We start from the raw sequence: 143,275 nt of genomic DNA, 5'->3' as shown, positions 1-143,275 counted from the left end.
CTGTACACACGGAAGATTTTCGCCCGATAATTGGCCGATGCCGATTATCGGGCGATAAAAATCTGCCGTGTGTACGTAGCTTTATTCTCTATAAGAAGTAAAGTTTTGGCACTTTCCTCATTCCTGTCAATGCAACCAGAAAAAAGAGACAAATCCTTCTTTCTTTTTACATAATACGTCTCTGTGTTGGGATAAGAGAGGCGCAGAAAGGAGGCCAGGTGACTTAATAGACAATATCCTTGTGATTGTATGTAGATTTACAAGAAGGGGAACATGCTGCTGGGCATTTAAACAAACTTACTTTGTTACTTTGCTCCAAAAAAAACACAATTTAAGGTTGGCTATTGATAGGGAGATATTCTCCAGGGAGCCATATTTGCTTTTTCTTGCACAATTATACTCCTGCCATTGCAGCAACCCACCCCTGGTAGTTTGGATCCTTCTCATTTCTCAATAGTGATGAACTGAAATCTGTTGCACCAACAAATCACAAATTTTCCTGTGCAATACTGAGAACCTCTTACCATCTAGGATACTAGTTACTAAATGTTTGGTTTAGAAATTACCTAAAATTGGGAGAAGTGCAATGGCACCCTAGTCTCTCACTACAAAAGGATGTAATTTGGATGCAGGATCACCATCGGGGGAGAACAGGGGGTACTTATGTATCGTAAAAGTATGACTTTTGCAATGCTGGAACTTAGACATTGAAGAGAGGGGCTGAAGAAGTTTACCTAGTATGGTGCCCAGGAAAATTTGGGTGGATCATTGTGGGCACAGCGGAGTTAGTTGGTATGAGGTCAGTGTTTTAAAAAGACTGAATCTAAAGTTTTAGCAAAACCGCCAGCAGCCCAATTATTCTTATTTTTAAGGATCCTGTCTATATAGAAAAAGGGAGATGTACTATTGCTAAGGCATCTGGAACATAAAGGGGTCACCTAAATTCTGATATCTCTGCCTGGCACCTGTCATCCTCACACATCACCTCCCAGTATATTAGGCCAAACATCAACTTTTCTTGATTCTCCAGCCAAAGTATCAAGCCTTAAACAAAAGGCTTACATTCCAGGATAAGGATCCATTCACATGGCTAAAATAAATATTCCTGTGGTAAAGGAGAATTAAATTCTTCTATCTTTTAAACCCAAGGACAGGGCCCTCTTAGGATCTATTCACATCTAAAGTGCTACATATGTGATCACTTATGGCACCAACCATTTGAGGGCTTAAAAGTTTTTTTGAGAGCCCACATATGCACACTGACAATTCCCACCAGGGATACATCTTGAATGTGACTGATTTGGGAAGCAAGGGCTCACTATCTAATGTCCCTACCATAGTCATATGTCTTAATCACAGGCTAAGGTCAATTTTGGGGGAAGCCAATTAACCTAACTGCATGTTTTTAGAATATGGGAGGAAACCAGAGTACCCGGAGCAAACCCACAGAGAACCTGTAAACTCCATGCAGAAAGTGTCCTGGCCCAGATTCAAACCTGGGATCCAGAGCTGCAAAGACCGGAGTGCTAACCACTGAGCCACCCTGCTACCTTAGACTGCAATAAACACATATGACTATGGTAGGAACATTAGATTGTGGGCCTCTTTGAGGGGCAGTTAGCCATGTCGGCGCTATATAAATACGATAATAATGATAATGACGACCGGGCATTCAGGCCCAAGCATTGCATCCTGAGCACATTCTATTTCATACTCAGAGCACCAAGTTTTTTTTACTTTTTTGTGAAAAGGTTTATGTTTCTTTAAGTTTATGTGATTAAACAAGACAGAAACAGTCACTGTGGATGCCATTGTATAGTAGATCTCCAGATGGAAAGAGCACTTTGTAGTCACGCTGCAGTTACTCCATACTTCTAAGTTTGGTTTGTACCTCCAGCAGGCCTTTGTGTGCCCCCTGGGAGCACTAATACCCAGAGAGCAGGTGTACACCTCTCTCCTCCTACCTTGTGCTGCTTATATCGGCCTCCAGGCCTTGATTCCCATCTCCAAACTCTCTTTGATTTTTTTTTTGGAGCTTAAGCTTACTCCCCCCCTCCAGTCCACCCAAGCCTATGGTTTCAATTACCTCCTGAAGTCACAGGGGCCTCTCTGCAGAAAGCGCCCTCATTCTTACCTCAGCCTTTGCTGAGCTAGAGTTACAGGAAAGAGCTAGATGGAGAAGGAGGGGGCAGGGAGGTATAGCAAGGGAAGGCAAGCCAGGAGCCAAGAAAAAAAAAAAAGATGGAAAACTAAAACTACTACAGGGAGAGGGATAAAAGAAAAAGGGAATCAAGGGGGAAAAAATGAAAAATAGCAACTACAAAAGACTTTCACCATTAAAAAGGCATTTACTTTTTTTTTTTCAAATCACTGAATGCAATAGTAAATGCTTAACGTGTCCTAGACTAGATCTAGATTTACAATATAGTGGCCATTTGCATATAAATACAATTGCTTGATCCTAGTGTTACTTCTATTTCCATTTCAACAAGGAAGCGGAGGAATAATTCACTTGTGAACAATTACGAAAGCCTCATACAGACGTCAAAAAATTGTCACTGAATAGTTTCTGGTGGCAGATGAATCAAGGAGCGCTCATGTTCAATGGAGATGGGAGAATGAGCAAACAATACCTCGCTTTGCTCTCCTCCGTAGTAATACACATAGATCATTCACAATCGATTGTTTATCAATCCATTGTTACCGTTTTATCTTGGGCGAGGATCATCTGATGTGTGTACGTAGCTTTAGTTGAAGAATTCTTGCTTTTGACCTATTGGAGCGCAGTTTTTCCAATTTATTAAATGTATTTAATTATGTAAATTCAATCAAAGTTTTCTGGTCGGTTGAATTGAAATTCATGAAACACATGAAACTAATACGCTTATGGTCAACATTAAGTGATGAACACTCATCAGGGGATTGGGTATTCAAATTTGTATAAATTATCCTTCAAGTAGATCCCACTGTTCCCAAATTCTGGGTTATGTGACCTACTCCCAACATTTGTTGATTACATGCAGCCCAGTGCACAGCTGCCATGGCATTGTGGGTTTAGTTTGGTTTAAGTTTAGTGGGCTAAAACCCAGATATTCTTGCTGCATCCTCCATCTATGCCCATGGGTATTCAAAACACCCCTATGCCCACTAATGCCTCTCTGATTGTTAGTTACCAATCTAAAGCTGCGTACACACGGCAAATTTTTCTCGCCCGATAATCGGTATCGGCCAATTATCGGGCGAAAATCTGCCGTGTGTACAGTCGGTCGTCGTCCATCGTCCGACGACCGTCCTGGCGGATCCACGGACGATGGACGACGACCGATCCTAATGAAAGGGAAGGGGAGAGCGCGCAGCAGGGTGCCGCTCCGTCGCTCTCCCCCTCCCCTCTCCATAGAGCATGAACGGTGCTGTATGTACAGCATCGTTCATGCATCGTGCAGTCTTTTCTCGTTGGAAAGGATCGTGAAAGATCCTTTCCAACGAGAAAAATTGCAGGTGTGTACGCAGCTTTAATTTAGTATTTAGACCTTCAGATGACAAGCATTCAGTGAATTGCCAATGCTTCCAAGGACATGCCAATTAGATGTGGATATGAGATGAATGACTCCCAATCTTATCAGCTAGATGGAGTGATAATTGCATTGTCTTTGAGTAGCAACAGACACTCACACTTGTGGCTGATCATTCACAAAGAAACCTGTTCACTATCCAGGCCAGATATATTTCATCCATTTTATTCTCCAGTTGGCTGCTCTCCACCCTCCTTCCTCTAAAAAACAATATTATTCAGGGGTGCATGTTAATGAAAAGATCCTTAAAGTGCAGGACCCTTGCTGGGTTGAGATGGAGGCATTTGGTCAATCTTAGCTTTTGAGTCAAGCTCAAATAAATAAATTAGAGAAGGGCAGAAAAGCGGCATTTCCGTGTTTTATCCACTTTATCAATGCATTGGACTTTACACAGACCTTGCCTTAAATAAAAAAGGTGACAGGGTCTCTTTAAAGCAGCTTGAACCAACTTTATACCCTGTCGTGTGAGGTTTATTTATACCCCTAGAAAGCATTTTATTTAGAAGTAACTGCAGATATATTCAATCATAAGCTCTTTTGACATGCTGACACAAGGTTGTTGCAGCTGACATGTCACCCATGTCATGTTAGTGACTTCACGGCTGCATCATGAGAATCATAGCATGTGTAGCATGGTGAGAATGTAAAAATGGGAGCCGTGGGCTTCTGGTTCTGATCCAGACAATATTTTCAGGGGAGCAGGAGCATGTTAGGGGCTATTTTTGTGACAATCCACAATAAAACAACCTACTTGCAGAGTGCTAAAGTTAATCATGAGTACAATGACCTATTTGCTACTGATGTTGAAGGCAAAACCCAAATATTGTCAGTTCCTAAATAGTGCCCCATTCAGTCTCCAACAAACTTTCTGCCTCTACAAGTTTCAGGCTACAAACTAGCAACTGCACACAACGGAGCTTCATCTTGAGCTACCCCCATCTGCAGGAAGCTGACTTGTAACCTTTAGGCCTGGGTCACATGGAGGCAGGGGGGTTGCAGTCATTAGGTGGCCCCTTAATTCTAGCAAGCATAGCGTTAGGTTTTAGTTACATGGAGGCAGGGAGTTATCAAGCAGCCAGTCATTCCTGGCAAGCAAATACCCAAACCTAGCTAACCCTAGAGGTAAAGGCTTACCCCTACCGCTAGCTGGGGCTGATTAAAGGTTCGTCATTAGTACAAGTTGGGGTTAGGGGGACAGGTTGCCCACTCAGTACCTGTTTTTGTACAACCCCAGCCTTAAGCCCACGATGAATGAACAAGCACTGTACACACATAAAGAGGGGAAGACGAGCAAGCAGCACCCCACTGTACTCTTCCCTATTGTAGCGTGCGGTAGTTGTTCCTGATTGGCTATTCATTAATCCAGCATGGCAATTGGTAAATGGGTTGGGATACCATTTGGAACATGTCAGATTTTGCTTATGTTTGTCATCCGACCTGTGTACATAGCCTTTGTCTTTCCCTCCAGCAGCTCAGCCAGAAAAGAACCAGCAACAAACAGGCTTAAACAATACAAATCCTTCTGTGCGGGATCAAATATCAACCAATCAGAATTACTTTTACTACAAAGTAGAATCAGTCCGGCTGCCAGGAGTCTTGCATGTTTTTCATCATTCATCCATAGAGCAATCTTTTTATTTTACGTTTACCAGTAATCATGGCTGGAGTGCCATGCAAAGGTGGCCAATGCAACAAGACAGCACGTAGAGATATATAAGGAGAAATAAAAGGCAGAGATTTATCTAAGGACTGATCTTTGTTTCCCTATTAGCCCCCAAGGCGCCCTTTCTGCTACATCCTAAAGAGGAGGTGGAGGATATGAGGAAATCTATATGCACTGCCTGGGGGCCTGCAAATCAGAAACAGGACTCTAACAGCCTATATATAAACAGCAGCCACGTCTCACCCCATACATCACCCTGTGCAGCCTCGGGATATGGTAGAGGTGACAGACTACTCACAAAAATCCAGACAAATATGCCATACTTTCAGCTTTCTGTTTACCAAGTTCAATGTTCACAATAACTTTGTCCTTTGCTACACAGTTGTGTGTTTTTGTGTTTTTATTATGTAAAGAACAAAAAATAATCTGTGCCTACATATATAATTATCAATGAAAATAAAGTTTAATTCAAGAAAAACACTAATGCAGCTCTGTATTCATTAGTACAATATTATATTTTGTAAAGCGGTATAAGGGCCTGGATTTGGTGACTGGTGGAAAAATAAGCAGCAGAAAAAACCATAGAGTTGTACTGCAATCTAAAAGAATGCTGATAACAAAGTTGAAGAGATGAGCTCATAATTTGCTGCTTCTTTTTTTATTGTCCAATCACAGACTGGGGGAGGGACAAGACTTGTATGTATACCTAAACTGCAGCACAGACAAATCAGGTCTCCTCCCTTGCTAAACAGGGCTAAATGGGCAAAAATAATTTGTGTATTTAGCTGCTTGCCTGAAGATTAGTTTTTATTATCTCAAAAACTTTCAGCAGGGTAAGACCACATTTTTGCTTATTTCTAAAAAATACGGTGGTTCAATCTTGAATGCAACCCAGGTTTTAGACAGAGGAAAAGCATTTATAAAGTAATTATGTTGCTGTTAGCGTGTTACTTCTTAGCATATGTTTATTATGCTCTTTTTGGCTGCTTGTGTTGCCCCTTACTGTCCCAGTCTGTGAGATGCCTTGCGATTAATAAATCAGAAGACGTATGCTAGTTATTATTAAAATTTCTTTCAATAAATTGTGTTTTTAAGCTTTTATTATTTAATGGAATGCACAGTTCTATCTACCAGTCCCTATGTGGACAGTCATAGCAGCTCATAGGCTGGTATGGGACCTGGCATGCAAAGGGCCCCCATGAGGGAGGCTGTAAAACTCTGCAAATGTTTGCTACAACCCACCGGAGAGAAAATAACCCTGAAAACCAAATGCAATCCAAAATTTCAAAGTCTCCTTGGATGGAGTGTGCTTTTAGAGCTTTTTTTGTTTATTTTATTTTTTTTTTGTAGTTGAAGAGTTTCTAAAAGTAACAAAAAGAATGACACAAAGTATCAACTTTTATCCTCAAATACAAAATATAAAGACTCAGGAAAACAGGGCTCTCCATCCCCTGGTCAAGGCAAGGAGAACCCCTAGTAAAAGAGCTTAACTTTGCAATGCTGAAACTTTTAGACATGGAGGAAGTTTACTTAATATGAGACACAGAAAAAGCTAAATGATGGTAGTTGGCACAAAAGTTTTATTCTGAATCTGATTTGGGGGAGGTGGGTCCCTTAGGTCTTTTGGATAGGGTTCAGGGACACTTCTATTTGTGAAAGTGAAATACTTTCCAACATTTTAGAATGTTTACAAATATATTGGAATATGTATATAGTATGTATATTGTTCTTAAAACTTTAGCAAAAAAAAAAAAAGTGGTGTTACCAGCATCTGATTGGCCACTAGTGCTGCACCATTAAATGAGAGGTGTCCATGCCATGGCCATAAATGCCCAAATATCACTCCATCACTACAGAAAAGGCCAAACTATAACAGGCAAAGTGCATCCATGGACCTAGAGTAGTGATTGTTTAGATCTACCGGTATGTGTTTCTGTTAGTTTTGGGGGATTTTCCTTTTTTTTCCGGTCCTAAACAAATCTCTCCAAAGTGAGAAGAAATCCCTCTAACATTTTGGCTCTTTCCTATCTGTTCCAGTGATCATAGCGACAAATAAAGAGTTATTCTGCTCATTGAGGACAAAGGTCAGCAACAGGACCAACAGTGGTTATAATCTTTTTCTATGATATCCCAAATATCAGCTGTGACTAAGATACAAGAGATACCTCTTAATAATAGGTTCATTTAATTTTATTTGTATGAACTTTAACCATAATTATTTCATTTTATTGGCGCTGCACTGATCTCTGTAGGGGTAGGATTCAGGGGTTCCCGGAACATTCTTCCCACTGATCACCACACTAATGTACTGTGAGCTGTGGATATAGTAAATATAGAAGGGGTTCCTTGAGATCTGAAAGTTATTTCAAGGGTTCCCCCATGTTAAAACAAGGTGGGGAAAGGCTGAGCTGGGGACTGAGAGGGATCAGGACACAAAGTGGAACTGTCTCTCCAGACTTTGCAAAAAAAAAAAAAGTCTGTTTCATGTAATTCCTAGCAGGGGTGCAGGATTGTAGACTGTGGAGTGTGAAATAGGATGACATGAAGATCTAAGTATTATTAGGTATTAGGGGAATTCATAGGCATCCATCCTATAAAGTGCAGCATCATTGGGATCTGGGCAGGGTGGCATTTATATCTTATAAAGCAGACTGCTGAAGTTTGCTTTAGGTAGGGATTACTATTTGCATTAGGATACTAAGTTCCTACTACTTTATGGGATGGGGGTAGGGTCCTAGACCCTGATCCTATAGACATGCTGCTGATTATCCAGAGGGGTGAGTGACCCCCCCCTCCCTAGAGTCAGATCTGCCTCCTGATTGGCTGAGGGCGAATTTTGGGGAAGGGTTTTGGGACCTGGCAGGGGGGGGACAGGGGGAGATGGGGCGGTTTCAAGGCGGCCCCTGCGTGTTGGCTGGGGGGGACGGACTTGGTCCTGGGACAGAGGGTGCCTTGAAACAGATTGTTCAGAAGTGAGCGGAGAAGCGGAGCACAAAGAGAAAGTGATCCGAATCAGAACCGGAGGGAGCAGAGCTCTGAGAGACCGGATCGCAGCGATCAGCCAGGAGATCGGACCAGAACTAATGAAAAGTTAAGGACTGGGTCCTAGGGAAAGCCGATCCAGCAGGGGAGGTGACACAGGACACTGTGCAGAGGTACAAGGGACACACAAAGCTAACTTTTACTCATACAAATCAACTTTGCAGAACTTTTATTCACTTGGACTAAAAAGTTGGAAAACACATGTGACTTTTCATTGCCGCAGCACATCAGATATTGCTCCTGTCCATTGATTTGTGCCTGGGAGATTGCTATTTGCTGTTTTCAGCCATGCAGGGTGTTCCTATAGCCACCCTTTGCCAAATCCTGTGCATCCTGCCTGCTCTCTACCTACTTACCACTGCACAGCTGCATGGAGAAAAGGGGATTTCAGTTCCTGAGCATGGATTCTGCCAACCCATCTCTATCCCGCTTTGCACGGACATTGCCTATAACCAGACAATCATGCCCAATCTTTTGGGTCACACCAACCAAGAGGACGCTGGCTTGGAGGTTCATCAGTTTTACCCGTTAGTGAAGGTCCAATGTTCCTCTGAGCTGCGCTTCTTTCTGTGCTCAATGTACGCCCCGGTTTGCACGGTTTTGGAACAGGCCATCCCTCCCTGTCGATCAATCTGTGAACGTGCAAGGCATGGCTGTGAAGCCCTCATGAACAAATTTGGCTTCCAGTGGCCAGAGAGGCTACGATGTGAGAACTTTCCTCGCCATGGTGCTGAGCAGATTTGCGTTGGGCAGAACCACTCTGAAGATGGTGGGCCAACCTTGCTGACAACTAGTCCACCTCTGCATGGCACCCCAGGACCAGCCATCTATGCCACACCTGATCATCCTTTCCACTGCCCACGGGTGCTAAAGGTACCAACCTACCTGAACTACAGGTTTTTAGGGGAAAAGGACTGTGCCGCCCCATGCGAACCTTCTAAAAGCGATGGGTTCATGTTCTTTAGCCAAGAAGAAATCCGTTTTGCCCGTGTCTGGATTCTTATCTGGTCTGTACTGTGCTGTGCCTCAACTTTCTTTACCGTGACCACCTACTTAGTAGACATGCAAAGGTTCCGCTATCCTGAAAGGCCCATCATTTTCCTGTCTGGATGCTACACCATGGTGTCTGTGGCCTACATTGCTGGATTTGTGCTGGGGGATAAAGTGGTGTGCAATGAAGGCTTCTCAGAGGATGGCTATAAAACTGTCGTACAAGGAACCAAGAAAGAAGGGTGTACCATCCTCTTCATGATGCTTTACTTCTTCAGCATGGCTAGTTCCATCTGGTGGGTCATCCTGTCTTTAACCTGGTTCCTGGCAGCTGGCATGAAATGGGGGCATGAAGCCATTGAAGCAAACTCTCAATACTTCCACCTGGCAGCCTGGGCAGTGCCTGCTGTGAAGACCATTACCATTCTGGCCATGGGGCAGATCGATGGAGACCTACTAAGTGGCGTTTGCTTTGTAGGACTTAATAGCATTGATCCACTGAGGGGCTTTGTGCTTGCGCCTCTCTTTGTCTACCTTTTCATCGGAACCTCGTTTCTTCTTGCAGGGTTCGTATCCCTCTTTCGCATCAGGACCATCATGAAACATGATGGCACAAAAACGGAGAAACTGGAGCGCCTAATGGTACGAATCGGAGTCTTCAGTGTCCTGTACACCGTTCCTGCCACAATCGTCATTGCGTGTTACTTCTATGAACAGGCCTTCAGAGAACACTGGGAACGCAGCTGGGTGAGTCAAAACTGCAAAAGCCTAGCTATTCCGTGCCCACTACAGTACACCCCACGCATGACCCCAGACTTTACTGTCTACATGATCAAGTATCTGATGACCCTTATCGTCGGCATCACTTCTGGATTCTGGATCTGGTCTGGCAAAACTCTTCATTCCTGGAGGAAATTTTACACCAGGCTCACCAACAGCAAACACGGAGAAACAACTGTGTGAGGACTCATGGTGGCACCCATAACCACCCCTAAACCGTACCTTCTCCAGACTTTCCAAGTTTCCTGTCACTCATTGCTATCTGTGTAAAGTGACCTACAATACCTTCAGGCACATCTCTCTGGAGTTGTATTTAAGACTGTACATAGGATTTTTGTAAATTATATATTTCTATTTAAAATATGAGGGTTAAAGAACTGGAGGAACAGGAAATGAACGTGGCAAAAAAAGACCCCTTTTCTACTCCAGTTGTTTGCTGACTATATCTCATGGAGAATTGGAGTTGTTTAGAATCCAATCAGTTGTGGCTTTTTCTGGAATCCATATTTACAGTATTTTTATTCCTTTTTTTTATTTGTCCTACCAAGGAACAGTGGAAATGGTACAAGTGTCCCTTATAACATAAGCCAACGTAAACTTGGCAGAATCTGTGAGGGTAATTTGGAATCTTTGCATCTTATGACAGGTGGTTCCGCTGCTGCTATGGTGTCTGTCAGAATGGTACAATTGGATTTTTCTTTTTTTAGGGGGGGAGAGTTGGGTTTTTATTTTGTGCTTGAATTATAAGTTCCCTCTTTTTTTATTTGTAATGCATGATTTAAAAAGGACAGATGCATATAATCACTTCTAGATGACAGGAGTTGGCTGGACACCAGAAATGACATTCTTGTACAAGGGAACATGGTACAGATTTGACACTTGTCATAAAAACTTTTCATCTGTGGGATGAGGAAAAAAAAGGGACTTGTAACCCCTTATGTGCTGAAGATATCCTAAAGACATTGAATACTATCAGGGCCCATCAATACACTGTGTAGCCCTTGATCTGAATATGTTATTGTTCTGTTTTTAAATATATGTTGATTTTTTTTCTTAATTTTCAAGCGAAAAAATTAAAAAAAATATTTTTGTTACGAACAACCAAGAAAGTCTTGGGTGCTTTCTTACTTGTTCTAGTGTAGATTTGGGGGCAATGAGGTTATACAGAAAGTCTGTCTGTCTGTGACCAATAATTTGATTTGACCGCTGTCATAGAATTGGGATTATATATTACAAATGAAAGAAAAAAAAATAAGTAAAACTCCTTGAACCCAATATCCAAATGTTTTTCCATTGACCGTTATATGGGCACGCTTTCCAGATGAGTCACATGACATACAATGCTGCTATTTTCCACCTCAACTTGAATATCCGTTACACCAACTACATTCTTCATACAAACCTCTAGGTTGGCACCACAAATTTTACATGTACACCTTCTAGTAGTAACCAATTAGATTCCATCCTGCAGAGATTTGTTCTGAAAGCAGATTTCTCATTGGTCAAAGTGGGTTTGAGCACATCACTGAAGTTTTACAATGACTTATTGTGACCTATTAGAAAATAATTTGACATATATATTATATATTTATACTGCAGTCCATTCATTAATGGGTTGCAACAATGAATTACTCAATTGTTAGGAAAATACAGTTGCCCTTGTTTTATTTAATTTGTATTTTTAAAATCAGGGTTGATTTGCCACAGGCATAGATACTGGAGCAAAGTGTGCGTTCACATAGCTTAAAGCAGCCCTTTTCTAAAATAAAATGTCTGTTTTTACTCCCTGGGCTCAATTCACCTACTCTTAGCGGATAAGTAAGTAAATTTGATTTTTGCCTGGTTGACCCGTCTTCTGCATTGCTGGGTATGACGTTCTGTGGAATGCAGAGCAAATCTCACAAGAAGATATTTCAGTCCTCTGCTTAAGTGTCTTCTTGCAAGATTTTGGCTGCTCTGCATACCATGAAAAGCCTTCCATAGTGATGTGATCCTTGACTAGGGCAAAAGACTGGGGTAAGGCGGGTATAATTCTTGGGTATGTTTGCATTTGATTGGATGATTGAAGTCAACACAGCATACCCCCACCAATTAATTTTTTTCCTTTAACACGTCAACCCCAGTAAGTTTGGTATGTTCACATAAAAAGGCAGCAAGAATTGTAATACAATACACACATTGAGTTTTTGGTGAAAGAACCCTAATCAATCAAATACCTGAAGCCTTTGTTTGATGCAGCTCATAGCTACCCTTGGATTTGGTCACTCTTGATATTATACCATTGGAGTAAGTAGATAACTGTTTTAAAATTGATTGCACCACAGGTTTGTTTGTTTTTTTCTAATTAATTCCAAAATGTTATCTTTAATTTGTACAGATATTTGCTAGATTTAATCAGAATGCTTACACAATCATTTCATCATACAATTCATTTATTAGGTTCATCCTCAAAATAATGGACTATTGTTTGCTTTTACAAATGAAAACTAGAAGTCTTTTTTCACATCTCAGAGTACTTAAAGCCATAATGTAATCATCACCTGATACAACTGGTTTACAGAAGACGCTGTCAGCCAGGTCCCTGCATGTCCCATGGTTTTGTGTGTCATTAAATTCAGTCCACAGTCAGAAAAACTAACAACTGAAGTCCTGATATTTTGTGGTTGCAGTATCCTTTGCTTTAAGATCTTAAGGTAGCGGATCAAATGATCAAATCAAATGATCCCCTTGCCTAGGCATTTGATTGTGTGATGTAGGCTAAAAGGGAGAGTCAGACAAGTTGCTCCCCCCTTTAGCAGAATTATTGTGATCAAATGTCTAGGCTATTGTTTCTCAACCAGGGTTCTGGAAAACCTTAGTGTTCCTCTGGAGGTTACTGGGGGTTCCTTGAGCAATTTGTGGCTTTCAGGCCAGATTAGGTGGGACTATTGATCTTTTTGGCTATTTGGCTCCCAATTACCAGCAAAGTAAGAGGAATTCTCCCCATTGGCCACCACACTAATGTACTGGGTATAATAGTTATAGCAGGGCTTCCCCGAAGTGCTGAGATTTATTTCAAGGGTTCCCCCATTGTCCAGAGACTTACTGATAAAGGTTTCTGCCGCCAGGTGAATTACTATAGGACTTTTGTTATCTTTTATAACTTTCAGAAAGTGGAGTGGGATAAATAGTGGTGGAATGATAGCAGTATTTGTTGATAGGTCTGATTAAAAGCTTTATAAACCATTGTTTAACTTCTGATCCAAGTTTGTGAGAAATGTCAAAATACTAAAACTATTCTTTCAGAACTTTTGGGAAAACTGGGAAAGTTGTGTTGTCTTTACAAATATTAATAAATGCCCCCACCCAGAACCTGTTCTTTGGTTGTGGAAGGCAAAGCCATGGTTCAGTTTATTGCCCACGTACCCATCAGCACATACTTTCCATTACTCACCCATCTCCTCTATTTAGCTACTAGGAGTGAATTATATACCCAATATTTCTGGGTATCAAGGAGCATAAGACTCCATCCATGTGGCTACAAAGTGATTGGTAAATATTATTAATATTAAACAGGATTTATATAGCGCCAACATATTAATGGTTCTCAATCCTGGCAGTATTGGAGAAGCAAAGAGAAAGTGAGTACAAAACTGCTAGGGAGAATGAATAAAAGAGAACCTGTTGTTTGCCCCTGCATGGTCATAGCACGGGTTCATTTTAAATTATGTCATGAAAATTGGCCATATATGTTGTGCTGTGTGGCTATGCCAAGGTACCCAAGGACAAGGTGGGTTGGTTTATGGATGCAACTTAAATTATTAGATAAATCATATATACTGGGATCTGTAATGCTGTTGGTTGCTGTACTGTAAGCCTTTCATTTTTTTTTTAAAAAGAAAAGGAACCTTGTTGTGCTTCAAATACCATCTAGGTACATAGTAAGGGATGTATATTTTACACCCTACTAATTGGGCACACACCCAAAGCCTCTACTCGTAAATTCGTAAGAGAGCCAATACTGGCCACTAGGGAAGTCCCATTGGAAGCTGGTACTCTGTTCTCTGGGGTTCTGGAAGTCCAGGCATTTCGTGACAACATGTTCTTTGGATCAAAGGGATTGTAAATAGAGGCCGTTCTGCTATTAAAGGTAATAGCCGTCTCCCAGACAGACATTAAGTTTCCAGAGTTTACGAACGGTGACAGATTTGCTCGAAAGACCTTCACAATCTACTATGTGCATCTACAGTGACCACATTACACTTCCTTAAAGTGAAGTCAGAAAAAGAGACTGTTTATAAGATTCATACAACACGTATAGTCATGAGGAACAATTCAAGAAAGAAAGGAACTGTATGTATTCTTCTTAGCATATAATAGCCATCATGTATGATAGAATAAAGCATGCATGTGGTTGTGATTTTGAAGCTCATCTTTAGCCAAGGCTTTTTATATTATTGGAAATTCATGAGTAGAGCTCAAAGTACTGTCAAGTTCATATGGCTTTTTATGACTCTGTCTATTTGACAGCAAGGCAAGAAATAACAAGGATGGCATTGTGATTGAAAGAAACAGACAGTAATATTACCAGACAGAGGTTCTTGCATTTACCCATTTTACTAGAAAAATGTTTTCCTGCAGCCAGTGTCCTTACTTGGCGAACCACCGGCCTAAAACCCAATATGGCCCAGTATTTTTATAATTACTGCATAATGCATACATATGTAGTACAAATGTAGAATGATTATAATTTATGCAATTCTCAGCTGAGAGAACTCTGCCTGTTATAAAGAAATATCTAAATTATTGCAGATCCCTAAGTGTCCTGGAATCAGGAGAAATTCTACTCTCCAGCAAACTTTCCCAACCCATACAGAAGAGTGTAGACAATAGCAAGCAGTGGATATGTCCGTCCACTTCAGTCCTTGGCTGCTAAAATAGACGCCATTAGACTGACTCATCGGGGCTATGAGACGCCAGCGACATACAGGGCACAGTGATCCTATGATGTATGAAATAGGGGTGAGCTAACCAGTTACTGGTACACCACAGGCATATTCAGATCTGGATAAACACAAAAGTTACATTTTTGGGAAATGAAGAGCTGGATGGATTGTAGAAGTCTTTAGCTGTCCTGTAAGACAGCGGTCCCCAACCTTTTTGGCCCCGGGGACCGGTTTCACGGAAGGAAATTTCTCTGAGGACCGGGGGGGGGGGGCAGAGAGAAAAGAGAAGACATACTCTGGCGTCTTCTCTTTTCTCTCTGTGCACCTCTGCTGCTTCAAAGCGATCACATGACATCTGACACCCAATCGAGCTGCATGTCATGTGCTCGCATTGCTTGTACACAGACTACTGTGTACATTTACCGGCATCTCATACAAACACCGCTGCGGACCACTTCCGGTCCGCGGATGGTGGTTGGGTGCCGCTTCGTTTTCAATAATGGATCATTTACTCGCGGCCCACTGAAAACACCGCCGCGGACCGGTAGTGGGCTGCGGCCCGGTGGTTGGGGACCGCTGCTGTAAGAGATCTAAAGCTTCCCATGTACAGTAATTGAACATCTAATAGGAAGTCATAGTGTAATGGAGATAGTAAAATAATCATACTTATGTCCACTAAGACTATGCACACATGCTCAATAATTGTCGCCCAAGACTCAGGCCAAAATCCAGCACATATACAGCTGTTCCCCCTTCATGGCTTACTGATTTGTAATGACGGATCAATAAATGACGGACCAGGAATGACCGATATAATTTCCTATGAAGGGGGACGCTGCAGGGTGCCTCCTGCTTGTCCTCCTCCTTCCCTTGTCCATAGAAATGAACATTGCTTTACATTTAGTTCATTCTAGTGTTGCTGGAAACGATCACAAAAGATTGTTTCCAGCGACATAACTTGATAAATTGATGTTGGTACATAGTTTAAGTCTTCAATGGACGAATCAATCATTCATTGCATGACACACCACAAACAACTGAAATCATGAATTGTCTCAACTCTCTTCCTGTTTTCCTGCCCTCTGTACAATCCTGCATATGTGCTGACCAAGTTTTGATGTATGACATTGTCATGCTTGACACATGGGTGAACAGTTCGTAATGATGACAAACTACGACCAAAGTTTTGTACCCTGCTGGATTCACCAACATCAGACAATTGGGTACAGCTGCTGGTCATTGGTGGAACCATTGTAGATTTTACAAGACAACCTTAGATGACCATCCACTATGCATGGATACCAATACCCCAAAATTAGATGGCCTAACCATTACAAGATGGTTTGCAATGCCAACCAGATCCCACTGTATCAAGATTTTGTGTGTAATATGTCATGTCATGCTTAAAGCTGTGTACACACGTGCAATTTTTGTCGTTGGAAAGGATCTTTCACGATCCTTTCCAATGACAAAGGACTACACGATGCACGAACAGTGCTGTACATACAGCACCGTTCTGCTCTATGGAGAGGGGAGGGGGAGAGCGACGGAGCGGCACCCTGCTGCACGCTCTCCCCCTTCCCTTGCAGTTCATGGTTCGTGGATCCGCCAGGACGGATCCACGGACGATGAACGACACCGACTGTACACACGCCAGATTCTCGCCCGATATCTGGCCGATGCCGATTATCGGGCGAGAAAAATCTGACATGTGTACGCAGCTTAAGCCTCAAAGCCTTATATTAAGATAGCAATACAAACTGAGAAGACAGGGTAGAGGGTATCTCCTTTAAACTGAACCTAGCATGAGATACATTTTGTCATGTGTTTAATATGCATGATAAGTAATGTGTAAGTGTATACAGTCTGATCACCAGAATAAGGGAAATTCTTCCCTGTATCAGCAGAAGACTAATGATAGCACCTCAGCCTAGGCCAGCCACTGTTTGCAGCTCTAGGACAGCTCATGGACAGCCTAATAATAATAAATGATAGATCTTCTCTGAATAATATTTTTGCTGTGGATCCTACATATCCCTATATGTCAGAAATGAATTCATGTAGACTTCCATATTTACTGAAAGATCTACTTCAGTTATGTAGGAGACAAAACTTTGAGGCAATGACACAAGACTATTTTAATCAAGATAATGGCAACTCAAACTGAAGTTGTTGTTTCTGTACAACCGTGGTGTAAAACTGCATCAACAGGTCTATGTGGGATCAATATCTCTTTACCCAGACAGGAAAAAGTAAATTGTCTGATCAAGAAATTTACATAATTTCTGATTGTATATAGTCACCCTGACCAAAATAGTCCTCAAGTTGGAACATGTCGTGTGTGTGCCTGTTCCACAGTAAATTACCTTAATAAGCTGCAGTAAATTATGCCAAGATGGACTATGATTATCTTCCTGCTTGTCTGGAATGTACAGGCTTCATTCATGACAAAGGAGGCCCTGCCTGAGACACCTAACACCCACCTTCTGGCTCCACGTTCTCCCGTCCCCACCCCGAGAGCTTCCACTCTCAAGGCCTTGAAATAAAGTAGTGTTATTGCAGCTGTGCTCAATTAAAGGGGTTAGGAAATAGCTGCAGTGTGTAAGAGTATTCAATGTGCATGCTGTATGTCTGGATCCTGCACTCATCCCTGGTGCACCCTTATAGGGCCATGCGTGTGTGTGTATAATGTATATATGTGTGTGTGTTTATATATATGTGTGTGTGTGTGTGTGTATACGGTGATATGTGTGTGTGTGTGTGTGTATATACAGTATACATATATATATATACATATATGTATGTGTATATGGTGTATAAATGTGTGTGTTATGTGTGTGTATACTGTATATATATATGTGTGTGTATGGTGTATTTATGTGTGTGTATATACATATATGTGTGTATAAATATATATATGTATGTGCATAATATATAGGCGCTTCAGAAAGTATTCAGACTCCCTTCACTTCCTTTAATTTTGGTGTGTTGCAGCCTGATGCTACAATTCTTTAATTTCTTTTTCCCCCTACACTCACTACCCCATAATTACAAAGTGAAAACGGAATTTTAAAGAATTTTGTAAAATTCTTGTCTTGGGTTTGCTGGCCTATGCAGTCCAATATGGACACTGTGAATAAGCCCAAATAAAAATTGATCATCCACATTGTTTGTTATAAGAGGTTGTGTTGGATGGGGCTGAGCACGCACTATTAGCTCTACTATTTTATTTATAGTAATGTCTATACCATGTGGGCAGCATACAGTGTTCATGTTGATAAATGGTGATAGCTGTTTTTATTTTTCTTCACCTAAAACCAATGCAGCTTACAGCCACTTAAAAATGCATTAGTCACTAATAAAGTATTGTCTTGGCATAGCTTGTGGCCTTTGCTCCCAAAGCAGGCTTTGATCCCTCTCTTCAGCTGCTTCTGCTCAGCGGAGTCATAATAGTGGCCTTCCTGCTACTTGTCTTCCATCCAAGACTAATTCTACACATCAGCCAACTTTCTTGGGGTATGATCAAGGGGCTGAACACAAGCACATACACACACTAATGCAACCCTTGTACAGCTGGAAGGTCCATCCTTATAGGTGGATATGTGTGGTCCTCACTTGATGAAGGGTGATGTATATAGAGGATCCTAAATTATTAGTCTTATTATGGGGTTACCCAGGAACCGTTCCTGTTTGCATTACCACACTGTAGAAAAGGATTCCCTACCCCCCTCACCAAGCTGGCATTGTGTTCTATTCAGTTTTCTCCTACACTCCAATGGTGAGAAGAACCACACAAATCAGGGAGCCAAATGGCATTCCTGTACTCTGCAGGGGTCCATCCTAATCAGCGGGAGGGTATCATTCTTCACACTCTTACCCACTGCTGACACACACAGAGACAAACACACACATACAGGGCTTTGTCAGCTGTAAAGAAGAAGCAAATTTTAAACACTGTGTTGAATTGCATTATGAATAAACTGGAAGACTAGCAGAGTACATTATCTAATGGACTTCATAAATTAATTCTCCAAAGAAGTTTTAATTGGAGCAAAGACCACTCCTTCATACTTTGCCTAAACTTGTGCAAGTCGGATCTGCTGTTAAACAATCATGTATGTGATGAAAAGGCTACAACGATTAATATATAATTGTCCATAGTCATATGCCTCAGAAGAGCTTACAATCCAATGTCCTTACCATAGCCAGACTTCATTAACATGGCCTAAGATAGATATATTCAATAGAACATTGTATGTAATGATAATCTTTTCAAAGTTTTGACCTTCCTAACTAAAAATTAACCGGCATATGAATTGAACGTTGACTTAGAATGTCCACTATTTTTTTTGATCAATATATATATTTATATATATATATATATATATAGCCAGACATGCTCCCCTATGGCCAATGGGAGCACTAGCAGCAGTTTACACTAACAACACGGTTAGGGCCATTGGCTTGCGGTTTTTAGGGGGTGCTCCCAGGTGTACATTGCTCTGCTGGTTGATAGGTGTGTGGCGGTAACCAGGTAAGTTGGATCAAAGCGATATTGATCACATACATGGATCGATCTGTATATGAAATGTCTATATGTACATTTAACCTACCCATATGTTTTTGTTATGTAGAAGCAAACCCATACCAACATGGGGAGAACATACAAACATCATGCAGATAATGTACTGGTTACAAATTTCCTTTTTTACTTTGGCGAATATTAGGTTGCTTATTATAACATTAAAAACCTGTCTAAATTACAGGAGAAGTAACCCCCATCTCTCCGGCACAGATTTTGATACATCATACTCATAGCCCACTGCACAAATACAAGAAAACTCTTCTGTTTCACACCTTAAACACTGCCAAATTACTGATCCCGAGGTTCTGGAAATTGACTACAATTCCTACTGTGAAGGACTGGTTGATGCAAATTAACCGGTTAGCAGAGATGGAGGAACTTACTCACTCCTCTCGAGACAATATGGCCAGCTTTTACACTACTTGGCCATGCTGGTGGAACTTTATATGAATCTCTAGAGTTTCAAACTCTTTGCCATGACAGGGAATAAAAGTCCAGTCCCACAGAGGAGTCCCTATTCTTTCATACCTTCCTTCTTTTTCTCTTTCTTCTCCCTTCTAATCTTTCTTATAGTCGTAACCTTTATCCAATACATTACTATGCTAACATGATGTGGAGTGAACGTACTGCTGAATAATTTAGGAGATAATAAGTCTGAATGAACATTGTAATAGATAGGTTCGGTGTACCGAACAGTTTTTCTGACGCACTTTGATTCCACAACACTCTTTCTATTTGTTTTACATTTTTTCATTTTTTTTTGTTTTCTTTGGCCCTTTTATTTACTTTAAATCTCAAGGATTTTTAAATGTGTTGTATTTGGCGTACTTACCTATATCACATCACCTTTTCATATTATTTGTATATATATCCTGTTTAATAATATTGTTTGTACCTCACTCATATTGTTGGAAACTAATGTTAATTTTTCAATAAAGTGTATTTTGGGGGGAAAAAACTGTCTAAGGTCTTTAATAACCATTTCTCATGGTTTTATACACATTTGAAAGCAAAAATGAAAGATGAAAATGCTTGAATGTGTTAGCGAAATGCAGCGTGCTGGGGATTTTCAAAATGCCCCATAGCACAACGCCCCAGTGTGAGAACAATGCAGTTGCTCACATCCTAGCATTTTGCTAATGTTTCAAACAGCTGCAACATGCTTGGAAATGCTCACAGTATCACAGCATGAACAGGCCCTAAGGCAAAGCTAAAGGAGCAATGAAGGGACACAAAACACAGTAACCCACAGGAAACCAATGTCACCTTTCCATAGTGTCGGGCAATTATGTCCTGCCCTTTTACCTCTCCTTTCTGTTAAAGGGGGCCGCCTCTTGTGTCTCCCTTCTTGACCCTTTGGGTAAATATGACTTGCCCAATTTTATAAGCAGAATGCTGACAATGCAGGATGTGCATCTGTACACCCCAAACCTTTGCAAATAAAAAAGGGCCACTTATTACCTTAAAGTATGTAGGTAAGTGGCACAGCCCTGCCAAACCCCAGTGCTTCTTTGGAGCACCGTGTAGCAAGATCAAAAGCTTGTTGTTGCAGCTTTTGGGTTGAGTGCTGGACATTCCTCTGCCAGCCTGTGGTTCCAGTACTTGTGTCAGCTGGGACCCAAGAGAACTGCTAAGTCTGAGTGCTATTTTAAATTGACGCCAAGACAAGAATCCACCATCACCATTCTCGTTTAAAATGGCACCTGGGACTTAAGATAATAATGGGGTCATGTTATGTGGTCAGTTTAGATGTAAAAAAGTGCATGACTGAGTTTTCCCCTAACACCTCCAGTCATTAAGCTTTGAAAGGGTGCGGACCGGCAGCTGTATGAGTGACAAATGGACTGGAGGGGGTGACGAGGTCACAGTTGTCCACTTGTGTTTTGCACCATATTTTTCTTCCCATGCTTTTTTCACAGGTCAAGAAGAACGTCTCCACCTCCTCATGGACCGCTGTCTTCCATATACACACACTTTCACTCCATCTTTCACTTACAGTATAATATAATGTAGGGGTGCCCAACAGGTAGATCGCGATCTACTGGTAGATCTCAAAGGGAATGCCAGTAGATCGCGGAGCCCTGCCTTTCAAAATAAACTCTACCGAGCACAGGAGTTATTTAGTCCAAGTTTTTATTGTTGGTAGATCATTTTGACATTTTAAAAGTAGCTCGCAAGCCAAAAAAGTGTGGGCACCCTGCTATAATGTCTCATTCATATGGCAATGTACTGTTACCTGCCATGTGGATGTGAACAGGCTCTGCACACAATGTCTGTTTGGGGCAACCATGCTCAGAGTCAACATTATGACCTCAAGCAAACACACCAAGTTCCCTTTCCATCTAGATGTGAGTTGGTTTGGCAACGTATGAGAAAGATGGTGAAAATATATTTTGACAAATTACTAGGAGATCACATAAGCCTTAATAAGTTATATCATTTTCAATTCATATTTTTGGGTGTGCAGCTTTTATTAAAACAATACCTGGTGGCTCCTTGTGCAGGTGAATATATAGTGATAATCACTGTCTCTTATTTATTCTCCTCGTGTTATATTGCCCAAAGTTTTCTGCTGGAGGCTGATTCAATTTGACATAAGCCACGGTTGTCACTATCAGGAAACCTGCAATGAGAAATGCCATGAGGCCATAGCTGAAGTGCATGTTGATAGGCAGTAGATATAAAGAGATATATGGGATCAGCAGCACTTGAGAACAGCACAGGATTAAAAAAGACTAAAATCGTGTATTTTATTGTAACAGATAGCATTTTTAGCTTGCAAACAGAAAACTGCGACTGCATGGGGTACTGAACACATTTCTTTCCACGTACCAGCCACAGAACTCCATGCCCAACTGCAGAACTATTTCAGTGTACAAAACATTTTTTGAGTATTACTTTTGCCTTATCCTAAAATCAATGGGCATGTATTAAAAATTCAGACCTGTGTGGTTTGTAATGACCACCTATAAATTCATCCCTTTGTAAAGGAATGATTTCTTATGCAACGCTGCAAAGTCACAAATATTGCTCAGTGGTATTGAGTTATGTTTAGCCGACCCAATAAAATTTTTCTGGTATATAAAAAGGAAAAGGAGGTATTTTTAGTATGTAAAATATAAAGTTCCAACACAAAAACAGTGTTTCATATTACTCACATAAAATATATAGATACTTCCCTGTTATACAGACTTCACCTAAGACACAACATTTTATACATCTCATAAAATATATATGCCAACACAAATTAGCTTGTTATACATCACAGATAAAATTGCTATATTTTCCGACTCATTTCTTGAGACAAAGTCCACTCTTTCAAGGATGCATATACAATTCAATTGGTGTCAATAATCTTTGGTAGTATAAATGCAAATCAAGATGTATATATCCTTTGCTATTTGTTTATAATTTCTATTTCAAGCCAAGGAATCATGTTTTTAAAGAAAAACGATAAACCCAAATATACCACGTGAATTGAGGGTGTTGTATACTGTTCCTTAGAGAGACTTTTCCAAAAATCTAAGCTGCATGTAATTGGAGAAAGAAGGATGAAAAAATATAGTTACAAGAAAGTAAAATGTGTAAAAAAAAAAACACCCAACAAACTTTTAATGCCTCAAACCTCTTGGCTGAACAAGCCGTTGCCTAATCTGTTACAAGTGAAACAATGCTTACTCATTGTGTTTTCCTTTTAAATACATCCAAATGATCTTATTCACTTTTCCAGTAACAGTTCACTGGGAAGTGTAAAAAATACCTGACTAATATGCTTTACTGGTGCTAGAAAAGAAAAGATTATGTGCAAATTGTATTCTATTTTGCCAAAACAAGCCATATTTTTGTACATTGTATTCAATGATTATTCATACATCACATGCAGTTATTGAATAAGCTAAGATAGAAGAATAAGATGGAAAGAAAGATATACAGTATGTTAGAAGGCAGGTTTATCTCAACAGACAATCCTCATATGCTCTATGCGTAGGACATCAAAGGTCATTTTAGGATCACAGAATTTAGATGAGAAAAAATCTTTTCTGTCTCACATAATTTTATTTATGTTTGTTTCCCAACTTTTGGTGTCATTGGCACGTGGGAACTTCCATGGCGCCATCACTAGCTGCAAGACAATATTGCTTTTGTTATAGATAGTGCGTATATATCCTTCTACCTTCCCACTGAAAATGTATTTTCCAACCAGACATCTGAAGCAGATGCAAAGATTATGCTAAAATGGACACTACGTAAGCAGGTCGCTTTACCCTCCGCACTTGATAACTTTGATTGTCATTGATAAGGACAGCAATAGGCACAGAAAAAATGATCTGACTGCACTGATTGTACTGAAGAGGCCTAAGTAGACACCCCATACCCTTTGAATTGATAGCAGAGGAAGTCATGAACTGCACCCTCCACCAATTCAACCCAACTCGCCCTTTCCCAAATATGAATCCACAAAACATTGTTGACTTTAATTGGCCATAACCACTTTTTTTAACGAATAAAGAAACTATATACCAAAGTTTATTCAATATACAAAAACATATATACAACCTTAAACAAACATCACAATAACAGCCTTCTATTCCACCAGCAATTGTTTTCCTTTTTAAAAGTCCATGAAAAATTCCTCCCATCCTTTCCCTTTTACCAAAACTACCTCCGCTCACTAACCAGGCCCTCAGCCGCTAGCACACCACCTCGGTGACATATAGCAGATAGGCCCATTTTACACCTAGCCCCCACAACCACAAAGTGTTGTGCAGGACCACCAATAACGAAAAGGACCCATAATCTGATGGGTTCCATCCCCTTGTTTCGAGGCGATTGTACAAAAGCATGTCACCATTGTGGTGTGCCTAGTGCAGCAGGATGTCTAAATTCAGTTCTGTGGATAGGGAGTGGTGCTGCAACACAACCGACATGGGCCCTTTGGCTCACTTAGTAATTGACAGACCAAGGATTGTGAAACCAATTGCACAACAGATTTACCGGCTGCTTAATTTCCACCAATTAGATCACATGATCACTGTACTTTTTTTGCCAGTCAGTTAAAAGCTGGCTGGGTGGCAATACCACTCGATGCATGGTTGAATCCCATATATGAGCAAATGAATGCTGTACATAATGATCTCATGCTGTGTAGTTTGACTGTGTCTATGTCTGAAGTAGTTTTCTCTACTGCTTGCTCTGCTTTAGTGCCCTACCCAACAGAAAATTCTCCCTCACATTAAAATATCATAAATCAAACCCAGCACAGATATTTAAGCTGCTGTGGCTTTGTGCATTGTGCTCGCCATGGAGCAGACATGTGACTATGGAATGGAATTAGGATATCCCGAGACACTAAACACTGGAGTCGGCTGTTGCAGTGAGTCATGTTACCTGGAGCAGAACGGCCATTTCCCTCTCGTTGGCCGCTAGCTTATACAGATGCTCAAATAAATCTATGCATGATATTAAAGGGGATCTCCAATTCTGCACAAAAATACAAACGTGAAAATAGATCTAGAAAAATTTATATTAACTTATTTATTACATAGGATCACTTAAAAGCTCACCCACTCACTTAAATTTAGTGTAACCCTGCTCTGTGTCGTTCTGTTCGTCATTCAATTACTTTTTTAGGTTTTGTGATGGAAAGTATTTAAGTGCCAACGGCGATCAGGGGTGTATTTGTGAAAAAAAGAAGAGGGGGCACGGTACTATCCATGCGCATCATTGTTATGTAAACGTGCCCGCCCCAATACACCCCTGCCTATGTTTCACCCAAAGGGAAACAAACTTCCCCCAGAGTGATGTCATGATACCAGAACCCGCCCACTCTCCCATTCCATGTCTAGGAGATTGCAGGCGATGGGAGAGTGGTTGTATTCAGAGAGACAACCCGCCCACCGACCTGAGCCTGCAATTCCATACGGAAGACATGGTCTGTGGCTCTGGTTGGTGCTCCAACCTTTCTACTGTCCCCGCAGGGGGGCAAACCGGCCAGAGCCATGGACCACCAAAGAATTTTTTGCAAAATAAGAGTGGGCATACATGCCCATTCCCGAAAAGTTCCCACCCAACTACACCCCTGACGGCGATAATGACTCACCCCTTCCCCAACTTGACTGTTTTCGGGCCTGGAGCTTGGTTATGTAGACCTTGATTCTGAAGAACTTGATTCTGAGAGTAAAGCTGGCCACACACTATTAGTTTTTTACTAGATGTACAATTTGATAAAAACATAAAATCTAATTAAATGTATTAAGAGCACACACATAACAAAAAAGAACATTGATCAACACTGCCTTTTTTTGGCTATTGCGTACAGGTGAAAGATTGGGGAAGAGTGATTGGCAATAAATAGCCACATAGCTCTGAGCAGTACAAAACTAGTATTGGCATCATTCATAATTACATAATCAGTTAGGTTGAAAAAAGCGATATAGGTCCACCAAATTCAACCATTCCGATCAACGTATCTGGCAATATAGGTGAGTGATCAATTATCAGTAAAAGATCTAACACCGTATGTGCTGCTCAAAGGGTGGAGGCCATGTTCATTTTTATAAAAGCAAGCATCGATTACTTCCTTTGGCTCGGAGAGAGAAAAGCAGTGCTTTGGGAGAGTGGAAAAAGTAACATTCTCACAAGGATAGGGATGCCGAGCTTTCCCGGGATCTTGCAATACTGACGTCACCTTTGGTATTCTAGGCACTGTGGGCATATGTTCATATAGTTTTGCTATTTCTCCTAATGAATGATTAACTTTATATGTAAAGATTTTGAGGTCAAAAAGCTAAGCAGGTCCAGTATTTTGATGCTAGGCCACCCTATAGCTATTAGCAAACATTGGAACATATTATGAAAACTTTCTAAAAACTTACTTGTGGCTCTTAAGGAAGGCATAAAAGTTGCCATCGCCAGTCTCTCTCGAGGTAATTGGTTAAGCAGATCAACCACAGCCAATCAACTTTCCAAAATGAAGCTTGGTTAAGCAGTATTGGCTAAGGTAGTGGACACCTACACACATTTTCTCCAAGTTTGCAGACACCTTTAGTTACACCTTAGTGGAGTTGTATGTTGGTGACAGCAAAACAGAGTATCATTGACAAAGGCATGGCTCGTTAAACTCCCTTTCTCATAGAAGTACAGGTTTTATTGGATAGCCTCAGGTAAATGTTACCCATAAAGCATTGTCACTTAAAGCACTTAATCACACAATTGTCCAACAGGAGAATTGGTGACTGCCAGCTGACCTGAGGGGAAAGGTTTTGTTCAGTGTTCTGTGACACATCTGTTGCCAGTGTTCCTCATATCTAAACACTGAATGTTTGCTGGATCTTTTGCCCTTTCAATGTAAACATGTAGATGAGACCCATCATTTCACTTTATACAGTGTGGCTATAAAAGGAAAAAGTAGAAGAATGTCCAAATGACCAACAAAGATAAGATAGGGGCCCTAAAGACCCAGCCCTTGTAGCAATAAAATCCAATTTGGGTCCCCAGAGTCCACATACAGAGTATGGTTCCTCATTGTCTGCTAGAAGGAAATTACACTAGTATTGGTATACACAGAGGGGTCATACAATTCCAAGAGTGGTTAGATGAACTCTCTGCTTCTGTGCATGGAAAGCCTTAAAATAAAATTAGTGTTATATCAGGACTTTGTCTTGATTCTTTTTTTATTAAAGTTTTTGTAAACAGATTTTTTATACCAAAAATAGAGATACAGTACAATGTGCATAATAAAAGCCATAGCACAATACAGGACATACAAAAATAAAACATCTTTCATTTTTTAATGGCTGCCTTGTTTAATCGCCCAGACCAACAAAATGATCCTTTAGTGTGTAGATGAACCAAACGGACTAAGAGCTCAATATAGGCTGGATAAAGTTAAAGAGAGAGGTAGGTAGGTGTCTGTTATAGTATAGTAAATGTATGGGTGTTAGTGTGTGTGGTTCACATTGTTGTCTGTGTCGCAGTTAAGGAGATTTATTCTCTCTAATTATCCTGATTGCCCATGCCAGAGGAAAGAAGAGAGGGTAAATCCAACACATGGAATTTCTACCAGAACAGGAATTGGGCAGACATCTTCCAATGAGGACATTTGTTCGATTGACAATTGTTAAAGTGAAGATTTCCCACTGGAAATACAGTCTACAGGGTGGAAAATCAAGGTAAATTCACCTGAACTGCAGAAAAGTGAAATCAGGTATCCTACCCTGCCAAAAAGGGCCGTGCCAGTCTCAGGACTGGAGGAACAGAAATACATATCTGGCAGGTATAGAAGCTCTATTATATGTATTTAGCTGTTTGGCTAGAGTTCAACTTTAAAGCTAAAATCTGTGCCAACAATTTAAACCGTTGGGCTACATTTGTCTATTTAGCTCAGTAAAAATAATTAAAGTGGATCTATAATGTCCACCAAAGACTATAAACAATCATTACTATTAGTATACCCCGATACAGCCTAAATGAGAACAACTGTACAGTGGATGCTTGATGTCTTGCGGGTAACTTGATCACTCAATCCAGAAATCCAAGCTACAGATTGAACTCCCTGTAATCCCACCACCTCCAGCAAACTACTGGTTTTACCCAGGTTATGCTTGAAAAAGAAAGGGATAAAGTATGGCAGCTGCATTGTACAAAAGGACCTTACAGTCACCGATGACAGCTGGCTTTATGGCTCTGCAGAGTGGAAGGGCTGCAGCTGTGTCAGGTTTTGCAAGCTCACTAGCCTGGAGGCTCATCTGGGCCAGACACCATTTAATCTGGCCGTCCGGCTGCAGGAAGACAGGCTTTAGTCAATGGTTGTCCCAAACTATAGTCATTACAGAGCAAAGTTGATACCATGCTTTTAAACCACTGCAGAGTACTATTACAAACTGTTCTGTCTAAGGTATAGTACACACGGGACGATGTTCACAGATCCAAAAAAATTGTTAGATCCTGAATAAATTTTACCAGCCGACCAATCACAAGCCTCCAATTTCTGGGGATATCAATTAGATGTGGACAGATTGGACATGTTGCTAAATATGAATAAAATGTACACACTTATATCTTGTGCATGAACGATTAAGCCAATTCAATCAGGAGTTCCCACATGTTCAGTGGTTCACCCCAACCCACCAAGGGTAGAATATTATACACTGGTGTGCCAAATTTCAAACTTCCAATCAGCGAAAATAAGAAAAACTCATTGGTAGGGTTTACAGGAGAAGCTCCCTGCTTACAGTACCCATCTCACTGCTCTGATTCTAAATTCCCTATTTTTGAAAAATCAGTTTGCTGAAAAAATATGGAAGGTCCACTTAGGATGGTCAGGCCCTCAACATCTCCTCTTGGTCTTCTTCAAGTCTTGGGAGATTTAGCCTGTCCTGCAATCTGCAGGCCTCTGCCAAGAAATATGGTAACATCACATACCACAATGCAGGATAAGGGTAAGGTAAAGATCATTCTAACGTTATCCTTTTTAGGTATGTTTTTGATGACCTTTAGTCGGTGATTTTAATTAAGCACACTTTGGTGCATTTTGACACAAGTTCTGCTTTGAAGTGTATGTAAAGTCTAACAATAAACATTTCTTTTACTGCCTGTGAACACTTCTTGTGTTATCTGGAGCAGAGTAATTACCCTTCTAGTTCTTATCTTGTGACCATAGAACAATTAGCCTTCATGTTGTACAGAACAGAACAGAGGATGGTTTAAAATAATTCACCAAGGAGAGTGGGCAGAGCTGACACCACTCCAGTCCACAAAAATGCTTGCGTGTTGTCAACCAACAACATGACTAAAGAGTTAGGTGTATTTCTGATAGATCAACAAGTAATGCCTGTACTTGTAAATGCATTTAAAGGGATAAAACACAGGGGATGTGCATGCTTTGCAGAGATATACTGCAGTTTTTTTTTATTGTACTGGGTCGTACAGTATTGTCTTTATGATTAAAGCAGAGTCTCACATAATCAGTGATTTATAAATAGCGTGTGCTTGTAACCACAAACACATTTCTAGGTCATATCTGGGGAATACAGTCTGCCATACATTCCTTTCGGTGACCCCTCCTCTTCTGCTGAAGATAAATCAGGTCTTCCTCTAGCATTATTCCCGGAACTTTTCTTCCTGGGATCCCTCCTGACATTGGGAATGACAGCCACAAAGTACAAATGGAGAGCTTTCATAAGCTGCCTAATGTCACTTTTCCATCCTGGGTGTTAAAACTGTGACAAAATGACAAGAAAAGGGTGCAATGGGCAGATGGCTTCAGCACGGGTAATGAAGCATTAACATTATTTGGTAATTGTTTGATCCTAAAAACTTCTTTCAATGGTCCCTGGTTGGTTAGAAATGAATTGTGATAAAAACATAGAATCTAATGTACCGTAAATTTACTAATGACTAGGGCATTCAATGTTTCATTGAACAATTTACTGGGAATGCCCATTTTTTGCCACTTATCTTTCAATAAGATAATAATTTCACACTCAATGGAAATCAAGTGGTTTTGACTTGTTAGAATAGGTTAGGGAGTAAAGCGGTGCTGGATCTTTTCGTCCAACAAACATTAATTGGGGATGCCCATTCTTTGCCCCTTTAAATGCTATTCCTCCTTCCCCGTTCCTGGAGATTATTCGGGCTGGTCAATGGGCTTACCACGGTTATGCCAGGTAAGCAATCAATGTTATGGAGATATCAATCATTTACCCAAATGTGCACCAATGTAACAGTATATGGCCAACTTAAACATTGCTCATCACACATGAAGATAAGAAGAAACCCAATAATAAAGAAGTCTGCTACATCCCTTGGGGCCCCAGGTGTTTTGCTTGGGGTCACAAACAGTCCTGGTCACATAGATTGACAATTCCATGCATGTTGAATTAGTCTGAATCCTTTCATTTTCATTTGCCCATGTATTTCACACATAAAAGAGATAACATTCAGAGAAAAGTTCTTAAACTTTAAATTAATCAACTTTTTCCTTGAGACAATAAGAATGCCTCAAAATATTTATTTGTATTCTCCTCAATTTGAGCCAGTCTTTTGCCAGAAAGTCTGGAAGGAACCTTTTTATCATGTTTTTTTTGATACTTAAATTCAAATGTTTTATTATATAGTTATGATTTTATACTGCCTCTGTCATATTAGTTCATCGTTCTCCTCTTATAAAAATAAAGCTCTATAGATGTGTTTGGTAACAGTGTGAAAATTCCCTGCATGGAAGGGGCAGCCTGACCCTTAACCTTTATGACAGCAGCATACAGTTGCCGTCTGTCATTCTGTGTATGTCTATTGTGTCTATTTCCTTAATGAATAATAGGCCAGTGTTCATGTTTGGAAATGTAGCTTGCGGCAACTTGGTGACAGTGCTGAGGAAACATTAAAGTGCCGCCAACCAATCCCTGACGATAAGTGTGTCAGGAACATCTGGATTCAATGCCCCATTTTTTAGGGGGTGGTTTATTAAAGGTGTAAATGGGGGCCCTCCTTCATATCCCGCCACCCAGTTATGGTTAAAAATGAAGTCCATCAAGTTTTTGGTGGATACGGGAGAGTTAAACATAATAATATTATTATTAAACAGTATTTATATAGCACATAACAGTATATTTTAACTCTCTTGGTAGGATATCTCTCCAGAGTTCCATTCTGATCCCTGTTTTGAGAGAAAGGTCACCGCATGCAAATAATAGTTTACCAAATGCTCTAGGCCAGCCTTTCTCAACATTTTTATTCTTTAGGAACCCTTGAAATGCCTTTGAAATCTATGGGGACCCCTGCTAAATCCAGTCCATGGGGGGATTAGGAATAACATACTTTACGTTGGCAGGAAGAAAACCCCTCTTACAAACAGCTAAAAAGATCCTCGGTGTCACCCACTGGATTTGTGAAGTGGCATTTGCCCCAGAACTATGAGGGGGTTATCAAAAAGAAGTCAATCAGCCAAGTCAAGAAATGCTTTACAACATCTGGAAGAACCCTAGAATTCTATAGAATCACGGCTGAGAATGGCTGGTTTTGATGTTTATAGTTTTGACTTCTCCCTGTGAAACATAAAGGTATCTCAAATCTCAATTTTAAACCTCAACATGGGAGTTTGAGTCTTCTCCCTCGATGTTGGACCATCACCGCCCTTGGAACAACCCCCAAAGGGGCTTGGAGACCAAGTAGTGGGTCTGCGGGAGACAGCACTTGAACTGTTGCATTTGAATTGAATTGTTTTAAACAAGATGGAATAGAGCTTTATGTTCTATCAAATGTTTGTATGATGTCCATACTGCTGACGGAGACCAAGACCTCCTCCAAAGCTTACCACCGGCAACACAATTTTCAGTCAATCTGAACCAAGCTGCGTACATACGTGCAATTATTGTCGTTGGAAAGGATCTTTCACAATCCTTTCCAAAGACTAAGGACTGCATGATGCATGAACGAGTGCTGTACATACATAACTGGAGAGGAGAGGGGGAAAACGACAGAGCGGCACCCTGCTGCGCTCTCTCTCCCTTCCCTTGCATTAGGATCATTCATTGTCCATCATCCGTGGATCCGCCAGGACGGTCGTTCGGACGATGGCTGACGGGCGCTGTATACACGCCAGATTCTCGTCCGATATCGGCCCTGAGTCAATTATCGGGCGAAACCATTGGACATGTGTACGTAGCTTAAGAAATTCATCACCATTGAGATAAATGAACTACCAGAACTGAATTGATTATGAAGTGTAAATTAGACAATACATTGACAGATTCAATACTATTAAGAGATTCAGTTGGAATGCAAAATGGAAAAACATGCAAATTTCAGCTAAAACCAATAATCTCTCTGCATTTGATTGGGGGTATCTCAATTCCATCCCATTGTAGTCACTCAAACCCATCATTTTATTTATGTGGTTGTTTTGTAATTTTGGCAAAACGGACATTTGATTACTTGCCATGTATATGGCCAGTGGATGATACCCATGCCAGTTTTTAGTGGTGACAGATGCATTCAATTCATTAGGATACCTCTGAGGTGTAGAACTATAGGAATACCATTAGAAGACCACATTTTTTAGCAGCAGTCAGTTGTCCAACAATAATCGGGAGAACATTCCTATATTTGGAGGGCTTCAGGAACGGCGGAAAGTGTGTATTTCTCAATGGACCTGACTCAGATGGTCTGAGCTTAGTAATGCTGTCTGAGAATGACTGAGTCAGAGATATATACACGACTAAAAGATATATGAGCATGGGCAAAAAGAAGGGGGATTTCTACATGTCTGATAAGGCATTCTGAAATAAAATAATGCAATACTTTTTACTTGTGTGCTATGACCAATGTCAAAACCCACTGGTGCCTATCCACTGCATTAAAATGAAATTTGGGGAGGAAACTTTTCAAACAGGCTAATAGAATAGGCATAACCCTCTAAACATTATTAAAGATGTCTGAATACACTAGATCTTATGTGTATATGTACACAAACGTATCTACATATGTGTTATATATTCCGAAGGCTGTGTGCAGCACCCTGCAAACCCCTCCTGTTAGCTATAACGTGAATGCACTGCAATTCTGGCAGAACTGATAATTTTGCGGAATATTTAGCCAGTAGGACAGAAGGAAGGGTTCAAGGGACATAAGTGAAAAAATATTTTTACATAAGCATTTATTTTTCCCTTAAAAGGGAGGTTAGCCAACCCTGAAATATGGTATATAGCACAAAAACAATCAACAGGCAGGGTTTTGTGGCAGGAAATTATTTTATATTAAATACAAATTTCACATATATTAGATCAAACAATGTTTGTTTGCAATTGACAATTGTAATCAGTACTGCCTTGTTCCTCGAGGGACTGTACCCTTTTGACTAGACATAGATCATCTACTTAGTGGTTTAGTCATTTTACATCATAACGTGTATTGTTCAGTGAAGAGGTGTGCAGGGAACACGAGTTATGCGAGTGTTTGTACGCAGCTTTTGTTACCCAACGTGTTTCGCTCGGCTTGGGCTTCCTCAGGGGTGGTGCTACGTTTAGCAATGTTCTTGTCATTTCTCTAGGTTTACAGTAAATACATTTCATTAGAATATAAATTGGCAATATTGACTATAAGAAATTACTTACTATTATTGTTTTTGTTAAGATATATTTAAGTAGACAAAAGCTAGAACTTAAAAGGAGTTTCGTAAGATTCTAGCTGACATTTTATAGAATTTCAGATGATGAATGCCTTCCTCTACTTCTCTCTCCTAAATGGTAGGTCAATCTCTGTTCAAGTGTTGTAGACTTAGATACTTGGTCAGAAATGGTACAGAACCGGTGCATTTGCAGACTTTGATTGCGTTTGCAACAGGGAACAGATCAGTTTCCTCCTGTATCTTCCTGCCATGTGGCTTGCTACAACGTTACAGCATGCAATCTTATTGATCACAGAGAGAGAAGAATCTTTGGAAATGCTTCTCCCTGTACCTAACTGACAAGGCAAATTTGCTCACTTGAAATTCTTTTACATTTTTTAAAATAGAATACATGGTTGCTGCATATTATGATTGGAAAGTATTCACACAGATTTCTTACACTTCAAGTGGTTAGAAATGCATTTATCCTGATTACTCTTTGCATGCCCAGTGCTTGGATGGGTGGCACAGTCCAAAAACAGTGGCGGGTTAACTGGCATGGCAGGAACTTTATATTGTGGGTTCCTTTAGGGGACAGGGCTTACCTATTTCTTGCCTATTTTACAAAAAGGTGAATGACAGTGTGTGAATGACATTTGAATGAAAGCTGCAGAATAATTGTCACTACGACTATTTAAAATAAAAGTTTATATTTTAGTAATTGTGTTTACATATAAATTAATGAAGCAGTAAAAATAAGTGAAGCCCTATACATATACTTTAATTCATTATTGAAACAATAAAAACTTGTGATCTCATACAACTAATCTCTAAGATAAATGATTGGTCAATCTTGGTGCATGAATGACTCCAGAAGATTGTCTCCTGACACCTTGCTATTATTTAATGTTAATGGTTACTTTGAATAAAATAGTATATTGAAATGCAGTTCTCATCGGTGGCTACAAAAGAGTTAATCGGAGTAGTCTGCCTCAAACTCCCTACCCCCTCAAAGCCCCTCTCTCCCATCCCCCAGCTACTTTAGGACACCTGCTTTTTGTTAGGTTCTCTGGATAGCTTTCAGGAAGCACAGGGGGGGTTGTGGGGGGTCCAAATTAGATGGGCCAGCTCCCTCCCCATTACCCCCTCCCTCCTTTACTAACTCTGACCTCTGGGACAGGCCAGGCAGTAAAAACAAAAAGGGAAAGCAGGCTTTTACTAAGCACAATAACGCATTGCCCGATTTGTTTCAAGGAGCTGCTAGCCTACCTTTAGAAAAGAAACTGCGCCCACACGTAGACACGAAAAGATCGGCTGGATTATTAGGGCGGTTTTTACAACTGCTAAATGAGGGAGAATAGACACGGAAAAAAATTCAGACACAACAATTAGTTAAGGCCAAGGAAGATGGACTGGAGCTCGCATGTAGCAACATGTGATTTGTTACAAAGGCCCCTTAGCTTTCCATTTACTTGGTTCAATAAAGAGATAGAGCACAGTATTTGTGAAGAATGCCTTTGTTTCACAGATCCTAGGTTGTGCTGCTCATATACTGGCTGATATGCAAACAGCTGATTTTAGGAGTTAATATTTAGGATGGGTCCAAAGTGGTGTAATACAGAGGATTACTTAAGGTCGGACATATGGAGGTGCAAAGTGTGCAACTACTTAGTCCAAAAAGTGCCCCAAGTCAGTTTGGCAGGGGAGCCCCAAGTCACTTCTGCACAGGGGTCAATTGCTGGCTATGTCTGCCACTGGGAAAACTCTCCTAATGTCATGCTCCAGCCCCAAAATGTGGGCCCCTGATATCATCACATAGCATTCAGGACCATCAGTGGCAGCACATCCGGGATTGTATACGATGATGTCACTGATGTGGTGACCTCATAGACAGGAGAGGAAGCAAAGTCTTTTCAGGACCAATCGTCTATTCCAAAACTGCTGGGAAAGAAGCCTGTAAAAATAAGAAATAGGTATTTCTCTGCAACTAATCAAGCAGTAATTCATAAATATATAGGGGGAAACCTCAAAAAACTTTTTTATAGAAAAAGTAAGTGAACAGATTTTATGGACCATAAAGAGGAAAGAGGGACAGAGGAATCTGGTTCCAGAAGAAGGACAGTGTCTCCAAACCGCGAACCATTGAGAGCTTTGCAGAAACTGATGTTATAGAATATACAATGCTTTTTTTAGAATCTGGAATAGAACAGCAACAACCACTCATATATAATTTACTGTTATTAGTAGTTCTGCCACTAGGTTGGTGTAATATGTTGCTTGTACTGAATTATTGTTTTCTATTGGAAATACATGGTTGTGATCAGAATTCCTGCATTTATGTTCTTGTTGGTCCAATAAAAAAAAGAAACCAGTCACCGGTCTACTACCATATCTGCAGCAGCTTTTCAACAACAGAAAAGAGTTAGAATCTCTGTTTTCACTCTTTTAGAGAGATTTACCATTCTTTAAAAATATTTAAAACGTTTGAAAAAGGAGGAAATATTCCTGTTTGGTGATAACAAAGAAAGGACTTCCCTTCACTTTGGAGAGTTTCTTTTTACTTACTTTCTGCTGTGTCTCTTGGAGAGGAAGTTAAGGAAAATCTCTCCAATAGGGCACCAACAGCAAAACAATATATATTAATAGGTGCACAAATTACTTACATTAGCATTATATTTTCTACAAATTGCTGTCAGGCTTACTTATGCAATAAAATGAATTCTCTGGTAGTATGAACACGCTCCTGGGGCTTTAGCAAGTATCATTTGTATCTGTAAAGCTGTACTTTGATTTATTTTAACACATAAATTATGTAATTATAAATACGCAATGATATATATTAGTTCCTATAAATGATATATATATATATGTATATATATATATATATATATATATATATATATAGTTCTTGCTGATTATGTAATCTAGGCAGTTGTGGGGCAGAACCTAAACCCAGAAATCTCACATGTGTTATATACTCAGAAGTATAACATATGCCAGACTTCTCTCCCGCCTCTATAGTCCTGCCGTTAGTCTTGAACACACAACTCTTTGTAGGTTTTCCAAGGTTTCAGAGCAAAAGCACCTCATCTATCAAGCGAAAAATGTTCCCTTGTGGGGGCTGGTAAATCTGCTGCATACAAATCCAACAATTCTGCAGTTCACTGCTCACAGGCCTGCAGATTCCACCAACCCTGCAGCCTACAAAACATACTTTCATTATCAGCCCGCTGTATCAGGTCTCGGAATTATTATTATTATCGGAATTATTATTATTTATTATTATATTTTTTTTACATGGTCACTTGTATGAAGCTTAAAAAATGAGTGCCTGAATTTTGGAAAACTTTCAGTATGCCTACAATTGTATAAGTCCAGTACACATTTTGTGCAATAATACCAATCCCTGATGAAGTGCTGAAGCCTAAGAACTCCTGAAACGTGTTAATTTTTAATGGCACAAGAACCTGAATAAAATGATTGCAGAAAGACGGTTAGCACAACTTTATGGTAATATTAAGCTATAAACTTTAAAGTCATGCCATTTAGGCCAAAGTCTCATACTAGTCCTTTCTACCATTTTTACCATAGTACTTCCCTGTGTTCATACAGGTTCATGAGTTTCTTCTTGTTACATAAAAATGTTGGGGGCTGTGAATGGTCCAAGCCTCGAATTCAGGGAAGAGGTCTCATATCCCTCTATACTCAGGTATTAGCCAAAGTTCTAATAGGGTAACAAAGGGGTACGGGACACAGATAAAAGTGTGTCATGGGGTGGGCTAGTAATATTCTCTTGGGATGCAACTGTTTTTTTATCTTTGGCTGTGACTGTAAAGTACAAAGTTATTTGAAGCCTTCTTTTTCCCAGCATATGCATGAAGCAGAACCTCTCCTTCAAAGAGATGTGTGACTCATGGGATGAATGAGTCTTGTGGATGGATCGTGGTTTGTTGAAGACAGGTAGGGGCAGTGCTGTGGTTTTGACAGAAACACAGAAATTCTGCACATTTTTCCTTTCATCACAACAGAAGGTACTGCGCTGTACCCCTCCCAAATGACATTTTACTTTCCAAGAAGTTAATTTACTATATTGTCAGCTTGGCTACTCTCACTGCACCTATTATTAGTAAAGATGAGCAAATCTATTTAAATCGGGTGCAGCTGGTGAATCTCATCTTTTTTGTGAAATGCAAATTTGGACTTAAAAGTGTGTAGATGTGAGCCCAGACACTACAATCTCATAAAATCATTAACATATAAATGTATAGAGTCAATAAGTAAGTCAATATGTTTTTTATATCCTGCCATGAAGGTCCTAGCATAATTTGTTATAGAGTGACAAAAAACTAAAACTTTAACATTGAAAATGAAAGAAAAGGGTTACGTGACCTTGTTACTTTGCCCTGCATGTGGGGATCACATCCATGGTGCCAATATATTTTGTTGTAGACCTCCTTATACCTAACTGGCCCCAATCCATAAAATATCACTTACTGGATTAAACAGACATTTTTCAAACTTTTTTTGAGTTTCTGAATACAAGTCCACTCTGAAATATAGTTAGATCAGGAACAAGTGAGTATAATATTTTGGAAGATGATTGTTGGGGTTTGGAGCTACATATGTATATATATATATATATATATATATATATATATAGATAGATACATATATATATATGGGGTTTTTGATCACCCAATCAATGTGGTGCTCCTACTTTTCCTGTATTTCCTGTTTTTAGTTCATATTGTGCATGTGGGCTGCCAACAATGTTAACATTATCTATTCTGCAAGCTCTATGCTATCCAATCCATCCATCCTAAACAGAAGGTGACAGGTCCGCTCTAAGAAAGAGTATACTTTATCATAATCTCCCTGGGCAAAGTTTAAAATCTGAACACAGGCTTTGTTTAAAATTTTACAATGTGTACACCATCAAGGACACTCAATGAACTTGGCAATGAATGAAATTCTCTGACAAGCAGACAAAGATAATGAAGGGCAGAACTGGAGTAAAGTTTACTCGCCAGGCTCGGCTGTTCGGGTGCATTGTCATATTGCAGATTCTGGTTCTGATGGATAGGCCCATTGCCAATATATAGGGAGTTATGGGTGCCTCTCTGGGTTGCACACTTAGCTGGTAATAAGACGCTATCTTTTCTTTCCTTCTTCCTGCTCTGGATCAGTTCAGCCTAGCCAGACCTGCCAAAATATTCCTCTGATTTCACTCCAAGTGGAGAGGAGTAACCAGAGCTGAGCTGGCAGAGGGAAAGAGAGAGGAGGGGAGGGGGTAGGAGAGTGGGGAGATGGAGCATGATGGGGGGAAAAAACCTAATGTGAGGGAGGAAATAGGAGATTTAGGTACGATTACATGAATTGCATTATCAGGCAAATTTAAGAAAGAGAGTGCTTAAAAATAGTCAATGCTACTTTTGCATTTGTTGTAGATCTAAACCCAGTCACTAAAAATTTAAACATGTTATTGCAATTTCAAAAAGTAATTTCAATATTTTAAATCTGCAACTTTTACAAGGCTTTGAGCCTTGTAGGCTCCTTTTATAGAGTGACAACGCTCTGTCCCTGTCCCCTCATTGTGCTCCTGCGTTGTCACCCCTGGGATTCTGATTGAGATTACAAGTCACCATTACTACACTTACTACACGGACATGGCCCACTCCTGTCACTGGTAGAAAACCTGAGAATTTCTTTCTATGTTATTTTTTTAATGACATAATAATTAATTATTTGCAGTCAACTAATGTATTTAATGTATCATTATCCCTTTTGATATATAATTTGCCTAATCATCAATTTATAGCTAATCAAAAATCGAGAAAGTGCCTTTGCTGCGAGGTATGCTGATATAATCGTCTGTTTAACAATCATTTTATGATTAACATTCTGCAGAAAGAACAATTAATTGATATGCTAATGTTCCAACATTTTGTCTTATTAATCAAGAGTACTGCAGTATATGTCTAGCATTAGAGGAGATTTTCCCGCTTTTTAGAGCAATCCATTCTCATTTTTGTAGTGAAATAGGTTTGGAACTTTATTGGTATCTGTGTCATGCTTTCCCTGCGTACATCTATCCTCCTCCCCCTAAATCTTGTAAAGTTGTCACAGTGATAGGGAGCAAGTAAAAATCTTTCCAATAGGAAGAAATAAAACTTGATACAAATTTTACCTTTTACCCATTCGTTTCAAAGAAAACAACAAACTCTTATAGTTGGGATCAGGCTTTACCATTAAAGTCCAGGCCAATCTCATGTATGTATACTAGATTGTAAGCTCTTCTGGGCAGGGTCATCTCCTCCTCCTGTGTCACTGTATCTGTCCGTCATTTACAAGCCCTAATAATTGTACAGTGCTACGTAATATGTCGGTGCTATATAAACCCTGTTTATTGATAACAATAATTATAATAATAATAAAGAGAACACAAATTCCAGAAGACTGAGTAAGGGTCCAGACAGAAGAAAATGGGCAACACAAGGGCAGTCAGGTATCTAATCATTGTCTATAGTCGTACGAAGTTGTGAGACCTAAAGCAGCGATGGCTTCACTAATGCACAAGTTAACAACGCCATAGAAGCAATAGATTGCCATGATAACATAACAGCGTATATGAAAGACATATGCTGAAAGCTTTGCTCCATGGGCGGTATGTTTTATGTGTCTCTTTTATTGGGCCGGCTACAGATTGAAAAGTAATTAGGCAAGGGAGGGGTACGGTTTGGGTGGGCTTTACAAACAAGCAGGATATGATCTCAAGACAGCTATCAAACTAACAGCTCACTCACAGCAAACTCAGAACACCACAAGCATTTTGATCTGAGCAAAGGCAGGGAGAGTGAATGTTTTAAAGTTTTTTTGTTTTTTTACACTGGCAATCAATGGTGTCTGGTGCACAAGTTCCCATTCTGTGCCACATATAGGCAAGGGGGTATATCTCTTTAAAGTACATTTTATTTTTAAAGCAAGAATAGAGTTTTAACCAAAAAAACAAACAAACATCAAATATAAAAGAAACTAAGTTAAAATGTGCAAGTAATTATTTGGAACACCTGTAATGCATGTATGCACCAATCAAGTGCAGGAAAAAGCCAGAACAATGGCCCTGATTTATTAAAGCTCTCCAAGGCTGGAGGAGATACCCTTTCATCAGTGAAGCTGGGTGAAACCTGAAATAGATTGCTTCAAAGTAATTTGCTCTTTGCTATCAAATGTTTGGAATCTTGGACCGGATTCATTCCAAGTTTGTTGGATCACCCAGCTTGACTCATGAAAATGCATCCTCTCCAGCCTTGGAGAGCTTTAATAAATCAGCCCGAATGAGTGAGCGTAGGAATCTGTGTTGACAAGGGCCAAACTGTGATGGCTGGACAAACGGGTTACAACATCACCAAAACATCAGGTGTTGTGGGGTGTTCTCTGTAGGCAATGGTTATACTTACCAAAAGTGGTCCAAGGAAGGACATCCACTTAAACTATGGCAGGATCATGGACTCCCAATGCCCGATGATTCACAAAGGGTCAGAAAAACTACTCAGGTATTTCCAATCCTAGCACAAACTGCAGAAAACAAGAGGGAAAGATGTGCACTAATTGCAGTTCATGATTTGCTGGTATCGTAAACTGTCATTTGCTTGCAGTAATGTTGCTGCAAAGCTTTTCAGATGCTTCATATGGCATCCAAGAGTGGTTACTCAACTGTCTATATGGATTACAAAGTTCTATATATAAGTCATGGAAAAAGCATAGCTTCTACCATAAAAACCACCTTCACATGTGTTTGATAATGCTTGAAAAAGCCCTGCATCTACAGCCTGTTCCTGCTCCTCAATGCCTATTGGCAACCAACTGGTGCCCGGAAGTGTTTCTAGCTGCAAATCAGAACTTAGCCTTTAGAAGTTGGTTTTAACATTTTGGCTGATGGGTGTATAAAACAATATATAAGACAGATGATACTCGGTTACACAGAAGTTCGTTATGGCCTGAATGATCAAAGTGACAGATTATAAAATTATGGGCAAACTAACTGCATTTAAAGACATCCAATGGAGTTCTTTGTCCACTTGTTCTAAAAAAGTTGCTTGCAGAACAGCAACTTGTATCTAGCAGTTTAGGAGTGACCATCAAACTTCATATCTATCTACCCCTCCATCCTAACCATCGTTGCCCTACCTAATAAATATATATTATGCTCCCCCACCTCTTAGATTGTAAGCTCAGTTGGACAGGGTCCTCACCGCCTCCTGTGTCAATGTTTGATATCAGCATTGCCTATTTATTGTAAAGTGCTGCGCAATATGTTATCACTTTCCAAATAAACAATACTAATAGACCCTATAGGCACAAAGACATGCAAGGCAGAGAGTAAAAAGGGAGGTAAGAAATATGAGCGATTGGGAGAGAGGGAGTAGCACCAGATTCTGGGGAAGTTACATACTTCTGATTAAATAGAGAGAAAAGAAAGTCCCAGACTAAACGTAAAGTAACACAATCTGCCCAATTAGAGTGTCCTCGGTGAGAATACACAGATCCTTGCACTGGTCCTAATAACAGAATGTGGGATTCATAAACTTTATTCTGGCTGTGGAGAGGAGGTGAGGGGTTAATGAGAGACATGTGCTGTTTTCTAGGCTCAAAAATGTTATCACTTTAGGCCAAGTGTAATACAATCTGCTTATAGAAATGCATCCTGAAGACTTTCAATACATAGAGGCTGTTCATAAATTAAAAAGAAATCTCAGTGTTTATTCATGTTCTTGTCTTTACTTACCACCTTGCTTTTTGTTTTCTGTGTTGCTTGCTGCCCAGCTGTGACCTCCCATGGTGTGATTTGTGGTCATGGTACCATTTGGTGACAGCTGAAAAAGTGATAGGAGAGATGGTAAAACAGTTCTTTGGACTTGAAGAATACAAACTTGCATGATGACCGTAATAAACTTTACAGGTAATTGTTGCTAATTAAAGTATCCCAGCATGATCAGAATGTTTTTAGGCTTGGGTGGTTTAACTAGGTGGCTAGTGAGTGAGTGTAAACTGTTACCCAAAAACCCTAATAGGTTACTTGGTCCTAATATGTGACAATACATTGCAGATTCCTTCAAGTATATGTGCTGCATTAATGGGGTTTTGACAAGTTTTGTACGAGTATGACAAGGCGAGGGTTCACAACATTTTCCTGGGGATAGGCTTCAAATAGGGTTATTCTAAACAGAGACCAACCTGTACAAAAACAAATATTCTTCCTCTTTAACTGAAATAAATATTAGTTTCCCCTGTAGCATGCAATGGTTCCTCCCAGTGGCTTGTATGTTCTATAATGAATGGTAGAAACCATAGTGGATAGCGGGTGGAGCAGATATTCTACACATGCAGAGGTATGGAATGCATGCAGTAGCTGGGGAGCAGAGAAAGACTTTTTTAACAAGGTGCCCTTGGTTGGAGGTGACCCTGTGGTGTTGGGATCATTTTAACGTATTCAGGGCAAAGTATATGTCCCAGTCCCTGGCAGCACATACCTTTACTCTGCTTTGTTTAGCAGCTGAATATGGAGAGTATGGGGAGTATGTGACAGTAGCACTTGCTTGGCCCAGCACTATAACATGGGGGTGCAGATACATTCTTCGCATGCAAGTGATCAGAATAAACTTCCATATTGCTGTCTCCCCCTAATATAGTGGGCATATTATACAGTTAAAGTTTTCATTTTTTTATTTAGAAATTTAGATTTTATTTTGTATTTATTCTTCATACTGTTTTTCCCCTTTAAAAAGAAGACATGTAACTTTTGACTCCCAAACACTCCTGCATATTTGGAACCCCTAAAAAGATATGGCACTGGGACCCTGGGACATTTTTACAGCTGTTCTAAATGAACCTGAAAACATCATCTCATGAGCCAGTTATCACAAGGAAGTTTAATGTGGATTTAATATACTAAAATCAACACATATTACATTGCACAGAGATAAAGAAATAGTTTTAGAAGGGTGTAACCAGCTTTTGGATGGAGAAGCGACCCACCCTGCTGTCTTTGTTCAAATGCTGAACAGATTTTTTTATACAAGAAGTAAAATAGATTTACTTTCTCTGGCACGTGAGGCTGAATCTTTTTTGTTCTTAGCTTTTTTCTTACATAGTTTTGGGTCTAAAAGAGACCCTGTCAGGAATACTAAAAAAGGAGTAAACTGCAAGACAAAGAATAGACTTATTTTTCCCACTGCCTGACCATGCCAGTGAAGTTTTGTTCAAGTATTCATCATTGAAGTCTTCTGGGAGTGTAGATCTCCTTGTCCCATATGGCGCTCCCTGGTGGAAAAGCATTTACATTCTTTTGCTGGGTATTTTTTTTGGCAATTTTCCTTTTAGGATTTAAGGTGACAATAGTGCTGCAAAATGACCTAATGATGATCTAATAATGATAATTATTGCTGGCAACAAAAGAGGAAACTTTTTTATTTTGATTCTTGAGATTTTCAACTTTTTTTTCCCTTTTCTCACTAAAGTACCCTAGCCAATGCACCTTCCAATTTGGTGATCCAAAGTTGAAGGCTGGGCCTACCACAGACCAGACATCCCAATCTCATTACTCGACCATAGATTTCTGAAGCCTGATATGATTTTGTGACTGGACAGCTAATAGGTTCATGGCACACAGGTATGGACGTGGCAAATGAAGAAGGTCAAACTTTTCTCTATAGTAAGAAATCAGGCCCTGACCATTCAAGTGACCAAACATTTAGGTGGGTAAAAAGGGCTATTATCTAAGTTATTTTCCCTAACTCCAGGAGTTTGTAATAGGGCTATAGGAGACAGAGTGGTTTGGGCGGGATAAGAGTGTGGCTGAGGATTAACTTTAAAATAATAAATAGATCAAAAAAGTATAGGACACTTTAAAACTAATTGTACTTAACAAATGCCACTACTGATATGCACCTTGCTAGGATTCCTTTGCTGCTCCAGTCTCTGTCCAAGCTAGCAATGAAATTCTCAAAGTTAGCTAATATTGGGTGTTAGGGGGGCAGAAACATCACTCCCTTCGTCATTTTACACTGAAAGTCTAATTTGCATATGTAATGTATATGTCATGCAAAAAAGTGATTTTAGAAGTTATTTCTGTAATAGTAAAGTTGTACACAGTACATACACAGTTGTACAGGCTTTTACCTATACTAAAGTTGTCCACTCTAATTTTATTGCAGACTGTCAGCCATTCAAAGTTTGCATTAGAAGCTGCAGCAGGTCAGATAGAGTCTGTTTCATTTCTTGGCTGCTGTCTTTGGTTTGTTCCAAGCGTGTGTACTAATACTATGGCCAAACAATTCTTTATTTCATTTATCAATTAGCACACACAACACATTGTCCTTGGCCTTTGTCCAAATGTTTAATAGTGAAACAGGGTCCTGTTCTAATGTTTGGACAGCAAAGATTTCTACTTTAAACTTTTAAAATTGAATAAAGTTTATTTTTCAGTCTTTGTTTTTTTTGGGGTAGGGGTCTGAACAATACAACAGGGGCATAAAATCAGTAAGGCCTGGTCCTAATAACTAAATGGCACAAAAACATAGATAGCATTCCTGTAAACAAGATTTATTGACCTGACAAGGGAGACTGTTTAGGATCCTCAGCAATTTCTGTGGCATAAAAAGGTCATTTATGATGCTGTAAAAATCCAAATGCTCTATTTACACATCCTAGAACCATATAACAAACTTTATTCAGTGTAACATTATTATTGAAAAGCATCTGTCTGTTTCTACACCCTCATACAGATGTTTAATGGATGTTAGAGGATTGTCGATGTAAATGATTTTTTGTGATCATTCCTAATGACAGGAATTATAATTATAAGGATAATTGAACAAGTGCTGTACATACAGTTCTGTTCTATAGAGAGGGGTGAGCAAGTGGCACCCCGCTGTGTTATCCTCCATTGGAGTGATTAGCAGTCGTTTCCGATCGGTCAGTCCCATCTGTACACTGTTATCTGATGTGTGGGCATAAAGCCGCGTACACACGTGCAATTCTTGTAGATAAGGGTCGCACGATGCATGAACAAGTGATGTACATACAGCACAATTCTGCTCTATAGAGAGGGGAGGGGAAGAATGACAGAGCGGCATCCTGCCGCGCGCCCTCGCCCCTTCATCGTCCGTGGATCCGCCAGGACAGACCCATGGACGATGAACGGCGCGGGATGTACACACGCCAGATTCTCGTTGGATATCCACCATGAGCCAATTATTGGGCGAGAATAATTTGACGTGTGTATGTAGCTTAAGGCTATGTTCAGACAAACAGTTCTGAGACCCCTACAACACTGGGGTAAGGTTTTTAGGCAGGGACCCTCTCTCCTAAGAATGGTCTCTGTCTCTATTGGGGGCTGCAGTGTTCAACCCAGGTAAGCTGGTTTGGAAGAAATCATAGGTGGGTATTAGCCCCTGTATCCAACTCTTCAGTAACCACCCAAGAAACAGACGGTGGTTACTGAAAAGTGCTGGGTGGTGCACCCAGCTAAAAAGGGTCTGGGGAGAACACTGGGGCAGGCAGGGGTTTTGTTTTTGAAAAAAATAATGGAGCAATAGGTTTTTGCCCCCTTCCTTCTTTGGCAAGCCATATGCCAGAGAACCTTTCGTGAATAGGAGTTTAAGGCGCACATGCCCCATTTTGTATTCAGTAGGTCCAAAGGCTATTAACACACCTGCTTTTAATATTAGGAGAGATCTTACTATGTTCTTCTTTGTTTTTTAATCAAGGCAATGATAATACCTATAAAATACCTGCCTAAGCTATGCAAATGGGCTCACAATCTAACGGCCCTACCATGAAATTATTAGCACAGTCTAAAGCCAGGGGGAGCCAATTACTTGGCTGGTTGTTAGAGTATGCATGAAGAGTAAGGTTTCCCTGCTGCTCACTATGATATATATATAATGTAATATATGACATAATATAAATATGCACAATACAGAAAATATGTATCATTTAGATGTAACAGAATGAAAATAGATGATGTGACAGTCCTAGAGCTGGATCTCTTCACTCCGCACTTGATCAGGTTGGATGGGTGTTGCATATGTATTGCAGTGACTTCCTGCTATAGTACATCTGGGGTAATAAGGTTACATATCTGCTGGATTACATTTTCCAGATAAAGTCATAGTGATCAATGAGGTGACACAGACATGCAGTTTGGCACCAGGGATCTGCAGTCCGTCTGCTCCCTCTACTGCCCAGTATGAACATAGTGTTAGTATGATCTTTTATTTACAAAAGCGCCAACATGTTACGTAGCTCTGTACAATAAATAGGGGCTGCTGATGTCACACCTGCATATACAAGGTAAGCATATCATTCCCTTAACCATGGTTTGCCAATTGAAATTGGGGCAGCATTGCAAAATTGACGCTTGGAAAGAAGTCTTTCAGTCCCCGAATGCAGCTCAGCGCGAGTTTGAGAAGCTTTCTTTCCATCACACTGCTCCAACTCGTAACACAATTTACACACATTTATCCATGACAAGGTTCTCGAAACAGGATTTGTTCCTGACAAATCACACAGCAGAAGGTCTGCTACTACCACCACCGATGACAACACTGAACTCCAGGAGCAGCCGTTCGCACAAAGCCAGGGAAAGTCAATCCGGAGGGCTATACCGGAACTCCGCTTCAACAAAAGCTTGATTCAGTGGATGCTTCAGGGAGTGATAAAGCTGTACCCGTACCGACTTTAGGTTGTGCAAAAACTTGTATGGTGTATGCCACTAAGCCCCATAACCTGTCACACCTTGATGGAAGAATCCACACGACTTGCAGTGAAATCGGGGAAGAGATGCTGCAACACGTCGGAGAGGCTTGCATCCGAAAGCGGATGAGGCACCCTTTCTAACAAGGACAAACAATGCCATGGGATTGAGAGGAGGATGGTAAATATCACTTTACTGTATAGGGGCCGTATGAACAAAAAAGTCTTCCTTACCTTGTCCCTGACCTCCTCCATGAAGTAGCACTGGCGGCCCTATTACCTACCCCGTGGGCTCAGCCTATCGTTTACATGGGCGGGCTGCTCTTACAGTACTTCTTACACACCATTATGTAAGCAATGATTATATAAAAGAATTCTGCACAGTTCTGTCTTCTCTGGCTGCTGTCATACCATGGCGAGTGGTGACACATGATGTGCAGGTACTGTTATACTACAACAAAGCCAAACCAGAGCGCTAATACATGGCCAGCACTGGAACAAATGCATGTAGATGGTGGAAGAACGCTTGAGCAGGTCAACCTGCAAAAAACAAAAAGCATTAAAAAAAAGCATGACGATTGTTTATGATACACAGATATACTAGATATACAATGACCTGGATAAATGAGAACCTTCACATACACGCAGTGCTTTAACCAAACTTCATCCACCAATGGATCGTCTTTTATCCCATGCTATATAACCCCTCTTCCCTGCTGCAGATCAGTAGATGATATGGATCACAAACTGCGGCCTATGCCAGGTTTCTGAAGCTGCATGAAAGTCTTAACAATTTCAGGAAATAGGAGAAGTTCAGGTTTGTATAACTTTTACCTAAGTTCTCCACAGTCCCTGAAGTGCATTTACTCTCCATATTTATAATAGGTGTCCATGGACATTGTTTTCCTGCAATTGGAACGCACTTTAAATGCAGATCATGAAGGTCCAATTATCTTTTATTGGTTCTCCAGAGCTGTATTGGACCTGCCTTGTGATTCTTTGGATGCAGTTTGCCCCAGTTAGGTGAATTTGAAGTGCAGCCAAACGTAGTTAAAAAGCAAATGCAAAGTTTGAAAAGAACAGCCATAGGTGGAATTTACATGTATAGAGTGCAATATCGCATGTGATACTGCAGCGCTAAGTAATTTTATATTACTAAGTAAGTATGTTACTCTTTAATGATGAGTGCCATCTGCAACACCATAGGATGTGTGGTGAACCTGCGCTATAGCAGAGGAGGTTACACAAATATCACGCAATTCAGTGCATTGCTGCTGCTATGACTATGAATGGGATCCCTGCCTCACCCTTTCTGCCTGAAGCCCTGATTTATTAAAGCTCTCCAAGGCTCCAAGAATTACAAACATTTGCCTACAAATAGTCAATGACTTTTAGGAAATCCATTGCAGGTTTGCTGGATCACCCAGCTTCACCGATGAAAGTGTATCCTCTCCAGCCTCAGAGAGCTTTAATAAATCAGGGCCTGAATGTCTGGAATGACAGGCTGTCATTAGGCTAGATCTCAACTTGCCAGCAATACGCCTGCTAAAGGACCTGTTCAGCAGCAGAATTGTGGCACCGGGGCAGGTGGCAATGCAATGGCACCATAGGAGTAGGTGGGGTGCTGCTAGATTATTGGTATGCCGTGGACTGAACCTGGCCATACACATGTCAATCTCAATTTGAATCCCTGATTGTAAGCTCTTCGGGGCAATGTGCCCTGTGTCACTGTCTGTGTCTGTTTCACTCACAACCTCTATTTAATGTACAGCGCTGCGTAATATGTTGGCGCTATATAAATACTGTTTATTAGTAATAATAATAATCCTTGGGGAATTTCAGATCTGATCAGTGGAAAAACTGCAGGAATGATGCAAACTAAGCAATCAATGAACAGCTTCAATAATTTACTATGGGATTAAAGTCATATGGAATAAATGATGAAACTGATCACTTAGTATTGCCATCTGCCAGGTCCATTGCTAAGTTACATTTGGAATAAAATGATGAAATAAAAAATGAGAAGTCACCTGCATGGCAAGCTTTAGGGAAGTGTTTCTGCACTTTTCTAACATAGGGGGTCCCCTTGAAATAAGATCTTCAGGAAACCCCCGCTATGATTATTATATCCACAGATCACAGTATATTAGTGTGGTGGTCAGTGGGAGGATTGTCTCTTACATTGATGGCCAGTGGGAAGAATGTCACCATTATCTAAGAAGCACAAACTGCTCAAGGAACCCCTAGAAAGCTCTGGGTGATCCCTGCTTAGTATCACTGCTTTAGGATTTCCTCACAATCTGATGGCAATGTCTAGATTGCCCATGTTCTCAGCAGTGAGAGGTAAGCGCATGTCTAACAACCCCATGTCATTCTTCTCCTCCACCAATACCACACACAAGCCCGCGCCAACCAATCACATTATTTGAGCAGTATTACAAAATATATATACCATCAGCCTGTCATGTGCTTCAATCCTGACCAATCACGTCCATGGCGCGAGAGAGGTCATTGGCTGATGCCCTTCCCTCAAGGCCTAGTTGCTGGGGAGAACTTAGGTCACTCGGGGGCGGAGTTTGACCAAAGTTTATAAATAAGCTGAGGAACCTTCATCACGCAGAGCAAAGACGAAGATGGCGGAGGTATTGGAGGTAGGTGCTGGTGAATACCGGAACTTACCTATATCTGCCCGGGGACTATAGACACTCTTCATTTTGGTAATACGTGCTCCTTTTTTCATAGCACGCGGGCTTTCTGTAATAGTTAAGTTCAGGCAGGTTTGGGACTCTTTATCGTGTCTCGGGACGTATTCCGCATTGTATTTGTAGGCCTGGGCGTCTGAACTTTATCATATAGGGGGTTCTCAAACGTTTTACCTCAATTTATTATATGGTCACTGTACCTATTACTAAGAAATAATTAATAACTGTAATATCAACCCGTTCACTATAAGCTGAGAATATCAATTCTTTGTTATTGTATATTATTTTATATTTCATGTATTTATATTCCCTCACCACCCCTTAATATATTTCAGTCACCCATACTTCCAGTCACAGAAATATTGGGGGAGGGGAAAGGAGGGCGTGGCGTTCTGGGCGGGAACAACGTTTTTTTTCCAAGGAAAACAAGTGTCTTTTATACCGAGAGGGCGTGGTTATATGGGCGGGGAATAAAATGGTTTCAGCCAATAAAATAAGTGCTGTCTTTGGGAAGGGTTATAACGGTTCCAATAGAATCAAGCATGTCTGAGTAATGTCAGAGCCACCTGTATTGTAAATAAAGTTTTATTTTTTTTTATTTTTTAACCTGACCTTTTTTTTTTGTCTGTGTCCCCATAAGAGGATTCACTCCTTTTCCTTATACTGGGAATCTGACACCACAACAGGAAGTCAAAGGTAGTCCCACATTTTTTCAACACAATGTAATATCAACACAGAAGAATTCCAAAGGGGACACTTCTTTGAGAGACAATTATTAGGGGGAAATTTATCTAACTTCCTGTTGGGCCCTTTGGACAGAAAGTGAGGGGACATTTTGCATGCCAGGGTTTTAACCCTTCCTATCAATCCACCAATGTGGAATATGAAGCAATCTAATAGGGACTCTTCTTATATTTACCAGAGGAATTATTATTAACTTCCTGTTGGACCTCTAGGACAGGAAATGAGAGGGCATTTCTTGGATTTTAACCCTTTCCTATGAATTCACCAATATGGAACAAGTAGAGAAATCTAATGGGGACACTTATTATGTCCAAAGGGAGTTCTTCTCACTCAAAAACTTCCTGTTGGGACAGGAAGTAAAAACAAATTTTGCTTACAGCCTGCCAAGGTTTTAACCCTTCATAACAATCGACCAGTGTTGAAGAAGACACAAGAAGAAATCTAATAGGGACAACTAAACCTGGGGAATTCTTATCACTTAATAACTTCCTGTTGGTCATCTAAGACAGGAAGTGAAAAGATGTTTTGCCAGTTGCTCGCCCCCTGCCAGGGTTTCAGCTTTTCATATCATTCCACAAAGTCGGTGTCACCTATACAGGAATGGTAAGATAGGGTGTAATTTGCAGGTGATAAGATTTGGTAAGCTGCTGCATGTAAATGTTTGATTTGGAGGGTAAAATTTGGGTGAATATTGAGTGAAACATTTATAAAGATATAAACATTTATAATTTACCATTACCTTTCCTAATAATATAAGGAGCACAATGAGATCTCTATGTACAAAGTCTGCCATCTGTTTCATGTAATTATACGTCTGATGGTTCTATTGTGCCCGGGTTATATGAGATCAGTCACAGGACAGACAAGAGACAAAGCTGAAATATGATTGGCCCTGTGACATAATTATTATTATTAATAAACAGGATTTATATAGCGCCAACATATTACGCAGCACTGTACATTAAATAGACATAATACATCTATTCTGATGCATCAGCCCCATTTAGGCTTCATTTACCAAGGATTATCACTTGCTATGACAAGTCAATAGGAACAAAAAGAATGGTTACTTGTCTGATAATCATCCTACTTATGCTGATAAAGTGTAGTCTAGTAAATTAGGCTTAGTCCCATATGATTTTGTTTTTCTTACATACATGCGTTACATACATGAGCTGCCTGCAGAGCAATCACTACATACAAGAATCGTGCAGAGCTGGCAGCAAGATCATAAACCTTCATACCTGTCATTCACTTTACAAACATTCCCCTGTCCTTAATGTCTACAATGATCTTTTATAGTTTCATAGGATTGTAGAGGCCTCTGAGTATGGAAATATGGAAGCCGATATTACAAGCGGAGTTATGCGGATAGCAATTCTTCCCATCTTTGCTTTACTGCCCAGCACTTTGTGAGGTCCATCCATCCGTCTGCTTCATCCGGGTGAATGATGTGCTAGGAAAGTGAAGCAAGGATGAGGATGTAGCTTGAAAATGAAAAATGTGTATTCTTTTTGTAATTTATTATGATAATGTCTTATCGCTAGACATGTGGATGCAACATTATCAAATCTTGCATATCTGTGCAGGTTGAAGAGACCGGTAACACATTTCAAAGTTCAGACTCTTTTTTCACACACTGGGGTGAATTCTTTGCTTCCCGTTTATCTGCCCCGTCTGATGAGAAGAGACCACTGGCTATAGCACAGCCAAATACAAGGTAAGCAATACAACTAACTTGCAAAGTGCTCATCTCTAGACTGCTCATTTTATTGTAGTTTATGTCAGTGGTGATTGGTCCTATTAGAATTTTGGAATGTTTTTATCCATGCTTTAGTGACAAGGCAAAAACATGGAGGATGGCAGAATAACTTTATGGCTTCATTTAGGTCGTATAGGAATGTTCCAAATATTGAAAGGTTTTTGTGCATACCGGAATAATAATTTACAATGCAAAGTCAGCAGATGTAGGAGGTGAGAAATTTAAATTATTTTGTTTTTGGTTCAATACAAAATAACTGAATTGAATCCAATACAAAGTAATCAGTATAATGTATATATAATTGTATTATATGTATATTATATATGCTACTGTACAGTTTTATTACAAGTTTCAGTATTTTTTGCACCCTTGTTTTTGTTTTTTTTTCAAATAATTTTATTAAGGTTTAACATTGATAAACAGTAATACACACAGAATCATATATACAGGACATTACAAAAATAGAGTTTCAAGGCATAAACCTTGCAAGTACCGTAACATAAAAATAGGCACATATCGGTGAACAGTATAACATACTAAATAAAATTTCAGTAGTCATCAACATACAGATGATAGTGCAATTACGAAATATATGTAATTAAACGTGCAACCAAAACAGTAATTTAATTAAACATAAGTGCTTACATCAGCAGTGATTCAACTTCTATATGAGGATCATGTTCCAGCTCCCTTCCTAGGTACCATGTGGTGTGTCAAAAACAATTGTACAATTTTATTTTTGTGGGAGTATTAAGTGTAGCAATGAAGAAACATTGTGTTTTGAATTCTTTATATATGGCAGTTTCCGCCCATTCCATCCTAAATAATTCCTGTAATTTGACCATAAAAAGACGTATTGTTGGGGGGGAGGGTTCCAACCAGCAGTGCAATATAAAATTTTCCTGGCTACCGTTGAAATTATCAATGCCAAACGTCTCGCTCCTCCAGAGAACTGAAAAGTAGAACTCTCCACCTTCAAAAACAGCCCATTCAGGGGTAATTGGTACAAAAGGTAATAGTTGTACAAATACAAATATAGCTCACCACACGACTCCAGAATCGCTTAGTACCCAGGCATTCACCAGAATTTTGAAAGGGAGTAGCTGCAGGGGCATCACATTTAAAGCAGGTATCCCCATCAGAGAGTCCCATAAAATGGGCTTGATTGGAAAATGAGGAAATGTAATTCTTTTGAAAGAGACGAAAAATGCACCCTTGTTTTAACAGATCTTTGTGTTTTTTTATTTAAAATTTATTATTAAATGTATTCAATATTAGACATATTTTGGTGAGTTATGCCTAAGAATTACAGCCCTACAATGTAAAATACATTTTCTTGCAAAACAATGTACTGCTTTTGGCGTAAAATACGGTCAGAATTAGAACGCCAGGGGGGTTAAAGAGAATAACTTGCAGAGGGATTCCCTAAACTAGCTCTTCAGGGCAGGGTCCTCGCCTCCTGTGTCTTTGTCTGTCATTTGCAACCCCTTTTTAATGTACAGCGCTGCCTAATATGTTGGCACTATATATATATATATATATATATATATATATATATATATATATATATATATTATTTTTTTTTTTTACTGTAAGACACCAAAATACTTTTTATGCATATAGCAGTCACGTAACCATTAGGACCCATTGACAACATTGCTGTGCATTATCTCACACATTTTCCTGTGAGCCCACTAAACAGACTGCCTAATGCACCAAAACTAGGTGCATGTACCATTTCTGGCAGTACACCACAATGCATGTTCGTTTATTGTGGTTCACTATGGAATGAATGGCTTTGCATAACATCAACACAATGCATGCATTATTGCAATAGTACAAATGGGCTTTTAAATTTCTTACCTAAAGCAGAACTAAACTAGAAAAAAAAACACACTTTCCTTACTCCATCAGGAGGTTTTTTTGATTGGGTCCCGTGCCACCCCAGTGTCCTTCTTTGGCCCGGCGCAGGGGAAACCCCAGGTACCGTCATCTTCAGTTTTCTTCCAGGTTTTTCTTCATATAACACCCGACCTCACACTGCGCAGGGGCGAGATCGGGTGACGTAGATGGGGGAAAAAAGAGTGCCAATCTTACTGCGCATGCGTGAGATCGGCATTTCTTTTTCTCTCACTACAGAAAAGAACAGCCAGAGCCTCCCGGGATGCATGAGTTAAGTATCCCAGGAGGTTCTGTGCACCCATTAAAAAAAAAGGGTGTTGCACTTTAAAAAAAATCTGTTTTACTTTATGTTGTTTACCCTTTGTAAGTAAAGTAAAAGTTTAGAGTTTAGGTCAATTTTAATAATTCCCTGCTTGTTCAGAAATTTGCCTTGGAAAGCTTTTTTACCCTTGCCTGTTACATGTTTCTAAACACCATGTAGTACACCAGGCAAGACCCCCTATTTCACAGGGGACCATGATGTAGACATACAACAGGAAATATAAACACACAAGTATAACAGTGTATTATAGCATGCAGTAGTAATATGAGTGCCATATAAATATTATGCCATGCGTCCACAATACGTTTCCAGCAAAGCTTAATGTGTCGTTAGACTGTTTATTTGTGTGTTATGTCATATAGTAAATGTGCACTGATTGTTCATGTTTGTTTTGTATTTATGCACTTTGTGTGCTGTGTGTGAGCTCTGATTTTTGTATGTTTTTGTCTTTGTAAATTGAGGGGGTGGTGGCCCTCTGCATTGTACTAAGAGGTAGATAGATACACAGCTTCACAATGTACTATGCAGCTCTGAAAAAGAAAGCCATACATAGGAGAGTAATAAAGTAAATAAAAATAATTGGGATAGAAATTTGGGACCTGCTATTGTGGATTTTGTTTGCAGGTTGTCTCAGCATGTTTCATAACTTATTCACTTGCAGAAGGTGAATGGCTTGGGAAGGCTAGAATGTGCAATGTTATCAGGCGCATTTTTCTATTGGCTATTGATGGTAATGTCATGTCATAGGGTAATTGGCTATAGCTAAACCAAGAATGGTTTATCTAACTTTTTTTTAGTTTGTTATTTTATAGAATAGAAAAACATGTAGATGTTTGGTTACTTCTAAAGTATTATTTACTGATGTATTTAAATGTCAGAACACAAAGTGAAAAGAATGAATGTGAAATTGAAGCTGACCTCAATGGACTGGTATCCAGTATTGTTGATGAAGACAAAGCTCAGCCCAGTGTTGCAGTTCGGTATGTATACTCACCTGTCATTATTTGTTGAATGTTTTATAACCTTTAAGGCATAATATATATTTGTGTATATATATATATAAATATATATATATTTATACACACGAGAGGTTGCTGAGAAGTTCCTGGCTTTGCCCAGAAAGAAGAGAGCCAGAGTTTTGAAATAACACATTTATTCAACATATTCCCCCCTGAGACTGATGCACTTGGTACAGCGTAGTTGCAGCTTTTCTAGAACGTTCAAAATAAAAGTCCTTTGGGCTCCAAACCAGCTCTCACCCAAATCTTTGACGTCAGAAGTGACCCCAAAACGTTGCCCTTTCAGTTGTTTCCTCAAAGTAGGGAACAGATAATAGACCGAAGGGGCCAGGTCAGATGAGTAGGGGGGGGATGGTGGACTAATTGGAAACCCAGGGTGTTCAATTTGGCAGCCGCAATGTTGGACGTGTGAGCAGGTGCATTGTCCTACTAAAAAAGGATCCCTTTGGTCAACTTTCCACGGCATTTCGTCTTAATTGCCTCCTTCAGCTTGTCCAGGAGGTTAGCATAATACTGTCCGGTGATACTAGAGCCCTGAGGTAGGTAGTCTACGAACAGAATACTGTCTTTGTCCCAGAAAACAGACGCCATTACTTTTTTAGCCGATTTTTGGGTTCGGAACTTCGGGTGCTGAAACCCGCTGTGGCGCCGTTCCTTTGAGTGTTCCTTGGTTTCAGGATCATAGATGTGGAGCCAGGTTTCTTCCTCAGTCACTAACCTAGCCAAAAAGTCTTCAAAATGGGCCAAAACGGCTCTGGATGCTTCCTCTCATTCCTTCTTCTGATCTCTATTCAAACATTTTGGCACCCACTTCACTGAAAGCTTGCGCATGTCTAGGGCTCATTTTAACAGTGAAATGCCCAGTCTTGAATTGAGATAACCAGGTTCTGACAGTGCTGTAGGAATGACACTTCTCCCCCAGTGTCATTCCTACAGCACTGTGACATCTCAGTGTGAATGCCCTTTGCTGACTTTCCCTGGGGAAACAAAAATTCATGATGGCCCGTAACTCCAACCATGTGAAACTTGCTTGTGCCTCTGCCATCACAGCTTCTCACTAAAAGAAAAAACAGTTTTAAGAATTGCAAAGACCTGATATTTGCACAGTTACATACTAGGATATTAGGCTGTCATATGCCCCCACACTAATTTTTCTATTTCATCTGAAAGGGGGCAAAGCCAGGAACTTCTCGGCACCCCCTCATATATATATTTATACAGGTTGACATTCCAAAATCCAGCAACCTCTGGACCCAAATTTCTGTATTTTTGAATTGCTTGTAATTATAATATATTAGCGCCATCTAGTGGCAACTGACAGAACTACACGGAATGGAATCCGATTCTTCCTCCGTGAGAATGCAAGGGCTATTCATGCCAGGAAATTTAAGGATCCGGATTATGGATGCCGGTTTTTCGATTGTCAACCCGTATGGCGTACATGTCACCTCTAGATACAATTTTAGATATTGCTGTTGTATAATAAGCTGCCTGTAGTCTGTTAATTTATTTTTGTGTTGTCTTTTAATTAGCTTTAATGATCTCCAGTTCAAGTTTTAAAAAATCTTCTTTATCTCAGCAAACCTCCAATATAGAAACCTTTATCAGACCTATGTCAGCCCACAACCTACTGTGTCTGGTTCTCAGTTTCAGGTTATATGTATGCACGAGAATCCTCAAACGATATTGAATTTCTGCATCAGCATTAAGCTAAATATACTGGACTGAGTGCAACTAATAGGTAGTAGATATTAGGCAGAAATGCATTTTTATGTTTGTGTGTTACGTCCACTAAATATATTGCCAATAGAAGATGAACATCTCCCCTCTCCCCCAAGGGTAATGGTACAAAATTCAAAGACATTTTAGAGAAATTGCGCCTTTTCATTAAAGGGTACCTAAACTAAAATTTTCACTTTACATAAAAGGGTAGACAATCCTTTTATGTTAGGTAAAAATTCTTTGTTTTTGTTTTTTTTTAAGTGCAACTTTTTTAATAAAAAAAAGGTGCATCACCACCCCCAAAATGAATGGGAGCACAAAGCTTCTTGGGATACCTACGTCACGCATCCCTGGAGGCTCTTGGGTGCTCCTTCTGTGCATTCTTGAGCACCCTTGACATTCGCAGAAGGAGCCCTTTCGTCAAAAGGGGGGAAAAAAGCCGATCTCACGCATACGCAGTGAGATCAGCAGATTTTTTTCACCAACTACTTCACTCGATCTCACGCCTGGTAAGAAGAAGAGAAGATGCCGGCGCCCCGAGGACGGATACTGGGATGATGCGGGACCTGATGGAAGAGACCCCTGGACCGATCAACTGCGCTGAAGGTAAGTCAATTTTTTTTTGTTTTGGACGTTTTTGAGTTTAGTTCCTCTTTAAGATTTTAATTGAAACATTTTGATTTTTTAGGAATTGCTCTTCCTTGGTAAACCCTTTGTTGGAAATAAACCTGAACAGAACATCTGGTCACCAGAACCTAATGCCAGACATAAAGCAATATGAGGAACTAGCAATTCTACAGCAGGGTTCTCCTGGCGTGGAATCTGTTACTAGCAAAGAGACTCACAAGATGCAAGGTTTATACCATGAGCTGCCCGGTGTGAACCAGAGTGATAATTGGTCCTTTTCTGTTTGGACCAATACCCGCCGCAGCCACAATATAAACCCCAGAACTGTCAACAAGGAATCCTCCCTGTCTCAAAACTTGATGTCATCCATGTTACCTGAAACATCCAAAGAAACCTTTTATACAGAACATGATAGGTATGATTCGCCTAATATAAATAACACCAAGTACAATCAAAACGCTGTCCATGGATTTCAGGAAGATGGAAGCTTAGGTGATATGTCCTCTGATCTAACAACTTTAGATGCTGCTGTTCACCCCAAACCCATACAGCCAAAGCAGCATAACACTTTTGTAGGCAACCAAAGCTATGACCTTCCACAGGCCACAAACCGCATACCAGATAGTTTGTTCATGCCTGTACCTGACCAGAAATCTGATTTTGGTAGGAAAACATTGGGAGGAGGGAGTAGTGCTTTCACTTACCACCGACAGGTGACTCAAAGAAATGATGTTCAGGGTGCTCACGTTCTTAAGTCTAACAACCATTTGCCTATTGCAAAGTCCAGCTGGCCTTTATGGATGAACTGCCAACTTCAAAGCCATTCTGCCAACTCATATCAAACTCAACTTGAGATGAATGGAAACCTTCCAGCCTCTCAGAAAGACTCAGTGTCTGGCTTTAACAGTTCCTCGCCATGGTTTAATGGCAATTTTCCAACCTACCGCAGTGAAAATCCTGCTTATCCCTTCTCCGAATACAGTCGTGGCACCAACCCAAACAACAGTAGATTTGGTATTGCTAAAGAGGAATGTGTGCATGAAGCAGCCACTACAAAAAGTTTAGAGCCATTTAATGGCTTGCATGAAAATGTGTCAAGTCAGCGTAATTGTAATGAAAACACTGGCAAGAAAATAAGTCAAGATATGAGGATGCAGTATACTTCTGACTTGTATTCTAAATTTCAAGCTCAGACATGTAATGTGGCCAACTCTAAAAACCAAAGATTAGGAAGTCATAATATTAAGCCACAGGACGGCAGCAAAGGGAGCCTCTCACTTGCTGCACGTTCTGTCAGTGCATCGTTGGTGGGTAACATGCCCACCAATGTCACACCTCTTTCCGCCCCTAATTTTCAATCATGTTTTTCAAAAAGTGTGGGTGCTTCTAATTATGCCTGCAAAGAACTGGGCAACATCTGTAACTTTGTACATGGAGATACCTCTTGGCAGAACATGGCACCTATGCTCAGCAGTCAGAAGTCCTCCAAGCTGCGAAACAGGTCTGTGGCTCAGCTCTCCCTGTGCTTGGAAGAATGTTGCTACCAATTCAAAGCTCTGGAAGAAGATAGAAGGAAGGTATGTACACACTTTGTTGTTTAAAAGAGGAAAATGCAACCTGTAATAATTATAGTGCATAGGGGCTAACTTGAAAAAGATGCAGAAAATAGTTCTATTGGCTTTTCTCTATTTAATTTCAGTTCAGCCCTCTGTACACATGTGACATGTCAGACTACTGTTCTTATAGTGGAACTAAAGTCCCACTTCAAACTTTACTAATTCAGACCCATGGGTATTGCAGAAAGGACCAGATGATGTCTGATCATGCCAGGAATATGTGAAAAGGCAGAATCAACTGTAGTTGTAGTTGCTTCCCTTATATGTGCCGGGCATGGTAAAGTTACGCCCCCGGCACGTCAAATCAGGACAGCCCAAGATCATTGCTGGGCAGAAGTATGAAGAAAGATGGCTGGACCCAGCAAGGAATCATGGGATAGGCAAGTTCTGCAAGGTTTAGTTCTGCTTTAATAGGGGTCAAATTTTTACAGGGAGCAGTGATTGGCCAACCTTGCCTAAAATCTTGTCCTCTCTATAGCAGAAATTAAAAAATGAGGAAGGGCTGCAGAAATTGAAAAAAAGAGCTTTAATGTGAATCTGTGATAGGGCAACAGGTATACCTGCTTATTCCCCTGCAATATCCTCACCTTTTCTCTTGCTACCTGTCATCATTGTTTTAAAATTATATAAAAGGGCAGCTCTCTCTCTTAATTAATAAGGGGAAATGTGTTTTTGTTTTTGTGAGATTTTTTGTTTAACTTATTTTATAAAGATTCCCTTTTCTGACTAATATACAGTTAACCTATATATAAAGCAAAATATTGATTTATATGCAAAATTGACTTTTTATGTTGGTCTTAGGTAGAGTATATTTTAATGGAGAATTACCCAGGGGATTTGATGTCCAGTTTCAACAACATCTGCATTCCAAAACTTCCATCAAATCCCACCAGAGTTGACCGTCTGATAGTGGATCAGTTGCATGAACAAGCCAGAGTAAGCACTGACCTTGCTTTTCTTTATTTTTACAGTACATGTAGTTTAATATAAATACAGGATTATGCTTTAATTTTCTCATCTAAACAACTAATACTAAGTGTTAGTAATAATAATACCGTAGTACGTTTCCAGTTTTTTACCACAACTTACATCTGTACATGTATTTTGTGTTGCTCATCCTTTCACCCACTGCTTTGTATTTGTATGCTCAGACCAATCCTACTGTAGGTGACAGAACAACATGAATATGGAGGAATATTTCATCAGCACATCATAAAATAGGATATTGCAGTGTAGAGAAAAATTCTTGTTTTTCTGGCTGTCTGCTTAAGTTTAGGTTTCTGACAACCTTTAAAAAGGCACAATCAGGCAGGTCAATATAGCATAAAGAGACAGGTGATGTCTCCATGCATTCTGCATTATTCCCTTCTACCTGCCTGATTATTCTGAATATCTATAAAAAAAGGGAAACTATGCATGTGTATTCATTAGTCTTGGTTGGCAGGGTTCCCAGGTATCAGGGTACAAGTTTACTTTAAGGAGGACATACTTAAAGTAATACATAGGTTTCAGTTGCTGATCTCTCTTGCTGACAATTCTAGTTTTGTGACAATCATATGCTATTCCAGTAGCAAGGATCACAGACCTAGAATATACAGATCAGCCGCTTTGACTTTGACGATTCATAAAGCATTATTGGCAATAAAGAAAAAGGACAACTAGTATTTTTAGATGGTGGTTTGTAATTGCAGTCTATATTAGATATGCAAGTTTCCTTTAATAAATATACTTTATCACTTGTAAAAAAAAATGTCCATTTTTAGGGAAAGTCAGTTTAGTGTGTGCACATGCCCCCTACCACCACCCCTCATGTTACTTACTGCATCCGCTCATCCTCCTTGCTATCCCCCATTACTCTCTGGTTAATGAAGTGTTGCCAGTCATCACGGGGAGATGCCATAAAAAGGTAAGATATTAGTGTCTATTTAATGATATACATCAATATCAGACACAGTTACCATTGGTTGTTCTTGTTAACATTTCCCCATATACTATCCCAATTGCAATCTAATGCTAAGCAGGAAATCTTGGTGAAATGCATTTCTCTTGTTTTGTTAAATGTTTCACACAGGTAACGACCATGGTGGGTAAAATGGAGCGCTACTGCGGTATGTCATTTCACAACAACATTTCTGCTGCGCTAGATAGTCTTTTGGAATCTATTCACATTGTTCAAGCCAGACGCAGGGAGGAAATGGTAAACACTTCAGGGCGCCAAATGCATAAAAGGGCTTACGCACAAGATGACAAAGGTAGAAACCGCTCGGAATGTAAACTTGTATTTGTCTGAGACTATCATAGAATATAGTTACAATAGAGAATTTCAGTCACAAAAAAGCCATCATTCGCAAAAAGTTATATTTATTTGTAATTTTTTTGGATGTGAACTTCAGCAATATTAAGTTAAAGTCAAGGTAAATCCAAACCTAAGAATTGAACTCTTATACAAGCTTTAACGTGCCTCTTGCTCCCCACCCCCCATAGATTAGATTGGCATTGTTCATCTATCAGTAGACACGATCACAAAAAATTGTTTGCAGCAACACCTCTTGTGTCTGACTTCTGTACAGGGGTTTAAGCTTTGATGTAAGCCAGGTATGCAAGCAACCTAAAAATCCCAAATTGTGCAGGCAACGTGTTTGTTTTAAAGCATACAGTGCCCCAAGTAGAAAAGTTAGGGAAAGGCTTGAATCCCTGTCCTCACTTACTTTGTCCCTGGTGCAAATTTTTCTTCACTTCCTCTCTGACTACAGTAAGCAAGGGAAATCTGAAGTCCTGTATAGAGAAAAAAATTATTTTAATGTCCTTTACACTAAATGAGCAAACCACACCGATACATTGTTATTCATTTGCACATTTGTGACTGAATTCTCCTTTTTTGTTTTTTTTTTTACCTTTCCTGTAGAAAAAAAATTATCATTCACAGCCAGAGGGAAAGTCTGGTTTCTTTTTAGTCTTAAGTTTGTATTGCTTTGATAGAGGAATTTTAGTGAGAAGAAATACCTTTGTGTTGTAATGTTATAATTCTATGTACCAGCTTCTTTCTTGTCATTGTGATATGTTTGTAAGTGTCACATGTTTAGTTATGATGACGTCTCCTAGAAGAGTATTCCAGAAAGACCATCGTGTCCATCCAGTGTTTCTTGACTCTTTTAACACCGGAGAACCTTTGAAAAACCTTTCGGGTCCTCACGAAACCCCCTTTATAATTACTAAATCCACAGCTCACATTATATTAATGTGGTGGTCAGTGTGAAAAATGTCTTTTACATTTCTGACCAGTGGGAAAAATCTCACCCTTACAGATAGCTAAAAAGATTGGTATCACCTAAACAGACCTGAGAGTCACAAATTGCTAATTGCTCAAAGAACCCTTAGTAACGCCTAAAGTAACCCCAGGGATCCACAGAATCTTGGTTGAGAATACCTGCTTTATCCGGTGTCTTATGTAAATCTTTGGGCTTTATTAGGAAAATAATGATGTAAAATTTCCTTTCTCAGATGTCTATGCGCTTGCAATCTCAATCAAGAATCTGACTTCTGCAAATCGAAAGGTACGCACAGCCCTGTGGTGTGCCCTGCAGATGGCGCTGCCTTTCCAATCCAATATACCCGACGATAACGAGCCATTTACCATCATACAGCACTAATGATTTGTCAAGGTGGACTATTGAAATCATTTTCTATTAGGTCCCATTTTGTTTCGAATGAGCGTTTGAAGAAAATTACTGATGTTTCCAAGTTCCACTTACAGTAATTATAAGTATGTTTTTTTAAGGAATTCATTCTTCATTTACTTTTTGGATTTGGGTTTAATAATGAGCTTTTATTTTTTTTCCGTAAGAGAAGCCAAAAGACAGGCCACAGAGTATTACAAGTTTGGGGTTTTATTGTCTTGGAGTTCCAAGGGGACAAGTAGTCTTCCCCAAAATCATACACTCCCCCTCCAAAACAAGAAATATATCAGGTACCTCTGGGCATGGAATTATTCACTGCATGTGACAGTGTTTGGTCATTAGGGCTGTAGGCTTGTGTAGAGACTTTAATATATTCTGCAGGGGAGGTGGAAATGAAGTGGCCCTGTTACTTTGCTCAAGTTCACTTGGAGGCTCAAATTTGATGTTTTAAAGCATGCATTGCCTGAGAATAAGCTTTAATGTGTTAGAAGTATTTTGGTAATCCAGGGATCATTGTGGATGGTGTAAACCACAAAAAAACCAGCAAACAGAAATCTATTTAAAGCATCAGAGTATTTATTGGATACATTTTATCAAAACTATTATAACAACCCATGAAAATGTAGGTGGTGTTCCCTGTGTTAATATACAGAATACAACAACCCATTGGAGGTTTTTTAACATGTCTCTGGGGACCCTGAGAACTGCCAGCCTAAACAACAATGGATGTTGGCCAGTTTTGCAGGGATATATTTATATTTGGGAGTGATTATATGTAATGCACACTTTTAAGGGACAGGCATTATTAGACGATCAAAGGAAGCCCTATCATGACAAAATAATGGAGAAATACGGTGCCAAGAGCATGATTCTCCTACGTCTGCAACAGTGACAGGTTGCAGTTCTTTTTATTACACTTTCGTCCAAACAAAATCTAAATAACATTTTTGGCTGGTAACTATATAACCATCCCATGAAATTTGTTCAGAATTGTAAATTAAACTACCTATTTGGAGAATCTGTAACATCTGATTTGACCAGCAGGAGGCAGTGCAGGTGAAATTTATCATTGCAGCTATGAAGTACCTAGACAGCTGTTGGGCTGAGAAAGCTTGATATTAATGGTTTCCTATGGGGTGCGATGTGAAATTCCAGAATCATTACGCCCACCATTCTCACATGACCATGACAGGTCACATCACAGTACACATATATCTGCTTGTATGGGTTTGCAGACATTCTGTGTGCACTACACTAATCTCCATTTATCATGGAGAGAGACAGACCTTCACAGGGTGACGGTTTTAGATCCAAAACTGTGTGAAGGCACCCTAATAAATGAGAATTCATCTAAAAAAAACTAACATCTCTTGCAAGTATTTCCTTAAAAAGGGATTCTAACAAAGACCTTGCATTTACCACAAAAGGAGAACTTTGTTCTACGTTACTTTGTTTCTGTTCATTATATAAGGGGTGTAAAAAAATGTGCAATATTTTAAAACTTCTTTCAACTTTTAGATTAAGCTAGGTCCACTTCAAAGGCATTAAAACAAAACAATGTGCAAAGTCTCACAGTGGTCTCTCTGGGAATGTCGGCCTCATGCTGGGTTGAAGCTGGAGTTCACCTGTTGGCAGGGAGCATGAACTTAGTTGATTGCAGTGACTGATCTTATTTATAGGAGGTATTCTGGATTGTTGCAGAGAGACCACTGCTTGAACAGAGAAAGTGAGGTCTCTTGCCTGCTGCATGGGAATATATTCAGAATGTGGCTTCTTTCTAAAGTCTTTGCACACCTTTTATTTTATTACTACTGAAAAGTAGTTACCTGATAAAAACCAATGTTTCATTTAGGCTTTTAGGAAATATGCTGTAAATACCTTGCTTGTGCTTCTTTATTCAAGCAAGGAACATAAATGACCAACAGGCATAACCTAAGCTGTTTTTCACCAATGGCCGCATCACATGTGGGTACAACATCTGACATCTCGTAGGGTTCTTTTTTTAAATATTGCATTTTTTTACATCTTTTAAGTTATGTTGTGTCGAAGTTTATACACCCCAACTTAATCTCGTTTTATTAAGAAAGTTGTTAAATGTGTTAGTGAATTTATCTGTTGCGTTTGTTTTCTGTGGAAAAAGAAATAAAAACGTGTTCACCAAATTTCTTTGGGTATTGTCATGCGTTATATTCGTAGTAAAAAATGTAATCATAGAATAAAACACTGCTGGCGTTCTAAACAGAACTGATTTTTTCAGGTAATTTTAAAGGTCTAGGTAAGGTTGGATACACATGGACACATTTGCTGCCAGATTTGCACTTTATCATACATTTTATTTCCATCCTAATGTTTTATCAGATCTAAAGTAAAACATCTGCCTGTGTGTAACCAGCCTGGCACTGGGATGAGAACATAATTGTTGGGTCATAGGTAGCTATTGGCTGAAGACCTGAGAAACAAAGCCATTGCTACAAGGTGGGAGGGTTTCTTATTATTATCTCTGCCTGCTATTCAGCATAAAAAAGAGTTTCATGAAGCTTTGTATTTAGGAATATAGCAGTGTATTTTAAATAAACACCTAACCTCCTGGGTGGTTCATTTCGGTCCGGATTTACATGTCTAAAAGTAGTACATTGTTTCTCATGAAAATTTATTTTACAGTATAAAATAATAGTATGAGTATATTAAAGTTTGAAACACAAAATCTTGACAAAATAATAAATTAAAAAAAAATGTTTTTAAATAAATATTATACTCATACTATTATATATACTGAAAAATAAATGTTCATGAAAGACAATGTACTGCTTTTACACATATAAATCCAATGTATTGCATTCAATACAGTTATTTTGAATTGAATGCAGTACAAATAGATTTTAAATTCCTGCCATGCCCGAAGGAACATCTGCACGCCCCGAAGTCCGGAACTCCTGGTTACTCATCAGATGCAGAAGACGCCGGTCGGAGGAAGCGAAGGACGATGTCGCCAGATCAGGTAAGGCTGGATTTACTATTGATCTTTGCTGTTTTAGCTACCCCAAGCGTGACTCGGGGTTACCGCTTCTAGCATCTTTTTCTTACCTCGAGTCACACTCTGGGTTACCGCTGGGGAGGTTATATACCCAACTTTGACTTGGTATCAGCCTTTTGCTTGCCATAAATGGAAGAAAAGCATCACACCAGCAACACAAGTGTAGTACAACTCATTCTTTCAGAAGCTCAGCTTCTTTCTGCCCCTCAATAACACCTACTCAGTGTTAAATAATTCCTAACGAGGGTTTTTTAAACTGTGGCCTATTGATGATACCTACATAGTTCTGGGGCCAGCGGCATGGTTTTATTATTGTTTTTAGTTGTCTATAAAGGTGACATTCTAGTAACCATGGTAAAAGGAATTCTTTCCACTGGACGCCAATTTAAGAGGCTTCTTCACTACTGATCCCCAATAAATTAATTTTAACAGGTTCCTTAGGGGTATAAAGTTTGAGAAAGGCTGCATTAGAGATGATGGCAAAAACACTACCCAGACAACTAACTGCCTGAAAGGAAAAGGTGATGGTGGTGTGGAGCTGAGCAGCTAAGTCATCACTGGATGCAGGGAGGGGGGTAGCTGAACCACTAAGGTACTGCTAGGAGGAAGAAAATGGGGTTAGATGAGCTGCTAGGATTGGGGTAGGAGGGCTAGCAGAGTTCCTTAGTTGCCACTAGGTGGATGGATGCAGTTTTAGTTAATAGGTCACTACTAGGATGGGTGGATCAGGGGTGGCTGAGCTAAGTCACTGCTAGAATGGGGAAGAGGAGCAGTGTTAACCGAACAATTAAGAAACTACTAGGAGGTGGGACAAGGGGTTGATGAGCTGCTACCAAAAGCAGGGTAACAGGGTCAGCTGGGCCACTGAATTTTGGTGGACAAGGTGCTTGAGCTAATTTGGAGAACAACTCCAGTTCTGGCACAGTAAATCTTATGGAGGAATTTTCATTTTGCACTTTAACCAATAATCATTCTTCCATTCCCCCTAGATAAACATTTCGTCTCATCACAATGGTCAGCATTCCGGGCAGTGCTTTATTTGAGATAATTTACAAATGTAGAAATATATTGTCAGTGCAGAAAAAAGGAACCCCATCATCAAGCGTATCATGCCACAGCTTATGGAGACTGGCTACTGCTCATGTTCCAGGCTGGTCCTAAAGAGATATCACAGTCCCATCTCATTATTAGGCTTTTACTTCTTTCCAGGACTGATTCTTTCCAATTTGCTCCAGCATTCAGGTGTATCTTGTAATTTGGCATCTTCGGTTAATAAAAAGTTCAGCAACAAGGTCCACCAGAAGTGAGGCATCCAATACCGCATCACTCAACCCGCCCGTGACAAAAGTCTGTAGCGAAGCCGCCTTATCGTTTGCGTTCTCCTTTTTGTGTGCGTTTCTTCTCCTTTTCCTTACGGTCCTGTTTGGCTTGCTTGTCCTTTTCCCGTTGCATTTTATCTTGTTCTTTTTTCTTCTGGGAAGCATCCCGCATCGCGTCACGTTCCTGCTTCCTTGCATTGACTATGTCTTCTAAATTGGTGTTCTTGAACAATGCTGGGTGGTTGTTAAAGACTCAATAAAAAAAACTTTGTTATGCAGAAAATAAAACAAGCTATGAATGAGATCTTTGGGTATCTGTAGACCAGCAACCTACCAACAGATTACAGGGGGACCGACTTTTGCTGCTGCCACAATACTGAACATTACAGGAGGCTACCCACCCTGTTTTTGCCAACTGATACTAATCTCACACACTAGGATCATACCTCTGGCCTAGCATGGGGTGCATAAATTCCATTCCACATAGAAAATACCCTTGGTCAAATCATGGGGAATATGTCATTGTAACAGTTATCTGATATATTGATGGAAATAGAAAGAGCTAGAGATGGAGGAATCATTTTCCCATTACTGTACCACACACTGACTAGAAATGCCAGTCAGACTTAACTATCCAATTGCTGCCACTGCTCCTTGCCATTGCTGATGTATATCACATCTAAAAGTTATATCAGGGCATTTAAAACAAACACCACTGATCCTTGTTATGGCTATATCTAACAAGTAATGCGAACTGGTGTTCATAAAGAGGCTAGCAAATAGAAATATTTCCTTCCTTTGATAACTGAGCCTCTAAGGTTCTATGCACCCCTGTGAATGTGTCCAGATTTTGCATTTTTTACAAATACGTTCAATAGAATCACACAGGTTAAATGGCTACAAAAGGATACATTTATCAGAGGCCTGGGCGCCTGTCGAGCTTGGCACTTCTTCAACGTCATCTTCAGTAACCGTAATTAAGGAAATCAAGTCTGTAGTGAATGTAACTGTTCCAACAATACATTAAAGTTTACCAGAGTATGTAACCCCCTTTCCCATTCAAAAACTTAAAGGTTTCACCTCGAGAAGGGGTTTCTCTGTAAATCTAAGTGCTTGAGTTACAATTACAAAATTCTTTTGTGGTTAAAACATATTTCTTATACCTGCATAAAGTGCGTATTACAACTGTGCCCTGAGCTAAAAGCAAATATCGTCTGCTTGATCTTGACTGGTTAGCGAGCCACAACTTGTATCAGCAGCCTCACAAAGACATAAAGGATATTCCTCATCATCGGTCACGTTGGCATACTGGGCCAGCAGGGCGGCTTTTCTTTGCTGTTCCCCTTCCGACATCTCTTTGGGCTTCACCACGATCTGGGCCTGCTTCTCTATCATGCTGGCAAGAGCTTCCACCTCATCTGGACAGGAAGAGAATTTTTTTTATTAAAACTGAATTTCTAGTATACATGAAAGCAATAAATAAAACTTCATATTTAATAATTGATCATTTGTATTTGTTTAAATACACATGCTGTAAATTTCCACATGTGGCCAGGTCACAGCCCGAGGCTCTGCACAGCACAGCAGGTGAGTGAGAAGAAGAGATGGCACAGAGTTGGAGAGTCTCAGGACCGGATGGACAAATACAAATTTAATGAAAGGTAAATCAGCTTCCTTATATTTATTTCATTGGGTATATAAATGTCCGCCCTTAGCTTCAGCTTTAACCAGGACACAGCCAAACAAGCACGTGTGATAATATTGAAAAAATAGTCTGTGTAAACTCACAGAAACAAAACGTTTTACCTTCCTGCTTTGTCTGTATCGACTGCAATTTCTGTGCTTCGTTCCACTTAGTAATAATTTCCAGACAAACATCTTCTATAGAATCTTCTTCCTAACACCAAAGCAAAAAACACATTTTTAAAGGTACATTCATTTAAAGAAACATAATTCAGGCTTTTGTAATGTAATTCAATTAGTTTTGAGCACCTGGAGCCACTGAACCATTTTATTCACAAATGTTCTGTGTGGATATCGGTCTGATAGTATTTATATAGTGGGAGCAAGTAAATTTCAGTGATCCCATCACCTGGCTACATTTTAAAGCAGGCGCTGGTATTATGTTATGTGTACTGGCCCCTTCATGCCACACTATGACCGACTTCCTCCAAAACACCACACATTATTTTTCTGATAAATTGCTCACGCTGGCTCTACCTGCACTGTTCTTGTAGGCTAGAATGGAGCCATGTCCTAAATCTTCTTCAGGATTAGGATTGGTTTGAGGCCCCTTTCAGACTAGTAATAGTTCACAAAAGTAAGCCACATGGTTAGTCACACCCAGGCATGAAACAAACTGCTGCTATACACCCAGAAGTGGCAAACTTCACTAAGGGCCAGATCTAAATTACTTCCTATGCGCCTGTGTATCAGTTACATAATCCTGTCCTGGCAAATCAAGATTAACAAAGATTAACATGTTGAAGAGAAGGAAGATTACCTTTGTTCATGTATTCCCGTTCAAATACAACTACAATCAGGGTCCTATACCCATCTGTCACCTATACTGGAGGATCTGTGCAGCCGCCACTGGCTATGACCCAAGCAGGACAAAGATTGTGTTTTCCAGCTTTGCCATTGATTTTAATTGCATTGTACCGCTGTTTCTAAGCTATTACATTTGAGATTCATTGTTGAACAAATGACATTCAGGAATGCATACCAATTTCTTCTTGTACACATAATACTCTGAGTTTGTCATATATTCCAGGACACGGACTGCCTGTGGCTATGAAACTGATGCAAACTAGTATGCCCTGGCAATCTCTCAATATCTGGGCGGTAAAGTGTAATAATCCATGGCAAGCAGACTTCAATTTAGTGTTATCAGATCACTGAAAGCTAATCAGTTGCTATTGGTTATTAAATGTCACCTGACTGATCACGGCAAAGTAATCAGGATGTCAGTCCAGGAGTTTACCGAACTACAAACCTGAGCATGTCTACAAAATGTCTTGTGCTTATTATTTGATTAAAAAAATGATTTGCATAGAAATCTAATAAAACTAAAACTAGGTACACACTTCAAATAATTATCGTTAGAAAAAGAACGATTACGACCAATCAACGATTATGCATGATTATACTTGGACAATCGTATTGTGCACAATTCTGTACATGCTGTAACGATATGATATAGATAGCAAACGATTGTCGGCCAATCAGATCCCCCGTGCCGGTAGTTCATTTCCAACGACAAGCCTCGCTCGTTGGCGACATTGGTCACTTTTTTTTTTTAGAAAGATTTTTGGCCAGTCGGTCGTTCGATTCCAACGATTATGGGAAGTGTGTATGCAGCTTAAGGATTTTATCGATTGCTTTTGATTAAAAATGAATTAATATTGATTAGGAAAGATTCTTTTTTCTGATGAGTAAGAAGGTAACAGACATGGCTTCGCAGGTCATCAAAGTGACAAACCTCTGAGGTCCCTTCAGTCATCTGTACAAGGCCTAACAGAAGAACTACAAATGCCAGCATTAATGACCGTCACTGGGCAGAATTTGCTTCGAGACCAGTTACCCTAGCTAGGTGGATCAGAATGAAGCCATGCCATTTCTTTCTTTACTTAGCAATTAGAACCAGCGAGGGAGTGTTACCCATCACCCTTCCAGCCTAATAAACTGCAGGAATAAACGGGAAAGTCTGCGCCACTACCCAACTTATGTGAGACTAAAAGCACCGAAATACCTTAAAGCCATCTAGCCATTTGAGTAATTCTGAAACAAACTCGAATTTAAAAGGAATGCTTGAACACTAATAATTAACCATCATATTTTGTTTAAAAAGTCTCCACATGTTCCCTGAGGAAGCCTGATGGGCGAAACGCGTCGGATCTGAGACAATTATCATTCCTACAAATAATAATTAGTCAGGTGGCTTTTGTTTAGTAAGCCTGGCATTCTCCTTTGTGTCTTCACACAGGAGAGCAAACCTTATATTACCTGTTTAATATATCATCACTGTGAATATTGTCCCACCTTAGGCATTCATACTAATTACATTTCAAAGTTTAGGCACTCTAAACCCCAGTCTTTTCTCGTTGTCTTTCTGCCGGACACCTCCTGGTGCAAATGCAACACCAACCTTCATGTGGAATTATATCGTTCTGGATTCGAAAACTGCAAACAGGCCGGGTTTTTATTGCAGAAAGAACAGGCGATGTCCATTCTGTAATAAAACATTTACCTGCCTGGGTGTCCCGGCATCCCCCGCACTGAATGAACTCCTAACCTGGTCAGACCCACCTGTCAGTCTTTAATTCCACTTTACCCACTTAGGATAAAAGCTGATGACCAATCTCTGGATTCTGTGCATAGTTAGCACGAGTGGTTTAGTTTCTGGAATTACTGACTTTCTCTTTCAGCCATACTAGATGCCAGTTGTTTGTGGTGATCTGGAAAGTTCTCTATAGAAGCCTGAGGATCAGTATGACATTCAGAGAAGATTTTCAGTGAGATCCTCCATACTTCTCTATGTGTATATCATACAAGGGGAAACACATACATTGTCATCACTGAGACTGGGATTTTATAGACTTCACTAGCTGCATGCTTATTCTAAGAGAATGATTTTACTACAAAAGCCAAGTCAGGATTACTGTGATACTTCACATTGCTGTCCTGACAGGGATTCATCCAGGAAACACGCTGGGCTCTATAGTCCTCCAGCAGTAGAACAACATGACCGATCCCTCCGCTCCTCACCAAGAAGGCAGCTAGGATCCCTCTGAGCGCCTCGTCCCTCTCCTCCGGGTTCTCCTCTTCCCGTAGCACCCCCTGGATATACGCCGGGTACACCTCCGGGTCCATCCCCAGTGCCTCCAGCCTGCCGTCCAACCAAGTCCCGAAATCACCGGCAGCCACCTGCTCGCTGGGCGCCGCCATCTTCCGGCTCCTTCCCCAGGAGAAGGGGCGTGGCCGTGCGCCCAACGTCAAGCCGCGAACGTTCCGCACTGCCAGGTGATTTGTCCCCTCTGAGGCGCCGTACGCGCACCAGGCGGGAGTAGCTGAGTTTAAACTTCAGTCAGAGGGGAAAGCGGAGGAGACCGGGAGCCGGGCCACAGCTGAGGTATAGAGGCCTATAATTACCCCGCCTGGGGGATTGTGTGAGTGGGGCCACTATTATAAAAGAGCGGCAATGGTGGTCTAAATAATAACACACCTATAGGGAGGCCCTGTGCTGAGTGTGAATGGGAGATGACCCCCCAGTCCTAGGAATCTTCCCCCACAATTTAGATTGTAAGCTCTTCAGGGCAGGGTCCTCTCCCCCTCCTGTGTCACTGCCTGTGTCTGTCATTTGTACCCCTTATTTATTGTACAGCGCTGTGTAATATGTTGGCGCTATATACAGTTTATTAATCATTACATTCATGTTATATGTGCTAAGTGGATAGGACTACAAAACCCCTCTGTTCTTAAAATAGTGGGGAGGGGTTCTGTAGTTATCTGACATCAATGTAACAGGCAGGCTAAATGTTCCTCGCTTTCAAGATTTCTTGCATTATCAATATGTATAGAACGCTTGTAATGGCATGTACAATAGACCAGAAGGAACTAAATAATTCATTGTTGGGCTTAGATACCATTTATCATTATTGACAGACACAGGAGGAGGAGAGGAGCCTGCCCTGAAGAGCTTGCAATCTAGGAGGTGCTGGAAGTATCGCACAATACAAGGGGGGTATATGTATTGGTGGGAAGTAGTGAAAACCGAAGAATATGGGTATGTGAGGTTGAAGCGTTGTGTTTGAGGGCCAAATGAGCAGAAAGTAGGACAAGGGGAACAGGATGAGGGAGACCATTCCAGAGAGTCGGGGCGGCTCTTGAAAAGTCTTGGAGCCGTGCTTGTGATGAGGTTATGAGTGAGGAAGTCATTAGCAGATCATTGGAGGAACAATTTACAATCAGATGAGCAGACCCATGTAATGCATCCTAGGAAGAGCTAAAATGTTCTGGATGTTTTTCCAGGGAAGTCATAACGATGGCGATTATCTTCAGCTACCCTTTTACTATTCCTTTAAAAAAATCATGAGGCACAAGGTGCAGCCATGATAAGCTGAGCTCCGTTATTAAAGGGCTTTTCTTTGTATTGCAGAACAGACTTTGTATGTGTATCCTTCAATAAAATCATCCTTTCTTCCTGCTTGACATTTGTAAAGATGGTGTGCAAACCCACCCCTGTACTGCTTGGTGACCTTGGCATCCTCGGTGCTGCCCATGCCATGCGGACATGTTTATGGGTAACCAGCTGTGCCTTTCTGGTGCTCGTGGCTGACCCCTGTTAATGCGGCATTATATATTGTACATTTATATACAATATTTGTACAATAATATACAATATTTGTACATTTATATACAATATGTGGTGTGCCAAGTAACACTGACTGGAATACATGGTGACTGTAGGAGTGATCACTAGATTTCAGAGACGGAAACTACAGCCTTCTGAGATATGTGACTTTGTTATCCCAGGAAGGAGATGAAATGAGAAAGTGGGTGGAATGCTAAAACATATGACTGATGAAAAATCTCTCAGTGCTTTGTTCAAGGGAAGGAGAGAGATTGGTCAGCGTTTTATTTTTGCAGGAAGATTCCACTAATACTGTCATTTGAAATGCTGTCATGGGAGGCAATGACAGATGAGAACTCCGGAAACACATTAGGAAGACAGGGTCAAGTGAGATGGGACAGAGAGTGATCACAGAAGAGTCAGATGCTAAAAAACCTAAATTGCATAAAATAGAACAAATGGAGAAATCCTACAAATAATAAACAGACATTACTCTTACAAACTCATAGTTTGAATCTCTCATATTTTTTTTCTTTATAATTGTAACAGGTGTGATGGCAGCACCAAGCCCAATGCCCACTGGTAAGTTTTTATTTAATTTTTTAAATATTTTTGGGCAATATCTTAAAAATGTAATTCAATGCTTTTTAAAGCATACCAACCACTGAGATGACGTGAGCTGCCATTGGTAATCTCATTGCACAGAATAATAACTCTGCATATAAATGTGATATTTGGGGTCAGTAGATGCAGTCACACAGCTGAAACAATCATACAGATAATTACTGAACACCTGAGCTATATACTTATTCTGGGGCAGGGAGTCAGAAGGGAATATAAGAACAGGACATCAACCAGGCAAATATGGATATTACAGAACCAAGTCACCAATGGCAGCTTCCATCATCTTTGTAAGAGGTCCACTTTAATGAATAAATTATGTTAATAATTTTTTGTTAGACTGTTATTAAACTTTCATTTTTGGACAATAGAGGGAGAACAGTTACTCCAGAAACAGCCTACACATTTTTATAAATGGGATCTGTTGTGGATTAATTTTGGCAAGTTATAGCATATAACATATCTGCTTATTGTATATGTGTGTATGTGTAAAGGGGGTCTGTCCTATATCTTTGCAGGTCAGCGGCTCCCAACAGAGAGAAATGCAATGCTGGACAAACGGAAACGTATCACTTTTAAGGGGAAGTTATTTTACTTGGACCTCGCGCACATCAAGCAAACCCAACACCTTACTAAAGCCATCTGCAGTCTGGGTGGGGTAAGTGAAAAGCTTTAGTAAAACAGAAACTTGGAGGATGTGTTTATAAACATAACACTAGAAAATATTTACCTACTGTACTCAAATTCACTACTTCCCATTTATTCTTTTTATTTGTGTTCTGAGTTCAGAGAATAGTTTTATTTAAACATATCTAAAACAATAATACAACACAAACTGTTTTCTGACCTCTTATTGTCGCCAAATTGTAGTCCTTTGAACCTTTACATCATTCACAATGACTTTTATTCTTGGTATCTGTGTTAGTCACTTTTGCCAGGAGAGAAAATTGTAGGAGATGTTAATTTACAGATTATCAAACTCTAAATAGAAGTGTGAGGCACCAAGTAGGCAATATTGTGAAGATCTTGACAGATTTTTTTCTCTTCCAGGTTATTGAGGGCTTCCTGAGCAGAGATGTTAATTATGTGGTGACCGACAGCAGGAAAGCTCTGGATATTGCTAATGGAAGCTCAGTGGCAAGTAAAAGAGGTGGGCACAGCAAACGGCAAGGTGCCGAGAATATAGAGGTAGGAAGGCTTATGTCATGTGTGGGGAGATTTCAGTACAATTCCTTTCTACTAGCTCTTTACCATCTTTCATGTACCCTTGCTCTTTTTCCTGATTCTTAGCCAGTTCTGTGTCGTGGGAAGCAGTTATTGAAGAAAGCTATTCAAAACCAGGTATGTTTTCCTACAAGATCAGAGAATGTCATTGTGTGTTTGCATTTCAGTTTGCTTCTGTGTATTTTTGGGAAGAAGTGGGGTGGGAAGGGTAATTTTGTTTCCCCTCCCTGCCCAATTTGTTCTGGGTTAGAATCACACTGCTGTGTTCCCATGTTAGTTGACTTTTCACTTTCGGTTCTTCTTTGAAGATTTCCAGGTGCATTCTTTTCAGGTGATACCAGGAAATCTACAATCTCCTTTTGTCCCCATCTCAGAAGTTACCATGACAATTATAGTGGATAAATCTCCTTCATCTGCAGACTGTGATAACTACTTAACAAAGGTTTTGACCCTTCCATACTATTCAAAGCTAAATACAAAAATATTTTGGTTATATAGTAGCTTCATTAGTTTTCTTTCTCCTAGACTGCAAAGCCTCCTATAAACAGCACTGTTACCATCTCCATGAGATAGTGAAGATAAACTTTTATTAAATGACTAACAGATTAAATCCCAATTAGGCAGGATTGCTTTTCCTTTTGGGATGAATGGTTTGCCTCAACCCTTTAATTGCAACTTTCATGTCACAACTTGACCAAATAAAAAGTGGAAAATGGGACAGGATAATTTAAAAATGTGCAGGAAATACTTGGAATAAACAAAGACTGGTGTTAAGTATGAATACCGGATTGCATCATATATGCCATTTTTTTTTTTTTGCTGACAATTTAATAGACTTTTAGCTCTTTTGAACTGATTGCTATGTGGCCAGTCTAGATATTGTGTAACCTTGCTAAATAATTTTTGTCTTTGGCTGTAATCCCCTGCTGTGTTTTACCACTGTAATGTTAAATCATTTCCCTCCTTTTCCTTTCCATGTACAGTAGCTTCTCAATGTGTCTTTATTTATTGTTTATTTTCTAGCAGTGCAACAATGTTTTGGCCAATGCTCGTTCTTGGGGAGTCGGTATCCTCCATGTTGATGGTATCCTTTTGTTTCCAGCCTCATACCTGTAAAGGTATACAGATTGAACCAACATTTTTTTTTTATTTTTTTTTTTTTGCTTTTTCTGCATTAACAAAAAGTTGCCAGTAGTGCTAGTTGGGGAAGTGGTTCCTGCGGTGCTGTGTATGTACACATCATTTTGTATTATATACAGGTAGTCCCCAGGTTACATACGCGATAGGGACTGTAGGTTTATTCTTAAGTTGAATTTGTATGTAAATTAGAACAGGTACGTTATTTTAATAAATGGAGTTAGGACTGATGTTTGTCTTAACGTTATTAGGCAGCGTGTCACTGACAACATATTATTAGGTAGTATGGTGTGAGTTAATCAAAAAAAAAAAAAAAAAAAAAAACCTTATTAAGCCTTGACATTAATTAACTTCTAGAGCTAACTGTGGTATGATATGCAAAAAGAAACAGCTGCAGAGTTTGTCTTTGTCATTAAAGAGTTACAAGAGCTTGCAGAAGAGATCACCCACAACCTCAGCTGTGTTTAGCAAAATTTCTTCTGCAAGTCATGCAAACCGCCCCCCTCCCCTCATCAAGCCCCCAGCTTGAGGACTACCTGTATAGAATAAAAAGGTTACATCTAGATATATCATAGTTCTATAGGACATTCACATTTCTGATGGCAGAGTCCAGTCCTGTAAATGGTTTTCATTACCTATTCTGCAGTTGTTCAAATGTAAGCTGAGCAGTGTAATTCCGACTTCTGATTAGTCTGATTGTCTGATCAGTGCAAACAGAAAGACCTAAGAGTGCTGCACCTATTTAGTACATTACACTGTCCTATACCAATAGGGTTTTACGGCTTAAGGTCCATCCTCTCATTTAAATACGTGTTATCCCAAAACTTGTATGAATCCAGGGAAGTCTAATGCTGGCCTTTTAAAATCTATTCCAGTTTAAGGGCTTATAAAATCTTCATTTTCTTAACCACCTTGTTTCCAGATGTTCTAAGGTATCTAGAGATTTCCACCCACAGTGCTGCTAAGACCACAGAGGTGAGTTATGTGGGGACAGTACAGTGAGTTTAGAACATTGTATTTGGGGTTTATTCAGAACACACTGCTCACACTGTCTATATTTTCTTTATATCTTTTTAGGGGACTGGTGCAGGAAAGACTGTTAAAGGTGAGTTGGAATGGTAAACGTCTGTTTCTGGTTAATTCCTATTCCAAAATTCGATAGCAGTTCTTCCCAAAATGAAATTTGTAGTGTAAGCATTGAAGTGACCTTGTTTCTTTAAGAGATTTAAGGCCTTCCTCCTCACCTATTGGCACTGCTGCTATTTGATAATACAGAGTGTTCTGTGATTGTGATTTGGATACTGTGTACTTTAGTAACTAGCAGCCAGTAAGAGAGGACCACACTAACTAATGGGGGACAACATAACACCCAATAATTGTATGGAGAAAAACAAAGATTTGAACACTGCTTGCTAGGCAGTTATTCAACTTTTTCAGAGAGTGTTCTGGTCTTGTAGCTTTAGCATGGCAACAGGATCAACAACTGTAAATGCACTCACAACTGGAACATGGTCCAATGAGCAGGATGGAAGGTGTCACGGGGACCATTTGTAGTGAAAATATTGTTGATGTCATGTTTGATCTTTGTTGCTACCACAGTTTGCAGAACTTGACAGCTTGGTGTAAAAGAAAACCCTTATGTTTATTTTATATAAGTATCTGCCTGGCATAGGGAGGGAGACAGATAGGCAGGTCTCAGCACTATAATGTTGTATACAAAATCAATCGCAAAGAATACTTATCAACTCCAATTGTCCACAGAGACAAGACATCTGGGTTTATTGGCAGATTTACAGACCAATCATACAGCAATGACAAATTTGATGATGCAGCCAAGAATGACATTTTTTATTACCTTGCAAATGACCACAGGAGTATTCCAGACCCCTAACAATTTTTTTTGACTGTGTGCATAAATATATTCACATACATATACCCACAATGGGGAGTCATATTCTCAACATACAGGACCACACATGTCATAATGGGTAAGATACTAGTGATTCTGTCATTGATGAGTGGCAGGGTGCATGGATCTGTAAATTGGTCATCAGTTTGCATCTGTCACCAGCAGCATAATCCCTAGAATAGCCAGTAAAATACCAAAGTGTTGGCTTGCTATGAGGCAGGGGATGGGCTTTACATACAAGCATCTAGATTGGGTGAGAAGGTCACATGCATTAGGAGTGTTTTTTGTCGATAAATCTGATAACAAATGCATTAAACTTTTCCTGCAGTTGCTAAACTAAGGAGTCCATTTCTGAAGATTGAGGACCACAGCCGGTGAGTAACTAATATATTACCATTTCATCTTTAATGCTTCATAGTTAATGTTCTATATTGAATTTGCATGTGGTTTACAGAGTTGTTTGAAAACATCCCCAGTGGGGGTGATAGAGGTTTTTTTTTGTTTTTTTTTTTCTCTAACAAAGGGGGTGGCATCAGATACAATCCCATTAATTTTATAAAATGTGATGTTTAAATACCTTTCCTGTAATTGTTACTTCTCTCCTGCATCTTGTGTCACTTGCAGTTTGGTATACTATGCACTATAGTTTCAATAAGGTTGAGGGATTTTGGCAGCAGTTTTGTTTTTAGCTATATTGGTACCAACATTGCAACATTTACTATTGGCAAAATCTGGGGGGGAAAAAAAGTTCAGTGCTGTGTAAAAAGTCAGAAGATTGGTAATTTAATAAAATCATGATCCGCTTTATATCGCTGTTTAAAAAAAGTGAACTTTCTTTCTACCATTTTATCTCCTTGCAGGAAGTACCGACCACTTCAGTGCTGCTTCACTAACTTCCCTGAGATTTCTTTCATCGCCTCAGACAGAAGCCCATTTGAACCCGCCCCTACCAACAGTACACAAAAGGAGAAAGAAGCTGGGTGAGCCTGTCATAGTGGCAGCAATATTCTTGTATTCCAGCAATATTTTTTTTCTGATCAGTGAGAAAAGACATTACCTTTCAGATATAATTTAAAGAAATGTTTTGTCATTGCTACTGGAATAAATTGCATCATCAAAACAAGCCACCATTAACTTCTGTAGCTGCACACACAGTGGAGAAATGTCATCTCCAATTGGCTAATCCCTCCCCCCCAGAAGTCACTCAAAATTTAAAGTTTTCAACTCCATTTTCCAGCAGTGATTTAGCCTTGTAATCTCTAATCAAGAGATCAGAAAACCTGAGCTGCTGATATAGCGTCAAAGCTTCTGCTGTGTACTCTGAGGATTTGCTGCAGCAGTCAATAAAGACTTTTTCTTAAAACTCATTTACTTCTTTTTAAAAAATATGTACCGGTACTTGCTTTGTTCATATACCTGATGCTGGTTCCCCTTTTTTTTAAAGCATAACTTGCATACATTTTAAATTTGATTGCATTTATTATAAAGTATTGTACTCTAAAGCTTCAATTTTTGATACATTTAGGAATATGCAGGGGACAGGTATACTTCCTTAAACACACATATATCAATTATTTACAACAAGTAATGGTTCTCTGTAAAAAGCACATAGTGCACTGTATATTTGTTGTGTTTTTCATGCAAGGTTTATTTTAGGTAGGCAAAAAGCATAAGCTGGGTAGCTGAAACTACTAAACTACTAAAATACTATAAGACTAGAGATGCATCTTTAACAATTGGAGATAAAAAGTGAATTTTTTAGTCAGTACAGGTTTTCTTAGGGTGTCTCTGAATAGGCACAAGCTGAGTTAATTTAAAGTCTTATTGGCTACCAGCTACTGGGTTTGTTCAGCATTCTTATAGATGTAATCTGTTTATTAGAAATCAAGAAAATGTTGAAGGAGAAAGGACCCGGGGGCCACAAGCCAGGGAAAAAAGTGGCTATTGTGAGTGCTGTCAGGTGACTTATGCAAGACTCAGCGAGGTAAGAGAAAATTTGGGATTTCTGCATTCATTGGAGGTTTAAAAGTGAAATTGTACAACTGACTGTCTTTTATTTTTCTCTAGCACCTAATAAGTGGGCAACATAGCCAGTTTGCTCTGGATAGCTCCAATTATAAAGCAATTGATGACCTCTCCTCTCAACTAACATGTGATCTGATGGAGCTTTCTCAATGGTAAATTCTGTGCTTAACTATATTTACTGAGGTTTATAGGAATGTTGTGTGTGTTTAACATTCAGTTATTAGCAATTGCTGTTTTATTAGCTTATTCTGTACAAAGCATGTAGACTTTGTGTACAGCTACACTGCCTGGGCTAAAAAAAGGCCCAAGCCTGTGAGGGCAGTGTTGTGATCTGAGGTTGGATTCTTATAATATAAAAAAAAAAATCAAAGCATGCATTACTGTATGGGGACAGCGTCTAGTCATCAGGCCTATGACATAATTGATGGCTTTATTGAGGTCATTTAACTGACTGTTATTCTGCAGAATGGGCTGTGCACGTAACATCTCTCTGCCTGTTGTCTTGCTCCACAATAGCTGCTTAAAACCCAATATTGATTTTATAATGGTGTTTCCTTATCATATCCCTCCACAGCAAGTGCAAAGAGTTACGATATTGACAAATTGTTAGTAAGCAACCAAATTCGAGCTGTCATATTCTGTTTCAGGTTAGAAAATTAAAGGATCTAATTACAGACAGATTTAATAACACTTTAAAAATGTGAAGAAAAAGCTTGTTGGAATGGACAGAGTAAAGCTGGTACTAATTTTCTAAATGATTGTAATTGCGTTTAGACAGACAGGCTTTAGCTGACCCATGAGCTTAATTTCTCCTTTTGCATGGTTGAATTGGTGATGACTTTTGTCCCATTTTGTCTCCTGCTTGTCTTCCATTGCTAGATTAACTAGAGTTTGAGTTATCGCTTAGAAGGGAGGTAACAGACTTGCTAGGAAACAGATTTAGAAGTTTATTATACTTATGTTATGAAAGGTTTAATTGCTCCGCTGTACCTGCAGCTACAGAGGTCGGCAGAAGAAGTCGGCTTGTATTAAAGCTCTTGTTTTTTAACTAATGTCTATAGTATGACTACGTGTTTACTTGAAGGAAACCAGCCAAATATAACATAAAAATATAATAATAGAACATGGTAGGAATGGTGATTTGTTGCTGTCTCTGTACCCATGAAAGAACATTTCCAGCACTTCCTGTCCTGCCTCCGAATTGCCTGTAGAATATTTAAGGAGAAATATCTCAAATGTGGACAAATACACAATTTATGTACCAAAGCTCCTCACCCTACTTTACTGTATCAAAATAAAGAAGTTTTTGCTAGAATTATAACATTATGCAGACATAAAATAGCAAGTTGCCATGTGGGAATTGGTAGTAGTGCCATTGCATGCCGTTACTGAAGATACTAGTTGCAAAAATTCAAATTCAATCACAGATTTGTAAAAGACATGAGTCAGAATTTATCTCTCTATTTGTTCAAGGTCTGTGACCCCTTAAAAAATAAAACAAAAAAACATAACAATATCGTAAGGACAAACAACAAGATTGCATACATAATGGGCAAGAAAATGTTTACCTATTTAAAGCTACATGTAATAAATTAGAGAATAGTACATTGCCCATTTACCTTTTGCTAGTGCAGTTGTCTTGTAAAAAACGGTTGTGTGGTATTAGTTCTTCATAGCAGCAAGTGTTGGTCTGTATTCACAACTGTGGTTTAAACTCTTCAACGCACTGTAAAAGTGTAATTTATTTATCCATTACTAGACTTCAATTTCTGCTAATGACCACAAACTCTTTCACAACTTAACCTTCTTACCCTTTCCATATGGATGGGATTGGTTATTATGGGAAGGAATACAGGGCTAAATACACTTCTAAACTAGGTTTAAAACTTCATAAGTGATAAGACAATGGCTGCTGCCCTATCATTTTCTTTGTCAACTTTCCAGTTATTCAGCTACAGGTCTACTTTCATCCATCATCTTCCTAAGTTGTATTTCCATTCTGAAGCAGAAAGTGCATTGCTAGCTCCACTAATTGCAACTTCAATTTTAGCGAGTGCTCAGTTACTGCTTTCCCTCCTCCCTGACCGATCCGTGGACCTGATGGCTTTTTTGGCCTGAATCCACATCCCATGGCTGTGAGCCCAGACTCGAACCCCCTGCCTTCCCTTGGCTAGTGGTGCACACTTCCAGAAATAGGATGTGCTTTGTAACTGAACCCCTGCAGCATCTTGTAGAACTGTGAATAGGGACAGTCCAGACAGGATGGTGACCTGTGTGACATTGGCTCTGCATGGTTTGTTTCTATTCAACATAGCTTCTAGAAATCTTTGTACTGCATGCATATATTTAAAACAAAGACCTGTGTAAAGGGTTAACAGTTGTCTTTTAGGTTACACACGAATATATAACAGTCTATTGCACATGAGGATTAGATTTGAGAGTACTGCCTGTATTACACTCCTTTCCTCCTTGACCATGAACAGTCAATCGAGCGTTGTGTTGCTGCATACATCCCTGAAATTTTCATTTTTCATGATTGTTACTAGTGACAAAAAGTGACATATGAATAAACTCTGTACATGCAGTTCAGTTCTATTGGGAGGGGAGGGGGGAAAACAAGTGAGCAGCACTCCACTGTGCTTTTCTCCATTGACGTTTTATAGCAGTTGTTCTCCATTAGTCATTAATGTATCCATCTTGACAATCCATGAATGGCATGAGACAAACCCTGTACACATGTCGAATTCCTACCTGGGCCGTGCACGACCATTCGTATCGTGGTGGTTCAGTGATTAGCACTTTGGCCTTTGTAGCACTAGGCCCCAGGTTCAAATACCGGCCAGGACACTATCTGCATGGAGTTTGCAGGTCCCCCCCCTCTTTGCATGGGTTTCCTTTAGGTACTCCGGTTTCCTCCCACTTTCCAAAAACATACATTTAGGTCAATTGGCTTCCCCCCCAAAATTGACCTTCGATTGTATTATAGATTATTATACATTAACATACATAAAGACATTAACATGTGGCTGAGGTAGGGACATTTGATTGTCAGCCCCTTTGTGGGACAGCTAGTGATATGACTGTGTACAGCGCTGTGTAATATGTTGGCACTATATAAATACTGTGTAGTAATAATAATAATCAGGCGAGAATCCTCTAACGTGTGTACATAGCATGACTCTTCGAGCATTAAAATGACTGATGTGGCTAGAGTTAAAGATGACATGGGGCACAGCTGACCAGGTTTAGGGTAGGGTTGGTTTTAAGGCTGTAGATAATACATTTCTTGTTCTGAACTAATTTAAGCAAATTCCTCATTATCTCCCTTTTTAAAGCAACTGTAATTTCTGTAATTATTGGTTTACTTTTGATGATCTTTGTATACAGTGTTCTTATGATTTTGGATTTTATTTTCATTCCTTTCTCTCAAGGTTCATGCCTGTTTGGAAGGAGCAAGGTGTTGGTGATGGGCCAGTCAGTGTTGAGGAAGCTTGGGTTTCTGATGTAAAGGTGGAGAAAAAGATAGTGGTGCCCGAGGTACCATGTGAAGAAAATGGTGCCATGCCTCCAGTGGAGGAACAACTTGGGTCAGGTGCATGCATACAGCCTGTAACGAATGCTGCTACTGGTGAACAGGAAGAGGACATGAATGTGGAAAATGAAGCATCTGTAGAAGACAAAGTCCAGAGGCACACATTGGCAGAAGATGCAAATGATTTGCAGATACAGTACAAGGAGCCATTACAAGAAACCTGTGACACGGGAGCAGCTTCTCATGTGGATGTGGTTACTAAAGTCTCCTGGTACACAGAGGAGGTGGGTTTGACCTCTGTATATACCGTGCATTCATTAGTTATTCCTTCAGAAGGACAACAATCTCAACTGACCATGGAAAATGCACTAGCTACATTTGCACCTCCATTGCTTCTCAGCCCCATAGCAGATCCACCAGGATCCCTGGGCACTCAACATCCATGTGAAGCCTACAATGCACCTGGAATTGCAAATCCACTTTCTAGCACTATCACTTCTAGTGACCACTGCACTGAATTACTGGTAGAGCAAACATCTGTAATGGAAGTTTGTGAACAACGTCAAGAACTCTTTGCCGAGCCTTCCGCTGGAAATCTTGGTGGAGTCAATTTTCCGGATGCCTTTGTATCATTGCCAGCTGGGGAGAGGAGATCTGAAGAAATTGTAGAACAGTTGAGCACAATTCAACTGCAGGAACAGTTGCTGTTATCTGATGACCAGAGTGACCGATTGATAAATGCATCTACTAGGTTGCTTACAAAAGTCAACAGAACTTTTTCCAAGGACCAGCAAAATATAATCCCATCTTTTGGAGACCCAGCAGACACTTTAGTTACTACTAGCTCCACATTAGTGAAAAAAAATTCTGACCAAGAAAACCAAAACCAGTTAGATGTAAGACTGTTTGCCCCCAGATCTGCAGACACTTTAACAGCACATGTTGCCACATCGTTAGACAAAGTGACCAGTGCACCACAGCAGAACCAGCTCAATGTCCCTTTGTACCAGGGTTCATTGGAAATGGCAGAGGTGGCACAGGGCACTACACCTTTAGGTAACAAGGCCGGTGCACCACAAAATCAGCTAAATATAATACCCCAGTACCAAGGCCCAGCAGTGACACATGACACTGGACCATTGGATAACAAGGCTCACACACCAGAGCTGAATAAGCTGCCATCGGCTACAAATTCTTCTACAGGTAAACGTAGACCTAGCTTTTCCTCAAGTCCCCCACCTCCCAAGAGACAGCCCAGTCCATTCAATCCGTTGTCCCAGCCTGTATGGGTTTTTCACCAGCATGATTCTGGACCTCAGCCAGCAGTACATGGTTTCCCTGACTTGAAAAATAGGAAAAAGAACATTGTGACAAATGAGGGTACTGCTGATTCACCCCATCCCTATTTTAGTCCCAAACTTATCCAGTACGATGCTTCATCTGAGTCAGATTGGGATTCGGAGCTTCTATCTCAGCAACAGTTTAAACACCAACAAGGTGCACAACTCGGAGACCTGCGTACAGCCCAGGTCAATCTGGATGAGAGCTGGTATGGGAGGGAGCTGTGCTCTGTACTAGCCCATGACTAGAACTTAAGGGTCCCTTCCGAAGCAGAATGTCACTTTGGCACACAAATCCTATGATCCTTTTATTTCCTAGTAACTCCAGCACCGTGGTTTCATAACCTTAATTTTTTCCATTATATAAATTGAACTTTTCGGGGATGTTCCGTTCATAATAGATCTGGCAGAAGGGTGGGGGGTGGGACTCCACAGATATTACCATTAATATAATACATTTTTGTGTATATATATATATATATATATATATATATATATATATATATATATATATATATAAAAAAGTTCAATAACCAACAAATATGGGATCGGTTTTCTCTGGACTCCCCCCTCCTGTGTATTTGCCTTTCTTACGTTAGGTCCATTACTATGTGTGTCTCTAGCTCACCGTCTCCCTCCCTTCTCCTTCCGGGATAGATATGCAGTTGAGCCTTCTGCTTTTACCCACAGCTATTAACTGCATCCTAATGACTCCTAATGGCTTGGAGAAGTTGTAGCTGGAGTTTAAATGTCTGCTTTTCAAGCCTGCCAAGAGCATGATGCTTGTAAAACGAAAACAATCTCTGCCCAAGAGAGCAGATTGGTAAGAATAGGAACACTGAGTGCAGCTCCATCACTTCTAGCACTACAGCTTTCAATAAAAAAATAAAATCTGTATCGATATTTATGTTGGTAATCTTTCATTTAGTAATGGCATGAGGTTTCAATTTTTTAAAGGACTCCAAATCTAGATCTAGAAATTTCATTTGGGATCCAGAAGGTTTAGTGCTGTTATAGACAGCCTGGCTGAGGTTGAATATTCCCACCAATATTCTAGATGTAGTCGGTATTTGCAATTTCACATCATTTTTGATTTGTAGGGCCCCTGGAGCGCTGCATTAGGCCACTTGATGCCAGCTCTTGTGCTTCAGCTGTACTTATGTAAGTGGTAGTTTGTCAGCATAGGTATAATTTATAGTAGAAAATGTTTGACCAGGGAACTGCCATATCCTTCCTATTTTAGGGAAAAAGGATAGTGTAATGTCTTACTGATGCAAGTTGGTATTGATTTTCATAAAAGCTGTCCCTATAACACAGGTGGTTAGTAGCTGATTCCATGACAAGAAATGGATTACTACTTGCTGATGGCTTTACGGTAATCTCCAGCTTGCTGCTGTTTATACATTGGCTTTATACACTTTTAAGAGTGTAATCCTTCCCCAGTACTAGAGCAGATTTCCTTTTTGAAGCATGTTGAATCTGTGTCTAATTAAAATTGGCCTAAATGAAATCCTTGCGTGCAAAAAGACATTAGATGATATCAAATGCAAATACTGTGTCACCCACCCACTAGCAGTGGCTTACTGAAAGTTTATGCAGCCAAAACTTTATAGTAGTTTTGGTTATGGTATGGAAGGTTAAGAGCCTCCAAGGTTCTTACCTTATGTAGGCCAGTGGTGAAAATTCCCCTTTTTTGCGAGATGCACTTTTGAAAGAGATATCTGCATTACTTATGTTTTCTGTAATGAGATGGGGTTGTCAACTCCAAGAAGTGACCTTTTCTGTAATGACTGCAGGCAGTGATTCTTATTATTCAAAGCAGCATTTATTAGCAGCAGGAAAGGTAGGTAGTGATTTACTTTTGGGGAAAAAAAAGTTTAGTTAGAGAGTTGCTTTAACATAAAATAATAGAAATTTGGCACACCTGGGTGTGATTCACTTTGCCAAAAAAATTGATGCTTCTTTTCATGTGGACTGTCCGTCTTCTGTATGTGTTCTCAAAAACAATATTACTTTTGTATAGTTCTGGTCTATATTTGTTTAAGATATGTGCATGTTATGTAATCTGACTTGCTGGCTGCTTTCTTGATCGAATCAGAAAATACTAAAACCAGAGACATCTAAGCAGCGAACACTGGTGATTATATTGGATTAGGTTTTGTAAAGCAGATGCTTCATGTTGTTATACATGACTGTGGAGTTCATTTAAAAATACATTTCCACTCAAAAATATTGCAAATAGAAGGGGTTTTATTATGTGGGTCGCTGCGATAAAAAAAAAATAGCCATTGGTAAATGCTGTCTGTGTTTGCAGGTCTATTGAATCTGAATTTGCAGTCAGGAGGAGTTGAATTTCCCCAATTTGTTTTATATACAAGATTGTCGTTTATTTATGAGCAATGACCATGATTGTTAGGGAATATTAAATGGCTCGCCACAAACAATCCCTACAGTTGTGAATTTTTTTGTAGTGTGAATTACTATAATCCTACTCCTAGGTTCACCAGTGTTATGACATTCTACCTCCAAAAATGTGAAGTTGTAATCTAAATATATTTTTTTTATTGTTGTAAAATAAACTTTTATTTTTATATTTGTGGTACTTTTTTGTGAGGCTGTTTTTTTTTTTATCTCTTTTGATATTAAATCCTCAAATAGCTTTTCCAACAGAGATGTTGATGCAAGCCATGGTATAGGGAGCCCAGCTATAAGTAAGGACTCTGATGGTCCTCGTAAATGCATTCCAAATGCAGGCTGACAAAATCCCACTGACTTGTAGAGCTGTAGACATTGAAATTGAGAGCCTGCATTTGACCTGATTTGCATTGTTCTGTGTTTTTCTCCAAACTACAGTCAGGTACATTTTATCTGTGGGCAAAACGGGTCAAATGCTGCATTTTGCTCTGCAGCACATGGATTGCAGGGCAAAAACATTTTTAATGGGCTCTACACAAGAATCTAAGGGCCTGCATTTGACAGCAACATCTATGTACACACTCCTTTATAGTTTTGAGATCTACCAACTTGGGGCTGATATATCTTTACTGACAACAGTAAAACTTTAAAATGGTTCAGCCTACTCCTTAATTTAAATAGTGTTTTATTCTGACAATTGGAGATTATTGGCCACGTGATTTGCTTTGTACGTATTGTAAATAGTAACTCAGTGAACTTTACTTTCCACCTACGCTGTCTACAAACTTTTACTGAGGGGTAGAAAGATGACGTTAAAGACTTTGTTTTGCATGAATTGTGGTCATACTACATTTCTACTGGCCCACACTACCAGTAGAACTGAAAAAATAACAAATGTGATGCAGGCAAAAGCCTTGTCTATGGAATAGAGAAAGCTTTGTATAGTTAGAACAGATGTTTTAACATGGGTGGTATTGAAATTCATAACTTTTGTCTATAAACTTCCCCCACAAAAACAAGAAAATTAGGATGCATTTTTATTTTGATCTACAGGAACCCTAGGAGTGCCCACTTTACACAATCGGAATACAGCATTGCACACATTAGTCAAGGAATCAACATCATAACCTCTGACCACAGTAATGATTTATTGGTTGCTGGGAACCTGTGTGTGCAGAGAGAGAAATAGAATATCTACTTTTCCAAAGTGTCAGATTTGGAAGACATTTCAGCAGAAGATTTCTTTACATTAGAGCACTCTGCATATATAATCCAGCCCCTTTAATTGAAAGTGATGATTCTATGTAAGCTACCATTTCTGAAGGTGAGTATTGCAGGAAAAGTTGTACATTTTTTTTTTTTTCCAGATACAGTATAGCATTTGTGAGAACAAATGTCGAGTTCCACTTTAAGGGTTGCAGGAAAGAAGTTTAAAGCTTGTAAAATGGTTGCCACATGCCCTTCATCCTGTTTACAGGCAACCAATGGAAGAAATGTACAAAATACACTGCGACTACCAAGGATCTCCTTCACTCACAATGCATCAATGCTTGATGTGGCCCTGCCTGCTCTCCTCTGTTGTGAAGCTGCTGTGCTCAGCACACTTGAAATTGTAACATTTCATTAATATGCCATTATTGTGGCATAAAAGCCTGATTTCATTTCACAGCAAAAGTGAAGTCCAAACCCAACCGGCCACAGAGGAAGTCTGGGTTGGCTTACGTGCGTTGTTAATAAATATACTAGTTTATACATCCGTCACAAGTTGTTGTATTGGACCTTTGTATGATGTTTGAGACTGGATAAATGACACATTGGAGTCTACTGCTGCTTTACAGTGCTGGGTGTATGCACTAAACATCTTTCTCTTCTTGGGTTGTAATTACAGTGTCTGCTCCAAAATGGTACAAAATTGTTAAAAAAAAATGTAATTCCTTTGCTCCTATAATAATGTAAATTTTTGGAGATATAGCTATGGTGCTATGGCAGTGGCCATTTTTCAGGAACAATTCAAGAAGGGATCTATATTTTCGTATAGTTTAGACATGAATAACAAATGTTTATTATTTTCAGATGTTTATTATATCATACCATATTCCTTTCTGTGTTCAGGTCCATGTTTTCTGCCCCATACTCGGTTTCCATGTGTTTTTCTGAGCTCTCATGAAGATTTGTCTGATACATTTGTCTTTTGTGAGTCTGCATTCCATGAGCCACTTCGTAATTTATTTTCCCACTGAAGATACTGGCCTCATTATTAGCTGGGGCATCTGGTGGGCAGTAGGTGAGAGAATAGCGAGGGTTTGTGACAAAAAACATATTGTGCTTCCATTGCTAACATCATCCCCACCCCTTTAAGAACAGAGGGTCCCTGTTCTACAGTGTTTAGCCCTAATAGGATCCAGACCTCAGGGGATGTTAACTGCAAAAATAAGTCTGACTAGAATTGTATCATCTTCAAATTTAATATTTCACTAAAGCTGATTTTATTTTTACAGGCCTGTTAATGCAGCCACATGGATATGCTAATTTGCTCTGAAGTTAACCATTAGGACCTGTGAGACTGAAAATAGTTGCAGTGTTTTATAACACAAAACCTTATCAAGGCAGTTGTGTGATTTGGGAATGGCTGTACTTAATGCAGAACTAAACTTTGCAGCCCATTGATACATAAATGTAAGATCCCCACACCATATGTGCCCCAATTCATTAATAAATGCTGAATCCATATCCTTGGCATTTCAGTGCCAAGTAACCCACTGACATCTGTCCCTTCCTTGCCTCCCTCCATTCATACACAGGCTGTGTACATTTTGTTTGCTCTGCTGGTTAATACACACAGATCAAAGCTTCATAAATTAATTATTCACTTCCCACAGGTAGGTAACATTCCCTAGAAATATTCATTATTTATGCAGCACAGTATGCATTAAACCCACACATGGGCAGTATTTACTCCATACTCTAATACAGACAAGGCATCTCTTATTACTGCGTTAAAAGCTTTATTACCCAGACTTAATAGCAAGACGCCAATAGAAAGTATCTAGAATGGATAGGGAAGATGGTGGGGTGGTAACGTGAGTAATGCAGAAATTGTGGATTATTGGCAGCCATTCTTTATCGGTACATCAACATATTGACCGTATATCCTATAAACATGCCTGGTGTTAGAGGTAAAGATACTATGGAGTAATTAGAAGACAATTCTATACTGAATAATGGGGGTAGTTAGGTGTAGGTATGTTTTTATCAAGTAATAGGAAGAATTTGAGCTGGAGGTTTGATTATTTATAAGCACAGAAAGATGTTAGTAGTGTCAGGATATAATTTTATACAATTATTTATTTTGGCTATTACTGAGTCCAGTCCTAATTATTTATATTGTTAGAGAGGTGTAATGTTGATTACCATTGCCCTGCCCCAGCTAGATCCAGTCCGCTGTCCCATTTTTTACAGCTAGAGTCACCTGTGATTATATCGGGCAAAATCTGTATAGTTGCCCCCACCCCCAGTTGTCATTTAGTAATCTAGTTGATTTTTAGGGGGCTTTTAACCCCTTGCAAAGTACCACAATTACATTAGGAGCACAAGAAAACAGTATTTTATTGATCACTGCCGAAGCATTTCTTTGGAAAGTTGTTAATAGCAGAACACCAACCACGGACCTTAACACATTTGGAATTAGATGTGATTATGAAGTATATTTATATGTAAGTACATACATAGCAATAGAAAATGAAGGTCCCTGGGGGTTGTTCTACTGTTTATGGCTTCATGAGACCAAACATATGATGGACAGGGATCACTGGGACCTATTTTTTGTATTGAAAAGTGAGGCAAGTGGAACACAAAGGAGGATGTGGTTCAGGCAGGTAAAGAAAAGATAGAAAATGTTTTTCTATTCACATTCTATGCAAATATTTTGAATAACATTAATACCTGGATTTGGTACTGAGTTTGACTGCCATAGGAGCCTTTAGTCATACTTTGTATTTTTAGGCTACATTCTTTTACCTTCAATTTCTTAGCAGGCCCATACTAATGTGCTTGCTTGGGGCAAAAGGAAACATATAACAATACCATATTGCTGACTAAATTTCCATCTGAGCAATGAGCATTGAGCAGTAACTTTATTGTTGGGCAATTATAACCCAAATCGTTAAAGGTGTACCTACCCTATTGTGTAGAATGCCAAATAATGGAAAGTATTTTTTCCTATTTGCTTATTTATGAGTTCTTATGATGTGCACTATTTAAGGGAAGGTGTTGTGCTCAATTTTTAATGATGGGACTTTGAAACGGAGCTGAAGTGCTCTTCAGAAATCATTATCTTCTAAGGCCCCCAGACATTATCATAAAGTTTCAAAGGATTGCATGCCCATGAGCAATTAAGACATTCATTTTACTGCTCATTTGGCCATGGAAGTCTGCTGAACTTGTAAATGTGATCTATTATATCCTAGATCATTTGAGATTTATTTAAAGCAAGCTGCATGGTCAAAACAACAAACTGAGGATCTGAAAATGATAACCTTTATCAGAAGGAATGTATATAGGAGTCTACACAAACAGGACTTTGGTGTAACTTCCTGTTTTGTAACTAACTCTTTAGTAAAAATTTCCAAAATACTAAGAACTATTATCTCTAGTTTTGCCCTATGTCTTTATATAGCATAAGAGACTTTACCTGCCAAAGAACATTTTTTCCTTGTGTAAGCAAAAGTGCTTGCCTGAAATAAAGGTATTCATAGAAGATAAGTTAACTAGCCCAGACAAGAAATGCACTGGCCACTATAACTTCGCTATGCTTTATTCTCTAAAAGTATTAGGTGGTGAGAATCAGTTACTGCCATGGAAACAAATTGGACCTGGAAGATTCCTACAAGGGAATGTCTGATTCCCAGTTTTATGAACAGAACCCTTAGATATTATTATACAGTATTAAAATCTAATACCTTGAATTAGACAAGTGTTTTTCTCACTTCATGTCAGAACTAGTTGACAGATCCCTCGGTTTTAGCTGCTAGAATTTTAAAGGATGTTTCTTCCATTGGAATTTTACAGTTTTCATAGAGCATGGCTTGGCTTGCTAAGTATAAGTATACATTCCAAACCAAATATCAAGGAAGGGCAACTTTCTAGGTATAAAAACCTTTCCTGCAGGATCCACCTGTACATGGCTGCTCTTCTATATGTGAAGGAGCAGAGGGACCATGTGTGTCTGTAAAAATAGATGCCCATCACTACATGATATATGCCACCTTCTTACAGTGTAAACACTCTTCTACCTACTAATGTTGGAAAATGTGTTTGATGACAAGATTGTTCACATGGTCCAAGACATGAAGTGGTCAAATGACATAAACCAAACATCTTCAAAGTCTAAGTCATTCCTGTTACATACGTAGAATGTCAACCAGCACTTTACTCCTTCAGGTCACAGTGCAATGTGGCAGGATGCCTTTGTATAGATGTTTCCATTACTGCAAAATTTACATGCCTTTGCCATGCTTTTAATTGACCGTGCATTTCCAGATTTCTGCTTTTGTGCACCATGAAAATGGAACCAGGTTGGGCCTTTGCCCAACACACATTAGGACAGAGCAAAAGACTTCATAAGGTATGATGCTCTAACTTTTAAAGGAAATTTAAAGGAAGCTCCAGCTCATATGTTTTTCCTGAGTTGTGAGGGCAATCATATAAGCATACACATAGAGGACTTCCAAGGCTGCCATTTGGCTACCCCCCTCCCCTCTTAACTTTATTCATCATTTCAAGGTCGATTTATTGCCTTGCTCCACCATGAAGTATTTATCTCATGTTTTTACTTCTGTGTTAAAACTGAAGCTAATTCCACTTACATTTTGACTTATTTAAGTTCTCTTTACTCTATTCATCACTATGTTTATTAAACTTTCTAAAAAAAAAAAAAAAAACTATTTTTATTGTGTGCCTAATTTTAGATACGTGTATGTCTTCATTTGGTCTTTGTGCTTCTTCGTGCAATGCTGGCAGATGAAGGATGGTGGGTGTTGCCGACAGGGTGCTGCACAGAGCTTCCTATATCCCTGATTAGGTACCCCACTCAAAGTCCACAGCTCTGATGGAAACAGGTGAGTGGCCCCTGCAAATATCAAAATACCTTGTTGGGTGCATGGCAGTATGATAGAGTGGGCATTCATAGGCAGGCTGTATTTGCATATAGTCCTAGGTAAAGGTAACATGCAATGCTCAGTCAGATCAAGAACAGTCAGGCTAGGAAGGATAGGGATCGATGATGTTGGGCATTTAGCTAAGAACTGGCAGGTGTCAGCCAAAACGTCTAAAAACAAAACATCTCATGTACTGAGTGTAGGAGTTGTTGAGAGTGGTATATAAAACAAAAGCGATTTATAGAATAGTTGATGGAATTACGGTGTGGATTATAGAACAACATGAAAAATGGCTAGTTATATGAATCAAAATGAAGGAATTATGGTTTAGTGGGTGGAGCTATGAGGAGAGAATTATGAAACAATAATGTGTTGGTGCTATATAAATCCTGTTTATTAATAATAATAATAATATTATTAATATTAAAAATAGTTATAATAATATGAAGGATTTACAGAGAGTTAGGTGAGAGGGTAATGGAAAACAATAGGAAGGATTTATTGAGACATATAAAACAAAAAGAAGGATTTCTGATGTAGAAGTTGGAGTTATAGGATTAGGTATAAGAAAAATAAGAATTTCTGGAGTAGTAGGTTTGATTTATGGGGAGAAGTATATGAAACAATGGACCTGATTTAATAAAACTCTCTAAGCCTGGAGCAGATAGACTATTATAAAATATTTTCCCAACTAAAACTTAGTGATCCAGGATGGATCTGGTGCAGGACTAAAAATATTTTGCCAAATATTAGAAAATGAATGAATAGAAATCTATTCCACGTTTGCTGGATCACCCAGTTTTATCCTTGATTGTTTCTTCCCCAGTCTTGGATAACCTATAACTAATATATTAGGCACAATGAGTAGTGAGTGGAGTCAGAGGAAGAGATATAAAACAAGAAGGATTTCCGAAGTAGAAGGTGGAGTTAGGGGGAGAGATATATAAAACAGTATGAAGGGGTTTATGGAATAGCAGGAGAAATTATAGAAAGGTGTATATGGATTAGTAGGTGGAGTTATGGGAAGGGTATAAAAAAGGAATTGGAATGGGCTCTAAGAGGTTATGGTGTGCTTTACACTGTCTAGCCTTATTTACATGTTGCTTAAAAATGAATGTCCTGTGTAGCAGCGCATTTTTGTGATTCATTTTATTTTTCATTTACTTTATTGTTGCTTTTTATGCCCATTGGTATTTATTGTTTTCTCTAGAAAATTTTCCCCTGGTGAAGTATTTGTTCGATTTTTATTTTGATGCAATGAATTTTAAAATAACCATACATTTTTGCTATACCCACTGTTTACTAAAAGGTTGCGTTTGTTCAGCTTTAAGATAACAGATGAACAAGTTCACAGTTAAGCCAACCTGTTCTATTTAACATAAAAACCAATTAAAAGCTAATAACAGATGGTCAAATCCATTTTCCACGTTTCTGTAGACTAGGTTGGAATCTTTAAATGATTTGATTATTAAATAACTGTAATATATGTTGGGCTATTATTAACAAGTCTGTTAATATTTTTTTTCCTTTTAGAAGGTACAACACGTGGGTTTTGAGCCCTGCTACCTAAAAAAATTTGGCTGAGGATAATAAATAGAAGGGAATTAGGTGTAATATGATTGCTGTCTGGGTTGTCTTTATGTTGGTGATTTCACATGTTGCAAAAAGCCTTCCAGCAATTGGCCCAGAAATGGACAGAAATACTGCAACAGTATTGCAAAGATCAGCTAGGCAAAGAGTATTGCAATCCAGCACCTTCTCTCTTTTTAAGCTTTGCTGCATACATGGAGGGTACAGTGACCCTGACCTGGTTGTCAAACCTTAAAATCTGAGGTAGAGATACTCCTTTTGTACCTCAATGCTAAATATTGGTCCTATTGTACCTAGGTCTGGAGTAGAGGTGATCCTGTTGTTCCACCTCAGCCTGGAGTAGAGGTGACCCTCTTGTTCCACCTCAGCCTGGAGTAGAGGTGACCCTGTTGTTCCACCTCAGCCTGGAGTAGAGGTGACCCTGTTGTTCCACCTCAGCCTGGAGTAGAGGTGACCCTGTTGTTCCACCTCAGCCTGGTGTAGAGGTGATCCTGTTGTTCCACCTCAGTCTGGAGTAGAGGTGACCCTGTTGCCCCACCTCAGCCTGGAGTAGAGGTGACCCTGTTGCCCCACCTCAGCCTGGAGTAGAGGTGACCCTGTTGCTCCACCTCAGCCTGGAGTAGAGGTGACCCTGTTGTTCCACCACAGTCTGGAGTAGAGGTGATCCTGTTGTTGACCTTAGTCTGGAGTGGAGGTGACCCTGTTGTTCCACCTCAGCTTGGAGTGGAGGTGATCCTGTTGTTGACCTCAGTCTAGAGTAAAGATAATCCTGTTGGACTTCTATCTGAATTAGAAGTGATCTTGTTATTGGACTTTAGTCTGGAGCAGATGTGGTCCTGGGGATTCTGGACTGGTGCATGTGCAATAATGTCACCAGAACGGATTTCTCATTAAAACATTACCTCCTATTCCTGCAGCAGCCGAAAGACTTTGGATTGTTAGCATTTTTTGTGACAATGGTTAATAGGGTTAACACTTCAGTAAGGACATTGACAGCAAATTTGAATTCAAAAAGTTTTTTGGCTTTAAATACATATTAACTTGTCGTAATTCCTGTAGTTGTGGCAAACCAATCCCTAATGCTGGGAAATTATTCCTCTCAGTGTGTTACCAACTGTACTTTATTTCAACTGTCTAGCTTCTGTACCTGAACTTTAATAAGCATATATCCCCTGTGTTTGTATTCTACTTTAAAACACTTCTGCAGACCTGGTATATTTTAACCCAGTTTTGGGTGAGAAACACAGTCCCTTCCAGTTCAGTTGTGTACATGACATGACTTTTCATGCACTTACCTGTTCACCCTGAGTTACTCATCACCTGTTTCTGTTTTGTAGATATTGAGATATTTTGTTCCAGGACATTCGCCTAATGCCTTCACCGTGAGTGTTATATAAAAAATTATTTTTTATTATGAACATATGATCATTTCCTTTTGGCGTAAAATAAATGCGCATCCTTTAAAGGATCAGTTACCCCAGAATTGATTTTTTTATGTTGGAGAGTTAAACAACCTGACAATTTCTTTTATTTCTCAGTCAGTCTATTGATGAAATTTACATTGATTTTTCAAATATTGCATTTTTTGGAGCAGTTTGCTTCTTTTTCAATCTGTGAAATGCAGGGAGGAGATTGATGTGTGCACTGTGAGTGCAGTGTGAAGGAGGAGGGGTGCAGAGGAATACTGAAGATGAAGATGGTGGGGAGGAGGGAGGTGGAGAATGGTCCTCACGTGTCTATATGGTAATATTGGATCTCCCCACACGCACACACTGCAGATCCAGCATCCCTGTGCACATCTTTGTACTACACGCCAATGGTGACAGGCACACAAAGGACCAGGGCTGATGTCCACTGTGGCAGTGCTGTGTGTCAGGCTGCCCGCTGTCCCTCTCTTGTCCCCTTTCCCAGGGGCTGAATGGTTATGTATGAATGATGAATCTAGAGCTGCTCTGGGTTGTAGCTGCTGTGATCTTTGCCATGTCTGAGCTGGGTGAGTATGATGCTGCAGAAGATGGGTGGGCAACCTGTTATCCTCTCCATTATTGCCTGGGACTTGTATTTGCCATTTCTGCCTCAGTTACCCCAATCTCTGTCCCAGTTACCCCAATCTTTCATGGTGTAGCCATCTGCTGTATTTCCCGCTGTCTGTGTCACTCATCATCTTCAATTCCCAGCATTTCCATCCTCCACTAATGATCACTAGGGGGATTTTCTGTTTCCCATCTTTGCTATACTGCTTACCTTGCTCACTGTGCATCTATTACTCCCTCTCTGCATTTATCCTCTGCTTCCTCTCTGTGTCTCCCATTCACAGTAGCTGCCCTATCACCACCACCACTTGATTCCTCTATCTGGAACTTTCAGATCTAATGGCTTTCTGTACACCTATTTCTCAGGCCAACCATTTCTTTACCCCCCAATTCCCAGGTGCACCATCCCCATCTCCCTGTACCCCAAACATCTACTGTTCCTCTGTACAGCCACTTGCCAGGCCAAGCATCTTGTTGCTACCATAATTCCAAGTCCTATCACTGACTACCTTATTTCCGGACCTTCCATACCCCAATCCCTGCTCCTTGATTTCTCTACCCCATTTTCAGGCCCAGTATTTTCTGTACCTCCAATCCTCAACCATCTCTTTCTGAGATCACTCCCTGCTAAATCCCAAACCTACCATCTTTCTTTATGAAATTCCTGACAATCCATCTACCTGTACCCGCGCCTCGTCCTAGAACTTAAGGAGTTTTTCTTTTCCTGTAAGCCCTTATTCTCGGAAGACTTTTTAGTGCCTGGGTCATACAGGTGTGGTTCTGGTGTGATTGTCCTCTTCTACCTGCCCCATGTACACCCAGGTCTTCTTTTAACTACTTGTCCCCCTTTTCTCTGCCCCAATCCCTTCCATGCCCATTCAGTCCATTTTGTGCCCTTCCTGTACCCAATTCTCCACCCTTTATCTCATCCCTGAACCTAATTATCTATTAGAAATTAATACAGCACAAATGTAGCCCGAATTCTAGACCCATGTCACCCTTTTGTACCATATATTTCCTGTGCAATTTGGATTTTACACTCGTGTAATTTATCATTTCTTTCTCTGTAACCCAGAATCTTCTGCCTATGTATCTCCAGGGATCCCCTGCTTCTTTTCCCTGTACCCCACATCCCTAAATTCCACCAAGTTCATCCATCTGTCTGGCCTAATTACTTGATATTTGTTCATGGGTGGCTCTCAATGTCGTGTCTCTTTTTTGACATAATGATCTGTATTTAATTAGTAGGGGTTAAAGATCAATGTATTTTGGTGTGGGGATTCTAGACCAATAAACAAGATGTATGGTACAAGCAACAAATTTAGCACTGTTTAACCTTTGGCATTCTCTCAAAATTGCCCTAAAAGCAGGTGTACATCTGTGATCATTCCTGGAAGGAGCAGGACTTCCCTTCCTCCCCTCATGCATTCTGTAACATCAACAGATATACTGCAATGCATCAGGTAGATCTGTGCAATGATGGGAGGAGGAGGGAAGAGAGAGGTAGCTGATTAGAGCGGAGGGGTGGTGGCTTGTTAGAAGAGAGAGGAGGTCATCCTACTGGCTCTCCTGGGATAGCAGGTAAATGGTGAAAGTACAGCCTGGAATGGTCATAGAATATGGCAGCTGGACAGGTGCTCTTACATTGATCTCTGTATTTATTTCTCTCTGTAGCTGGTATTCTGCATCATCCTCCTGTTACTCCCCACTAATACTGGTGCTCTTGCATATATATATATATATATATATATATATATTGCCATGCAAATGTTTATGCTACCTTTTTTCCTGGCATTAATTATATTATAGCTGCCTGGTTTCCTGGTTGCTATGTTGATTTTCTGTCTTTGGTCTGTTCTAAGTCACTGGCAAAGCAAGTATTCCGATCATGTATTGCTTGTTAGTGACTCCGTATTGAAGCCAAAGAGATCCTAGTAGCTGGCATTTTAAGGAGGTGGACAATGGCAGTCTTTCAAGTGTATGTTTGAAAAAAAAATGCATCTCTGTATTACTTAAGTGTTTCCTTGTACTAAGTCCTTTCACAGACCCTGCAAGTACAGAAAAATACCTTATGATTTGCAAGAAATGCAATTTTCTCCTACGTTTAGTTGTTGGTAGACAACCCTGGGTGTTGGTGTTGTCAGCCTGACCCAGTGTTTTTGCTATTCAACCCCCCCCCCCCTCACTTATAGGACACAGTTTTTTGTTTTGTAAATGAAACAAAATGTTTCTTTTACCTAAGATTACACATGAAAGTATATCCAACACCAAACATTCTTTTTAGTTTTGGATAGAAAAAGTAAAGGTTAAAAAAAGTTGTTGTTTTTTTATGGGTCCCATTGGGGAGATTAATTTTTATTTCCTGATCCTAATCATGCAAGAAGAAATCTCTCCTGAGAAAAACACTTGAATAAATTATAGTTGAAAAATTCAAATTTTGGATTTCCCCTTTTTTTTTAGTCCTGATGTGTGTGCTGTAATGCATTGGTTGGATGTGATGCGGAGTGCCATTGACAGTCAACGGCAATTCAGTGAACCAATGTGTGTGCTATCAATTGCGTTTCTGTATGCTCAAGCTATTTTCTACATGTCAAATGCACTAGTGGGAAAGGGTCACACTTAAAGGGCACTATTTCCTTTTCATGCTAATCTATTGGCTTTAATATTTTTGAGTTTTTGACCTCAAAATGATTGTTTGCCTAGTTGAGGAACATAAAGTTTTAGAAAAAAAAAGTATATTAAGTTGGGGTGAAAAAAACACCCGATTTTGCTAGAGCTGGAAAAATGTATATAATGCCATAGACATTCCAGGAAGGTCAAACATCTATTCACAATGATACCCTTCAGCAGGGTCCTTTGGATCAATATCCTGAGTAAGCAAGAATGTCCTAGCTCTTCCTTTAATTTATGTTAGATTGTTTGAGATACTTTATTGCCCAAGAACTTTATTGCCCAAGAACATCATTTAAGGGTTGGTGTGGCAAGGCACATTTTAGAAACCCCAAAATATATAGGGAGCTAGTGAGTGAATCATTTTTTAATATACGCCCATCAATACTTCTTATATCATAATTGATCTTACCATACAATCTGATTGTATAATGACGCTTTTTTTTATCAGGGATTCCTCTGGAGAGTTCTTTATTCCCCACTGATACTGCTCAGTCTGAAAACATCACTGAATGGCACCAGACCCCGGAACAACCCCAAATCACTTACCCAAGCAGACTGATTGGACATTCCTCGGGATCCGAGACTCCCAGATATCAGCTGAACACCCGTGTCAGAAATGAGACTGATCGCAATTTGGTAAGTGTTTGTAGCACATAAATGCAGTACAATCAGGAATGATTCAACCTAATGTCCTGCTTGTGTCCTTTTTTCTGTATCACACTATAGGAAAGGTGTATGTGGACTATTTAGTCCTGTCTTTTTTTGGCTGTGGCACCTTGTGGTCTATGACTAATTTCTGATGGTCTCCTTTGATGGGTTAGCAATCTTTGGAGGTCTTTTCTGATACTATGGCAGTCTCTGGAGTTTTCTTGTGGCACATTGGCAGTCTCTGGTAGTCTGTTGTAACACATTGACAGTTTCTGAATATCTATTGTGATTTGTTGAATATCTCTGAAGGTCTCTTGTTACATAAAGTTATGTCTAACAGTTGAATAACAAATAGTGGTATTTATGAACCAGAGTTCGGTTTCAATAGATTTCACAAAGAGGTGGCTTTTCTTATCCGTATCTGCATTAAAGGAGCTTACATTCTAATTAATAATCCTCAGTGCACTCCTAAACTCTATGGGGCCTCATACACACAGGGAAGGTATATGGACTTATAAAGAGGGAGAGCTAGGAACTGACTATATAGCAAGACTTCCTGCTGTTTTGGCATCACATCTCATATGTGTAACTATTAGTTCATTAGAGACACAAAAGGCAAGTAAAAAAAAAATGGAACAGATAAAATAAGTGGGCAACATGTCTCTCTTCTATGGTTTTAGGGTTGACCCCAACTAAAACAATTTTCTGTCTTGAAGGAGTAGCAGTGAGATGTATCGTTGTCAGGATTCTTTTACATGGCTGTAATTGGTTACATATTCCCATTTGAGTGTACAATCTTCTTTTGATTTACTAAAAGGCATTCCAAGACTATGCGCGTGAGACATGAAAAAGATCTTTCATACAAAATTTTGTACAATCGTTTTTTTATCTTGAGATGTAAAAATAGACAGCACATTGTTCAAGGTTTCCGGCTGAGAGGATCCGTATTCTGGAGACCTTTTGTCTATGAAAGAGTTTGATGAAAAATGTCCACTTTAATCCTGATTTCTATGGGTACATAATTTATTACAAAGCTCTTAAAAGTGAATAATAGAAGTCCAACTGAACCAATGAAGTGTTTGTAACACAGCAGAGGTAGAGATCCCCAAGAGATTTTAAAAAAACTCCCAGCATCTACCAAATACTGAAATGTTGAAAACGTTTACTATTTTCCATGGGGTATAATTATTTCCCACATAAGTGGTGCTTACGGTCCCTGACTATGCAAGTCTTATATATTTTAGCAGTGGGATCTCCCTGTCATAATTTCACCAATTTGTGTTTCAGGGGCTACTGTAACATTATATACAAAATACAGTAAAATAAAAAATCAAGGGGTGGTTGGAAACCCTTATAATGGTCACAACAGTTATATGAATTCTGCAAGTCTGAGCAAAGATCCCACCAACAGACTCCCTAATAGATATAAAAAACTGTCAAGTACTTTAATGCTCCAGTACTTACCAAAAAGTGAAATGATAGTTTTCTGTAAAATGATCCTTTATGCAAGGTAGATCTCCTGTATTTTTGTATTGCATGTTTGTATTGTATTCCACATTCTCAGTCTGAGGTTACACTAACAGCTTCTGAAATATTATGACTGGCTGGGAAAGCACTTAGTCTGGGCTGTAATTAGGTTTATATTGATAGAGATTGCATGATACTGCAAACTGACCCATGTGCTTAGACACTAACTTCTTACAAGGAGAGGCGTAATGGGACATCATTTCCAGATTTACCTTCATAATCTGTTGAATGTCAAATTTACAGGATTCAGATTCTGGCAGAATGGCTATTGAATGTTGCAGTATGTGGTCATTGTTGGAGTGACTTTGCTCCCCCTGCCCCTTGCACAGACTTTTCTTTGATTTAGGTCCAAGCTTGGGTTTGTTTGGGTGGTGGTTGAGCTGAACATTCAACAGCAGTGTTGATTGGTTACTAGAGGCTATATAGACAGTTCTTTGAAACCTTTGGTGATTTGGTATCTGTTTATGTCTATTCTAGGTTTGTTCTCCTGTTTTTACATGTATTTATTTTCTGGAATGTTTGATAAAACCATGCAATGGTAACCAACAAAGTGCTGCATCTTATGGCAATCAATTTCTTTCCAGTTTCTGCTAATGTCTTCTGTCAATGTCTTGCAGTCAGCTCATCTCGCCAGCATCAGTTTCCTGGTTCCAGCATTTAGGAAAGACTTCATCTTGGACTTGGAGCTAAACCAGTAAGTATAAAGAATAATAATAAGAATCCCTTCTTTATACAATGATGCATTATTTCACAGTTGACCATACTTACTATTAACCTGTACTGTTGTAGCATAAAATAGTCCAGTCCACTTGAACAAGGCTGAACGAATGGTCTGACCACTCAGTCTCTCCCTGTGCAATGTGCTGTGCATTCCCGTGCTCTTTACCCCTGCTGCTCCTGTCCTGGCATTGTGCTGTAATAGATGTACTTAATCAGGATGTAAATTGTTCTATCAGGTTCAATAATAATACCTATTAAATACTACATTACCTATAATTAAACTTTCCACTACCCTTCTCTGTACATTATATACTCCACATTGCTCCACTTTGTGACTGCAGTACATAAAATACAACACACTTTTCCTCTCTTTGCATTGTGCTGCCTATAATATTCTTTACATCACTCCACTCTGTGCACTCTATTGTATATTAATTATTCATATCACTCCAATATGTACATTGTGCTGTACATTATATATGCAACAGTGCTTTAGAATATTCTGTATAATACATTCTCAACTTTGTCCTGCACATTAATCATTCCATACTGCTCTTCTGTGCAATATTATTCCACATTGGTACACTGTAATGCACAATATATTCTCCACAATTCTCCATACACTTGATTTTATACTCCATATTGATCCTTTCTGTGCAATATGCAGATGCAGACACTAAGCACCCTCCCTTCTGTTGGTCCTCCCCCATTACTTAATTACCCTGCCTTGTTCTTCATTGTATTTGTGTGTGGAGGCAGCCATTGTGATGGAGAATAAGTGCAAAGGTTAGACCCCTCCATCTATGACTAGTGGATATTGATCAAGAACCAGCAGATTGCAGAATGGATGAAGCAGGAATACAGTAGGTTGATCCTTGCACTAAAGATCTTTGGTACAGCTTAGATAGTTTCCAGGAACAGTAGAAACATATGATTGCAGTGCAGACAGTATTTTTTGTTATAATAAGTGGGGAACAATGTAGTAAACAATGGTGGTCGTCAATGGTCTGCTCTTATTTGTTCTTTAGAACAGTGGATTGCTGAATGACGTCGGTGTAGTTCATACCAAGCAATGAAAATCCAGCATCTTGTGAGGCAGCAGTGCCTTAGATAATCTCACACTGCAGATATACAGCTATTAGGGTGCAGACACAGGAGTTGCATGTATATCGGCTTCTTTTTGTGTTGGACTATGATGCATTGTATAATGCTTGGATAAGAATGCTTTTTTATTTCCTTTCAGCCATCTTTTATCATCTGGCTATGTTGAAATATACTACAATGATCACAACAATACTCGTCAGCAGGTAAGTGTTTAACTATTGTCACTTGGGTGTTTTTTAAACAACAACTCTGGTCTGTAAAAAATGATATAGACTGAGGAGCTGCGCAAGTTGCTAGTAATACCCTTCATATCATCAGGACCAGTTTTAGATAAATTTGATCTAGGTCAAGAATTCAATCAATTCAATTCCTCTTTAAATACCTTTTTGTTGTAATGTCTTTAGACCTGGATGCACCATTTGTCCAGCTCTCATCCAGATTAGGAGTCTTGGCTTACTCCATACTTTTTCCACCAATGCCTGACCACTAGCATTTCCAAAAGGTGGTCAGTTTACATATATATCTCGTTACAGGTTCCCTTTTAAATCTCCAGTGTTCTGTCTTCACAGTAATTAATTGGGTCTGGATTATTAACTGACGTCTTTGGCATCCATTATTTATTGCTACTAGGGAGAAGCGGGAAAGAGGGAGCAGCTCCTGGAGCTTCTCGCATAAAATGGGTCATGGAGGCTCTCACCGCGCAGCCCCTAACTTGGCACATCCAGTTCTTTCAACCGTGGCTCACTAATAAATGAATCTTCAGTTTACCTCAGGCCACGTTCTGTGGGAGGTGGAGGGACCCAGATATTGTTTTATCATTATTTCCACTTCACTTCAACACTTGGGCCCATTATGTAATGAAAATAAAATGTACGCGTTAAGACAGAGGACGCATAGAAGGCTTCTTATTTCCACTGTTGCCTTACCCGTTCAGTGATGACCTACATAAAACAAGAACAAGGAGAGACTGTATGGGTGCAAAGAAAAATGGATGTTACTATTTGCACCTATTTTGCTTACAGATAATAATCCACTTACTTTATGGGTCTCTTTTACACAAATACACTGTTGCAGAACAAGTCTCTGCAGAGCTAAAATTTGTTCTATGATCTGGTTGTTATGTAACAAGCTTCAGGTTGTGTAATACTATTTAAATTTTAACACTTAGTATATTGTGCCCTGACCTAGCATGACAACACAGCTCTGATTTCCTATAGTGTCATGAAAACAGGATGAAGTCACCAGCACTCCAAAGTACAGGATTCTTGCTTTATTTTTATTTGAAAAGCCAATGTTTCAGGTGCAGGGTCTCTTCCTCAGGGCAAAATTATGGTAGTGGGGTAATGGTCACTATGTTGCCTTGAAGAAGAGACCCTGCATGGTCCCGAAACATTGACTTTGCCCTCTGTTCTACACAGCGCCATCTGTGGTTGTCATTTCAAGCACCCTTCATGTTTTATAAGGTTTGCTTGCTATAAGGAGTGTATCACAGAGATTGCTTACAAAGAACAGAGACATCTCTTTATCTCCTTGGCGTATTAACCTCCCCTTGGACCTCCAGCACTGTCCTCTGCCATGAAATGTATTTAAATATATATTTTTTTAATCTAAAGGTGATCCGACTAGCTTAAATATTGTATGATCATATTGCACTGCATGGGGCCTCCTTTAGATCATTTATGTTGAGCTGTGATGATGTGTGTCTTGATCCTAATTGTAGCATTGCATTTCTAAGTTCTCTGTGTTTTTCAGAGACCTGGTTCAGCAGAAGATCACTGTTATTACAGCGGCCATGTGCGAGGGGTAGAGGTGTCATGGGTTGCCATCTCCACTTGTAATGGGCTCAGGTGAGTTTTTCCAACAAGATATGCGTTGGCTGGCTGTCAGCGGAGCTCTCTGCTTCTCTTTAATGACTTCCTGCATTGTGGCATTTGGTGACAGCAGGAGGTGTGTGGGGGTGGTGGAACAGCGAGGGATGTTACTGTGGAACTTTCAGTTCATTCCGTCCTCTGTGCCGGAATCTGGTACTGACGCTTCATCACTATGTCTTATGCGATCACCTTCTATCTGTGTGCTCAGTCAGAACTGTCATAGGCAGACATCCCCAAGGTCACAATGACAGTGATCCATTGTCTTTACAGTAGGTCGCCTTGTTTATAAATTTAGCTTCAAAGAGAATTATATCGTGTACCTTTATAGCTGGTGGTGTTTTTTAATTTCCAGGGTCAGTCCCAGGTTTTGACTATTAATCCATGGAATTTTTTTGTTGCCTGTAAATCTTATGAAATTTAGTAAGGCAATAAAATTCAGGGAGATATTACTGTCACACTATGCAGGAAGCTGACCTGCAAAGCTCCACTTATCACAAAAATATCTCTTTCATTGAATTTAAGCTATACCTTGTGATATAGCATTTTATAATCGCTAAAAATGTCATATTAATATGTGATTGTCTGACTTGCTTCAAACTGACACCAAAGTGACTAAAGAAACTGTTTAAAGATGCTGACAAACCCTTATACACTATGTGGGGACCTAATGTCTACAGGGCACGTGTAAAGGCCTCCAGGTCATGCTTACCCATGGTAATACTGATTAAACCTTCATCAACAACTAAAGAAGCAGCTACAAGTTTTGTGTGTTGAACTTATTGTTTCACCAATTGTATAATTTAAGAGTTAAACGTTTAATTTTGTACAATTTTGTGAATTTATTGTAGTGGGGCATTTTCAGACGGGATGTACTTCTACACAATATACCCCCAGGAACAAAGCAGTCAGGTAAAAGTGTCTTTGTATTATGACTGGATGTATAGTAATGCTTAACATATTCCAGACTTTAAGACTAATCTATTGCAGGGTAGTTCCAGTATAAGGGGTGACCAGTTAATATTGATTTTTGTGTTCTCTTATATTTAGTCAGAACCTAATCCTCTAGAAAGTCACAGGTGCCGATTCTTGCGGGTTTTAGGTGTCTCCCTAAATAAATCCACCTCTCATGCTCCATATTTTGAAGTCTGATGAATAGAAGACTGCTTAATGTGGCTTATGGCTGTCCAAAGACCAACTTCTTCCTAGGAGTTTGTGAGCTGCAAGATATCACAAACACTATGGGGTCTATAGAGAAGCAGTGAATCTGACATTCAGTACACATGCTTTTATTTGTAACTGCAGAAGAGCCACCAAAGAAGGTATGCTGAACATCAGATTCATTGCTTTACAAAGAGCCTCTCTCCTTTCTGTTACAGATTTACAACAACCACAGACCAAATATTAAGACAGAAATGTATAGATTACTAACAAATCATGCTGCTGTGATGAGGAATAAGTTGGGTGATTGGCAGAGTTGACCATGTAGTGTTTCAAGATTGTAGAGACCAAAAAACAGGTCCTGTGTGACTTCTATTATATTTGGTCAGATTTACATTTCTTTAAAAACACATATATCCTTGTGGCATCTTTGGTTGTTAATAACATGCTATAAGAAGTCTTTTTTTTTATTACACTTATTCTCAAAAGGACGGAAAGCCCTTCACTTTCTTGATACCTTCTCCAGTGGTATAGGGCAAACAGGATATGATCTGCCTTTTCTTTTTACCTATTGCCTTTATTGTATGTTGAGATCTTTGGAATATTTGAGTTGTGCTCCCAGCTTTCTCCCAGGCTCAAGCTTTCACAGGTTTCCAGTCTCTTCTTTCTAAAGAATAAGAAATCTCGGCTGCCACCTACAGGAAGACTCATTGTACATTATTCATTGTCTCTTGCACAAAAAACAACATAACTGTACAGTATTGTGCATGGCAGACAATCGCTTGCTTTTCATTCCTGTAATCCAGGGTGAAATTTCACAGTCCTCTGAAATTTGTAGCTCAGATCTAGTACACAAAGTTCCCAGGCATATCTCTTCAGAAACCCACAAGTTGGATAAATAGTGACGCTTCTTACTCAGTTGGCTTTATTGTGCTAGAAAAATACAAGCTTTATTATTGTTGCAGGCTTTATGATTACAAGCCTCTTTCTACCTGTATGTTTGCTATACTCGTATTCTTTATGTATTGTGTAGTACATTCCAGAACCTACAGGCATTGGGTCAATGGAGCTCAGATGGTATATGTGTAGTTTATGTTCATCTAATTTCTAGGTATATAAAGTTGGCAGGTTTCTAAAATCCCATTCCTTCTTCACAGAAGTCACTGCCATGGCCTCATGTAATTCAGAGGACTAGGACATGCACAGAACCAGGTATTCAAATCCCCATATTACATTTTTTGTTCTAGTGTTTTTTAGTATTTTATTTAGGAATACCTTCCTGATTATGTTACTAAATGCCACTCTGTTATCCTCATACAATCCACTGCTAGGACTTGTGACCATGGTAGGCAAGTGTAGTGTTAAAGTTTACTAATCAAAGAAAATTTCTTCTGCTACATTCTTTAATTTATGAAACTGTGGGAGTATTGCTGTTCTGCAATTGTTAGTAAGTTTAGGTTTAAGCCTTCGATTGCCAGATAATGATTTTTTCATTTACATCATATGCATTGTTCCTCTTTACTATGTTTTCCACAGACTGTGAGCACCCCACAGACATTCCAAGGAGCTCAAAAATTCGTAGGAAAAGACAGGTTGGTTGAATACAAATACAAGCTATTGCTGAGAAGTGTAGGATGTCAGCTGGTGCCGTCAATTCATATTGAAGATAGGGAGGACCGTATCACAAGCAATATTTTTCTTGTAACTTAACAATTTAAAGGTTCTTACACCATAAATGTTTATATATGTTATATGTTTATTCTATAACGTCCATATATGTATTTTTTTCCATTTTTTCTATTTCTTCTATAAAATTTTTAATAATGAAATGTATGTGGTACTTCCATTATACAGTGTTTACAGTTAGATTGGGTCTTTTTCTGATACTCTGTCTTAAATTAAACCCCAAATGAAGCCATGTGAGCTGCAGAGGGGGTTCACCTGACTCCTTCATCAGATCGCACCACCTATCGTCTACTCATATGAAACATTTCAAACTTGCTTAGCAAAATTACATAAAGTTTACATTTTTAGTTTTTAGTCCCCGAAGTGCTTGAACAGCCAATCACAATGCTCATTCTGTGTCATAGGTATGGGGGCACCCTTAGCAGGTTTCCATGTATGTGCTGGTTATTGAGAATGTTGGACTCAGCAGATGTATATAGAAACTCTTATCATTGCTTAATTGGCTGTGCACTGTCCTTTCTCAAATAACATTAGATCTGAATTTACAGCCACATCACAGCTAAATATTTTGTTGGGACACAATAACAAATATATTATGTCCAGAGGTGGAATACATTACAGACTCGTGTTACTTTAAATACTTCAATTGATAATTATAAGCTGCTTGTAAATCTGTGCTTCTTCTTCTTTTAGGTTCGTCGGATTGTACGCTCTGCTTTGTCTGAAACCAAATATATTGAGCTCATGGTGGTCAATGATCGACGTCTGGTAAGTCATACAACAGACAGACCTAATAATTAGTGTACACAAAAATTACAGCAATATGTCCTGGCTCCTAGGCTCACTGGGTTTTGAAGTCTTTAGGAATTCAACCTCCTTTTGTGAGGGCGGCATGTCTACCAGCGGAGTTTTCTGAGCATCCTTAATATGGCAAAGCCATTCTAGGCGTGCGTGTTTACACCATCTGGTTCCATAGACTTTATGAAAGGGATAGGGGCTCCACCTGGCAGTCCAAAACTATTGTAGTGCTAAGCACTCTTCCTGTTAGATGATAAAAAACACAAACCAGTCCATGAAGTTCTGTCTTCCTTGCATCCAAAGTCTTTGCAACATTTCATTCATTCTTCCATATTGTAGTTAGCAGTCATCCTTTCTGACGCCTTTCTGGAACAAAGTTAGAAGACTGTCCCTAACCCCCCTGAGATAACCACCTCACATGTCCCAAAAGATTTGTGGAACCTGCATGTGGTGCGGCATGTTAGCATGAGGCTGGTTGAGGGCCACATAATCCTTGCTTAAGCAAACACTGAGGAATTAGAAAGGCACATCTCTTTTGGGGAAAAGGTACTTGTGATAAAAAGGAGGAATAAGATGAAAGCAAGTCAATGTGATGCTGAAAGGTCCAACATGAAGAAGATCTTTGTTTCTTTTTTACACCTGTGTGTATATGTAAAAGAAGCCGGAAAAGACAAGAAAGAGACAATACAATCTGTTTTATTTTTGTAATCTTCGTAGTCAAAACAGAACAGTATTGTTATGACAGAAAATATCAGCAGTCTTTTTTATCATTGTATTAATTTAAAGCTGTTCTTTGTTTTTTTCAGCTCGATCAGCGTCAATCTGTGGGTCTTACAGTTAGGTTTGCCAAATCAGTGGTGAATTTAGCAGACACTGTAAGTATGGTTTTATTGTCTTCTGTATTATATTGTGATTGTTACTGTGTCAGTCTGAAGCTCCTTGTGTGCCCTGACTACCGGTATGAAGCATCCTTTAAGTGCCAGCTACTGTAATATGTGAATAGAAGGATTCATGAACATTTATAAGAGACTGGAAGTGATAAGAAATTTCTGCAATGGGGACAAACACAAAAATAAATATTTACTTGAGTGAGGAAGGGTAAGATTGTCTATTGGTGTCAGTCAGAGTTAGGCTAATGCCAAAAATGGACAAAGAGAGAGAGAGTACCAATAACATTTTGATAAAGCCAGTTTGCCTTTTTTGCCACAATTAAAGATCTAAGAGTAGTCAATAAAGTCTATGGTAACATTTAGGGGGAACGCTCCAATCCTATGTGGAACCATAGAATTTTATTAGTCATGTGCAATATTTTCTTTTTTTTTCTACCACTCTAAGCCCTGAGGACTAAGAAGGACTGGTGAGCCTCTGAAGCATGTTGACTATTCCACATACTCGTATTGTGGCAATAAAGGCAAATTTAATTTCTTGAGGAACTCTTTCCCTATTGGTAGCATTATGGAGATCTGAAGGGTCCTCCTTCCCTTTAATAGTGACTTTTTAAAAAAAAAATACTAAATAGCTTCAGTGTTTTTGTTAACTGATCTAAACAAGACTGGGTGTCTTGATCTGGTCCAGGCCGTGTTTAGGGCCAGTGTCCTTAGGCTTTGGACTTGTGTTGATGGAACCATTTTAAGACACTTCTGAGATTATCCAGAATTCATGGAAAGTTGCATTTGACCTGTAGTTGAATTATATTTGACCTGCTTCAAGCAGGTTTTGCATTCTCACAGACTTGTATGAGGATACAAAACCCAACATCCAATATTCTAAAGTGCCAACATATTACACAGCACTTTACAAAGTCCATAGTCATGTCACTAGCTGTTCCTCAAAGGGGCTCACAATCTATTGTCAATACCATAGTCATATGTCTTTAATACAGCCTAAGGTCAATTAACTTAACTGCATGAAATGTGGGAGGAAGCCGGAGTACCCACGCAAACACAGGGAGAACCTGCAAAATCCATGCAGATGTCCTGGCCAGGATTCGAACCTGGGGACCAACCGCTGCAAAAGCCAGATTGCTAACCACTGAGCCACCATAAGCACACTATGATTATTGCTGGGTTGATGCATTATAAAAAGAGACAAGTACTCTTCATGTCAGTTTCAGGTCAATACTATAAATCGGGGGACAGACCCAGTAACAACTCTGTGTTGTACTACTGTAAAGGGTATTTAACTGGATTGTGGTTCATACTTGGCATTTCCTCTTTTTAAACATGGTTTATCAGATTGAAGATAACTGGATAACCCCAGGAATTGGCAGAAATAGATAAGTAATGAAGATAATCCCAGCAATCATAGTGTAGACTATATCTTGTCATTTCCCTATTAGTACTTAATACATATCTAATTTTGTAGTCAGCGATTGTCTGTGTTCTGCACCTCTTCATCCCTCTTACCTCCTCCGATACCCTCACCAGTTTCATTCTTCTCTTGCAGCTCATCCAGCCCATCCCGATTTACTCTTTCCTTCTTTTTGTAGATTTTCAGGGAACAGTTAAACACCAGGATCGTGCTGGTCGCCATGGAAACCTGGACTTCAGGAGACAAGATTGCAGTGAGTGAAGACCCCCTGCAAGTGCTGGCCGATTTCATGAAATACCGGAGCACAGAGATACAAGAACACAGTGATGCCACTCACCTCTTCTCGTGAGTCCACTGGGGTTAGCTGCACCTTATTATATAATCCATTAAACATCCTGCTTCTGTCACAGCTAGTCTTCATACATCACTGTGGTGTGTGGTTGGTAGTCCTTTTCATCTGGTTTAACAACGTTACTTACACATGATTCTAAAGTGAACCTGTCCTGGGCCAAAAAGTGCCTACAGTAAGTAAAGTGGTAACCTGGAGCACCTGCAAGTTTTTTAGTCTTTCCGTGGAATAATTCTTCCATGGATCCCAAACTTAGGCTGCACACAAGGTTTGAGATTAAGCCTCACTCTTTTCTTTTAGCTGTTATTGCCAAAAACTTAGTAAGCAGGAGTGTTAGAATTTTAGGGACATTTTCAACCTTCATCTCAGCTTCTTGCATTTTAGGATATGAAGCCGTCAATGATCATTCTGTTTTAAGAACTTTGATACACTCTTGTCAGTGTTGGGCTTGTCACTATACAGATTCAATAATGGGTCCCGAGTTCACTGAACCTCACCACACTCTGAAACAAGTCACTTCTAGAACAATCATTTGGTTTGTATTTGCTGGATAATGTTTTTAGGCATAGTTATAATGCAACATCATCCATACTCAAGTTTTTTTTTTGTCTCCTTTTGAGACTATGAAATCTACACTTATGGAAATGTGTTTACTGGAAGAGATACTTCTTTTAGAGCTCACATAATCTAATCACTATAGATACATTAAAATAATTAAAAGTGCCCACTATTACACAGAAAAATTATTGGCTTGGGAAAAAGGTCTCAGATTGTACAAATTGTCACAACCCTCCTGATCACTAGCTTCAGACTTCAGCACGTGCCATCTTAGACGTACATATATATCAATATCCCATGATACACTTGTCTGTGGTCTTCACCTTTTTTTGACTAAAACATATTATGTTATCACAACATTTCAAACCAGAATGCATGCTGGCTCTTATTGAACTGTACTACACAGCAATAAACTTGTGATTCCTCTTATCTGCATCCTTACTTCTCCTCCATTCACAACATTTCCCAATATCATTAGGCAATACCAAAATTATAATAACAATAAAATGTTAGCTTAGTAATATTGGCTTTCTTGGGATATTGGCTCTTGTAAACAGCCCATGTAAATCCAGTAGTAGTAGCAGGCCACTGTCTAGAACATTTAATGGTTTATGGCAGTCCTACAGCACTGGGTCTGATAGCCTAAAAATATACTTTAATTTCACTAATCACATTCCATTACCATCAGTTTGATCTTTGTCCCACAATGCATTGTCTTCTATCTTGTTAAATAAAACAGAACAAAAAAATGTAACAAGTAAATATTTAAAAAAACAAGTTAATAACTATGTTGGGTAAAAGACAAATAAAGCACAATAATTGATTTCTTTAGTGCCAGGGGTGTTACCCGTTTCCTTATTGGGGATAGAGTTCTGCACTGATTATCCGGAATGGTCTGTAATATGTTTATCTCTCTAAGTTCAACACAATATCAGGCATCAATGAACAAACCTAATTACAAATTGAAAACAAACACAGAGAGAGACTATATGTTTTATAGAAATACATGATTAGCCTGGCCTCTTCTAGGGAAAGTACAAAGGAGAACGGCTGTCAGAGATGTATTGTTACCCAATGTAGTCACCTAAAAACTGTTTTTTGATAGTTCTAAATATCTTTAGTGTTCCTTGCTCTGTTGTGTATCTGCTTGTACTGAAATGGTTCACTAAAGCCCATATTCCTTGCACAATATGGCAGTACTTTTTGTCATTTACTGTTTGCTATATAAAAGTATAAACACCTCTATGTGAATTATGTATGAGCTGCTCTACAATCATTAAAAAATAACTGAAGTGTTAAATTTCTGTATCCAATGATATCCGTATTATAACGGGATTCCCTATCCAGTGTGCAAACACGGACCTAACATGGCATTTCTTTTCAGCGGGGCCTCACTCTGACCCAGAATCTTTCCATTAATCCTTCCATTTTCCTGTCTTTAGAGGTCGCACATTTAAAAGCAGTCGTAGCGGGGCAGCCTATTTTGGTGGAATCTGCTCACTGACCAAAGGTGGAGGAGTAATAGAGGTAACTGTTTTTTTACACCTTAATTAAAAACAAGTGTTTCTATTAAATATGACCATGCCATTGCAGTATACAGCTATAATCTATTTTATGGAATTATTAAGAAGATAAAATTATTTGTAGTAGATAGAGACTGGCAGATCTGGGGGGATCACCTGAAATAAGAGGACTGCAGCCTGACTGCATGAACTATATTATTGGTATTTGGCAAACCAACAAGAACACTTTATGCCCCTCCCCATCTAAAAGAGGTGAGCTTGCTGAATATATTAAACCAATAGGCTATAGACATGAGTAATTTTTATTAGTTTTTATTCGGCTTGCTCCTACTTTCTGCTCATTTAAAAGAGCACTCAAAACCCATTTTTTCAAACTTGCCTACCCGGCTTCTTCTGTCATTTGAAACCATCACTACTTCCCACACTACATATCTCACATCCTTTGTGTGTGAAATTCCCCCACCTACTAGATTGTAAGCTCTTCGGGGCAGGGTCCTCTCCTCCTGTATCACTGTCTGTATTAGTCTGTCATTTGCAATCCCTATTTAATGTACAGCGCTGCGTAATATGTTGGCGCTATATAAATCCTGTTTAATAATAATAATAATAATTAGTTCTATTCCTGTGTATAGTCTGTAGCTGTATTCATATACAAGGACAGCCATATTGGCTCATCACAGGCCTACATTCTGCTATGTTGGGCCTATGCCATTTTGTTACTCCATATCTACCAAGGTCTTAGAAGAAAGGTGGCAGTGATGAATCTCCTCTAGCAGTAGGTTTAAAGCAATGTAGAGGGAATTATTATTTTTTGGACAGTTTTAGTGGTCAACTAGCTTAAGTACAGACTGGGTGTACAAGAAAAAAAGCTTCAAAAGCAGAATATATGAAGCCTGTATTTCATTTTATTAAAATTGTTATATAACAAAACACAAATGCAATTGGGTACTCAACCCAAAAAAAGGTTCCCTTTATAGGGTCTGTTGAGCAAAACTCCTAACAGATGGTCTTAGTTGATCATACTGATCAGTTTTTTGGGTTCCCTCACCTTCATATTTCCAGTATACACTTTAACAGCCTTAATGAAGGGGACGTTCGAAGCCCTGAACTGCATTATTATATATTTGTATAAATTATTCATTCTGCGTTTGGTACTTTCATCCTTGCACACCCAGCCCTACTACACAGGGTCTGTGTGAAAAGGTCTCTTGTATGAAAGGACTCCAGTGCCGCTGCTTGTTAGAGGCGTGGCTCACATGAGGTTTCTTATTCATCACAGACGGGCACTTTATGTTGGCACAAGTGTCCTGAATCTAGTTGTCATGGAACTTTTGAAGCAGTAGATGGTGCTGTATGTCCCATTCATTTCTGTTAGGTATCACTTACAAAGGCTTTGCCAGCTGTTACCTGCTTTACACGGATGACTGGCACAACTTTAACTATCAGCTCCAGATTTCCCTTTGTTCCAGTACGCTGCACAACAATTACATGCGGTATGCTTTATTAAACATTTATGCAGCATATGATTTATTTAATGTGCTGCAAAATATCCATGATTGACTTCATTTAATTGCATGCTTTGTAATAATATAAACGGCTTTGCAGATTGGAGTTGTCTCTTGAAACTGGTACCTTCTCCATTGTGCAGATGATCAGACTATTAACAGCAAAAGGAAAAAACGTCTTCGCTAAAGTAGGGGGATCATTCTACTAAGGAAACATACTATACAGGAGAAGAAATGATAGGCTGATTATTATTTTTTGTAAGCAGAATGTTTGGAGTTAAGTGATACGGGTATCATTTCATTCATAGAATTCAGAGTCAGTGGCAGTTATATTTTTGTCAGTATGTTTATTTTTTTTTGAACTGTCAATCACATGCTGCAAGTACCAGCTATAGAGAATTCTTTTTGAAGGATATTATGTTTTTCTTTGTATTGCCCCATGTAGTATGGGAACATTGATGCCATGGCTGTGACGCTGGCGCAGACTCTGGGACAAAACCTGGGCATGATGTATAATAAACCCAGAACGGCTGCGGGTAAGATCTCATCCAGGCAGCTGGGCCTTGTTTTGGTTTAAACTCTTCTACTGCTGGGTGGAAATATGATGGTAACTTGGTTTTCCTATTGCAGGTGAGTGCAGCTGTCCGGATCAGTGGCTGGGATGTATTATGGAAGACACTGGGTAAGTGTGGTATAACATACAGAAAAAGTAAAGCTTTTGGTCTATTACTGGATAGGCATCTTTATTAATAACTGAAGTAAATATAAAGTTGTTGCCCACAACAATCATCTGGTTGCCGTTTACTCCATGTTTATCTCCCTGGCTAATATTCAGTCTTCATGTGCTCCTCCTTAATGGTCACTACCAAAACATTTTCTAACTTTATTGTTTTATCACAGGTACTACCTCCCCAAGAAGTTTTCCCGCTGCAGTGTTGATGAATACCGCCAGTTCCTGCAAAATGGAGGAGGAAGGTGCCTATTTAACAAACCTCTTAAGGTACATTGTTTTCTTAAGTCTGACTGCCAGTGCACTAAAATCGTAAAGTCATAAAAAATATGGAATGGAAGTGCCAAGTAATAAATGAGTCAAAGCAACAGCTTTACAACTACTTGTTCATCTCCCTCCTGCTTACACTGGTCTTGCCATAACCTCTTCTACCATTGGAATGATGGGAAATACCTAAGAATGGCAGAGCATGTTACACGGGATGCGGCACAGAATCCTTAAAAAGTGAAACTTGTTCACAATTTATATACCGTAGTATGTACCTACTGCCCCACTATAGATCATCTAAGACTACAGCCTTCTAATCAGCTTTATTGAACTCGGACCCCTTTGCAGACAAAGAGCTGGAGTCTGATGGAGGCAGAACCAGGGGGATGAAAATGGCTGCTGTGGGCAGTCCAGATTGATTTTTATCAGTCCCTGTAATGTATGGTCCACTTCCATTATCACAGTGTTTGTTTTCCTTCTCAGCTGCTGGACCCTCCATCCTGCGGGAACGGATTTGTGGAATTGGGGGAGGAATGTGACTGTGGTTCTTCTGCTGTGAGTACATCACTGGTACCAAGTACTGTCTTCCAATTATAAATGTCATTAGTCTTTGCAGTTTAGGACTATACATGTTTCTGTATTGTGAACTGTTTACAACCATCCACACAATCCTTTATGACTGAATTCCAGCTGTCACTTATCCAGGGGAGGCTACAAAATAAAAGAACAAATCTAGTTTTTACAGGTACCACGGACATCAGAATGCAAAAATAAAAAAATATGGTCATTTCCAACAAAAAAAAATATATTTTTTAGTTTAGCAGTTTTGCTGATATGAGAAACCAGCATCTGACCGTCCCTAACTTTAATGGGCTCCAACAGTGAGATCCCCACCAGGATTTAAAATTTCCAGTTCCTACAATAGCCAAGTGAAATGATAGTTGAAAAAGAAATGGAAATATATTTTGGAGACAAAAGTGGAAGATTGCACAAATGCATATCCTTCTATTGAAGTATTCACAGGAAAGTATAAAGATGTAAAGGCCACATTACTGACTGTATGCCCATGCAGATTAATTTTTATGCTTTTTTGGCCATCTGCTCAATGAAAGCCTAAACAGAACCACATCTCCTCCTTGCCTACCTGCTCTTTACTACTAACATTTAGAGCCCCCCTTCTTGGCATATCATTTTCTAAAGGTAATACTGTCCAGGACTTTCCTGAAGGCTAGCAGATGTACGTTCTATATATTTTATAACTGGTAACCTGACTTTTGTCTATATTGTGGATTGCAGGAATGTAACAGGACTGGAGCTGGAAACTGCTGCAAGAAGTGCACACTCAGCCATGATGCTATGTGTAGTGATGGCTTGTGTTGTCGCCGATGTCGGGTAAGGAGACCGTAATACTGCTGACCTGTTTGGTTAAATACAATGACATATACACGTCCGTTCTGCACTTATACTGTAAGCCAACTACATAATTTAACCACACACTTAGTATACTTTGTGTGTACCTGTGCCACATCTTCCCCTTCAGGGTGTTGTGAATTCTAGAAATGTCCAAAGGTACACTGCTTATAACCCCTGATACAGTTTCTATTATGACGACATGATTTTTGTGTATAGTTAGTGCATTATCTGTTTATGTTCATAGTATGAGCCCAGAGGAACAGTCTGTAGGGGGTCTGTTAATGAATGCGATGTGCCAGAAACTTGTCCAGGAGACTCCAGTGTGGTAAGTGTCATTCTATGAATCCGGGTTACTGTTAGAGCTAGTAAACACACATGCAGTATATTCTATATCTCTAGTATCCATTTAAAATACATGATTTTATTAACCACTGACACCCTCTCAGTGGGCAAAAAGACAGGTATGGATTAGATCTGATGTTAAATGTCAAGTAGCAAAGTAAAACAAGTTTCATGACAGCAATACCCGCCGTCACCTTGTGGTCACAGAGTTTAAAAAGTAATTTCACTTTTAAAAAGTGTCTAAACCAAAAATTCAGATACAATATATTGCAGCTCAATGCTTTCCACTTAAAGACACCAGAACCAAGCAAACTAAAGACTCCAGGGAAATATGTTGTCTGGACAGAGAAATATGATGTTTCACTTGTAATTACTGACCTAAAACTTCTGGAATGTGGGTCAAAATGAAGCGAAAACTTCTGATTGGCATGCTTGTTCCAGGTTTATTAGATAGGTGTATACATCTTTCATTAGACATTATAGAAATGTTTGTTCATTCTGACAATATTTCTCTTTCTTTGCCGGCACAGTGTCCACCCAACCTCCACAAACAAGACGGATACTCCTGTGACAACGAACAGGTGACGGACAATTTTGTCAGTGTGTATTTATTCCGCTTTGTCTTTGTTGCTTTGTAATGCCATAGTTATAGCACAACTCTGGCTCTAGTAGTGGGGGAGTTAGAAAATTGTGTGGTGATATCAAAGCAGAGTGGGACTTTGTTTGGGAATTATTGAACAGTCCTGCATAGTTTTTAGTTTGAGGGTTCTGTTCAGACACCCTCATAGTTGTGTGCCATTTTTTGTTACTGTATGTGGCAGCAGATCAGTCATTGTGCACCACAACATATGTTTTCACTGTGCCATGGCATTTCTCACCACTGTACACAATGGTATACTTTTTTGCATTATGGTGCACTATAAAGGTGTGTTGGGTGCCATTATACAAAAACAGTAACCTGTTATATTGTATAGGTTTGAATAGCTATTGTGGTGTCAGAAGGCTTGAGGGAGAAATAATATAAGGATGTATTTCAGAACCATACCTGGCCCTTGGAGATGGGGACTCTTGTGTCTCCCTGTAATGTCTTTTGTCTTCATGGTGTATATATATATATATATATATATATATATATATATATATATATATAAGGAAACCCTGTAGAACATGTCTATTTCTTCACCATAAGAAATGTGGACTGTCCTGTACCTCTGGATAGAAATAGGGGTCTCCTGCTATTGAGAGGCAGTAAATAAAGAGGTTTAGCAGTAATCACAACACCGTAAACTTCCTTCTCTTCTTGCTTGAAGCAGGGTAATGCAGCTTTAGATGGTTAGATGACTGTAAAAGCATCTCACGCTGATCTCAAATACATGCTGAATATGCATAAAAGAAACCTCAGATAAAGCTTGTTAGATGAAGTACCCACCAAGTATTTATTCTGTCCCTAACAAGCTTTTGGGTTTTTATCTTTACCTAGGAAGTTAAAATTCTGGAAGGAGCATGCATGAGGCATATTAAATTAAAACTATGGGCAAGTCATGCATGGAGAGAAGGAACCAGTAGAGGGAGCTATAGTGATGATGTGAGCCCTAAGTAGGGCCAAGGTGCAGAGTCTAAGCAATAGCCTCACCTCTAGCAGAGCCTCTAGAGGTGAGGATGTTTCACTGATGGCTTGCAGGTTGCAGTCCTTGGGCACACTAGGGCAGGACTATGCACGGTACCAAAATCAGCAAGCAGAGGATTGTTAAGGAAGGCCAGGATTGAGGCAGGCAGCAGACAAGTGAAGTCAGGAACAAGGTCAAGTACCAGAAACCCAAAGAATATACTCTGGTGACCCCCATGTCAGCTGTACCTCTGGTGTCACCCATGACACTGGATGACAAGGGGTTAACACAGGAACTGGAATGGGAGGGTACTCAATCATTTAACAGGTGTAAAGGAAATGTTTAGCAGTAGTGGAGAGTTGCACGAATGCTGAGCGCTGTGTCTGAGCCAGCTAAATAGACAATGGCTATAAGAAGGCCATCTCCTGATTGGTTGGTGGGAGGGGCGATAGTGATTAAATCTTGAAGAGCAGGCATGTCCTGCATGCTAGCGAAGAGGTAAGTGACAGTAAGGTTAAATATTTATATTTATAATATACTTGCAGAAATCCACCCAGTTATTAACTAAGTTTGCCAGTATGCACCACAGACTATATTGGCACTAAATGATGACTTGCAGTTTAGTGTAACAGCACCTGCTTTTTGTAGTTCTGATTAGGTTTTACTACACAAAAAGGAGACAAATCATTCTACTTTAGTCTAAAAAGAATTTAAAAAAAGCTGCAAAAGATGCATTTTTTTTACTGATCTTCAAATGTGTTTGTCCAACAGGGTCGATGTTACGGTGGCCGATGTAAGACCAGAGATCGTCAGTGCAATACAGTGTGGGGATGCAGTAAGTGCTATATCTTTAATAAATCCATGCAAGTAAAACTTACCCCAAACCTGTCTATTCTGGGTGGAGTAGAACAGAAATCTTGAATCCCAGTCATTACAGCTTTTGTGACATCTGATGGGCATGGATTGTCTTTTCTGATCAGTGGGTGTCACTCGGCATGATTTTTATATCTACTGCTATGTAGAGAGTCTGTAGTGATATGAGGAATTTACTTGTCACACCCCAGGGAATGGGACACAGACGATATTCATCACATACATACTGAATATCAGTACATCTCTCTTCTTCTACTCCTCAAAACTACAAGAAACACATTTACAATAATGACAGCAAAGTTGTGCCGATGCTAAAGTAACAGAATACACCGGATTGGTAGATTGGTCACTAGGTTCTTGTGTTGCTCAGATGTGCACACCCTGATGTTTAACAGCAAATGTCAGCACACAATCTATATATTTTATATATGCAGGGATACAGGCATATTAGTTCCAAACAAATATTCAGCGTGGGGTGGTAGAAATAGAATGCATTCTGTGTGGAGTAATATACAGGATTCAATTCACAATCTAGACTGAGACTGGCAACAGGGACCAGGGTGGCCATGTGCAATGAATTATTTGTTCATGGGATGAGGATAGAATAATTCATTCTGAGCTAAGATGGATAAAACCATAAGAGATCAGGAAATAAAAAATGCCAAATTGTGAAAAGATTTGTATCTCTGAATTCTGTTTCCAGGAAAACCTTTTTCTTTTTTTCAGACAAGAACAATGGTACTTTGATTTGAATTTATTCTAGAAGTGTTTTGTACAGAGAATTGTATACATTGTTATATGTTGTATTATATTCTTTGATAAATGTCAGTTTACCCTCCTGCATCTGCAGATGGTCATTGTTGCTTAGAGGGTGCTGCACTATTAAGGAGACTGACATGTTCAGGGCCATACATAGAAACTGCCTGGGCAAGGTTTCTTTAAAAAGCAGCCATATGTGTATTCAGGATGAAACTGCTAATTCAGTACACAGGAGGTCTGAGACTCAATGCTGTATCTTATTTCAGGTGCGTCTGACCGACTTTGCTATGAAAAGTTGAACATTGAAGGGACAGAGAAGGGAAATTGTGGAAGAGATGGAGATAAATGGTTTCAATGCAGCAAACAGTAAGCGAAAACATTTTACATAACCTCTGTCTTTGTAGAAATTCATTTTATGTGGGGTTCCTGTAGATTTGGTTCTTCTCACATAATGGAGCCTTCTAGTGCATGTTTTGGTTTATTTAAAAGGAAAAAATTATAGAAAACCTAAAGGCTGCCCACCCCGTACAATATTTTACAAACAATACTCAGATCCAAAGGTAATATAACATGACGCCATGAAAGCAGCCTTATCACTTCTTGGGTTTGGGAGATGTTTTCTTAGTTTCTGTTCTGGGAAGAGTAGAGGAGGTGAAAGCAGGGAATCTACCAAGGACACGGCAATAAAGCTTTGGTCATGCTTTCAACTTTTCTCAACTGTCTAAAACTAAATATATATGTCTGTATCCAAACAAAATTGCCTAAACTGTCTAATGTTGGTTGTACAATGTGCAGCAAGACGAATCGACCACCACAATTTATTCTGCTGCTCTCTGGATCAGACTTCTGATTGGCTGCTGTGGGTTACTGTTCTTCCTTTGCCACTTTGTCTCTAGAACACAAGGTGACCCTTCCATTTGTTATTTTTCCTAGAGATGTGCTTTGTGGCTACCTCTTATGCTCCAACATCTCTGGAAGCCCAAAGATTGGAGAGCTTTACGGTGACATCACCAGTATGAGCTTCTACTATCATAATAAATATCTGGATTGCAGGTAAGACACCGACTGAAGGACAACAATTCTACATTAGGACAGATATTGGATCGTTTTGTTTCTGTGACTGTGCCAAAAGCAGATTTGTCTAACGAAGGGGAAGGGGTCTGTCACTGTGGCCATCCTGAGGACACAGAGAGGATTGATAGGAAAAGTCATTGAAGTATGGTTTAGATGGAGATGGGGCTCAAGATGTAGAACACTGCAAGAGAGAGAGCTGTAGGAAGTTTCAGATTTATAATCTTATTACTGTTCTTGTGAAACAAAACTGAGCAATTTAAAAGTAGTATGATTCACAAATACACAGACAGAGGTAACCTTCTGAGAGAAGGAAACATGTCAAATCTAAAGATCAAAGCAAATCTTTCCAGTAAAAGATCACTGCGCTGTCCCCATGATAGAGGGCCATGCTTGATTGTTATGGCAAACGTGGCATTTGTAACATGTAGTGGTTTACGTAGCAAAATGAACGAGATGTATAAAAAAAATACACAGGTTGCAGTATGTATTATGGCAAGAAAAACTTTTCTACATACAACACGCATCCTATCCAGTATTCCCTTGGATGAAAATTGCCAGCTGTAACCTTCCTTTAGCTTAAAATAATTGTGATTTAGGAAATTGCTATTTCTCTGCATATTTCTGATCAATCATTTTACATAAAGGTTACTTTGAAAGTTTATTTTCTTTGCCTGCAAAAATCTATGCTGTGTTTCTGTCTAACAGAGGGGGTCAGGTGATGCTGCCAGATGGCTCAGGTTTGGGTTATGTGGAGGATGGGACACCATGTGGACCCAACATGATGTGCCTGGATCGGAAATGCCTCCCGGCAACTGTATTTAATTTCAGCACATGTCCCAGCAGTGGGACCGGAGAGGTGTGCTACGGCCATGGGGTAAGTGTTCAAATGTCGTTTAGGTTATGAAGCGGGGATAGTAGTCAGCGATACTTTCTCTTTTTTGAATCTTTATCTGTTACCAGTTACAATAGGTTTTCTCTGCTTGCAGGTTTGCAGTAATGAGGGGAAATGCATCTGTGACGTTGACTGGACAGGGAAGGACTGTAGTGTATTTGATCCCCTTCCTGTTCCTAAAGTCACCGGGCTGGTGGAGAAATATAAAGGTAAAGATTTTGCTGTATTTTCACATTTCTTTCCATTCTGTATTTCCTTCCCTGCATTCTTTCACTCCTTCCTATATACCTGGTACTATAGTATAGTGTACATAAATGTTATGACTGATCAAACCATCACTAACTAACAGTAAAGTGTTTGTTGGCACACATTTTTCAGAGAGCAGTCCTGCAAACACAGACATTTTATCCAAACTTTAGCTGAATTAAAGGCCATAATAGGCTGCTCATTAAGTTATAACCAGAAGGGAAGAACCAAAAAGGGAAATTCAAGAGTAGTAAAGAATGCAGTAATCTCACAATAAGCTCTACTACTTAGTCAATGCCATACACATTCCAGTTTTGGGAGCATTGGATTAGAGCTCTTCCATCTGTTGATAAAAGGCATTTTCAGCCACAGTACCAAGTGTAAATGCTTATTGCTGGTAACATTCCCCCTGCCATCTTTGGTTTACAACATAATCCCAGTGCCCTGTTCATTCACGTGACTTCCCACAGCCAAGCAGAGGAACATTTGTCTGTTGCTGTCTGCGAGTCTATGGGTGTAAAGAACACAATTCGTAATGGGGGTATTCTGTCACTGAGAATACACTAGGGACTCTGCCAGGTGTGAATTGGGGGGGGGTTACTGTGGTCTGTACTATAGGCCAGTTACTGTGCCACTAAGAGGTCTAAACCTGGAGGTCTCTCTCTGACCACATCCCTCAATAATTCTGGATTTAAAGGCAGCTGAACATTATGAGCAAACTGTAAACTCTTCTATGAAGTTGAAGCTTGATCTCACGAGGCTGCCAATTTGGAAACAAGATCTATCTTATTCACTGAAGGTACAACCATAAGGATCTCAAAATATTTGAAGTTACAGATGATTTCAGGCTTCCATATCCTAACATATTGTTAATAGTCTTAACATGCGGTTTTCTAAAAGATAGAATTTGAGCAAGGAGAGACAACTACACATTGACAAGGCATTGTATATTGCTCAGATTAACCATTGCTGAATTTAGTGTGGGGTAACTGTCTCATTCTGGTAGTGGAGGGATGGGTTCACAACAGTTTTACACATTTCATGACTTAATAGAAAAATACAATATGTGTAATATGTAGGTTATGTGTGAGTTACATTGACTTTTTGTGTCCATCTTTGTATGATACAGTGCTATAAAATACTGCCATCATTAGTCTGTGTATTTAGGTAGTCAGAGAGACCATGTAATGCACACAGATACTAAAATGTTCCTGGAGGTCTACAAGTAAAGTCTATTGATTGTTTTACTGAATTTTGTAAATCTGATTAATCACCTAAACCCATGATACAGATAAATCCTTATGATTTGTACATTTTTATTGCAGGTCCAAGTGGCACAAACATCATCATTGGGTCCATTGCAGGAGCTGTGCTCATTGCTGCCATTGTCCTTGGGGGGACAGGCTGGGGATTCAAGTAAGTGGCAGACTGATATCTTTATTAATCAATCATTGTAAGATATGACAGATGTGATTTGGGTCATGTTATATGCTCAAGTATGAACTGTAAATTGAATGCAGTAACGCAGTGGTGCTTACACATACTCGAAAGTGTTTCTTTACAGACCCCATAAAACATCAGAAGTCAGGGTGCTCCATTAAGACTCTTCTCTAAACCATTGCTAGGCATTTTCACTCTAATTTGTAGCTGTACAGTGCCTGGTTTTTGAACCATTGCACATTCATGGCTATTGGATTGGACTTTGTTAGTATAGCATGGAAGTGACCTTCAGGGGATGGGTTCCATTCCAAACTTGTTAAATTAGTTTTAGAGCTTTAAGATCCAGAGGCAGTGTCATTATATGTTCCTAAGGTCTGGTTAATCACTGGGGAGTTCCCTTTTGTCCCCCTCGGTTACTGACATTTATGCCATGGAAGATGGTAATTCTGTAGGATAGAGAGCTAATGGTACCTACACTGAACAGTGCAGGTGAACATGACATGAACAGTGCAGGTGTAAAAGACAGACCAAACAATGACAGATTGGATCCAATTGGAACTTTTAGGGCAGAAAATTAAGCATTCAATGTTCTGATGTCTTTGATGGGGCAAAAACCAGTTTTGGGACAGTGAACATATTCGGTTAAAAACCTTTCTTCAGAAGAAACAGCTATGACCTCCTTGGACCAGCAGTCCAGAATGTGTCCCATTGGCATGTCCCTGAGGTGTATTTAGGAAAACAGAGGTGGGGACTAAAGTTTGTAACCTTGAAACACATCCTCTTGCACCCAGGCATTGGCTCTACAAGTCTGCTATGTGGCCACTTAGGTCAATAGAACCCCTATAACTACTCCCCCCACACACAGAAAAGTGTGTAAGAGAATGCTTTTTTTTGTCAAGGATTGATGGAGATGACTTGGGGTGTTTAACAGAGGTTTACTTCTACCCAACCTCTAAATCTTGACTCCAAAGCCTAACATCATCTTAACCTACTATCTAGGACATTGGTCGGCAACCAAGCCATTGTGCCCCCTCTTCCACTAAAGAAAAATAGTTTGGAGCCGCAAAACATAACACAGCCTATAAACTTGTAAAAGTTTTAACCTTTTTTTCATTTTACCTGTTACAACAGAATACATCAAACAGAAGTGCAGTGTGCGTGTGTAGGCCTACTTTCAAATAAATTAAACACTGAACTATGCCTCTAGTATCATGATTTATTTTATGAATTTGTAGAGTATTTTATGTATTTCACTAGATTTATTAAAATATTCATAATTAAAGTAATCAATAATCTTTCTTGTACATACTTTTATATTTTAAAGTCCAGCAATCATAATTAGTTATCCCAAAATTATTAGGTATTTTATTTGGTAAATTGATACACAGATTATTAAGTAATGAAATATATATAGTATTAATATAAAGTTACGTAAATAAATTGATATATAGCCTACATAATTATGTATATCAAATGTTTACACACAATTATGTATATCAAATATTACATTGAAGGATTAAATCTTAAGAAACATTTGAACAGGGTAGATTTTATTGATGGGCAGTTTTTTATGTTGTGACAATGGCCTAACGATGAAATTTTATGGGGTGCTAGCCACAGTTGTCCCTAACTTGCACCTCTAATTTTGTTCACCTGTACCCACCGTACCTGAGAAATTGGGGTTCAGGTGCTAGAAGTCTCTAGCAATGTGTAACACGGTAGATTTTTTTGATGGCCAGAGTTCGTTATGTACTCCATCATGTCCCCTAGCCGCCCAGCACCGCCTCAGGAGCCAGGAACCTCCATACACCATAAAGTAGGGAGGGGAACCCCAACAAAGAGGATTCCCCCCGACCAAAATCCACCACATACTATACACTGGATTTTTGCCCCCCAAGACCCCAACTGCCAAAATCCTGATTCTCCAACTAAAACTAAACCAAACTTCTGTTTCTCCCTCCTAAACTTCCATTTTCCTACACTTCTCCTACCACCCACTCAAACCAGCCCAACTTCCTCCTCCCAGTTAACACACTTTGTTAACCCCTTATTAACCTCGGTCTAGGCCTCCCACCTTGTCATGCAGGCCCTGTGCCTAATCTCAAAGGCTATGGGCCTCTCTTTATACAGGCATTATCAGCCATTGATGTGGTGGTGGGCTGTTGTGTTCCAATTGTGACAACTCACCATCCCCAGAAATGCCTATTACCTGCATTGGTGTGCATGTACACAGGAAAAGGCTGCATGTACAAAAAGGATACATAAAGCATTAAAAATGTAGAATATATGATTTTTTAGTAAACTAAATGTCGCTCATTGTGGATTTAGGTCTACTTTTCTGTGACTGTTGTGAAAGAGAACCTTTTTTTAAATATAAAAGCATTTATAGTTCTGTTTGTAGTGGCATTTAAAGGCTGCAGTTTATTTTGTCTGATTAAATGTTCTTCCCATTTTTCCCACTCCTCTCTTTACTTGACAAGGAATATTCGAAGAGGAAGGTAAGATTTTCAGCTCCATCATCTCACCCTCTTCACATCTTTATACACCTACTTTGTCCTACCGATGTCTCTAACTTCTACCAAACTTGGCAACTTTAAGGGAAGCTTTTAGAAAATTATTTTATTCCGCTAATTGTATGTAGTTTATGGGAAAAATTGATAATATTGTTTTTTTAGCCATTTATAGTATTCTCTACTTTACATGCAGACCAAGATGTCTGGTAAAATTGACAGTCACAATGGTTGGGAAAATACCCATAGTAACTGCTAAAGCAGACTTTAAAAGTGTGAAGCTATTCCAAACACCCAACAGGGTTGTATAGTATGATAAAGACATTACTTCAAGACAGCTTAATCTAAATGAAGAAAATAAAGCACCAATTTTTTTTCATAACTTCATGCAGATTTTAGGTTTTTTTATCCTTTAATATCTACACTCCCTCTTTTGGAAGGCTTTCAAAAGGGTGCAAAGGGTTTTGGAACAGGTTATCACACAAGCAGCTAGAGGTGCTGTGTTCAGTCGTTCACAAATGTTTGGCCTAAAATTATTAAACAGTACTTATATAGCACCAACATATTGTGCAGTGCTGTACAATAAATATACCTTGTTTGCAAAAAGTGCTATCAGTTTTAGAACCACCATATTCCAGTCTTGCTAAATCTTTCACTCCCATCAGCCGGATGTACAAAAAGCACATTGATCAGCTTCTGTAAAAACATTTTATCCCAGTACATATACATCCCTGGTAGTCTTGTCATTTTTAGTACATTTAAGTACATGACATAATATTGGGATTCTTTTTTTTATCATTTAAGCACCAATTATAAAATCTATGTATTTGTTTTGTTTCTAGGTCTGGAGGTGGATAGCCATCTGTCCAGGGTCTATGGCACACTCTTCTGGCCATTTCCCAATGTTCTCTATCATTCCCATGATACCACTAGGCCTTGCTAAAAAACAGACAAGATGGTGACCTGTTGGAATGCGGGAAGGATGGATGAGTTGCAGCAGGGAAAATACAATGACTATATGGGATTTTTCTCCCTGTCTTCCAATACTGGAACCTAAACTGTCCAATCTGCGGGATAGTGAAGAACTGCTACTAGGCGTTGTGAGGCAGAAGCCTTCATGAACTTATCAGTCTTAAAGGCTGGAGTAATGTAAACCCAGAAAAGGACTGACCGCCTGTTACATGTCACTGCCATTAGTCCACTTTGATATTTGAGAGAGGACTGACCCTTGTAAACAACAAAAGAAATCAATTTACTAAAACGGGATCAACTACCACCCCATACAAGGGATCTTTACCGCACTGCACTTTTACATTACACTAGGACACAACAAACCAGTCAGGAACTAGCTTGTTTTTAACACAAGATAATACATAGTCAAAATTTATCAGTCACCATGATTAAAAGTCAAACCCAGCCTGAAAGGATATGTCAGTTTTTTTTTTGTATTATTTCCCATATTTAAAAAGTGACATTTTCCACCAGAGTTGGCCTGTACCACCTGAGCTAAGGCTACAGAAATGACACCACTTTCACACAATGGAAAACATTGTGCCAGGGCTTTACAATGGCTGAATGGTAAATATGCTAACCTGTGAAAAATCCCCTTTTCAATATACAAAAGACTGAAAAAGTGAAATAAGAGGTTTGGCTAATTAAAACTGCCAAAGACAGTGCAACAGCCAGGCAACATTTACACAATGGGGAAGTCTGTACTGGCATGTCTGTACTGTTCTCATTAAAATTCCCTTTTAAACCACTGGGTTAAATATATTACCACAGCCCTGATACTTCATTATATGCTTGTCAGATTTGATTGGTTGTTTTTGGGCAACCATTTTTGGAATTAATCTATAGCAGTGAGAGCCTAGCTTGACCCATTTGTCAGATATCAGTGGTTCAGTTTACACATACCAACCTTATTACTAGGTTACTAATAATACTGCCTTACAAATCCAAAAAGATTACCTCTCAGAAATGAACGCAGAGCCATACAAAGCATTGTATACAGTAGGCTCACCGGCATGTAGTGCCCATGCAGGGGGAAAACACAAACATCAGAACTGGAAGTGATAATGGCTTCCAGGGCATCACCATAAAGTGTTAGATTATAAACTTACCATGCACACTACTGTAAATACCAATGTGGTCAAAATAAGTTCCCAACTTCAGCAAACAAAAACTGAACAAAAGGACCAAATCATAGTTTGGAATCATCCTAATTATCTTCTCACTATAATTAGGGATACATTAGAAAGGTCTTAACCCCATTTTAGAGACACTGATGAATTATTTTACAACACAATTACAAATTGGTTTCCTCCACTAGAAGCAAGGGAAGAATACTTTATGCATCACTGCCATTGAATCACCACAGTCCTAAGAGGGACTATTCAACATTGCCAATGGGGCACCCTGAGCCTCCTCCAATCTGGCCACCTTTATACTCTGGCTACCTTCTGTCTACAAACAACCAGGAAATCTTTATTTTTACCTAAAGCGAGCACTTCAACATGGTTCCAACCTCTGATCTATCCTTCACTTACGTCTAGGAGGATCATGACTTGCAATCAGAGTTTTGTCAACATTTATTACAAATAGGCACTAACTAATAACATTAATTGCACTAATAATAGAAATTAAGTTATTGGGAAGGGAAGGGAGGGAGGGAGGGAAAAACATATTTCTTTAATTAGTACTCCAAGCTATATGGCACTAAGTAAAAATATATTTTCACAGCCTAAAGATGAGTTAATCAGTAATAATGATTTTTATTTTAGCTTTTTTCTATCCCTATAAAAATATGCATGTTGGCAATTGAATATCTACTAAATTGCTGTCATGCGTGCTAGTTAGCACCGCTTCTATTCAGGAACTGAGTGACCGTAGGCTTTGGCTGAGATTGTGATCCCCGACTGTTCAGGTGCTCAGTAAAGTTCAGCAAAGAGCTAATCATAATGCAGCATAGTAGTATATAACAAAATAGGTTGCTGCTATCATATGTATCATTCATTATCTACAATGTGCTTTGCCAAGAAGAAGTAACTGCACATACAGAGACAATTTTGTTTTGTTTCGAAGAAAACTTTTTACAGGCATGAATCTCGTGTATAGTATGTGTTTTCAACTGACATTTTTCAAAACTTCTAAAGGGAATCTGTGCTATGGGTTCATCAAAAGGGTAATGGCACTTCCTTGAGTTATACATTTCTTTGATGTCTAACCTACAAATAACTCAACCAGCTGTGGGATAAAGAAACCGAAAACAGCCACCAAACTAACTACATGGCTGCTAAAAATCCCTGGATTGTTCAATGATCCTTCACATTCCAGACCAATGGAGACAAAAGTAAAAAAAGATAAAAAGCTCCTCTTCTCTGAATGTAACACCCAGCAAGATTTGTGATAAACCAATGAAGTGGAAATGGCTACACAGATTGCTGCTGCATTGGTATACGTGTGTTCTCTACTCCAGGTTTCTATGGCATTATGGAAGGATTTGGTCATCATAGAGTCACGGCAGCACTTTGGTTCATTTTTTCACAAAGCAGTCCCAAAACTGCTCTCATCTCCAGCAACAGTATAAAATATTCTGTTCCTCCAAAGCAACGTATAGAAGTAACTCACTGCCAGGGCAGTCATGGTTGTACAAAGCTGCACAAGTCAGAAGAGTAAATACCTGAAACAGCACAATGCAAATACAGCAAGAACATAAGACTACATAGAACTCTAACCATCTCTAACAAAACTTGGACATTACACTGTTCAAACAAAAGGAACTTCTGAACAAAGCAAATAAAGACAACACTGCAAGGCGAGACCAGGATGCAGATTTCCATTTTTGGTGCACAATGGCGAGTTGATTCACCCATGATACCAACATTATGTGAACCTGTCATCATTAGATTTTATATTATGGAGGAGGAGGAAGACTCCCTATACTGTGTCAGGAGGGACACTCCGAAGTCAGAGATGTGGAGGTGGGATCTTTAGTAAAAGATCTGCCCATTAAACACCCCGAAAGATATGGGGCTTTTATTCAAAAATAAAAACATTTTTAAATGGACTGCCTTATGTACATACAAAAAATGAACCAAGGTCTGTTTTTTGGAAGGGGTGAGACTATCATTGGAAACTGGATGCTAAAGCACACCTGTACTGAGAAGAACCCAAGAACTTTGCTTCAAGCCTTATTGTTCCATGGCTATACACGGACTTCAGGCCATCACATCTGTGTCCATCAGAAATCTGGATGGAGAGAACAGGCAACCAAGATTTCCTAACTAAGTAACACTGAATGTCTTCTCTTTCATTATGGGGTTAGGAGAGTTTGATTAGTGAACGCATTTTGAAATGACTTCATGCAGACAGGGTTGGGGTCCTAATTTTCTTTTTTTTTTTTATTATGAAAACTAATAAAATGAATGTTCTCACAGTGAAAAGTCTTTTATTGTATATTACTTTTATTGTTTTACATTGGCAAAATATTCAACACTAACATAATTGAGTTAACAGGACTACAATGTTGTTAATACAATTCCATGTCTAATAAGTTTTACATATATTTTAGGGCATATAAGGAAGTCATTTGGTTTTATTACAAATTTTATATAATAAAATATTGTAGATGAATCTGACAATAACAGTAATAAACAGACACCTCAACTGTAGTTGAATGCAATCACTATGTCAAATCCTAAAAAGTGAGTGTATGTTTATGAACCAGTGTGATTAGGTCCATACTAACGGAGAATTAAGTGTTCAGTGACAGCCCAGTGTCAGCAAGCAGCCCCCACACAAGTGTCAAAGGGAGAATACAGGATTACCAAACCATTAATATGGAGCATCATGCAGGGGAAATATATAGATTGTAAAACAAAAAACTGTAGCGGGAAAATGGGGGTCCTGCACAGCCCTGTCATGTTTGTACAACATTTGGGACAATAAAAGGACATTTATAATTTATGTTAAAGTCACTCTGGCAGAGAGGTTGCTGTGCATTTACTGCTTCCCCATGTCAGGAACCAGTGACGCTTGTGGAGGGTTTTGGACTTTTGTGGTCTCTTCAGCCCTACCCTACTGTCCCACCAGGATGTTTAGCAAGCAAATGTGAGCCTGCGATGGGGAGAGTGGGCAGGTTCTGGCTTTATGACATCACTGTGGGGGAAGTTTTTTGCCCTTTGAGTGAAACAGCTCCCCACACATTCGAGGTCCAGATTCGGTCGATTTAGGGGTTTGTGATGTCCTAAAGGTTGGTGACCACTAACCTAAACTATCTAGAAATGCCTGGCAATCTCTACACGAAACCTAATGAGGTCAGATTTCAGCCAGAGAAGGAGTTACACTGGACTGGCAGTCTGGGGGTGCAGAAAGTTTTTCCATTTGACATTGATCAATTAAAACAGTCTTAACCTAAAGAGACTGGTGAAGGATGATTAACAAGAATGCCTTATATAGTACTGGAGAGGTCTAGGGGAACTGCCTTCGAAGTTCCAGATCATTCCAATGTGAACTGACAACCCAGGGTCAGCATACAGAATCCCTATGACTTGGAAAACAGCATCCACTAAAGAGTGCTGGGTCTCCCGGAGGCAGGTTGAATGCCCATGTCTGTGAATCCCCTTGGAGTAGGGAGATGACTGTCAACTCAGTCTCTGTGCCATATGAGAGTGGTAACAACCAGAAATATAGTTTACAAGTGTTGGACTTGATGGAGGTCCTCCATGGCAGTGGGTAGTGTGGGCCTGTTGTAATTTAAGGCCCTGGTCCAGTATTCACGAGACACCAGTCCCCCAATCTAACGCTGCAGTCTTCACCTATAGCAGCCCTCAGTTGCCCCTAGGTGTTACTGCACAAGGGATGTTGTCTGGGGAAGGGCTGGTAGAGGACCAGGAGCCCACAGATAAAGCAGTACAAGGTCCTTACAAAGGCAAATACTGAATACTAAACCAAAGGTCACACAGGTGATCAGTCCACCCGGCAAGATATCCAAGGGAAATACAAGGCAGAGTCAGGGGTCACAGGCAAAAGGTTGGTTCAGGCTACATACAATCCAAGGATCAGCCCCAATTCATACACCAGCAGCAAGTTGCAACAGGAGAGGCTATAAAGCCCCAGCAGTATATTCTATCATGAACTATAAATTTCTTACACCTAAAAGTCATCAAGTTGCCAAATATCATAATCACAATAGTTTTATGGCATTAGATTGGATACATCATGTGGAGGAAACTTGGATAAGTTACTATTACAAAAAGAAACAAACAAGGTGGATTCATGAACTTCAAGCTACAGTTTTGAGTTGAGGCTTAGTTTTAGTTCTTTTTTTTTTTTGTAAAAATCCTTTTTGGGAAGAAAGCTCCTTCTTTTGGAGGCACTATGCTCCCAGCATCTACTTGCATGGTGTGGATTGGTGCCTCCTCTTTTGGGCCATGATTTTTTGGCCCCTGGGGTTACCTCTCCATGGATTATGGAGGTGATTTCTCACTATAATGCCTCCTGACAATGATTGGATCTGGCCATTGATTGATTTGCTTTTTGCAGAAAGCATATGTCATAGTTGGGGTGAATGCAGTGTGTGTTACAAAGAGTAATGTACAGATTAGGTGTGGGTGTCTTTCCCTTCCATGTGAGCAAATTGAGCAGCTTTATACAGGTAAAAAAAGAAATCAACTGAAAAAGAACTTCAACTAAAGGAATTACATTGCTGCAATAAGACACATGGCAGACAAAGTTGGTTTTCCAGGGTCCACTGGCTTTAAATCATAGGTATTTACACTTTTTTTTTAATGTGGATTGAACCTTTTCCCTTACCCTCTGAGATATCATTTGCTCCCAGATTGCTACATCCTCAGTAATGTATTCCAGGAATATCAGGCAATGGTGCGCTAGAAAAGATCATCAAGTGTTTGGATTTCAACCATTGTGGCATTCAGGAGGTGAAGTGATTTTGGTTTTTCAGGCTGGCATTCAACTTTTTATAAAACAAGAAGTCTTCCCTTCTTAGCATTTACATTTGCTACAAATTATACAGTGACTGCCCAATTGTAGTAAAATAAAACATTACTCATACAGATAGAAAGCATCATCACAAAGACTCCATCTCCAGAAAATGAGATTTGCGGGAGGCAAAATGGCTTCTCTCTGGGATTGATCTCACACTTTTTATTTCTTCTTATCCTATAAGTTATCACCTCCTCTCACACCCCATCTTGTCCATTCTGATATTTCAGGTATACAAGGCATCAGCCAGCTAAATCATTTGTTCTGTTATTCTGTGAAGTGACTTGTCTACACCCAGGGGATTTTCATTTAATAAGAATTGGATTCTGACTTTTACCAGAATTTCCATTTTTTCTTCTTGTTTTTGTCAAGGTTGGTCATTCTTTTTTTTGAAAATGAAGGCATCAGTCATAAAGAAAAGAACATTAACAGAAGATTTTATATTTATTGAAAGGTCAATCACCTCCTCTCAGACTGAGAAGACTTCCTTGTCCTCCTTCAGTAATAATAGGCAGCAGCAAACTAGAATAGATTATTAGTTAGGGATCTCTACGTATTGGGGTACTTGACGGTGGAAGTGGCATTTCCAGCTCTTTTTTTCGAATTATGCAGACCTTTTACTATTTGATATTTCATGTATTGGCCAAAACCTACACAGGAACAATTTTTCTGGCATTTCCAAAGTGAATGATAACCCAATGGAAGAAGAAAAATGTATGTTAAGGTTCCAGCAAAGGTGTGAGTCTGAATAGAAACTCTTTACTCAGTAAAAGGGTGGTGGGCTCTATATTGGGCATTTCCCTCCTCATACTGAGCCATTGCTACAACATTCATCCATTATTCATTGTGTCTGCTGCCATACTTTGACCATTTGAGCAATTAAATGGTGTTGTGCTCCTTTTGAAGGATACAGACCCCGCAGATTTCTCATTACACCCAGCGGTGTATAACCAGGACCAGACCTCCCACTCAGGAATCACTCTGCAAAGGCCATCATCACTCCACACCAGAGAAGGTATGTGTATCTTTATTCACATTTGTGAATGTTTACAGATACATGACTGTCCTGAGACTTCTTGTTCATGGAACGTTGGCCTGTGGAAACTTGACGGTAAATGTTGCTATTTAGTAGGGTTTCTCATCTCAGACCTCCCTCCGCATGGTATGGGGTAACCGGCCACTAACCAAGTCTTTCATGTACCCTGGAAGGAGCTGTGAACTACCCCAGTACTATAAGTTTAGGTTTCACATTAAATAGGGACTTTAGTTATATAATGAGCTCTACGTGACCAGGATGATGGATGTCAATATTGAATTAGATATATAATACAATATCCGAGTACTCATACAGAGCCACAACACATTTTGAAACCACATGAATGCATCAAGTCATTCTGTCCTGTGATATAAATATGAAAGAAATGGTGCAAGTTGTGGTATACCTAGACTGATACTACTGCAATATTCCACACAACATCCAGCCACCAATCTGGATCACTAAATGACCAATCTGTAAAAGTGACTACTGTAGTCCATACAACAGGGGCCCTCAATGTATTAAATACACTGCTCAGGAACCAGGTCATTTTAAAGATTTGGATAAAGCTGGGAACGAAGTGTTACATGTAATTTACTCAAGAAAAGCCTTTAGGTTCTGACCCCAGAACTCCATTCCCCACTTATCCCAGTCCAATGTTACGGTGTGATATGAACACAGTGTCTATCCACATATTTCTGTACACCTGCAATGTATGAATTCTATGGTGTGTGTAACATTCACTCTTCAATGATTTTATGGAACCAGGAACCAAACTGAAACAAGTTTATTCAATGTCTTTATTTCCATTAAATAGTACAGAGCCTCCTTACAGACATTGGGCTCTGTGACTGTTCATCTGATGTCCCTGGCAGAGCTTACACAGCTTCCATCCCACCCAACAATACACATTACAGTCTACATTCCTTGGATTTGGTTATTCTAGGAACTTCTGTCTGACCGGCGATACATGGGGAGGGCAGCAGAAATAAGCACAATAATAAGGGTATTTGGTGACACTATGGGGGAACTATAGGCACACTATGGGCTACCTACAGAGCACCTACCACTTACAGATGAAGGGAGCTGCCATTGGTGAACCCTTTTATACAGAATTCTGATTGGCTGGATGTAATTGAGACAGATTAGAACACCAACCAGACAAGCTGAATCTGATACAACCAGGGCAAACATGGCAGCTCACATCTCCGTGATAGGAAATTTTTCTCTCAAGTTATGTCACACGTAGAGACAGGATTTATACTAATGGGTTCTGTCCATCATTGGAGCTGGAAACCTTTAATAAGCTGCACCTCCACCTAAAATAGAAATCAGAGTTATTTTTAACAGAACAATTTAAAGTTCATCAGACACCCATTGTGCCATGATAGGACATATTTTGTAACCTTCTATATTTCAATATTTTTATTATTTTCCAACATAGAAAAGATGTACAACAGAAAACAAAACAAAAAATCAACTTAAAAACTAGTGCAAAAATTCCAGAATAAAGTAAAGAGAATCAAGCTGAAAAAGCATAATAAAAAACAGTGTATAGGAACATCTCCTGAGCAGCTCACCTATCCAGAGTCTGAGCCAATGTTTCTAAAGGGAAAACAAAGACAAGGCAATATAGACAAAAAGAAGACAAAACAAAACCACAAACCAAGTCCACCGAATTGAGCGAAATTTTGGAGAGCGGGTAAGCAATATCACTCTATTCCCCCCTGGATAAGGAGATCCCAAGAACACATATATTTCAATTTGTGACAGGAGGTCATTAAAATGGTGTAGTTTATTGAGATTTGACCCTTTATATCAGCCAGGGATCTACATGAGCTTTCAAATGCGGTGGGTCAAATTTTGAAACACTCGAAAGACTGAATTTGCCGATAGCGAAAATAGTTGTGACTTGGCATTTCTTTCTTACTAACTAGGTAATCAAAACTAGAAATATCTCAAACGTTTATATGAATTCGCCCAAACCCTTTGCCAATCCACCAGACAAATCTATCGGGATCTCTGCCAGGAGTGAACTCTGGGTTATTCTAGAGGAGGATGAGGGGAGCATGGGCCGAGCATAGCTTCAGAAATGACCGCTATTTATCCCATATTTGAAGGGTGTGACATAACTTAGGATTTTGTAACTTTCTACCCTGTACTTTGTTCCATTTACCTGCTGTTTTGTACCCTGTTGGCACCCCATGAAGTCTATGCTTTGTGCTTTTACCCCCTACTTTATACCCCGCTAGGACCTCATTTTGCGTACTGCTAGTATTCTGTACTCTTCTACTTTATGACCCCTACTTTGTTCCTTATTGAACCATACTTTGTACTTCATTATTTCCTACCTTGTGTCCCATTAGCTGATACTTTTGGCCCAGAGAGCCTCCGCCTTGCATTATAATAACCCTTTAGCACTACATCCATGTTTCCTTCACCCCAACTTTATTCCTTGTCAGTATTTATTTATCAACCAGTTATCCCAATCATGGCTCCAATTCAGCCCCCTTTTGTGGCTTGTTACCCCTACATTGCACCTCATTACCTCATTCTACTTTATCTCACATTGCACCACTTTTAGCCCCTGCTTGGTGGCTGTTTGTTCTGTTATCGTAATTAGTGCCTAATGCTCCCCCACAAGCTTTTACTTTAATCCCCATGGACCTCTAGCTTGAACATCTGTTGCACCTGTCTTACTTCCTGTTAGTACCCATTTCCTCTGTAAACCCCCTGTTGGCATTCAGTAACCCCTGCTTTGTATCCTGATAATGCCTTTAATACTTGGTTAGCCCATAATTTGCATTGCCTACCTTGTTCCTTGATTGCCCTCTACATTATCCTCTAAAAGCTTCAATTTTGCACTTCATTAGCCCCTACTTGCACTATATTAGCCCATATTTAACCATCTTTAGCAGCCCATTAGTTCTCTAATTTGAGCCTTTCTAGCCTCTACTTTATGACCCCATGAGCATGAACTTTGCACCCGGTTAGCATTATGTGTGTCCTATTAGCCCCTACTTATTGCCCCAATAGCCTCTGCTTTGTGCTATGTTAGCCCCTGACCCCCTATTTACAAACTGTTTTTACTCTCCTTTAACCCTTTCTTTCTGTCTTGTTAATCCTGAGTTTGCACCCCATTACCTCAAATAGCCTTTTCTTTGTGCCACAATAATTCATATTAAACCTATATATATATATTGTTGCACCCTCTGTGCTCCTCCAGTGCCCTGTTCTAGAAATTGGTCCTACTTTCCACCCCTTTATTCCTTGCTTTCTACCACTTTTACCTACGCCACTCTTTGCTCCTGCGTCATCGTTTTTGTTCTGTACCCCTTTACCCCTTATTTTGTTCTGTCCATAACCTCATATTCTGGGCCCCTTTTCTGCTCTACTTTGTATCATAAAAGCTGCACCAAGAGGGCCAGGATAGACCGGTGAAGGAATAAACCTGAATGGGGACCCCAAGGAGGATCCTGACCAGGGACAGGGGGCAAACTGAAAGCTTTTGTACAACATGAGACTGTTCAAGCCAATAATGGCAGCAGAGTGGCCATGGTGTGAAGGAAGGGGGAGGAGCAACAGGTCAGAAACAAATCTCTAACACTGATTGGTTGATTGGGAGCTGCTCCTCCCATAAATATTGGCAGCCGGGGCCAGACCACTAATAATAAAAAATATAAAGTGCAAGTATTCTGTTAATGATAAATCATCCCTGCAAGGCAATGAGGTGCCCAAAGAAATTCAGGGCTTTGTACTGCTTGACTCTGGCCACCTGAGGGCGCCCTAAATAATCCTCCGTCCTGCAGTTTTCATCTTCGGCGACTAGAGGGCGATCCCTGATATCCCACGCCCTGCATTTCGCAATTGTGGCCACCAGAGGGAACACTGTTATTCACCACTCTGCATTGCTTATCTGTGGCCACCAGAGGGCTCTCTGCGTAATCCTCTTCCCTGCATTGCACCGTGCAATAAATTCGCCCGGTGTAATCTGCAGCCATGCGCTACACATTTTCTGCCACCAGACGGCAGCATAGCATCGCCGGCCAATGTCTGAGACGGAGTCAGAAGCGAAGTGACTGGGCTGTTTGCTGAAACAATGGAGGCGGCTTTCGTGTAGGGTGAGAGGAGCAGCATGACGGGGACACAGCTCAGAGGAGGCGGTGCAGCTGTGCGGTGTCCTTAGCACCCCCTCCTTCGTGTTTGCAAGAGCCCCAAAATTAATGGGATCATCATGTGTTTGAGTGGGGCCCAGCTCCATGCCGCCCTCCTGTGGACAAAGGTGGAAATATTCATGAATTGCTTGATATTTTAAACTTTTAACGCATGGTGTCAAACTCTGGTCCGGGGGCCAAATCTGGCCCCCAACGTCCTTTTTTTTTTGGCCCCCCCCAAATGAATCCCTAATATGAACTGTAGCTGGCCTGCCGCTGGATTGAAATAGCGCCGTTAGAACAATTCCCGGCATCACCCAGTCTGTAGACCAGCGGGCTCTCTGTCTATGTGTGGCCCCCATTGGCCTGTTTTATAGATGCAATGAATGGCGGGGGAATGTTAGTAGCGTCGCTATTTCATTGAAGAGGAAGTTTCAGCCCTGCATTGGCCGCGTCTGGCATTTCCAGCACTCCCTCCAGCTGTACTTTGCTACTCCAAGCCATGGACTTGGATGGTTGGATTTTCATAGAGTATTGTTATTATTATTGTCTGTGCAAAAAAGGTTACCATTGAAATTTAACTCCGAAGGCTACAAATAGAGAAAGAGGCATAGGATTTTTTCTTAAATAAGACTAAAAAAAAACCTCATGTCTCTCTATTATAGGCTTGTTCCAGATTGAATGTGAAGCAAAACCTCTTTGTTTCCATATGAAAATGTTTTATATCTAATGAGAAGGAAAAACTTCCTCAATTTTTTCAATACATTTCAAGGTTGGCCAGCGACTTTGTCTAAGTTTTTAATTTCGTCTCCCTGTGTATGTGAGTTTGACACCCCTGCTATAATGGCTGTGTGCTGCCACCTTGTGGAGAACGGTGGAACTATCCGGCGCTCATCTCTGCACGAGGGCCCCAGCTATTTGCACCCTGTTAACCCTAAATTAGCACTACAGTTGCATCTTATTTGCATATTATTTTTGTAGCTACCCTTTTGCACCATTAACCTGTATTTAGCACATAAGTGATCTGTGAGCTTCTACTTTGCATCAAATCCTACCTTTTCTACTTGTTTACCCTCCATTAGTGCCTTCTTAGGGTCTTCTTTTTTTGTGCTGTTTTAACCCCAACTTTACGCCTCTTTACCCTCCCCCCAGTTTGACCTCCATTAGACCCTCATTTCTGCCTCTTTGTCCCATATTTTGTGCCAGGGTAGAGCTCCAATAGCCCCTTCCTCTATAAACCATTTGGTTCTAACTTGCACCTCCTCAGTCCTTGCTTTATACCCCTTTCTCTTCTTCTTGAGCCCCAAAGTTCTTTTGTTATCGTTCTGTACCCCTTTTTCCATTTTTGACCATGAGGCTGTGTGTATACAGAGAAACGCTGGGACTACACTGCACATTTCTTGTACCAGCTGGGTGAATGTTGGGAGTCTCCACAAGTCTTCTCTGGGGGACAATTTGAGCAAGGATGGCAGATCTGCCTTCCCTTAGATTGTAAGCTCTTTGGGGCAGGGTCATCTCCTCCTCCTGTGTCACTGTCTGTATCTGTCTGTCATTTGCTACCCCTATTTAAAGTACAGCGCTGTGGAATATGTTGGCGCTATATAACTCCTGTATAATAATAATCTGTTATTGGCACTCATTCTTGGTGAAGATTCTGCTTATCTTTGGCCACCCCAAGACTTCCTACTGACTGAGGTTTAATGAACGATTTACCCGTCTTAATTACAGACCGCAGACCTGCTGTAGTTTGGTAAATGACATTCCCCATAGAAATAAGGAAACCATTCTTCATCCAGATTTTTCGGCATTGCAGCAAGTGAGATCTTCATTCCAGGAGCTTTGTACACATGCGCGGTATAACGAATTCTCGTATTGGATTGCATCTCTGGTTTAGTGACTCCACACAGAATTGAAGTCAGAGAGCCGGGTTCAAAATAATCAATTGTTTCACTTTGTGTTGTCTCGTGTCCATTCATTCACCCGTGTAATACACCTTTACTTGAGTGCATTGTGCTACATTATCTGTCATTATAGAGGGCTACTTACCACCATCAGAGATTGCAATCACTCATGGCAATAAAATCGTGTAAAAACACGCCTGTTTAATAACATTGATATTTGGTGAATAACATCAGACGCTGACAGTGATCAAATAATGATGCCCATTGTATAGGAAGAGGTGCAGCAGAATAACGATGTGTAGTACATCGCATAGCCGTGACCCTGAACTCTGCATGCTGTGTTGTACATCGCATAGCCGTGACCCTGAACTCTGCATGCTGTGTTGTACATCACATAGCCGTGA

The 143,275-nt window shown here is 39.6% G+C and overlaps 5 protein-coding genes across 6 annotated transcripts; 4 read left to right on the top strand and 1 right to left on the bottom strand.

Moving 5' to 3' along the window:
* Positions 1–8,194: 8,194 nt before the first annotated feature.
* On the top strand, positions 8,195–11,156 carry FZD2 (frizzled class receptor 2). The gene has a single exon (XM_072414668.1). It carries the CDS (start codon positions 8,566–8,568, stop codon positions 10,228–10,230), a length of 1,665 nt encoding a protein of 554 aa, XP_072270769.1. The 5' UTR covers positions 8,195–8,565; the 3' UTR covers positions 10,231–11,156.
* A 38,887-nt stretch (positions 11,157–50,043) lies between these two features.
* Positions 50,044–65,671, top strand: MEIOC (meiosis specific with coiled-coil domain). Its single transcript, XM_072414662.1, has 7 exons — positions 50,044–50,067; positions 52,452–52,582; positions 55,727–55,828; positions 58,278–59,793; positions 60,634–60,768; positions 61,904–62,084; positions 63,334–65,671. The coding sequence occupies exons 1-7, from the start codon at positions 50,050–50,052 to the stop codon at positions 63,480–63,482; spliced, it is 2,232 nt and encodes a 743-aa protein (XP_072270763.1). The 5' UTR covers positions 50,044–50,049; the 3' UTR covers positions 63,483–65,671.
* Positions 65,672–67,558: 1,887 nt separating this feature from the next.
* Positions 67,559–72,848, bottom strand: CCDC43 (coiled-coil domain containing 43). The gene is made up of 5 exons (XM_072414689.1): positions 72,630–72,848; positions 69,669–69,759; positions 69,145–69,280; positions 68,774–68,829; positions 67,559–68,096 (listed from the first exon to the last, which is right to left on the bottom strand). Exons 1-5 carry the CDS (start codon positions 72,807–72,809, stop codon positions 67,909–67,911), a joined length of 651 nt encoding a protein of 216 aa, XP_072270790.1. The 5' UTR covers positions 72,810–72,848; the 3' UTR covers positions 67,559–67,908.
* A 59-nt stretch (positions 72,849–72,907) lies between these two features.
* Positions 72,908–86,405, top strand: DBF4B (DBF4B-CDC7 kinase regulatory subunit). Its single transcript, XM_072414657.1, has 13 exons — positions 72,908–72,993; positions 74,764–74,796; positions 75,354–75,493; positions 75,886–76,023; positions 76,126–76,176; positions 77,083–77,143; positions 78,119–78,171; positions 78,274–78,301; positions 79,434–79,479; positions 79,966–80,085; positions 80,987–81,089; positions 81,173–81,282; positions 84,562–86,405. The coding sequence occupies exons 2-13, from the start codon at positions 74,769–74,771 to the stop codon at positions 86,249–86,251; spliced, it is 2,568 nt and encodes an 855-aa protein (XP_072270758.1). The 5' UTR covers positions 72,908–72,993; positions 74,764–74,768; the 3' UTR covers positions 86,252–86,405.
* An 11,507-nt stretch (positions 86,406–97,912) lies between these two features.
* On the top strand, positions 97,913–131,431 carry ADAM11 (ADAM metallopeptidase domain 11). 2 transcript variants are annotated; one of them, XM_072414658.1, is made up of 27 exons: positions 97,914–98,155; positions 101,317–101,504; positions 103,661–103,737; positions 105,007–105,070; positions 106,620–106,714; positions 107,587–107,647; positions 109,054–109,108; positions 109,433–109,488; positions 110,276–110,350; positions 111,187–111,255; positions 112,869–113,035; positions 115,040–115,124; positions 117,071–117,161; positions 117,256–117,307; positions 117,526–117,625; positions 118,106–118,177; positions 118,919–119,014; positions 119,280–119,360; positions 119,908–119,958; positions 121,756–121,819; positions 122,883–122,982; positions 123,550–123,669; positions 124,396–124,564; positions 124,677–124,791; positions 126,154–126,244; positions 128,749–128,766; positions 129,621–131,431. In XM_072414658.1, the coding sequence occupies exons 1-27, from the start codon at positions 98,095–98,097 to the stop codon at positions 129,634–129,636; spliced, it is 2,289 nt and encodes a 762-aa protein (XP_072270759.1). In that variant the 5' UTR covers positions 97,914–98,094; the 3' UTR covers positions 129,637–131,431. The 2 variants fall into 2 exon arrangements, with proteins under 2 accessions (XP_072270760.1, XP_072270759.1); XM_072414659.1 differs by lacking the exon at positions 128,749–128,766 and having other exon boundaries at positions 97,913–98,155.
* Positions 131,432–143,275: the final 11,844 nt, after the last annotated feature.

The sequence above is a fragment of the Pyxicephalus adspersus genome, chromosome 6 (assembly GCF_032062135.1).
Source record: "Pyxicephalus adspersus chromosome 6, UCB_Pads_2.0, whole genome shotgun sequence".
NCBI lineage: Eukaryota > Metazoa > Chordata > Amphibia > Anura > Pyxicephalidae > Pyxicephalus > Pyxicephalus adspersus.
Note: the sequence above shows the minus strand (reverse complement) of the source record. Positions and strands in the feature narration are given on the sequence as shown.

Excerpts from the sequence above, each read along its gene's own strand:
- FZD2 (XM_072414668.1), top strand. The coding sequence starts at position 8,566 with ATGCAGGGTGTTCCTATAGCCACCCTTTGCCAAATCCTGTGCATCCTG.
- MEIOC (XM_072414662.1), top strand. Across the intron at positions 55,829-58,277 it reads CAGCCCAGTGTTGCAGTTCG|GAATTGCTCTTCCTTGGTAA; the intron begins GTATGTATACTC and ends TTGATTTTTTAG. Across the intron at positions 62,085-63,333 it reads TTACGCACAAGATGACAAAG|ATGTCTATGCGCTTGCAATC; the intron begins GTAGAAACCGCT and ends TTCCTTTCTCAG.
- CCDC43 (XM_072414689.1), bottom strand. The coding sequence starts at position 72,809 with ATGGCGGCGCCCAGCGAGCAGGTGGCTGCCGGTGATTTCGGGACTTGG. Across the intron at positions 69,281-69,668 it reads GATACAGACAAAGCAGGAAG|ATGAGGTGGAAGCTCTTGCC; the intron begins GTAAAACGTTTT and ends CTTCCTGTCCAG. Across the intron at positions 68,097-68,773 it reads CGCCCAGGCCTCTGATAAAT|CATTGTTCAAGAACACCAAT; the intron begins GTATCCTTTTGT and ends ACAACCACCCAG.
- DBF4B (XM_072414657.1), top strand. The coding sequence starts at position 74,769 with ATGGCAGCACCAAGCCCAATGCCCACTG. Across the intron at positions 76,024-76,125 it reads AAGGTGCCGAGAATATAGAG|CCAGTTCTGTGTCGTGGGAA; the intron begins GTAGGAAGGCTT and ends CCTGATTCTTAG. Across the intron at positions 81,090-81,172 it reads CTTATGCAAGACTCAGCGAG|CACCTAATAAGTGGGCAACA; the intron begins GTAAGAGAAAAT and ends ATTTTTCTCTAG.
- ADAM11 (XM_072414658.1), top strand. The coding sequence starts at position 98,095 with ATGATGAATCTAGAGCTGCTCTGGGTTGTAGCTGCTGTGATCTTTGCC. Across the intron at positions 101,505-103,660 it reads ATGAGACTGATCGCAATTTG|TCAGCTCATCTCGCCAGCAT; the intron begins GTAAGTGTTTGT and ends AATGTCTTGCAG. Across the intron at positions 110,351-111,186 it reads TGGTCAATGATCGACGTCTG|CTCGATCAGCGTCAATCTGT; the intron begins GTAAGTCATACA and ends TGTTTTTTTCAG.